The following is a 108,507-nucleotide window of genomic DNA, read 5'->3' on the forward strand; positions in this document are numbered from 1 at the left end:
TTGTACACAGAAGTGTTGGAAGCCAACGACTCTCTCTGGTATCGGTCAAAAGAAATATAACATCATGGGAAGAAATCAGATTTTGAAGGCGTCTACAATCCTCAAGCACACCGGCTGTCTCTTTGGCTTGCACAGGATGCCCTGGCATTGGGATGGCAAAAGTGAAACCTTCTGCCTCCTGAAAATCACAAACAATTTTGATGTGATCACAACCAATCGGACTTAGTTACCATGGCTAGATAGAGAGACAAGAAATTACCACACCAGGAAATATACTCTTTAGGCTTCTCACTGCTGCATCAGCCTTCCAATCACCACCATTGAGGCAATCCTCCAAAGTATAAAGAGACTGCCTCAATGGATTCGACATAGAAACTCGTCCATTATCAACCAGCGTGATTTTTTTGATACCCCAAGCCTATTAAAGGAGATAATGAGATGAATCAATCAATAACCAAAGAAATGTCATATTGGATGTACTGTGAGGATACTGACCATAAGCATGCGTGCTACTTGGCATCCTAGGGTACCAGCTCCCAAGAGAAGACACTTGGTAGCTGAGAGTTTGTCTAAGTTCAGAGATGGCAAAGCTCTCCATCTCATGAGTTTCAAATTCAAATCTGCTGCAGACATGGCTAACCTGGGAACAGGTGATTGATCACTTTTACAAGTTGTGAATAATGACGTAGAAAATGATATACATATGATATACCTACCTAATCGGGTCCATGGAAGTAGCAAGATCAATGCGTCTTGGTGCCAACTTTGATCCATTTCTCTCCCAACCCACTGCCTCAGGAATAAATTGAGGATTCTTCCACTCTGAAAAAGAATAAGAAGACTTTGTAGTCAAAGCTGATTTTTAAAAGAAGGCACTGTAATCTATTAAAAACAATCATATACATGCAACTGGACGAAAGACTTTTGCCCATTTCTTGTCTGTGTACCTTGTGAGATTGAAACCAAAGCTTCACCAACAAGGGAGTGTGTCAAATCTGCTAAACCATGTCTCTCTCGATAGCATAAAAATTGAATCTTTTCAATCTTGCATCTTGAACAGATAAAGGCAAGGAAATTGCGAAGAGGCCAACCAGGGTTGCTTGGAAGATGGCATGGGTCATAAAAACCAAATAACAACTGCAAAAAATTTTATAGCTACTCAGGTATAGAAAGTTAAACAAAGTTTACAGACTTAGGGATGTAATTCTATTAAAAATTCAGCTTTAATAGAAGTACATTTATCAGTAAATCATAAAACTTTTTATGGGCATTGAAATCTTTGTTGTTCCATTTGACAAAGTTAAATCCACCACCTAACATGATCAATACCACTTACCTTATGTCCATCACGCTGGCAAGTTTCCCAATCTTTCAATGGCCTGAGAGTGACATGTGAATCGGCGGTTATAATAACCAAAAAGAATGGTACTGCTGCATTACATCAAGTGACTATACATTTCAGAAGCAAACCAAATTAACTGTCAAATAGAATGAATAAAACAAAGAGTTCTCTGAATGCTGCTGATATAAGAGTTAACCTGCAGTTAAGCTTGACTTGCGCCACTCATTGCATGCTTCAGACAGAGATTTTCCCTGTTAATGCATGAAATTGGATATAATCCATCTAAACTTCATGAGTTTCTTAAAATGCATTGAATCAATGCCCAAAAAAAAATTTAGATTGTAGACTGAGACAAGGTTTTGATTTTCCTTACCTCTTCTAGATTGAACCATTCTGAAGCTGGTTGCAACTTGCTGACTAAGGCGGAAGGATTGAGAACTAAAGCAGGGAATGCAAACCAGTAATGAAATGTCCACTTCTTCAAATCAGCATATGAGATCACCAGAAACCTAGAAAGTACTGCACAGGCTGCTTCCACTCTTCCAGAACAAATCTCCTCCCATATCTAAAGGCCAATGAACATGACAAGTACTTCATAATTATTAGTGACGAATCCCTACTTTGACAAAATTAGTATCTAAGGGACTCCCAGCAAGTTAGTGAATAATCCCTACTTAGATAAACTTAGTATCTACGTGATGCCCAGCAAGAGATGCATGAGTAAGAGTGTAGACAAATAAAAGGCACGCATAGATACTGCGAGCAACGAACTTTCAAAATCAGCAACCAACAAAAAAGAAAGTTTAGAGAGAGAAATGAATAGTGTATGGTTTTCAAATACCTTCTTTGCTTCTTTTCTTATCAAGCTTTGCTTATCAAGGCCACGGAAGCTCTCCAGTGTATTTGTGTTATAGAGGGTCCCAGGTATAGGACAGCGATTCCTATTCCCTAGAACCATTTCTGATGATGAGGACTCTTCCGCTAAATTTGCTGGTAGGGATTCATCGAGTAGATACAAATGGCTTGAAACTTGAGCATGAGAACATGGTCCATAAAAACCTGTCCAACAAGCAATTTTCACATCTTAGGAGGAAAATCTATGTACCCTAAGAAACATGCATCATAGATCTAGAGAAAATAGATAGCACAACATATTCAATGTTGAAAAGCATTATTTTGCCCATCACAAGCCCTTGCCTTGTGAAATAAAGGCCACAAAGACTGGAAACAAGTGAAGCAGCACGACATGACAATCATGGCATCTTTCATATCAAAAGAACAATTCATTTTTCATAATGAAAGGAAAACAGGGAGATGTTCAGTTCTCTTGCATGTTATCTTAGGCCACTTTGGTTACACTTAATTTGAAAATATACTCCTACTCTTATGAGGATCATTTCACCAAGTGATGGGCACCTATAGATCATAAAGAAAACCGTATATCGTAGGGGATTAAGACTAGAACTATGCAAGATAATACACTCGTATGCCATCCACTTTACACGCATCATTAAAAAGCTGGATATTGCTTCTTCGAGACTTATCATGATCAAGAATACCATACTGGATTGCAACGCGAAGCTAACAGATTGACATAAAAACCTCCAATATTTTCTATGGCAACCAAATCCCATGATGAATGCACAAAGTTTGGGACATATTGTCCTTCATTGTAGATGATACACATGAAAACACCAACAAAAGGTGAAAGCATATTTACCAGATATGATGCTCCAATAATTCCAAATAGGTTCCAAATCCATTTTGTATACTTTACAAACATATGCACATTCATAAAAGCTGATGTTTTAACTGTTTCTGCAGCCACAACATGCATCATATACAGGGTAAACAAAAAGTGACTAAATTCTACCTTTAGACAATGCCCTCTCGCTTTAGACAATGCCTTCTAATCAAAGACACTGCACTCTAATCAAGACAAAGCACCTCCTACAGAATAAATGGCTCATATCCTTACAAACACTACTTATTCTCGGAAACTTCACAGAAAGGGACACAGCCCTGGAACAATAACATTGTTGCTCCACATGGATAATGCACTCAAACACAAAGTAGAATGAAGAGGATTGTGTTGGTTATATCCAAGAAACAGAGATTGTAGTATGCCCAGATATAAAGAGGAAGTGTAACCTGCTAATTTGGAATCTTTATAACAAATTATTTATCAAGTTATGGACACTAAAATGCAATTCTCATATGAGTCTCAAATTGAAAAGGCCAAATGAGATGACCTAAGTGAACAAATTTGGCAAGGCAACCCCAATTGGGTTTCAAATAAGACCACGTTATTGAATATAAGCAAATGCCAATGTTTTTGCAAAGATGCTGGTATAGAAAAAAAATCAGTAACATGATTTTTCATGACTGTAATGAAATGCCTGGATTTTCTACCTATTCAATAACTACTCATGTAAATAGTGAGATTCTTGCTTTTTAGAGCAAACCACTTGGTTAAAAATAGACTGACCAACGTCATTCACATACCTAAGGCAAATATGAAATAAAATAATACTTTGTAGTTTATACCACTGTTTTAAAGTCGGACCCTGGATCGCCGGGGGACTAATTCCCTATTCACCCAATCTGGATCGGATTTTCTGATTCTGATCGGTGTATGAAAACAACGGGAAAACAAAAAAGAAAACTTAAAACCAGATAAATTGGGTGATTCCAGGCTTCCATAGGCAGCAAACACCCCCCAACAGTTCCGGCTTTAACAGGGAAATTCGGCCCTATTTAATCGCCCAATCCAGATGATTTTAGACAACTGGAGAATACATCGTTAATAGTGATGCAAAAACCACCAAGACTCTGCAAAACCAAGAAGAGTGTAACTCCCAACCTTCACTGACCTAACATACTGATTTAGCAAACTTTGGGTTTATTTTACATTTTTCTTGATATCTTCTATTATTCCCTAAAACTAGTAGCAATTGGGATCCGCTACAGAGATACTCAGGATCTCACCTAGAAGAGGAATTCTTTCACTAATTCTAAGTTTGAGACCGAATAGCGTAACAATCACACATGCCACTATGAATTTATTTACAATGAATCGAACAGGATGAATCGAAACTGTTCTAATAAACTAAGCTCAACATAGAAGTTTTGAATTTGAGAAGCATTCTGGACAGTGACAAAATCTTCGAACAAAAACTACAGTTGTTATGTGCAAGCATATAAAATTCAAACGGGATGAAATGAAATTAGCGCTCAGTACCAAATTCAGCCTAAAAATTTTGAATCTAATGAGAATTGTAAACAGTCACAAAATCTGAAAAATATCTTAAAAAATAAATATACAGAAATTTTGTTTTGATAATGTTAACATTAATAAAAGTACAGAAATTATGCGCAAGGATTCTTATAACATCATGAAAGCCGAAAGAAATCAATCAAAGAATTACCTGTGATTTTAACAGGGGTTTCATCCAGACCAAGAGTATTCAGTTTGAGAGATGACAATCTCTTCCAAAATCCTTCTTCGACGTGGCTTTGAAAAGGAGAAAATTGCAGTACAGTTGACTCCGCCATGATAAAAGAAAAGAAGGAAGAAGCTGATTTGAAGAAGAGAAAAACTTTATAATTACACAATAAATTTAAATAAATACTTGGAAGAAAGAAACATTATAATTATACGACGAAATTCAAAATAAATACTTCAGGGAGATAAGTTGTTGAGAAAAGAAAGGAGAAGCTGATTTGAAGAAGATAACTTTATAATTACACATGAGATTTAAATAAATAATTAGATGAGACAAACGGTTATAATTATACGGGAAATTCAAAATAAATACTTCAGCTAAAGGAGAGCAGGAAATTTAAATAAAGACTTAGAGGAGATAAACGGTTATAATTATATGGAAAATTCAAAATAAATACTTCAGCTAAAGGAGAGAAGTTGTTGTTGGAAAAGAGGAGAGAAGTTCTTATAATATTACGGGAAATTTGAGCAAATATTTCAAGTATTTTTCGGAATTTGGGAATTCAAAAAATGTCCCTAGCTATCTTATTTTTCGTATTTTAATTTTTTTGATAAAATATTCAAATATCTGCCCTAATTTAGTTTATTTAAATTTTGCCTATTTTTTTTTCAGAGATGTTATGTTAATAACTATTTAAAAAAAAATACAAATAAAATACACTTGCCTATATTTTGGATCTTCAAGATTAAAAATTAAACACTTCTCAAATATTGTGTTTGGGCCCAAAATATTTGAATTTTTTATATCCAAAATTTTAAAAAATTGGATGGTTAAAATCTAAAAAATCTTTCTCTATGGGCCCAAAATGTTTTCAGATTTTCAATATAAAAAAATAAATAAATTCAATAATTTTCATATAGAGAGTGTGAAGAGTTATTTGGGGATGCTACAAAATTTCAAACTTTTGGGTATGACTGTAAATTGTAAATTTTATAATTTGTAAAAAAATTTAATAAATAAAATATAAGGTATTTGCACATGATTTCTTCCATACAATATATGTATCAAACAATTAACAAAAAAAACGTTCAAATGTTTTTCAAATGTTTTATTAATCGACTTTAACTCATAAATGAATTAGTGGATTACATGGTTGCACGTAAATTTGCATTGAGAGATAAAATATCCAATGTCTATTAAGTGGAAGTTGACTTTATTAATGTGGGAGTAGAAGCTCCAATAGGCGAATTAGGGATTTTTTTTTGGGAGATAATAGTGTTTTTCCCTATAAAATTTGTCCACCAGGTTTTATCAAATTTGTAAATTATTTCTCAACTAGTTAAAAGAATGAAATTTACCGATATCATGACGATATTAGGTAGTATAGATATCATTATAGGAGAAGTTGATAATTGAAATGATAATTGATACGATAGAAGTACAAGTTATCAATTATTTTTCCAGATTGGAATCATCAAAAAGGTCTATAGTCTGATATGGCTATTTATCCCTATTTTGCTTTTTATCTCCACTTTTACCGTTTATAGTCTAATATGGCTATTTATCCCTACTTTACTATTTATCCCTACTTTTACTCATGTATTAGGGATCATGATAGGTGTATTAGTGATTGTGTGGCTAGAAAGATAAATATTTGTAGGGATCCAACAACAAAATTTTCATATAAAATAAATAGGGTATACATCATGAGTAATTTGATAATTTTCCCATTATATAACATTATTTTATATTTATTATAATAATAATATTTCACTTATTTAATATTTTTTAAATAAATATTATCATAAATAATAATATCCTGAGTGGAATATCTTTCATTGGTCGTATGTTGCTCATAATTTAATATTTTTTTTAAGAATTACATATTTGATACGAATAGCCTAATATATATTAGAATATGTTATTTCCACTTTCATATATTTTTAGTAATAGGTATTCTATGCATGATATACTTTTAACATCTCTCAAAGTACATACATTTTCTCTATCCCATCTGAAATTATCTTCCTATACAAAAAAGGTAGCATTTGGTTTTTTTGAAAAGGTAGACAGATTCTACATCATGCCCTAAACTACTTTATTTCAAGGTTACATGCCCTACATCATCTCAGGAGATAGGGTCCGGACATGTATCAACCTTTAATTAATCTCGGCATAAACATCCATATATATAGTATAGATATGGCATAATCATCCATTAAAATCGTTGATTTAAATAATTTCATAAATTATCTCCAAAACATTTTTCTTTACCATCTTCTCAAATATAAATATACAATTTAATTAAATTTTATATAACGATATTATATAATTAAATTTTGACATAGTAAAGAGATTGTTACCTTATTGTTCGGTCTACTCCAATGTATCAAAATGAATTCTCCTCCATTTTGAATTGTAAAAATGAGTTCATCCAATCTCAACCAATTTTCACGTTAAAATAATTTATTGGGAAAAGCATTTATTCAAGTCTAAATTATTCCACATTGAAACGATGTCAAGCAAAATGGAATGTTGCTCATGTGAGCCACAGATGCACACATATTGACCCATTTGACCGGTCAAAATTCTGGTATGATTTTTTTAAAAAATTAGATATTTGAGAAAAACAAATGTATAAAATGAAACCATTTACTTTTTAATACAAATAAGTAACAATTATTATTGATTGTTAAATGTAAAATCGAGTGGGTTGAAGGTTTGTTATTGATTGATCACAAAGTTCACAATTCTTTTCTTGAATGGTATGATACATTTCAATGGGTTAGATTTCACATCTAGTGTCTAAAAATAATTGTTACCTCTATGTACCAAAAGTAAATGGCCTCCAACTATATAATCCCTAAAAATAACTTAATATAAATAAAATCACCAAGCTACCCTTGAATACTATGAGAGTGATTTTGTAAATTTATGCATTTTAAAGTTTTAATACTTTTTATAGGTGCATGATGGTACAAATATGACTAATTTTGAGTTTACTGTGATGTATAAAAAATAGATAAAATTAAAAATACTTAATCGTAAAATATGAAATACGTAGACTACTTTTAAATATTAATGTTTACCGCCAGAATTTGGGAGAATTTCGGATGAAACCCTCTACGGCAGTGATAGGTGGGGTCCATCAAAGTATAGTTCAAATGCAGATCTTGATCGCCAAAGATCAATCCTCCCTATTCTTGCTTGAAATTGCACAAAACAAAGAGAAAAATAAGAATAAAAAAGGAAACAAGAAAAAAATAATAAAAAGATTACAAATTAACTAAAGAGAAAGTATATAATAAGATTATTTTCCTTTTGCATAAGGTGGTCACAATTAATCTTGACAATTGGATATGAAATTGAGTGGCCGCATTTATTTCATTGACCAAGCTTAAAGTTCAAAATAAATTTTTTGGAGCTTTTTCATGCACCTAAGCTAGATGGTTGCAAGTAATTGTGACTTCTCTGTACAAAAGATAAATGGTCTCATTGTATACAGTCTATTAACTAAAATAAAATTAAAGAAGAATAAAGAAAAACTTAGATGAACCTAGATCGATTGGCCCCAGACATGCAAAACCTCAAGTTCCATATCAGGCCTTTACACTTATGTGCCTTCTCTTTTAATAATTGGCTTGAAAGGGGTTTTTGAAGATTTGCAGTGTATTTTAGTGGGAATTTGTAGAGATTTGGTTTAAGGTTGGATCCTCTAGGGTTTTAGTTTATGATTTCCCAGTCTAAGGAATTGGTTTGCTCCTAGCTTAAGGGATTTTTAATAATTTTTCTAACGTTTTTTTCTAGAATATTAGGCTGTTGAATTTATGGGTATTTTCCAAAGTATGTCCTTGGATTTTAAGCTCTCTATTTTCTATGGGATTTTACTGAAATTTTGGTTATTTTTCTAAATTTTTTCTATGGATATTGTAGGGTGACTTTCCTACAGAGAATTGTCGAATTGTTACTGAAATTTACTCAGTTCTTACTCTTTAGGTTTTATTGAAGGGAAAGAGCGGCAACTAAAACAACTCATATATTTTGGCCTAATATATCCATATTTCCAAATCAATATCTTAAACTGAATAATTAACAAAAAACAATTCTTAAAAATTAACACTTCTATCTGACTGCTTTCAAGCATAGTAGAACATCGCATTTCTTATAGGATTATACATAAATTTTGAAAGTTTGCTCTGCATGTTCTTATTCAAAGTAGCTGCTTATTAGTTCACATTGAAAACATAATAAAAAATAAGAAATAAAACGAAATATGAAATCATGAATAAAATCACGATTGCGTAAAGAGGTTTTTTAATTTAAAGATGATTAAAAAGAGGCATGAGAAAAAATAAAAAAACTAAAGTAATTATGAGAAAAAATAAAAAAACTAAAGTAATTATTGATGCACCGGTCTCAGGGCTTCATCCGGCAAACTTTAACTCAAAAAAGCAACAAGCAATGACCAGCACGAAAGCTAGTAGCAAACTTTAGCTCAAAAGCAACAAGCAATGACCAGCGCGAAAGCCGTTGCACCAAAGTGCATTCGTGCTTGAGAAAAGACAATCCAAAGGGGAAAAAAATTATTAATGTGAGAGCTTTAGAGAGGCATTCCCAGACCTCATGTATAAGCTATATTTTCTTCCCTTCTCCAAGTTTTACAGACATACATTCTGTTTAAATGGCACTACTGAATCTCTATCTAAATTTTAACTTTAGGGAAAAAAAACTAATAATACATCTAACTTAAGTTCCTAAAAAAATGGAAAATATCTAAATTATGGGATTACTAAAAATCTCCATCTAAATTATATATATCATGTATGTATAGATATATATAATAAGGCCGGGAAAACAGCTGCATGATACATCTTACCTAAGTTCCTAAAAAATTGGATATCTCTAGGTTTCCTAAGAAAAGGAATATCCAAAAATTATTGCAGCTATCTATGTAATTTTAAAATAGGATAAACCTCTAGATGAATACCTAGAAAATAAAAAAATGTGAGTTCCTAGAAAGGGAAATGGCAAGAATTCCTACAAATATCTCTACTTTTATCTTGATATGGCTTTTTGCCATTTTAGGATATATTTTGATATTTTTACCCTACACATGATATCTTAAATTTTGTCACTTATCATGCTGTATCTATTTGGAATAAATTTTGTCACTTGTCATGCTATATCTATTCGAAATTTGTCGCTTGTCATGTTATGCCTATTCGGAAAAGGTCATTTTTATTCTTGTGACATATGTCCACCTCTTAGGAAAAAGTCATTTATTCTTGTGACATATGTCCACCTCTTAATTTCAGCTTAATCATGTTTGTACCCATGTAAGTAAATTTTTTTATTTAAAATAGAGAAATTTATGTATGGATTAGTTGAATCTATGGTTTTACCCTTTCAGTCCATATATTCAAAAATTTCATAGTAAAGTCTTATTTTTTGGGGTTTTTGCCTTAGATCGATGTATTTGGAGCCCCCAAAACAGTGTCTATCTAATCCTCTCTAACTAATTGAAATAAAATGAACAAAAATATATACTTCACAGTTTTTTTTTTAGTTCAGTGGGGATGCATACCCCTACTTATTTTTTTAAATCGTTAGCGATTTTCGGAGATGTTAGCTGAGAATAAAAACTTAGACCTTATGGCTTATTTAATACTACTACCCCACTGGAGCCCAACCTCATTATCTAAATAAGCCTTTTTTGAGGCTTAAAATTTATTGTTTTCTTAATTCGTAATTGTAAAATATTTTATCCAACATCTATCCCTGTATTTTGGAAGGTGAGCTATCCATTATCCCACCCTCGTTTGAAGGTGAGCTATCCATTATCCCACCCTCGTTTGAAGCTCAACGCTGCACTTAACTATAAAATTCTCAATTGGGTATCCTTAAAGGGTAATGATCCCATGGAACCCCACCGACATATATAATATATGCGACTCATGATCTCAGCCATTAGATCTGGGTAGATGGCTTAAGTTACAATGTCACAAGCTATTTGTTAGCCGTTAGCTCCTGATCAAATGGCTCAAAGTTTTTTATTTTTGATTTTTATTCTATTAATCATTTTACGTCAAAATTTGGTGCATGTATAGATCTGACAAGGGCGCACATGATAAAAACAAAAACAAATTATTTCCGATGATAGAGAATTACCAGAGTACCCCTAAAAATTTAAGGGGCAGTTTGGTCATTTATTTTTATGGGAAATATTTATTTTTTATTTTTACCAGGTTCACCCTACGTTTTTGATGGGATAACAAAAATTTCATTAAAAGAAAATTTGTATAAAAAAATTAAAAATAAAAATGTTTGACGCGATATTATGGTGTGAACAATCATAACCTCGAATGGCTGGGAAATGGGGTCCCATATAACTTATATGTCGTTGGGGCATGTATAAAGTCCCCCCATTTAAAAAAAGTAAAAACAAAGTAGATTTTGAGTTATAAACATTTAGTTATGATCTTCAAAAAACCCATAAGGTCTCTCAATCTTGAGGCATTATAATTTTTGAAAAAATGCATGTGATACTTTACAACTTAGGTAAGATTCATTTGGGGATCACTCTTTGGCGTTGTGAAAAATGAGATCTCCAATATTGAGATGGGTTGAGAGAGGCTCAGAGATAAATGATTTTTTTGGTGGTTTTTGGTTAGCTAACTTTTGTCACTCTGTGAGAGAATTCAAAACAGAAAGTCTCACAATTATTCTCAAGTTCTGGCAGTGGTGGGAACATGGAGATTGACAACCGGTGTTATTCGATTGGAAATGTGGGTTGAAAGTGGGGCTGGGGTCATGGTGGTAGCAGCACTTGTGTCTAAGCGATTTCAAAAAACGAGATCCACACTGAATTACCCAAAAAAAAACAAGTGGTTTGATAAGATAAGAACCATGGATTTTATTCAAAGAAGCGTATCAATCTACCCTTGTGTTTATTCCTATTGAATCAAATACTCGGGTGTGAGTGCAGGGCGCACCATTTCAGAAAGGACTCATTCAAATATTTGAGATGCTCCATCAGTACAGCAGTTTCCAAAAGCCCTGGTTTCAGTGTAGTAAGTCAATATCTCGGTCTCGATACAAAATTCCTTTGTATCACTACCTTCATATTTGGATTCTATTCCAACGCTGTCTAACAACATTTTCAAGATACCTATCTTTGTGAGAATTCAGCGCCAATAGTTGTATCTCTCCCTGTGCATAAGAGGAGCATCTCCATGTGCATAAGAGGAGCATCCCCGAAAGTCGCATGGGTTATACTTTAAAAATTGGGCTAGGCTTGAGTGGTTAGTAGTTGACATTAGTAACACTATATCGGAAGTTTAATTCTTGCCATTGAACCTTAAAAAATACAGATATTCTATCCATTATTTTCATATATACTGATTGCAATATATACTTTCTATATTAACGTGATACACATTATATACTTTCCTTTTACAAGATCCACAATCATAATGAGGACCCCATATAAATTTTCTTTTTTCAAGCAATGATTTATAACCTTGAATATCCAAAGTCCTCTATTGGGTTCGAAGTCTTGGCTTTTGACATTCAAGGTCATAAAAGACTTCAAATGCAGTATTAGCCAAAGACCTCTAGCATAGACTTCAATTCAATTTTTTAAAAAAATTTTAGCTTAAGTTCTTAGACATATGAAGTAAAAAAGGATGAAAGTTTTGGCTTCAGACCTTCAAGGTCCAAAGTGGAGAGAGGACCTCGCATCTTGAAGGTCCGATGCCATAATTTGAAATTATTTGTTTTTACTTCAAGTTAAGAGTCATTTAGGAATTTGGATATTGAAGGAACAAAGCCGGGGGTATTCCAAGGAAAAATAAATAAATAAAAATAAAAAATAGGTACAAACCAAATATATGACATTTTGAAAAAAGACGATATACTTTTGACACAAGGAAGTCACAATTATTATCAAATGTTAGATGTAAAATTAGGCGACTGGGGACAATGGAATTCGACCCGACCCAGGACCCGAGGGGTGGACCCAATCCGGGTCTATGTATTGGTCCAAAAATTGGACCCAGTTGGTCGGGTTCGAGTCCAAATCTTCGACCTAAACACTATTCGAGTTTGGGTCTGGTAATATTTTCCGGGTCTCAATATATAAAATATATTTAAATATAATTAAATACTTCTATATTTTATTTTTTAGGTCAGATATGGGTCCCACACTATATTTTTGCAGCCATGGTCCAGCCCGGGTTACCACCCCTACATCAAAGGGCTAAAAATAATTGTGATCTCCTTATGCCTGAAAACAATCGGTCTCATAGTATATAAACTCAGAGATAAAAAAGCATTAGGGGAACGTATGTACCCAAAAAATGAAATAAATACCTATGTGATCTTTTACCGGGGAATACATTTTTTTTTTTTACCCCTTTCTTTTGACAAAAGATCAATTACAAGTGGTCTTTATTATAATAAGATAAATTTCAAACTAAAATCAATATAACAATAAAACCAATATCTTAACAACTTGATGCCATTGAAACAACTACGCACTATACTTGAGAATAAAAGACAAGATTGCAAGAAACAAAATAGGAAGAGTGTCGGAGATTACTTCAATCGGGCTGATTACACCCACACCGAGTCACCACCATCCGATGGCGCAGAATCAATGGTCTAGCTTCAATCTCAAACCGGGAAAGCAAATTTCGACCAAGCCACACCAATGAAACATGAACGCCTTTGATCACAAACTCAAACCCCAGGTGAATTCTCTTAGCAACTTAGTTTGAGAGAAATGGATTCTCTTTGCTAAACCCTAAACCCTAGCCATAAATCCATATTTGATAGATAGGAGAGAAGAACTCCATAACCTAAACCCTTAGGTACTTTCACAACGTGAGAGAGATAAAAAGATAAAGGGTAAAGATTTTTTTTGATAGAGACAATCTCTTTTTATAGGCTTTGAATAAGATTAGGGTTTTTTAGAATTTTTTTTGGCTTGCCTCTTTTAAGATTTAACATAAACCGTCGATCAAGGGTGACTTGTGGGGTGAGAGATATGAGCTATCAATTCCATAAATGGGCCATCAACATTATGGAAGGTACATGGACAGTTATCTCCCTTTCTTAAACCATTTTTCTATCAATATATTTAAATAAAATAAATATCATGCATTCTATAAAATTGCATGATCCATGCCACATATTATATAAGGATATATCAAATAATATCAAGTAGATAAATATAAATAAAATAAGATCTATATCAATTCAAATTGACCATATCTCTTTAAAATAAACTTGTTGCAAAATAGATAAAGCCATAGTCAATATATCTTGGTCCTTTCCAATATTTGATCATATGTCACGAATCAAAAAGCTATGGTCAATATATCCCTTCCAAGATTTGACCATATGCTACAAATCAAACTAGCTTTATCTTAAAGCAAACAAGAAAATCCAAAGAGGGTGGGGCGTGCCACCCTTTTGTGGCACATGTGGGCCCCCACCCACATGCCATATGGTGGGCCCCCACCCACATGCCACATGGTGGGCCCATGTAGACTATGGGTCCCCATAAAAAAATATATTAATTTAATAATTTAAAAAATATATTTGAATTTTTATAATTTTATAAGAACAATAACTGTATTTTTATAAGTTCAAAAATAACAAATAAAATATTGATAGATTCAAAAAAATTCAAATAATAAAACTAAAATCATTTCAATAATAAAATGAACACAATTAAATTAATATGATAGAAAAAAGATCTATATGGTTTTAGGAATTCAATCAGTAATAACGAGGTACTTCACTTTCAACTGTGGATTACAGACTACACTAGTTTTATCGAACTGACCCACAGTCCAAGCAAGGGCTCATTAGCAGGTCACCAAAGTCAGGTCGATGAATCAAGGGGTTGCAATCCCAGTCTGTGGATTACATGTCCTCCCCTAGAGACCAGTTAATGTCACATATACTTGATGCGACCATAGCTCATAAGGTGCATAGGGGTATCTCTCGCACATGCATATGCTTCACCCTAAAATGTGTATTTCTGGTTTTTTCAAACGATCTATTAATATGCATGCCGTATGATGGAGCATAGATGAGGTTTTAGCCCTCGTCTCAGTAGACCACCATCACACACAAGGGTCACACAGTCTCTCGGCTCACTCATCCAGGCATGTTCTCTTACCTCATAAAGGGCTACCCTATAAGCCCTTATCGGTTTGTTTTTCATGTCCAGGTAACATGGGTTTTCCCAACCGACTGCCCTAGATCGTTAAGCACAAATTGGTATCAGCAAACCATCGTTTACATAGTATGGTCAACGAATGACCACACTCCTACTGAGCTCATGTTCCACTATATCATTTCATTTTACAAGCACTCAGGCCTTTAACGGCCGTACCCAACAAAAAAAACAAGCATTAGTGGAACATGAGCATAAATTCCCTGCACCTTGAGTTCCAATCCAATAAATAAAATAATAATAATATTAATAATAATGAGTTAAAAATAATATTTCTCACTCGTCCTTCTCAATAATTTGTGGTTTTTCAAGGCTCTAAATAAGCAAAGTAGAGTGTGCCTTCAAAGAGCGTTGAGAAGTGTGGTTTCAATACTAAAACGCTTTAAAATATATTTTATCTCTAAATTATAAAGTTTAAAGCTTCAAAAATAATATAGACTTAGAAGATTTATGAAAACTTCAAAATCTTAAAAATGTAATATAAGATACTCTAATTTAAAACTTAATTTATTTTTATTTTTATATCCATGTATGTTGATATTGAGATGACCAATTTGAAGATATTTACGCCTAAAAAATACGATCAATAAATTTATTGAGATAGGCTCTAATTTGATTGTTTAGAGCCTCGGCTTTATACAAACTTTTCCCTTTCCATAATAAGCATCCATAACAAGCAGTCCACCAATTGCCATTTTCTCTCACTATAAATTCTCTCTCGCTCTTTTTATTTGTATGTCAGACTCTGTGCAAACGTATGTCGAAGAAGTCAGAGAGACAATCTCGAGAGAAAAAATCTGTAGAGAAATGGGAGAGATGACGGACGATCCTTTGGATTCTTTGAGAGCTTTGATGGCTGCTTACTCCCCTCCTCTGCGAGCTCTCATCGTACCTTCTGAAGACGCTCATCAGGTTACCAAAATTAATCTTCTTTCTCTCTTTAAGAAATCATCTTTCTCTCTCTAGGGCATCTTAAAATTTATTTGCATTCTCTCTCTGTGGAGAATCTTAAATATCATCTTATTGAGAACAGAGACCACTCTATTAGTCTCTATCAATCTCGCTCAAGTTTGTATGGAGATTATGCATTCGCTGATACGTTTTGTTTACCTATTTGTTGTCATTTCTTTTTTTGGGAATTTCATGAAATTTGAGATTTGCGATCACTCTTACCGATGGGCATTTTCATTTGATAATCTTTGCTTTCTTTCAATTTGTTTGAAAACGTTTAAATTTTGGATCAATAAGCGCCAGATCAGTGTTACTTTGCTCTATTGTTTTAATCTTCACAATAAATTTGATATATTCTTGCTTAACCCCTGAACAGTTTAGGTTTGATGTATTGGTAGTAATAATTATTTGTATGTTAGTATAGCTTTTTTTTTTTTTTTTTGAATGTTAAAAAAGTTATATTTTTTATTATTCTTTCAAATTTCATGAATTTTGAGCTACTGGGATGGCTTTTTGGCATTAATGGCTGTTTTTATTTGATAAAATTTTCTTTTTTAATGAATGTGAACGAGTTTGAATTTGGTAGTTTAATGCACTCTAATTTTTATTTATTTATTTATGAAATGGTAGGTTAATGTACTGTACTTGATGTTTATTTTCATTAGTTGTTTGTACGTTAAATTGAACTTTGTCTTTTTATCTTGCTAATATGAGTTTAAAGAATCCTTTCCCTATATTAGCCATGCAATATATTTTTGGTTTAGATGTTGGATTAATGTGGACTGATTCATATGGTATATAAATCACTTTTGCAGAGTGAATATGTTGCTGCTTGGGATAAACGGCGTGCGTTTATCACTGGTTTTACTGGAAGTGCTGGTGAGTTTGGTTCTTTTTTTTTGGCTAACCGTTTCCTATTAAACTTTGTCTTCTAGGTTATTTCATAAATTGTATATGTTCATTCTTTTATTATTTATTATTTTTTTATTTTTGTTTCTGGAATGCATACTCTTGTATGAGAATCCTGTAGAGTTTATTGTACTCTTCGCTTGACATTGAATGTATGTTCTTTGTATGAAAACCCATGTTATCATACATTCTATTGCATATGTGTTGTTATTTATTTGTTCATTCAGTTTTATTCATTCATATTTCCTCAAGTGTGTGATTTAGACTTCCCACCATCTCTTTTAGATATCCTTAGCTAATGAAATTTTAGAATTGGTATCTACCAGGTACAGCTGTTGTGACAACAGACGATGCGATGCTGTGGACAGATGGGCGTTACTTTTTGCAGGCAACACAACAGTTGAGTGATAGCTGGAAACTCATGAGGATCGGAGAAGACCTGGCAATTGAGACATGGTTAGCTGATGTGAGTCACCATCTTCATTTATAGCACGATTGGCACTTAATAAAGATGCAACAGGCTAATCCATGGGTTTATCTAACTTTATATTTATACCTGTAATAATTTTGTTTAGTCACATATTAGTTGAGTATTTAACTTAAAATTGATTATATGACTAGTGATTTTGGGATTTAATTCTTTTATGGGGTATTGTTGTTTTCTCCTGAATGTCCTCTATATACATGTCACCCTTTTTTATGATCTGTTTTTAGAATTTGGAGAAAGATGCTGCCGTTGGTATCGATCCGTGGTGTGTATCTGTAGAAGCTGCACAGAGATGGGATATGTCCTTTGCAAAGAAAGGACTAAAGCTTATTCAGTTGTCTGAAAATTTGGTGGATAAAGTTTGGAAAAACCGTCCTTTACCTGAACTTCAACCTGTCTTCTTACAACCACTGGAATTTGCTGGTCGCTCTGTTGCTGACAAATTGAAAGCTCTAAGGGAGAAACTTGATCAGGAGAAGGCTACAAGTATCATAGTAGCGGCACTTGATGAGGTAATTTGCGTTTTGATTTTATTTTTTGGAATCTGTTGTTGGGTGTCAAACCTGCTATTTTTTTTTTCCTTGCCATTCATCATCTTTCTACTGCATTTTAAAGTCATCTTTCTCCTATATCCCTGAGCGCTTATCTTTTTTCTTTGTAATGAAATAATTTTGCTTTTACTTGAGTGGTGGATTCATCTGCGATTACAGGTTGCTTGGCTTTACAATATTCGTGGGAATGATGTCTCATACAATCCTGTTGTCCATGCATTCGCTATAGTAACAACGAGCTCTGCATTCTTTTATGTAGACAAGAGAAAAGTTACCCAGGAGGTATATATTTTTAAACCCCTATAATAAGATTATTGTTTCCTGTTTTTGAAGTGGTGTATGCAGTCAAAATGATTTGGGGACCACTTTCAGAGATGTTGAAAGTGTAGGGGTGGAGTAGTTAGTTAACAGATTCAGAATTGAGTGTGGATCTGTTTACTCCACTTGAAAGTCCTCATGCACAATATGAACCAAAAATATCTCATATGCCCTTAAAGTTAGATGCATACATCTCACCACCTCACTCATATACACTCATATTCATAGTGCACAATTTTAACTAACTATGGAGTCTTTTATTATGTTTTATAGATATATATATATATATATTTTTTTTGAAACTTCTTGTTTTATAGAATGTCTGTTCACTGTTTGTTGTTATAGCCACCTTCTGTAGAATTTAAAGGTCTCAATTTGGTAGCTGTTCACAATTAATCATGAACAGAAGCATATATCTATTTGTATGCTGTGTCATCTTTCCCTATGTTTTAATTTGGATCTTTCCCATGACAGATTTTTGAGTTCTTACTACTTTGCATATTTGTTGATGTCTTTTTTCTGGGCAGTCATATTCATTCACCAAGTGGATTTACTTGGTGATTTTCTCCCTGCACCCAGGTACACAATTTCATGGTCGAAATGGGAATCGAAGTCCAGGATTATGGGACAGTTGTTTCTGATGTAGTATTGCTTGCATCCAACAAACTGATTGGCTCTTCTGTTATTAAAGCTTCCCAAAATGAACCTTCAGAAGAGAAAGGAAATGGTTATTCTCATACTGATGTGGTTGACAATGATGAGAAGGAACTAGAAGAAAAAAAGCATCTTATTTGGGTTGATCCCAGTTCCTGTTGCTTTGCATTGTATTCTAAATTGCCTCCTGATCACGTTCTTCTGCAGCAGTCGCCCTTGGCCCTTGAGAAAGCCCTTAAGGTAACTCTTAGAGAGCATGACTATGAGGCTGTGATGATATTTTGCATGATCATTGCCTTCTATTTTCTTTCTGTTCTTGTGGGAGCATGTTATTTACCAGTGCCATTTAGGAGATGCAAAAGTTATTTTTAAAATTCATCAAATGCAGAAATTAGATGACAAATTTAATGAGACCACTGTGGATTTTATCAATGTTCGAAGGGACGGTGACCCTGGGCGGCTGACTAGTCGCCCAGGGCCCTTTTGGCGAGGGGAGAAATTGATTTTCAGCTAAAAAATTTGTTTTGGGGGCACAAGTTGGGGAGGAATGCCCTAAATATTATTTCTCCCTTTGCAAGGGGGGAAATGACTTTTTTGCCCTTTGATGAAGGCGGAAAAGATTTTTTTTTAAGGATCGAGTTTGAATTCGAAGATTTCGATTTCTTTCAAAATCGAAAGGCATTCGACACAAAACTTTTTGGGGATTAAAGAGGTTGTGAAAGAGAGATTTTGTCAATCGAAAATGACCAATTCAAGCCTCCTCCAATTGGTTTTGTTGAAAGGTTAGTAAATTTAATCGTTTATGTTTAGAGTTTCATTTTTTTTGTGAGTCTCGTGTTATGTCATGCTTTTTTATCATTTTCTTGTGTTTATTATGAAGTTTGGTTTTACATTTATGATGAAGCTTCGTGAGTGTTTTTTTTCAGAGTTTGCTATTTTTATGGTTATAATATATTTTTGGCTATGTTTGTTTATGTTTCCACTTGATAATGCAAATTTGAAAATTCATGATATATTTTTTGCTATGTTTGGATTTGTTTCTAATTTATAATGCAAAATCGAAACTATTATTCTATGCATGCTTATGTCAATAATTTATAATGCAAAAACGAAAAATTATAATATATGTTTGGCTATATTTAACGTGGTTTCTAGTTTATGATGAAAATTTGATAATATTGTTATGTTATGTGACTTATTATTTTGGCTTATATGGCCAATGGATGTAAAATTTTGGCTCAAATTTTAGTTTTTTGTTACCAATGGATGTAAAATTTTGGCTCAAATTTTTGATTTTTAGATGTAAATTTTAGCCCCCCTAACACACTAGCCACATACCCCAGCCGCTTCCGTCTTCTTGAACATTGGATTTTATCACATATGCAAGCTAAACAAATAGTTTCCAGAAATTGTCATTCAATTTTTTGTCACTACTAACATAATTTTTGTAAGCAATAGAGTTATGAGGCATGATTATTATTATTATTTTGATGAAGGTGATATGGTTATTGTTAATTTGCTCAATCGTGTTGTTCCAGGCTGCTAACTATTTTCTCCCAAATAAAGACGTATGGAAACTTTAATATATTACTCCCATGTGAGCAAAATCTTTTATTTATAGATATATAGTGACTCCAACACTATAAAGTGGCAGTGTGCATCAGGAACTGCTAGAGTAGGGTGCATTGTTGGTGAATGGCTCAACAAAGGTTATAGAGGTGATATTGACATGTTTTGAATGGCATACTTTGAATTTTACATCTGAAAAAAAAAATATTTACCTCCACCTTGGAGCTTTGGTTTTAAGATTAGTACGGAGTGGATTTTGTTTCAACAGAAGTGAAAATAATAGGGTCATATCTTCAACAGATGTGAAGTCTTTCCTCTTTTTCCTTGCCTTATTGTGCTTTTGTATTTGTAGAATCCTGTTGAATTAGATGGTTTGAGAAATGCACATGTACGGGATGGTGCAGCTGTAGTGCAATACCTTGCTTGGCTGGATAAGAAGGTAAGATTTTATCCTGAAAATGTGTCAAATTTCTGTAATTATTTGTGATATTACAGGGAAATGCATGACTTGTGATATTCCTCTTTTGCGCATCATGGAGAACTGATGGTGCACTTGGTTGTTAATTTTCAGATGCAGGAGGAATACGGAGCTTCTGGCTACTTTTTGGAGCCTAAGGAAACAAACAAACGGAAGCATTCGTAAGTTATTGATCAATTACAAGGTGTTTTGTCTTAGAGATCACTGTATGCTTAGAGGTGTATTTGTTCTGCAAACTTCTATGGAAGTCTTTTTTTTATCCTTTTATTAACTCCTGTTTACTTCCTAAACCGTTTTCTTTAGGTAGTTCAGTGATAGGATTCGAACTTGGGATATAATGTTGCAATCTTCAAAACCTTCAATCAAGCCTGAGCCCAAATCCTGAAATCCTAAACCATTTATTGGGATTTCTATACAGTAAAAACCGTTTATTTTCTTTTGGTTTTACTGTTTGTGCATAAGCATGGCAGTGTCAGTTTTCTCTTAAAAAATGCTCGTGTTTTACTGCCTTAAAATTGCAGTTACTCTCTGAGTTTCAAATGTATTTATGCCGGATAGGATGTGTCAAGGGAACTGTATTCATTTGGAAGTTTGTGTTGAAAAATAAAATTCGAACTCTATAGTTACATACTGAAGTTTTTGGCTTTGTCAAAATTCGAACTCTATAGTTACATACTGAAGTTTTTGGCTTTGTCAAAGTTCAAAGACTTGGAGTCTGCCTCGGAGTGGCCAAGCCCCAAAGTGAGTCAATTATGAACTTGTACTCAACCATTCTCACCCAACTGCTCAAGTACATAAAATTAAGAAAATTGCTAAAAGAATGAATGAAAATCTTAAAATTAGAAACCTACATGCAAGGTTAGATCGGCCTCCTTAACCTCTAATGGGGTTAAAAGTTGCTGGAAACAAAAGGTAAGGGCATTTCAAGTCGCTGAAGACAGGCGAGATGAAGAAAATGCCTTATGCTATGCTAGCTTTTTTATTTCCTGTGAATCATTGGAAATTCGGTTTTCTTGTCTTTCTTGTGGAAGATAGGTTTTTAACTTGCTGCCAGGCAAAATAAAAGTTACAGAATCGTTGTATTCACATGCGTTGTTTTAAGTCGTTTCTCTTTGTTTGAATAGTTTATTCTCTTAATTTTTTGTTGATATGATAAGTCATTCTTGAGTAATATTTATGATATGATGGTTTGATTTTGGATTCAGGGACACCTGTAAACTGACGGAGATAACTGCTAGTGATAAACTAGAGAGTTTTCGGGCGAAGCAAAAGGTATGTTTTCTCGTTTTTTTCTCGTTCTTCCTTCCTTTCTTTCTTTTTCTCTTTTTTTTGGTGGTGGTTCAGTAGTATTTTTTTTTTGAGATGTGGTTCAGTAGTATTTTTCAGACGGGACATTGTGTTGCATTTGTTAACACCTCAAGCAATTAAGAGCTCAAACCTGAAAACTATAGCCTAAGTTCTGAGGGATTAACATTTTTTGCGTTGTTTGCCATAGTGGACTTCTGGCAACAGTAAAAAATTCAAAATAATGAAGCTTTTTTAATGTGTGCCAATGTCAACAATATTCTGAGTTAGACTCAAGTTTTGTAGTTTTTTAAGCCTAGAACCTGTGGTCCTAGTCTATCATGTATATGGCCTTTTCTTTTGTTTAAAGGTAGGTTATGATTAGACCCAATGCCCAAACCACCAAGCGAGAATACTAACCCTTTCCCATTTGCTAACCCCATTTTGCAACAATGCGAGGAACTTCCCATTAACACTAAAATCCTAAGACCATTAGTAGATCTAAGGCGATTTCGGTGACTTTTCACTTTTCCTTTCATTGCAAAAAATGAGTACAATATTTCTAAATACTGAATGTTGAGTTTGTAAATACAAGTTTTCTAAATCAGTTTCCTGTCAAAGCTGACATTTATAGCTTGGGAATTTGACTTGAAATATTCCATTTTCTACTATTTATTTTCTAATTCAGTTTTTTTATCAATTTCCTCACTAACCTGTTTGCTTTGAAACTCTTCTTGAAGGCATTTCCTTGCTTATTTTTTCCTTTGCCTTGTTTTGCATGACAGCATTTCAAGGGATTGAGCTTCCCAACTATTTCATCAGTTGGTTCAAATGCTGCAATCATTCATTATGTTCCAGAGCCCAAAACGTGTGCTGAGATGGATCCAGATAGTGTTTACCTTTTTGATTCAGGAGCCCAGGTTGGTTTACAGACTTTTTTTTCACCTTCAGCTTCAAAGATGCTGTTTGTGATTCTCAGTTCTGGCTTGTGTTTTATCATTCACTCTAGTCAGCTCTCTCTCTCTCGCTCTCCACACACGCACACGCTCACACTCACACTCATCTATTTCTTCTGTTTTATTAAATCTCCTTTCCTTTCTATTAAATGATCCTGACTCATATGATCACAATTTTGAAGTATCAAGATGGTACAACTGATATAACAAGGACAGTGCATTTTGGCAAGCCTTCATCCCAGGAGAAAGCATGCTATACTTCTGTAGGTGACTTCTCATAAATGTATTCTTATGTTTACATCTTAATCTCTTGCAGTATTTGTATATCATATCATACAAGTTTTTAGCTTCTCCGAAGCATTCTGTAATCTGTATTATGCTGAGGAAGAACGAAATTGCTCTTTTTTTGCTTTTATAGTTCCAAATTTCCTTCTTTGCTGCTTTGAAACAGGTGCTTCTTTCCTCTCTGGCATCTGAATGTTTGGTTTATGTGCTGACACTTATTTTTCTGCATCTTTTGCAATTTAACTGATCTTTGACCCATTCTCTTGTTTTTGTCTGGAAAATATGTGCAAATCAGCCCTTGTGAAGGATTTTGTGTTAATTACTAATTCTCTTGCATCAATGGACTGACCTAGGTCCTCAAAGGCCACATAGCATTGGATACTGCAATATTTCCCAATGGCACTACAGGTATCACATGTGCTTACATTCTTATCCATCCCTCCTTTATGGTTGCCAATGATTTACTGCATTATAAGTTAGGCAAATATGATATGGAGAAAAATTTTACATTCTACTTTTGCAGGACATGCACTTGATATTCTTGCACGTCTTCCTTTATGGAAGGATGGGCTTGATTATCGCCATGGCACTGGGCATGGGATTGGATCTTACTTAAATGTTCATGAAGGTTTGTGAGTCATTCAATTTAAAATCAGTTATATTGAAAGAGTTCCATAATTCCAATGTTATCGTTTTGTCTCTTCATATGGGAGTTTCTATAATGTGATTTTACTAATGAAACAAATTCTAAGATGTTTTAATCGTTTCCTTGGACTTGTTATAAGCAGGACCTCATTTAATCAGCTTTCGACCTCATGCTAGGAATGTGCCATTGCAGGCTTCAATGACTGTAACTGATGGTTCGTATCATTGTCCTTCAGGACCTTTGCTATTTAAACTGTCATCTTCAGATAGGTCTTCCGACATCTGCGTGTTCCTTCAATGTTTTCTTTCCTAATGACTTGAATTCAGATATGTCTTCTGATGTCTGCGTGTTCCTTCAGTGTCTTGTTTTCTAATGACTTGAATGTATATATGATTGTGTTTGGTTCAATCTATTCACGAACCTGAATTGGATATTATGGTCATAATATTCCTTGAAAGAAGTTCTTATAGATCTGGAACTTCTTCTCGGGATGCACTTCTTTTCCATGTCCTTTCCTCTGCTATAGTGCACCATCATGTAGGATCTTTCTTTATAAGGAAATGCTGTATTCCTCAAGGTTAACATTCTCAAAAAAAGAAAAGAAATGCTATGGTCCAATGGACAACTGTATTTGTGGTCCAATAAGGAAAGAGTCCCCATTATCTCTATTGCTATCCACTTCATCTTTTGGTGATAGCCCCATTATAGTTTTCCGCGATCTGTTGGATTATAGTTACCCATTTTGCATTACAATTTATAGAACTGTCACTGGCTAAAAAGGTATTGTCAAGATTATATAGATCATTTCAACACGTCCAAAATTTTGTTTTCTATATGACAATTTCATTTTCATGTCGAATTTATTCTCATTTCAAATTTCTCCTAATTGACTTGGATGTTGTATTTTGAAATTGCTCTCCAGAACCTGGCTATTATGAGGATGGAAACTTTGGGATCAGATTAGAAAATGTTCTCATCGTAAAGGAAGCTGATACCAAATTTAATTTTGGTGACAAGGGTTTTTTATCGTTTGAGCACATAACATGGGTAAGTTTTATGGACAATTCAATTTGATTTCCTTCTTATAGAAGCATTCTCTTATCTGACTGAACTTTCCATTGTCAGAGATTAATGTTTGTGTGTGTGTGTGAGAGAGAGAGAGAGAGAGAGAGAGAGAGATTTGTATGTTTTACAAAAAACATTTGAGAATAACTGTCGTTTATGTGCAGGTGCCCTACCAGAAGAAGCTAATTGATCTGACCATGGTAACTCCCTCAGAGTTAGAATGGATGAATGCTTACCATTCAAGTTGCCGGCAAGTTTTGGCTCCTTATTTAAGTGAATCAGAATTGGAGTGGCTCAATAAATCTACGGAGCCCATCACCTGTAATTAATTGAACTTCTACATATACACACTGAACTTCATTTCTAAATTTCAGGTAATTTGATTGTTTTACATGTTCTCAAACAGTGTGGTGACAGATGCCGCATTCTGTGATAAATGTGGTGTGTCCTCTCTCTCTCTCTTCTAAAGGATTTATGTTGATATTCATTTATTTAAGTCCATAATTATGCTTTGCTAGGCTGATCAGAATTTGCTTAATCCAGGTTGCTTTTGAATTTTGTTCATTTTTGTTGTATTCTCTTGCACTATGCCAGATATTTGGGTAATTTATCCAAATACCCATAAGAGATAAATTATTTAACATTTTGCTCATCTTTTTATATAATTTCAAAATGCCCAGTAAATGGTGCATGATCATGAGTTGGTAATGTCTGGATATCCACACTCATCCTTTAGATGGTTGAAAATTATTCAAACAATAGTCTACGGGGGTTAGTTATTACTCAGGCTATAAATAATGTTAAATAATGTAATCTATTACTCCGGCTATAAATAATATGTGACATTATTGGTGATCTATTCTTAGTTATCAAGTTTTTGTTTGAAGTACACTTGTTTGTTTGTGTTAGTATGCCTAACCTAGAAAGGGTCAAGCTTATTGCATTGCCCACAAATGCCTTTAAGGGACGGGTACTTGAAAATCTATTACATGACAATTGATTATGAGGAAATATGACATTTTCACCGTTTGGGTAGACAGGAGAAATAGAAAGAGATTATCCAAGATTTTCTACGGCCGGTGAAAGTGAAAAATCTATTACGTGCTTAACGGGTAATCTTTAGAAATATTTTGTGTGGCTGTCTCTATCTTATCCCAGCTGGTAAATTTTAGAAATCTTTTACGTGAGTGGCTTTGTTTTAACCCAGTTGAATAAAATGCCAACCCGTCTACTCGGTCAGCTTAATAAAATGCCAACCTGCCTATTCGGTTTGCACAGCTGCTGCCTCTCTAATCTGGTCTAATTTCATCTTTCTTGAACCCTAATTTCATCCCTCTCTAATCCGGTTTAATTTTATCTTTTCTTGAATCGTAATTTCATTTTTCTTGAATGCACTTGTACTCCATCTCTCTCTTTAAGCAGGTTTCATTTCATCTTTCTTGAACCTTAATAACTAGTTTGACTGGTTTGCATGAGGTGCTCCCCTTTTTTTTTAAGCCCTCTCTTTTCTGTACTTTTTCTTTTTTTGTTAAGCTTTTTTTATTTTTAAGCCCCTTTATTGTTATTATTATTATTTTTTTTATCTTGACTTTTCCATTTTTTTTTTGTCATATCCATTCTCCTTAGCATATATAATAAATTTTTTTAGCCAATATAAGAAATTACACAACACAATTATAATAAAAAATTTTACCCAACATAATCCTTTAAAATATTAATAAAAACTCAATTGAAATAAGATCTCTTTAGTTTCTTTCAATACCTCAAAATTTTCTACTGCAATTATCAAATTTTTAATTTACTAATCAAACTTTTTATTTTTTAACTTGTACTATAAAGATTTTTAATTTGGTATCATAAATTTATTGCTTACTTGAGATTGCATAGATAGACATTTGAAAGACGTTTATAAAAGAAAAAAAAAAGGCTTATCACAATAAAAACATGTTATTTTAATCATATTATTCCAATGACTTATCATATTGAAACCAAAGTCTAATCATGTAAGTGGTCAATGCATGCCAAATAAGTAAGAAATTGGGTGATGATGACTTTAGAATGATACAAGTTATTATTATAAAATCTTTTTGGAATGGTGATGATGTTATTATTAGAAAATCTTTTTGGAATGATGTGATGATGATTTTAATACCGTATTTTAGTGAAATTTTGTGACAAAAAAAAGAAAGAAATGATAGTTTATAGGCAAGTATTGGTAAAATGTTAGTAATGCATTTCTCATATTTCTTTACGACATAGTCAAACACTAAGCATGTATTTCCCATGTTGCATCTAAATACTATCCAAACAGTAACAATCAATTTGCACGTAACATATTAGGCAGTAATGTATTATTACGCAGTAATATATTTCACAGACAATATATTTTCAGGTATCCAAACAGTTCCTTAATAGAAAAAGTTTACTATCAATGTTTTAATATTTGTCAGTTGGGATTAAAAATTGCTAATCCATACCAAAATAGGAATTGTTGGGGACCTACCCGGTTCCTAATTGAAAACTAGAATGGGTTCGATTTCCATAAGAGTTGCTGAGTCATCAGAGAACCAGGCGAGTGTGCAAATTGGATTGTCTGGTTCACAGTTGTTTTATATTTTAGAAAATTATAGAAAATCCTTTTTTATTTTCAATATTAAAAAAAAAAAAATTTTATATTTTATGTTTTATAATGAAGTCCCACTTTTGAAAGCATAGAATATTTCGATTTTATATTTTTACATGTACATTGGATGAGGCTCGAATTGGCATGTCAAATATTTCTCACCTCTACACCTAATAAAATACTAAAAAATATTTTAAAATAAATAAAATTATTAAAACTCCTAAATAATATATATGTATTTTGATTCTTTATTGCTTTGAATTATTTGTTAAATAGTGTATATAGGTGTGTGATGGTGAGAATATAGACATTCCAAATTTAACTCAATTTAAAAATACACTTTATGCTTTAATGGGACTTGAATGTAAATGGATTATATGGGGCTATTTTTAAATTTAAAAGATAAAATAGGAGCTGCAATTTTTTTATTTTTTATTTTGCATTTTTTATTTTCTTAATTAAATTTATATGTAATTTGTTTGGAAGCGATTCTTACATAAGAGAATTGGTCTGGTTCGCATATCTTGATCACTGATTCGTTGATCTGCACCACATGTTTGAAAGAGCGATCTAATTTTTGAATTACTGGTTTATATGAAGAATAAACTTTATTTGTAGAAGTAAGATTGGGTGGTTGTGCTATACCATCTAGTGTTTTAAAATCCAGATCATGGAGTGTGCACCCACATATATGTGTCAAATCGCGAATCGAGGTTTTAGATCTGGTCTGGATCGGCAATCCAAACTGAAAATCACCAGGTATTAAAACATTAGTACGATCTGGTTTAGCTGGACAATGTAGATTCAACGTTTTTTTTAAACTTCGTAAAAATATAACCGTTCTAATAGACTACGAAATTTACTATGTTGATAGTATAGAACATCTCAATTTTATTTTATCGCCTTACATAATCCACACCCCTTCTTAATTGACTATATTATCGCCATACATAATCAACACTTTTTTAAAGAATCACATCAAGTACGAAAAATGATGTGATCCTTGAAATTGATCAATTGTGTCATATTTATCCTAACCAAAGCATAATTATAAGGGAAATTGTTTCATGAGGGCTGGACTGCATTTCTACACTATACGGTCTAGAAGTATAAAGCATCTATCTTAAAGATGGATGTAAATAGGTGGTCCATTTAAAAACAAGTGTAACTAGCGGTTCAAATATTTTTTTAATATAATTATTATTTTTAGTTTTCATTTTTATTTTTTTTCATATTCATGATCTTCATGTTAAAGATTATATATTATTTAAAAATTAAGATAAAATTATATTTAAAAAATATATTTATTGCTAAGCCCGCATTACTATAATATGCAGGCTTGCCACATAGAAACCGGAACCTAATTATAATATGAGATTGTCTACAAAATGAGCATTTATTTTTTGTACAAGGAGGTCACAATCATTCCCACTTATTAAATGTCATATTGGATGACTTGGGCCGAGTTATGAAGGCTAATAATTTTTGTTTTTTTTTATAACTTTGTTTCTATTCAATGACACTCTTAGAACTACCCATTTTAAAATTTAATGGACAAGAATCATTGTAACTTTCATGAACACTAATAGAAAAAAAGATAAAAAAAAGAAAAATGATGACATGCATGTACAATTTTTAGAAAAAGGTGGGATCAAAAAAATTCTCCTATATATGTACTTGTTGTAATAAGAGGGGTTTCTTTACTTTCTTTTTATTATTTTTATAAAAAGTAATCTTACTAACGTTATCTCTTTTTTCGGTAATTCAGTAGGGCCAATTTGTTTGTTTTTAATAGCTAGTGGTTTTTTAATGCATTCGGTGAGAATGGAAGCTTAGACATTAGCTGAGGCATAAGTGATATTACCACCACGACCCCAACCCCAACCCTATTCTCAAACTCTCTCTTTATCTACCCTTCAAAAGCTTCTATGAAAATATCTCTTTTTTCTTAAAATCTCTCTCTTAAATTAAGATATTTAAACAATACCAAGATATGCAAATAATGTTGAGATTTTTTTTAAAAATTAAAATATGAAAACAATGTGGAGATATATAGAAACAACATTGAGATATCTCTCTTTTGTGCTTACTCATATTCTCTCTCTTTTCTCCCTAAAGTTAAGAATGTGTCATCCACTCTCTCTAGATTTAGTGTCCTTATTTATGCGACACGTCTCTCTCTTCCCCTAAAGTTAGAAATGTGTCCTACAATCTTTATAGAATTAGAGCCCTTTTTCTATCTCTTTTTTGGGAATGGGGTTGAGGTTGTGGTAGTAGCACCACTTAAGCCTTAGCTACCGGCCTCGGTTTCCATTCCCGCTGTGGCATTCAAAAACCACTAATTATTTATAAAAACGGGTAGCGACTTGTATTCCCACTGATCTACCAAATAAAAGAAAAGTATACACAGCTAACATTTACTTTTAATACAAGGATGTCACAATCATTTTTGTACATTAGATTTCAAATTGGGTGATTGCTAGTGTCATTGATTAGATTCAAGATTCCATAAACTTTCTCAAACTTTTTGTCCCACCCTAGAATTTGATATCGAATAGCAAATTGCAACCTCTTTAAAACAAAGATAAATAATCTTACAGTATACAACCCCTATGAATTTATGCCGTAAGACTTGCATTTTTCTCATAGGTAGTAGCTACACGTCGTGTTCAGAGTGGATTTCCAAGTGTAGGCGACATGAGGAGGTGCCAAATCTTGGGCCACACCCTCTTTTCGATTGCTTAAGGATTTTTTAATTGCTTTGAGAGTTGTTTCTTTTCAATCAACTTTTGGAATCACACTGTAATATATGATTCTATGCTGCGTTGCCATATCCTTGCATCTTGATTTTTGGTCTATAAACATGCTCAACAGCTATCAATAACCTATAAATTATGTAGAGAGAGAGAGATAACCAGTATTCTAATTCTCCTAGGATGATACTGTACAAGTGTTTAGAGAGAGAAAATACTAGTATATGCACCCCCCACGTGATACTTTGCGCGTGTTAGGCCTTTAGAGAGAGATGGGCTCATGCATAGAGAGATGGAGATGGCACGTGCATAGAAGAGAGAGAAGATTTGGCATGTGCATAGAAGAGTGAGAGAGGGAGAGAGATGGCAAGTGCATTGAGAGAGAAAGAAGTGAGGCATGGCATGTGCATAGAAGGGATAGATAGGTGGTCATGTGCTTATAGGGAGTCAGGCTGATAGTGAGATGTGCTCCTACAGTAAGTACCCTACCCACTTGTTTTCTAGAGAGAGAGAGAGAGAGAGAGAGAGAGAGGTGGTCATGTGCATAGAGAAAGTGAGATCTGGTCCCATAGTCGCCTACCCCACTTGGTTCCAAACAATTGTTTTGTTGGACTCTTAAGGGACCAAGGCTCGGTACTCAAAATTGCATTTATTTTTTATTTTTTTTATTGTTTTTCGTGTGAGGGTAGGTGCGTACAAGTGCAAACAAAAGGCATATACAAATTTTATCGAAAAATGTAGTTCTCGTGTCGAAAAATAGACGATCTAAATAACTTGTTAGAGAATATACTATGTTTAAGAATAATAATGCTTCCTTTCTTTATATCCATCAATCTCTTAGTCTAAGTGATCAATTGCCTTGCTTTTCAACTTTGGAACACTCTTTTTTACTGAATTTTATAGTTGCACCTTGTCTTTATAGCATAAGATAAAACAAATTTTTTTGACATGTTAACATGGAAATGAAGGATGGGATGTTATGTTGAATCATCTTACTCTTAACACCACCAATGCGCTAGACCTACTCTCCTTCAAAACTCCATACCACTGTATATTTGGCTCAACCGCGCTAGGCGATTGCATCTTATCAACCCCTATCTCTCTATATTCATATCAATCTTATTTTAAAAGGAAAATTTTATGATTTCTTACACACAATAATTTAGGACCTAGATCTGGCTCTGTCAAGCGGAAAATAATGGCGGTCAAATATAAGATACATCATGGTTAGATCGTGATAGTTTTGTCATGGTGGGGGACATTTGCAAACAAAATAGATTTGATAAAAGTTTTACCCTGACTGTCGACCTAACTTAACCCTCTTTTCTCTGGGCTTGGGACTGGCTTGCCACCGATCACTATCGTCCTCAGATAATACATCTAATTAATATTTGTGCGGCGAGACATGAAAAATTTTACATCTTTAAAATAAAAAAAGTATAGAGAGAGAGAGTAGAAGCCCATGCTCCATTGAGATCATGACCGTTCCCAAAGATTGAACAATAATGCATTATGTCGTTTCCTTGTAGTCCGCATCACCATCTATCTTACAGCCATGAGCCAATTGGACTGTAGTCTCCTGTCTATGGGATTCTATAGTACGTTTATTATTTCAAAACCCAAATGTACTGTTAATATACTCTCAATACTACCAAAATTTGTGATGATCCTATTCCTGGAATATATTTTAGGCCAAAAGGCCAGAATCATCTATGTTCGAAATAACTGTCATTTTTAGGAATGCGTTCGTGCCTAATGGTCAGAGTAGCAGTGTATTTTTCTACCCAAAAAAGAAACAAGTGCTATTTTTCTAGTTGGTTTCAGGTCTCGGAGGACTTTGGCACCTTGGGCTTTCTGAAACACAGGCAAGTAATCCCAAATCCATGGCCATAAGCAGAGGCATGATGCAGAGAGGTGTTGGTCCCACTGTTGTGTTCCCCTTTATGCAAGCTGCTGGTCTTTATTAATGGCCCACCCTTTGAGTTGTTACAGGCACAAGGAGTGCTTGCTTTGTGTTGATGATGGCTCTGAGATTCTGGCAAAAATCCCAGCCACGTTTACAGAATTGGGGGAGTGGGGAAGGAACGGCCGAGGGAACTTGATGGCCATTTGGGCAATGATGGATTCCCAGCAAATGGACATTTTTCCTGTGAGCAAAAGTGACGAATGGGGTGCCATCTTGTGAATAGCATAATTATACATTTTTGACTGGTTAGACGGTACTCTTTCTCACTCTCATTTTGGCTGGTTAGATTAGTGTTGCTAAGCTCTCTCTCTCTACTCTAATTACTTGTTCTCTCTGAGCTGATTATTGGTGTTCTCTCTCTCTCTCCATCCACAAGCTGTTCTTCTAAATATGTAAAATCTAATAAGCTAGCAATAATGCTCATTATTTTTCTTTGGTAAGTTAAATTGCTATAGAATCTCTCTTTCTCTCTCTCTCTCTCTTGATGTAGCATTTGTAAGATGAAAATTATACACAAACTTATGACATTTATGGATGAAACAATCGGTCAATTTGAGCCACTTCATGAGATTCAAAAGTCCTCCATTGTCACTTTAACAGATGAACAATTACAATTATCATGTGATAACAATCAGGAAGAATGCACCTAGACAGAGAAAGAGAAAGAAAAAAGAAAATCCCTGACCTCAGCAAGGGTGAAAGTGATACACAAGGTTGACACCCTGGGTGGGTCCTAGAATAATTTACAACTGTAGAGAGAAACAAGAAACCATCCTGCCCCAAGAGCAATGGCCATGCCCTACTCTGGCTGAAAAGCTTTCCCTGAATTCAATATCGAGCAATGGCCATGGCCAACTCTGGCTGGAAAACTTCCCCTGATTTCAATATCTAGAAAGGCTTCTTCTAATCAAAAGAAAAAAGAGACAGAAGAAAGAATCAACAGTCCTACCACAGAATAAAAACAGAGCTCCTCGAGTTAGAGCCAACCTGAACTCTCTCTCTCTTTCTACCTCTGAAAGACTCACTTCCTTCCAAGCATCTGAAGTTTCTCTCTCCTGAATGCCTCTCTCTCTCTCTTAATTTGCAGAGCTGGTTCCCAGTCTCAGCTCCAAGTCCTCTCCCCCAATCATCTCTGCACACTCTTCATGGATCCGCTCCCCCTCCCATGGCTTCACCTTAACACACTCAAACTCGAACTCCCCATCATTCTCTTTCCTTGGAACAACAGGAGGGGAGAGCATGCCATTAGGAGAGAGAACCCCATTTGGAGGAGAGAGAATCCCATTAGGAGAGAGCATTCCATTTGGAGAGAGTAACCCATTCGGTGAGAGAATCCCATTGGGAGAGAACATTCCATTAGGTGAGAGAAACCCATTAGGAGAGAGAATGCCAGCGTGAGAGAGAATTCTCGAAGGGGCGGAGGGGCAAACAAGGGTGAAAGTGGGAGATGGGGGGAAAGGGCGAGGGGTTGAGGCATCTGAGAAAGACTCGTCCAGGCATTCGGGGATGGGATAGAAAGAGGTTCGGCGAGTTGGGCTTGAAGGTGCGGAAGCAAAGAAAGAGGCATTGGGGTGGTGAGGGTGGTGGGGTTTAGGGGAAGTGAGAGGTGGGGTGACAGGAGCACTGTTGGAAATTCGGAGAGGGGGTAGAGAGAGAAAGTGAGGGTGGAGAGAGGAGTCATAGTGGGAGGAGGGGTGAGAAGGGGAGGGGAAGGAGGAGGATTGGGGGCTGGGGTGGTAGGAGGAGGAGGGGGTTATAGTTGTGGAGGCTGCTCCTGTGTCCATAGGAGGTGGTGGCTTGTACCCCTGCAAGTAGGAGAGAGAGTTAGTGTGTGTTTTAGAGAGAGAGAGAGAGGAGAGGAAAGAAGAAAATCAAGAACTAAAAAACTACAAAGGAATAGTTGGTGACCACCATTGAATTGGAGAAAAAACTCCAGCGAACAAATTAAGAATAGAGGGAGAGAGAGAGAGAGAGAGAGAGAGGAGAGGAAAGAAGAAAATCAAGAACTAAAAACTACAAAGTAGTTGATGACCACCATTTAATTGGAGAAAAAACTCAAGAGAACAAATTAAGATTCAAGAGAACAAATTAAGATTAGAGAGAGAGAAAGAAGGGGAGGAAAGAAGAAAATCAAGAACTAAAAAACTAAAAAAGAGCAGTTGGTGACCACCATTGAATTGGACAAAAAACCCAAGAGAACAAATTGAGAGAGAGAGGAAAGAAGAAAATCAATAACTAAAAGATTAAAAAGAGGAGAGAGAGAACTCCAGAATAGGAGAAGAAACCCAATTTGAGAAGATGAGTACCAATATTGAGAGAGAGCATTTTTTGAGGATATTGAGAGATGAGTAAATAAAGACAGAAGAAACCCAATTTGAGAAGATGAGTACCAATATTGAGAGAGAGCAAATTTAAGGACAAGATGAGAGAAAAGAAACCCAATTTGAGAGATGACCACCAACATTGAGAGAGAGAGAGCCCAATTTGAGGACATGAAGAGAGAGAAAAAACCCAGTTCCAGAAATTGGACCTTTTAACTTTTCTTATTGAAGAAAACTAACTTAACTTTTTTATTGGAGAATACTAACTAGAAATTGGCAAAGAGAAATAAATGAGTACCAAAAGGAAAAGGAAAGAAAATATTAAATCATTGATTACCAATTGCCATGATTACAAGTTTGGAATCAAGAAAGGGGAAGAGAGAGAAAGAAGCTTAACTTTTTAAAAGTTTTATGTATAAAATGGAGTGGAAGAAACATGATTATTACAGGTGATTTATGTGGGGTGTGTAGTGAGAGAAAAAGGGGAAAAGATAGAATCTTTAGTCACTAATGAAAGAAGAAGAAGAAAATCACAGTTAATTCAAAGATTACAGATGAGGGAATAAATCCAGATGCTAGATCGAAGTAGAACAATAGAACAGTAAGAACCAGCTGAGATTCAATAGCTTCTGCAGAAACCCCAGACCCAGACCAAAAGCAAAGAGGATAGAAATTCGAGTTCAACTGTGTGAAAGAGAAATCAGTAGAGAGAGAGGAGCTCAAACCCCCAACATCAAAGAATCAAACTGAGAGAATCACCATGTCCGAAACAAAAAAAAAAAAACATGTAGAGAGAGAAGGGGGAAACCCCAAATCACCAAAGAAACCTTAACTTTCAGGGGAGAGAGAGAGCGATTGTCAGAACAAGAACCAGAAGGAAAACCCAAATCACTAGACCAGCCTTTACTTCCACAGAAACAGAGAAACATCAGACAGGCGTGTAGAGAAAGAAACAAAGGTAGAGAGAGAGAGATCTGTACCTTTCTGTAAGTTGTGCCATCCTCTTCCACAGTCCACCCAGCCTCTCTGCAAAGGGCCTTAAGAACTTCATTATTATCACAGTGCTTGGGAAGCTTATAGTTCCCCGAAGCTCTCAGCCCTGCATATATCTTAGCTGCTATAGCTCTCCTCCTCCTCTCTCTCCTCTTATTATTCTCTCTCTCTTTCCAAGTGGGAAGCCTTCCACCAACACCGCCGCCGCCTCCACCGCCACCACCTCCGCCACCGCTGGTCATAACTCTAACACCTATCTCTCTCTCTCTCTCTTTTCACCGGTACCGCCTCTTCCCTTCCTCGCTTCTTCTAGCTCTTTGTCACGAGAAATACGTTTCCCCCTTTTGCCTTCTCTCTCTCTCCCCTTTTTCCTGCTTTCTTCTCCCTGTTTTGCTTGGCACCCTAGAGAGAGAAAGAGATACGAATGCTTGAGGAATGGGTGGTTTGATTCTGGAAAGAGAACGGTTTGCATAAAACTTGTATTGCGTGGGGGATGAAGGTTGCTTGAATATGCTCCGCTCTTTTAGAGAGAGAAAGAGAAGGTGTAAGAAATGCGTGATGGTCGAGATGCTTGAATACACTTGGGTGTGTTATCCCCAGAAGAGAAGAGAGAGAGAGCCAGAAGGGAAGAGAGAGAAAGAGGGAGACTGTATTTAAATGCACGTGTTCTACACAGGGATCAGAAAAAGGAAGAGATAAAGGGGGAGAGTTCAGAGAGCGAGAAAGTTTAGAGAGAGAAAGTTTAGAGAGAGAAGTAGGAGAGAGAGAGACTCTCCATTACGAGTTTTCGTACTGGAGCTTATCAGGAAGGGGGAAGCTTAGACGAAGATGACCTTGTAATATTAATGCCCCTGCTACTTTCCTAAATTTCGGCTTTCTCCTTTTTCTTTTGCCTCGGTCCTTCGTCGCGCCCACTTTCTAGTGGGGACGCAGGACTATCTAAGTGGCCATGTTTGCATGTCAAACTTGCACTGGATTTCTATTAACCATCGAGACTACCCCTATCTTGAGCTTAGTTCTACCAACCGAGCTCTTGCAGTGTCATATGCATATGCAGTGATTGTAAAATCGAACCGTTAATGGGATTGGGAGCGGTTTGAATCGGAACCGGACTAATCGGGACTGTAAACAGATCAGGTGGATTTTTTAAAAAAATAAAAAATAAAAAACTCTCAAAAAAATAAAATAAAAAATAAAAATACTTAGATTAAGTGTATAATATCTTATTATATATATTTATCTTACAAAAAAATTGAAATAAATTTTTATAAATTAATATTTAAATACTATGGTCCTGTACATGAAAATATCTTAGGATATTTTTTGAAGATATTTTTGTCATGTAACATCTTCTTTTAAGAATTAACATATTCATTCCAAGCCTTACATAAAAAACTTTGTAGTTTCTTTTGTACAAAAATCGCTGACATTAGGAATGAAAGTTTATGCACTTTTTTTCAAGTAACAACTTTGTAGTTTCTTTTGTACAAAAAATCGCTCACATTAGGAATGAAAGTTTATACACTTTTTTGCAAGTAACAAAAGTGGCTCGATGCTATAAAATCAAATAAAAACACCAACTAATTAAGACAAGAAATATGAAGGACCTCTTCTACATAGTTAGATAAAGTATAATTCATACAACACTTTTTCGATGAAGTTAAATAAAGAATACTTCACAAAAAGTACATGGATGAAGTTAAATAAAGAATACTTCACAAAAAGTACATCTCATGACATGCAACAAAACGAAAAATCAATGCACAGTTCTTATATGCATCTATCTTATCCATATCAATTTGTTGTGCATTGACTTTATCAAAAATAAGAACAGTACAACAAAGAATTTGATCAAAAAATAATTTGATTAAACAAAATAGAAAAACCACTTTCCATATTCATCATAAAATATAATTTTATTAAAAAACCATAATTTTATCAAACAATAATTTTACTAAGCAAAATGGAAAACCACTTCCCATATTCAACATAAAACATAATTTTATGAAAAAACGATAATTTTATAAAAAATAATAATATTGTTAAGCAAAATAGAAAAACGTTCCCATATTCATCAAAAAACATAATTTTATTGAGCAATATAGAAAAAAACTTCCCATATTGATAAAAAAACATAAATTTACTAAGCAAAATGAATTTTTTTTAGAAAAATTAATTTCTCAAAATGTGAGGGATGATTTGAAATTAAGATCACATTTGTAAAACCCTCTCTCTCTCTCTCTCTCTCTCTCTCTCTCTCTCTCTCTCTCTCTCTCTCTCTCTCTCTCTCTCTCTCTCTCTCTCTCTCTCTCTCTCTCTCTCTCGGAATTGGGCTAGATCGGGATCGGCCACCAGTGACCGATCCCGATTTAGTCAGCCGATTTTTAAAAAATCGGCTGATCTTTTAAAAACTATTTCCATAACATTTCAAAAACCTAGATAGAAAATGAAAAAAAAATTAAAAAAATTAAATAAAAAAAAAGAAGAACCAAGCACTTACATACAAGACGATGGTGTCATGTTTCATTGAACATAAGGCAACCAAAATTTTACATGCACTTAAAAAAACAAAATGTCACATCTCCATCATTACAAATATAACTATATCATGCACTTAAAAAAATATAAATAAAAAAAATCAAGCGACATTATCATACACTTATCAAAAAGAAGAATCAATTTCATCAAAAAAATAACTTTATCAAAAAGAATAATTTTATTAAGCAAAATGGAAAAACACTTCCCATATTCATCAAAAAAACATAATTTTATTAAACAAAATATTTTTTGAGAAAAAATGATTTTCCAAAAACCCCAAAAATCAAGCAATATTTCAAGCAAAAACGACCCTCAATGTTTGGATAATCGAACAAATAAACATACATGCATTGTAAAGGCTTCAATCATCTTTCAAATGCACCAAATCTCATAAAAAAATATTCGGTATTTTTAATTTGAGTAATGATCCTATGAGACCCTCCTGCACTCATGTGTGTAGGACTCTAAATGATCACAATTGGCATAGATCTCTCGAAAAGTTATCACATGGGTGTGGGACTTGACTTTTCCAGATATCTGTGCCAAATTTAATGGTGATCCTTTGGGGTCCTACACAGATGGGTGAGGGAGGGTCTCACAAGGTCATTTCCCTTTTAATTTAATTGAAAAAAGGCGGAAATTTCTGAACTATGTAATTTTCATGATATGGTGCAACGAAAAAATCATATAAAAACATTTAATTAATCATAAATAGACATATCTATTTTATTTGAGAATTCAAGCATTGATCATAAAAATCCACAACTCACTTTATTAAAAAGCGACCAATAAATAGATAAAAATATGTGTTTTTTGATTGAATACAGGCTCTTTGAGCAACAGCATTTCGGGCCAAAATCAACCGATAATATTTGGTTTTATGAACAAACTAAAACATAAATATGATGAATAATTAAATTATCTATCAAAACCACCAAATTTATTCAGTAACCATTAGATATTGAAGAAATTATTGAAAGAAAGGTGGAAATTTTCAAAAACCTAAAAAATTGCCATTTCGATCCAAGAATCAAATTTCTTGTTTTATAGATTATAGATAGTGATTTACAGAAATAAATCACAAAAAAAGTACAAAAAAGGGTACGAAAACGGATAAAAAAAAAGGTGAAATTTTGGATTCAAGAATGCCTGCTCCAAATAATGACCGTTATTTACTATTATACCGTTATTTATGTTATATCATGTGTTTTATAGGCTAACCGGTCCGGTTAGCAGAAACCGGCCGGTTTTGCGGAAAAGCCATCTATTCAGTGGCTAACTGGCCGATTTTTGTACCCAAACGATTTGGAGCTCCCCATCTACTGAGTAGACCACCAAAACCGGCCCTAACAGGAGTCGCCACCCCACCGATAGTGATCTAACCAGCCGGTTTTGCGAATACTGGTACAAATGCACCTACTATATTTGTTATCTATGTATTATATACATACATATATTAGGTGAGGTTCACCCTAACCTGGTCCCATAAGGTCTTGTATGGACTAGGGGTTAGGTCAGGTCTAGGTCAAAACGGACCTTGACTTGGCTTGCTGAGTTCAATATTCAGGTCTAGACTCTCTGACCCAACCCTATTTGTTGCCCCTACTTGAAATAACCATAAGACAACAAATAGGGTTGGGTCAGAGTCTAGACCTGATACTGAACTTGGTAAGTCAAGTCAGGGTCCGTTTATCCCAGATTCGACCTAACCCCTAGTCCATACAAGACCTTATGGGACCAGGTTAGGGTGAACCTCACCTAATATCTGTATGTATAAAATGCAGTTTTAGCTTTTTAAATATTGGGATTGTTTATAAATAGACAATTTATCTTTTGTACATGGACGTCACAATTATTTTCACTTATTAGATGTCAAATTGGATGGTGTGGGGTGAGTCATCATAAATTTTTTTTTAAAGAACTTTGTGTCTATTTAATGACACTCTTACTATCATCCATTGTGAAATTTTAGGGACAATAATTATTTTGACCTTCATGTACAAAAGATAAATGGTCTATTTGTAGACAATCCCTTAAATATTTGTGTTGGCATGTAAATCTATTTTTACGCTTAATAATTAAGGACTTCAAAGTTCTATAGCAAATCTAACGAGTATGTAAAGCAATGAAATCGACAACCCAAAACATGTTGCAATTTCAAATCCACTTTTTACTTAACAATTATTATGGATATAGAGATTATCATCATCATCAAAGTCTTTTCCCAACTAATTTAAATCGGTTATGGATAGAGAGATTATCAATTTACAAATTCTTTGACTTCAAGTATGTATTTTCTAATGGCATTGAGATGTGGCTTAATGAAGTCACTGTCGTGAGAAATTCTATTTCCTGTGTTATTATCGTTGTAAATTGATTCATTATCATCATCATAGCTTTTTTTCCAACTATTTACCCTTATAATTCAATTCAGAGCACCAAAAAGCTAAAAAATAATATTCTAAAACCATCGATTTTTTGTCCAGATTGCCGATTCATACATGAATCAAATCGGTCGACACCAAATCACTTATGGAATGATATGGTCCCTGACTGAGTCCCCCTTAATACTTCCCCCTATCATGACTTTTATCCTTTTGTAAAGGTCGTTTAAGCTTTCCTTGGACCCCTTTAAATCTCTGCTCTATAAATCCTTATTTTCATTTTTTTATTAATAATATTTTTAACATATTGAATCGGATCGATCCAGACCCAATCAAAACCGTCGATCCAACAATCCTACACAAATAAATTTGTAGAATGTTCAGCCGCTCCGATCCGAGTACCATTAAGAACCGAGCTAATTAAGTAATTTCAGGTCTGGGCGAGGGAGATTTTCGTCCAACTCTAAATTTTCTCTGACCTGACAATATGGAGGGCATTTAAGCTATTTATGGTAATTATGAGGGTACAAAAATAATTTACCACCGGCGCGCACGCCCTCCCTTTAGGCTGTGTGAAAAAGGGCAGAAATATGGGGGGCGCGCGGGCCACGCCATTCAAGGAAAAGTATCTTGCACGTGCGTGCGAGTCCAACGCATGCTTGACACGTTACACAAAGGCTCGACTCCCTATGCGTTACCGCACGTGCGACTTCGGGCAGCCCGTTCGTGTTTTAGTGAACGGTTTTGCGCGGGAGAGTGGACACGTGGTGCGTGATAGTCCACGCGGAGTGGGTGTCTCGGCTTGGCGCTCGGATGGAAAGTGTGGCGCGGCTTAGTAAGTTTGGGAGATTTCACCGAAGTTTTATGGTGCTTCAAAAAATCAGTGAATTTCGGGGTGATGCTGCCAGTTAAATCAAAACCTAGAAACGTGTCTAGTTCGGCACCGAAACTTTATTTTTTAGATTTATTTTTTTTCTAAATTCGACGTAATATTTTATTGAAAAATGTGCAAACCTAGTTTTATGCGGTTGTTGCATACTAATTAAACTGAAAGATAATTTTTATAAGGTAACTGTGAGATCTACATTGCTTTTCAGAACGGAATGTTGGCGAGTAAAAAAACAACTTACATATAAATTTTTAGGTGGATGAGTGGCAAGACAATAATAGATAGAATTCGAAATGGAAACATTTGAGAGAACTTAGGTATAGTTTCAATAAGCGATATGATGATAGAAATTAGAGTTAGATGGGTTGGACATACATAGCACCGGCTCAGTATAACACTTGTTACGAGGTGTGAGTTGGTTCGAGTAAAAGGTTAAAAATGGTAGGCCAAAAATAATATGGCTGGGAGTAGTGATAAAAGATATGAAGACTTTATTTATCAACAAGTAAAAGATACGGATACTTATGACCTCATTGAGGGTATGACATTTGATAGAGCATAATGATGATATAGTAAACCTTAAGTAGTTAGAAAAAAGCTCCGATGAAAATATAATGGTTTGCACAAGGTTACAACCTTAGCCATCTGCAACTTTAGACTTTGTCATGCAAAGCAATTTGAGTCTTGAATGTGAGAATTGATTTTAATCTCTAACTATGAAATTTTAAACTCGAAAAATAATACAAATTAAGTGGATCTATAAGAGCATGAAAGTCTTGAAAATAGACGGTCCAAATAATGTATTGTAAGATATACTATTTTTAGGACTCAGAATATGTTTTTGTGTCCATATTTATTATCCATCTCGATGTCAAAATGATCAATTATATGTTTTTTAAATATAAAAAACAACCCTTTTTAAAGAAATTTAGAATTGCCCTTAATTCTACATTTTAAAGTGTCAACCTTATATAAATTTTTTTCTCTTATATATACCTCATCTATTTCAAAAAAGGAAAAAATTATATAAAATGTGAACCTAGCAATGTAGAAGTGACTTGCACCTCAAAATTCCACTCCTAAAGGATGGTTCACCATTGAAAAATCTTACATCTCAACCTCAAGACATATGGATATGGAAAAAAATAATAATTTCAAGTCTTAAAATAGTGTATGTTTTTAACACATTATCTAGACCATTCATTTTCAAAATTTCTAAGTGTTTATAGATCTGAATGTTAAATTTTAAAATTAGGAATATATATATATATATATATATATATATATATATATATATATATATATATATATATATAATTTATATCATTGTAAGAGTTTGTGATATCGAAAATATCTATTTTTTAGTAAGATTTAGTGGCGTCCCTTTAAGGCTATACTTTATACAAACTACACCAACATATCATAAACAAGTACAAGGTTTATATATAACATATCACTGGTGAATAGCACAATTCACTGCCTAATTTCACGATTGACAACTAACAACTAAAAGTGATGGATACCTTCTTAAACAAAAAGTAAATAACCTCACAATTATGAAATGCATTTCACAATAAGGTTTACATTTGATTTTTATGAAATGGTGACAAAATGAATAATTTAGTGGAATTTCCATATGAAAAATATTTTGTGAACTCTTTGTATAAAACCTTAAACAATCAAATTAAGGCAAACATCCAACTTTTATCATAAATATAATTTTGTTGTCAAAAATCTTAGGATGACTTGTGAACCTATTTTTATCTTTAATTATTAACACTTAAAAATCTTGACAATGGACGGTCCTAGATGATGTGTTGCAAGACACTATTTTTAGGACTTGAAATATTTGTTTTTTTAATATACGTACATCTTGATGTCAAGGTGATCAAATAGAAGGTTTTCCAATATTAAATTAACCTTTTACAATGGAGTTTTGAGGTGCACCTTAATTCTATATTTTAAGGTTGTATACTATGAGACCATTTATCTTTAGAACAAAGAGGTCACAATTAATATTAGCCACCAATATCAAATCAAACCAGTGTAGAAAAAATCAAACCGGAACGGTTAATCGGACATGGGCCCTGAAGCGATCAACCGACCTAACTGGTAAACTGGCAAGTTCAACCATTCTATCCGGGCAAGTCTCAAGTGGCAAAAAATGTGTTAAAAAAAATAAAATAATACAAAAAATCTAATAAATATAAAAAGTATATTTAAAGAATGATTAAACAAAGCACACCCAAATGAAATTGAAAATTAATGAAAAATGATTAAAAAACAATTTATTTTTTTAAAAAAATAAAAAATATAAAAAAAAGTATTAATAGCCGAAACGATTTCCAATATTTGCCCTAATAATAAAAAACATTATTAAAAAATGCATTACAAACAAAAACCATTTTTTTGAGATTTTATATAATTTTTTATTTATTTTTAAATTCATAAAAAATGATCGAAACCAGAAGAGGCTAGTGGCTAGTACCGATGTAATTGGGCCATTACCCAATTAGATCGTCCGATTTTTTTTCATTGAATTACACCTTAGTATGTTACAATTGAGATTTTATGTTCTTTCTTTTTTAGAGGCTGATCAATGGCATTATACTACCAACCTATCAATCAGGTCATTTCAAATCTAACTTTTAAAATGATTGTTACTTCCTTATATAAAAAATAAATGGGTAGCCATTTCCAAACTATATTGTTCAAATTTATCGAGAGAAACCATATTTAGAGAGAGCAAATTTTCGTTCTACTTCAGTTGGCTCACAGGCTAAAGCCGAGCCAGAGAGCCGAGACAAGGGCAATGGCCCCACAGGGCGTAGGGGCTCCATAATTGAGTGCTTTGCAGAAACGTGGCAAACGATGGTTGGTTGTCTCCGACGTAAAGCTGCCGGCTGAGGCCATCGAGCCGCGAGAGCGACGCCTACGCCTACGCCGGTCCCATCTCCCACGTGCACTTCCACGTGGGCCTCGCACGTGTAGGTCCCACCACCATAACCCCTTCCCAGTTTCTCTCCTTAAAAAAATACACTCCTCGCTCCCTCTCTCTCTCTCTCAGAACAATCCCCCACGATTGATTCTCTCTCCTCTATCTTATTCACTCTTTCTCTCTCATGCACTCTCTCGCCCGATCTCTACTCTCTTTCTAAAGCAAACTTCCCTCTTCAATTACAGCTTCATTTCTCTATTTTTCGTTTAAAACAACAACTCTCTCTCTAAAAATCAAATTTTTGTTTGTTAATTTTATTTTATTTTTATTTAAGAGTAATAATCTTACAAAACCCTCCCACATTCATGCACATAGGATTTCAAAAGATCACTTTTAAATTTGGTACAGATATCTAGAAAGGTAAATCCTATATCGATGCTATACTTTTTTTAGATATCTTTATCTAATTTAATAGTGATATTTTAAAGTCTTACATAGGTGTGGTTCTCATAAAATCATTACTATTTTTTTAAACATATGTAGGTGAAAAAATTTCTTCCTCCTTATGGGGATACGGTCCATTCCTCTATCGGGCAAACCACATGCTATGGATACATTTTGGGTCTCAAAAATTTGGAGACATACTTTTTATAACCTATAAAATGTTATCGGTATTTTTTTTTTTCAAAATAAGCTCTCGATGTGAAAAAACTTATGCCTCAAGATTGAATAGAGATCATCTAAGTTTTGAAGGGCTAAATTTAAGTGTCACGAAACTTAAAATTAATTTTTTTTTTTTTTAAATAATCATCTAGTAATTATTATGTATTTTTTTAAAAATAAAGTATTAAAAAGATTAGCTAGAGAGCATGGTATATGCACTCAAGTGTGTTTTGAATTTAGAAAATCATTCAATTATCATCTCAACCTCGATCAACTTCAAGAGGTTTAGATACAAAGAAAAAAGACAGACTTTTAAACCCTAAAAATAATGTATCTTATAACAAATTATCTAATACATTTATTTTCAAGATCATTAAGTATTTATAGTTGTACTCAATCTGTATTACTTTAAAATTTTAAATTTCATGACAAGGATTGAACAGTGATTTCAAGCTATTATAAATTTTCCGGTATAAAAACTGCACGTTTTAGGCAAGATTTAAAAACAACAATGCTTGCACAAATCTCATCAGACGGATATCTCTCTTTTTTTTTTTTTTTTGTCTATTTTCTCTCTCCAAAACAACTTTTTCTTAGGGGCGGCAACAGGTCCTTCGGTCGAGTCTCGGAGCCAGATCCGGATTCATACTAAAAAATATATTGTCGGACCAGACTCAAACCCAATCGAACTTAGACCAGAACTTGAATGATGTTCGGATCGACCCTAACACAACCTGTTAGCTCCAATGGTCTACCCATAAGGTCCCAGGTGGGTCCATTGCCACCCCTGCCATTCCTGTCTTTAGAGGGCCCACCCTCTTTCTCTCTCACTTGTGGGGCGACCACCACGTGGGGTGGGCCCCAATCACCGAGGCCTGAGAAGGTTTCCACACCTTCCTATATACAGGATATTTCGGCACATAATTTCGGTCTGTCTGTTGACAATCAAGTTTGTAAGCAGTGAACTACTAAACTTGAGGTTTTTAAAATATGGAAAAATGTATAATGAGATCCTGTTACCAAAAGTGCATAAAATTAAGTGGCGGCATTTACATTGACCATGCTCAAAGTTTAAATTTTTTTTTGTCGAACTTCATCATACACTCAAACTATTAGACTTAATATTGGATGGTTATAAAAAATTTTATCTCATTGTTTATGACTTTTTCTTATATTCACACAAAAGCACCTTGAGGGTCTTTTTTTTTTTTTTTTGTTTTTTTTAATTTTTGTTTTTTAAATTTTAAAAATGGTGAGACTTAGGGGCCACGGGCATATGGTATTTGGTAGAGCCCAACTAGAAACCTATAGAAAAAAAATGCAGTTTGGCGACAATAATTTTTATAATTACTTTTTAAAAAAATATACAATAAAATCATCTATCTTTTGTATAAAGACATTGCTATCATTCTCGACCATTTAATATATAATCGAGTAGCTCCCAAACAAAATCCTTTGTGCTTTGTGACACCCTAGTTTGTCAGATTTTACATCAAATATTGGGACTAATTATAACCGTCTTGTACCAAAGATAGGTATAGTATACAGCTCCTTATTTTTATATATATTTTTTTGCTTAGACTATGGTATTAGAAGATTAAAAAATGATGCAAATCTAACAGTGTTATGTGTGAAGTGGATAGTCGTGACTACATAGACTAACATTTTATGACTTAGAAATCTTTTCTAAGAACTACAATTGTCAAGATGGATAATGGACTTGTAAGTTTTAGATACTAATTTCATCATTTCATGACTTTAAATCTTTTTTAACTGCAGTTGTTGAGGCTGATATGATGGATTTGTAAGTGTTTTATGCTTTTCTCAGTATTTTGCTTTCTGGAATTGTTAGATCAACATATAATAGTAATAAAACTCAAGATGTCAAGTTATGGTACCTTTCCCTTTCTGGATTTTCCCCCTAGTTTTAAGAAATTTTCACATGCGATGACTCACGTGAAATGAGATTGTCAACTTATAAGAAACATAAAATTGGGATTTCTTATTCATTTTGTCTGCTGTAGAAACAAAAAAACATATTCATGATAGAAACAATGGAGGTGAGGGAGAGAGAAGGGGAAAGTAAGAGGAGAGGGGAGAAAGTGTAACTCCACTCAAAATGGGAAAAGAAAAGCATAGGAGAGAACTAGTTTATGATTTTTTAAGATCCATCTAGTCTTTTAATTGTCTAAGATCCATTTCTAATTTTGTTAGATTCATTTTTTAATTTTTATTTTCTAATTTTCTAATATCCATTTTTTGAGTGATTTTGTAGTCAACAGAAAATGTTGAAGTACAAGACAATCTACAACTTAATCATCTCGACCCCAAAAATTATAGATCTTAAAAGAGGAAATTTTATAATACAAGATCATTTACTTTTAATACAACGAGGTCACAATTACATATAACTATATGTGAAATTTGATAGTTTGGGTATATCACAAAGCTCAAAAAATTTCTTTGGTAACTTTGAGCCTAGTCCATGAACAACTTGCGCATTCAACGTTCAAGATTAAATGTGGCCTCCACATGTTAAATATAAATAGTCTTATTGATAATTTTCTAAAAATAAAGATTTTTTAAACTTTAAAATTTGTCTATCTTGTGGACCATGCATTTAAAATGTTTATAAGTTCAGCAAATATATATTATTTTTGGAGCTTCAAATTTTATGATTATGAATTATGAATGAACAATAGATTTACGGGCCATTAGAAAAAACTATGATGTCAAAACTGTATTTTCTAGTGGGTCTTATGGTGCAACTTTACCGAATACCGGGAATCCATTTGAAAATTTTATTGATGCCGGAGAACTCCCAAATCATCTCACCTAGGAAAAAGCATTTCAAGTCTTCAAAATAATGCATATTACATGGGTTGTTATTATTATTATTATCATTTTCAAATGTTTATAGATCTGCTAGATTTATTGGAGCTTTAAATTTCATACTTAAGTAATAGATTTTCAAACAATATTAAGACTTTTTAATATAAAAATTACATCCACTAAAGAATTTGAACATACACCTTACTTTGATTATTTAAGGTTTATACTTTTCCAAAAGGAGCACCCACCCTTGGAAGGTGAATTGATTCAAGTCATATCCAATTAGATAGACTGAGGTTCTAAAAAACGTTGATCCGAATTGAGAATCAGTACGATTAATCCAATTCCCACTGTATATTTAATTTCATATACTGAAGAATTAAGTGGTTCTTGTTAAGAATCAATTAGTTTTTTAATAAAACCAATCAGTTCTATCAAGGATTCGATCGTTCGGGCCTCACTTATTATTTTTTATTATTTTACAAATCGTTGAAGCTAATAGCAGGCCCGCCCTGTAGACCAAAGTTAGGCCATCATTTCACCGCTTTGTAAACGGCAAAGAGAAGTGGACAAAAAGTTACTCCTTGGCCCGCACCATTTGCATAATTGCATTGCATTGTTTTGATGCTGAAATCTAACCGATATTTCGACGAAATTCACCGAAATCAACACCTCCTTTATATTCTTTTGCAGATATGTTTTCATTTTTTTAGTATGTAGCCTCCATATATTCATTTCCTTGGTCCCCACATTCATAAAAGCCCTTAGTTTAACTTTCGCATTCACACGTGTGCAGTGATGGTTCATGATATGTCGCGCGTGTGTATGGTTGACTGGTCAAACCTGCATTTCTCAGCCTCACTACCGGACGTATCCTCAACGATTATTTGTTTAAGAAGCGAGTTGCCCACCCCCATATTAGTAATCACACCAACAAATCAATTAGTGAAGGTTCATTGATATTAAAAGGATGATTAGTGAAAAAAAAAACAAATTAAGAGATTTGATTAATAAGCCGAAACATTATAGTTAAGAGGAAAATATTTGATGCTTTGAAGATGTGATTGATGGACCAAATGTTGAGTTCGGAAAAGACCTTGATTTGAAAAGTGTCAATTAAAATTGAGAATTGCTGGTCTGGGTTGAGAATTAGTGGTCACCAAGTTGGTTCTCGAAAAAGATTGAGAATTAACCCGATTCCACCTTAGAACCCCTTTTGCTTATTTCTTTATTTTTTTGTTTAATCAGCATCTGTTCAATATTTTTTGTTATTCAACATTTGCTCAACTTTTTTCACCATTAAAAACCCTTGTTTTCTTTTTCGCAGTATTTTCCTGTCCTAGATTGCCAGTCCAATCATAATTGGTGGATGGGCGATTCACCCCATCAATTTGTGTTTAATAATAATGGGAAAAGTAGATGATGCTGAAGAGGATGTGATTAATGACCCCAAAATGTAAATTAGTGATCAATGTTAAGATGACGTGACTAATGATTTGAAACACCGGGCAAATTGTTCGCATTTACAAGCGGATGATGTTTCTAGGCTTTATGAAAATAAAATAAAGCTTCACTTCAAATCCACATCCGAAAAAACACTTTCAGCAAAGGAAGTTTCCATAATGGCTCTAAAAAATAATTTCTAACAACGATCAGGACTACAAAAAGGTACAAATCTTGTGAATCTATTAACACTTATTTTTAGGACGAAATAAACAATCTAGATAATTTGTTACAATATACATTATTTTTAAAGCTTGAAATCTTTTTTTGCTTTCACCGCTATAATGTTCAAGCCAATATGATTGATATAAAAGATTTTTAATGCTTGAATTACAATTTTCGAGGAGTTATGAGGTGAGGCTTTACTTTTTTTGATAGGGTTGCGGCCGTATCAAACTTTTTTCCTTTACAATATGTAATTAATGTCCCGAAGCTTCAATTAATTTGATTTGGATAGATTAGTGGGGAATACATGCCCGTACCCGTTTTTCTTCCTTTTTTCAAGTAGTTAGTGTTTTTCGAATGCAAAAGTGGGAATTAGAAACCTAGACCAATAGTTGACACTCACGTGGTGCTATCACTACGACCTCAATTAATTAACACTAGCAATATGTTGATTGTGATTACTACAGCTTAACAAACCCTCATTTGTTTATAACAATGTTTATAAACTCAAGCTCATGGTCCGTCTCGACTGGGGCCGAATCTATGCCTCCTGGCCAGCTCAATTAGTGGGCAACGTTTTAGTTTTTTTTTTTTAAAAATAATTATGAAAACTGGGAGAAGGGGAACCAGGTAATGGGACAACCTTTTTTAGTAAAAAAGTATGATTTTTATGAAAATAGAAAAACTAAGACGATTCTAAATTCTCAAGCCAGAATCGCCTAACTACTCATCCGGTTCAACTCGGGGATTGGTTACACACAAGTTTATCAATGAGACCCTTACGACTCTTCATCAATGGTCTTAACTTCCTCGAAATTACTGAACTAGATTGTATGCAGTGATGCCATTACTTTTTGTATACACAAATGTCACAAGCATCACAAGTTTGACACCCCTAAATTTTGAGGCTAGGGTGTGTCATTCCTCGACACAGGAGAAAAGTTCCTGAGACGACTTCACGGGTGGTTAGCGGCCATGTAATAAGAAACAAACCGACAAGCATTCTAGGTCTAGTCTAGTTAAATTCAGTCCCTCTATGGTGAGACCGATTGAACTAGATTTAGAAAAGATAAATAATAATATTTATAATAATTAAAAAATATAAAATATATTATTAAAAAATTATCAAGTTTTGTTTAGTGAGTCCAATTTGTCAGGCGGACTAGTCAATTTTGGGTAAAGTATTAATCTTGTGTGTTTTTTTACTCAATTATATTTTTGCTCCGGATCATACCAACATTGACACCGGTGCCAAATCTAACATTAGGATTAGTCGATCCGATCTTGATAACTATAACAAATGGAATACCCAGATTTGTAGGACAACTTTGACTATGACCTCAATCATTATCATCATCATCGTCAAAATATTTTCTCGACTAATTGAAATCGACTATATGAATCCTAATCCACCATTACGCTCAGTTCCCATATCTTGACTATGAACTCCTTATACCAAAAATTACCAGACTAGCTCTATACCCAATGAATTGTCCTTTTGATCTTACCTCGGTTTATTCTACCATGGTGTTGATATTTTTTGCAATGACTAAAATTACCATGTGTTAAGACTATCTAATGGATGTTTTGGACTGTCTAGCTACATTTGTCTTTTCATTCTTCCCTGCTATTTTCTCTCTCTACATACACTTTTCTTTCTTTAATTGCTATTTTCTCTCTCTACCAACTGTTTTCTCTCTCTAATTGCTATTTTCTCTCTCTACATGTTATTTTCTCTCTCTAAACGCTTAGGAGTCTTTTGCGCGTGGTTCCCATAGGACTTTGTGTGGTTGACAAATTATAAGAAAGCAGTGCCAATTTTCATTGGTTGTGTTTATCTTTTTGAGTTAGAAAGTAGGAGAGAGATAATGAGGTGACTAAGCTTTCACAAACTTGGAGTTTGAAATCTTTTGGACGCATTATTTGACAAGATTTAGACATCCCACGTGGGCAAGACTCTGTTTTTTCTCTATAGACACCTCACGTGTGACAACAATGGCCGGTTTCTTCGTTGGCTGAACTACTATTATTATATGATATCTTTGTAGACAATTTTTATTATTATCTATGCTTATGCTTTACGTGGTTGAATTAAAATTTTTGCACATAGGACCTCATATTATTTTTATTTTGGGATTTTATATTATAAGTCTATTTATACAAGAAAGTCACAATTATTTTTAGTCATTGGATATGAAATCTGATAGATTGAAATGTGTCACTATTTTGAAAAAAATTTATTTTAGAATTTGTGCCCAATTAATGATACATCACCAGCCATCTGATTTCACTTCCAACAACCAATAATGACTAGGACTTTCTTATATAAAAAATTAGTGGTCATATTCCATACATTTCTTTTTGTGTTTAGACCAGATATTTTGTTATTGTTTATCTTTGCTTCTGCCCTTTTGGTGAATATTTTTTAGACCAATCGGGACAAAAATTGCCTCTCTCATAGTTGTGCAAGATAAAGGAAAAGTGAGTTTGACACTTGGTCTGCTGAATCGACTTAAAACAAATGAAAAGCCGGTCAGTCACTTGGAGTGATGAGCCAATTTCATGTAAAACAAAGGAATGCGAAAAAAATGAATTTAAATTAGTTCAACACTCGACCTTGAGTGAAAAATTAATGTCTCAGTTTCTATTCATTGTGTTTGACTTTAGAAGCCATTTTTTACCTAAACAATAGCAAGCGATCTGGTGTGGAACAATATAGTGGGGAATCATGTGTGTGAAGGATCTTTAATGTAAGGGGTATATGTAATTTTTTGTTTAATCTATTAGTCTCTATATGTCTTTTATATTTGTGAAAAGATGGAAAAAGTTTATATAGGGTTGTAACATTAAAATGTAGAATTGAGTGGTATCTCAAAAATCTATCATAAATAATTGTTTTGATGTTGGAAAGCCTTCTAATTGATCATCTCAATGTCGAGATGTATAAATATGAAAAGACAAAAAGGCTTTGAGTCCTCAAAAATAGTATATCTTGCAACACATTATCTCAACCGTCCACTTTTAAATTTTTCATTCGTTTATAGATCTACTTAATTGAACCATATTTAGAGTTTAAAATTTTATAACTCCAAAACTATATTTAGGATAAAATTTGAAAGCGCCATAATTTGATTGTTTAAGGTTGAAACCTTATACAAACCACACCCTGAAAAGATTATGGCTGTGTTTGAACTGGAACTCGCGACTTCCAGTAGTAGAGCTCTTCCTGTGTTTGTTAAATGTGAAAAGTTTAAAATCTAGGATACAAGGAGAGAGATGATATAGGAATATTGAACTTTTTGTATCATGGAGATCTTTTTAAATGCTTAAAGTGAAAAAAGTATTACGGACTTGAATTCAATATTCACACGCTGTTTATTGTCCAATAATTCAGATATAACATGATCCTCATGATCATAGTAACAACAATGACCATGTGATTTATCATCATCTACTCAATATTTGGATGGTGAAAGAGAGAGAACTACGGACGTAAAATGCAGTTGGTGATTTTCACAGTAGAACCCACTCCCCTCCATCAACGTTCAACCGATTGTTGGGATGGTGATAACCTCATGGTCACATAGTATTATATAACCATGTAGATTATATTATACACTAGGGAATAGTAGTGTTATCAAATTCGATTTGCTGATTAAAGTGGCCGATGTATTAGGCTTCGACCCCCAACAAAACCAGGTGAATCACTCAACAATATTTCGAATATGTTGCCGATATATTCAAGATGTCACCAAACTGTTTAAATATCACTGGAATATTCAAAATATTGTCAAGAAATTATCAATGTTATTAAAATTTAACTAAGAATATCAAGAACATACTAAACACGAGTCATCAGCTCGTGTTGACTACGTCCCTGTAAACATTTGATAAAAATAATAATCGACAACATAATGAATGAAATTCATAAGCATGCATAAACTTAACAAATTTTCAATAGTTTTCACTGAAAAGAGGATAAGATTATATGCTCCCCAAGGAAGAAATTGTGCATTTGCTCCAAATTATATACTCCCATGGGAGAAAATTGTACATTTGGTCCCTTGGGTAAACTTAGCTATGAGATCCCAAATTTTACGAATGTAACTGACTCAAATTAGTGGCCAAAATATAAAGGAAAAAGTTTATATAAGGTGTCAACCTTATACTGTACAAGTATGGTGCACCTAAAAAACCCAATAGAGAAGGTTATTCTTATGTTTGAAAGCCTTCAAATCAATCATCTCGACCTTGAGATTCATAAACATGAAAAAATAGGATTTTTTTATTTTAAAAATAATTCATCTTCTAACACGTTATCTAGACCGTCTATTTTCAACATTTTCAAGCATTTATAGATCTGCTTGATCATCACCCTTTCTGGAACTTTAAATTTTACAATTGGATAAACAATAGATTTTCATATCATCATAAGGCTTTGCGCCACCGAAACTACATTTTTAGCATCGTTTTGAAGTGCACCTTAATTCAATAGTATAAGGTTGACATATCTTATACAAACCTCACCCAAATATAAAAGACTCTAACATGCTCTCCAAAAGTGCGTAAAACATCATGTCGTAGGACTTGATAGAAACCACCTAATTTTTGGAGGGTTTAATTTATGTTTGGATGGTTAAATTTAATGAAAATACTCTTCTGGTGATTCTAAGGTGGATTTCAGAATTTTAAATCAATAAAATCCTCACATGAGGTATTTTTTCCAAGAGAGTAGGTAGACAATTTGCTCTCATGCTAGCGTAGTACATGCAAGTCTAAAAAAATAATACATGAAAACTTCCTTAAGGGCGTGTTTGATAACAAGAAGTTAGAAAAGGAAGAGAGAACTTTACCTATTACTGTTCATGTTATGTGTTTGACAAAAAGTAGAAGATAAAATAAGAACTCCCCTTTACTGTTGAAGTTCCCACCTTTTAGGCTTGAGTAAAGTTCCATGGTAAACCATGAAACTTGAAAATGGAACTTTTTATTTTGTCCATGATATATATATATAAAATATTTTATGTATATTATATAATAAAAAATAACGATTAATAAAATAATTCACTATCTAATATATCTTATACAATACAAATATATAGCAATAAAATAAATATAAAATGCACTACATTATATTTTACACTATGTTATATATGATATATGTATATATATTTTTTGTATAATATATAATATATTTTATTATATATTATATTTATTTATGTAATAGATATTTATAAATATTATATAATAAATATATATTAATAGAATAAATATAGAATACAATGCACAATACACTAAATTATTTTATATAAATATATATTATATAATAAAATAATACATTATTGTGTTATATATATATATATTAAAAATAAATATAAAATACAATATATCATATATTGTACTATGTTATAAATATTATATATTTCTATTTAAATTACTATCTATGTAAATATAAGTATAAGATATTTACCATATATCCCAAGAGTTATCAAACACATAAACTATGAACTTCTCAACTTCTAAGGGAGGTTATCAAACACAAACTATGAACTTCTTAACTTTTCAGGAAGGTTATCAAACGTAGAAACTATGAACTTTTTAAGTAACTTTTAATTTACCGTTCTTCAGTAACTTCCAATTTCTAATTCATGTTCTTGCTTCCTGTTATCAAACACGCCCTAAATCAACTGCACTACTTCTCTTTCTTTGCCAAAGTAAAGAAGACTTCAAAGCAGATAAGATCACATTGGCGAAAGGGTAATGTTCATAATTTTTAATACTACTATTTGATGGTATTTTTTAGGGGTTCTTTGAAAAATATGATTTTAAAACCTACTCCAATTTGTTTTACCACATATATGCTTATGTTGTATCAGTCATGTACTTAAGGGTACTAGGTTATTTAATCTCCACGTAATGAAGATTGATTTTTAATTAAAATTGTTTTTAATTCCATTACTATGGTTGGGACATTATGGTAAGGTTTAGAATTAGAAATTTAGTCCTACGTAAGTAAGGGGGTGGTATTTAAAGATGCACGATGAGCTTTGTGAAAGTAAAGTTGAACACAATTTACAAAGAGCTTTCCCTTATAGCTCTTTTGTTCTTATAAATAGGATGTATAGACCTTTGAATGAAAAATCAAACTGTTCAATTCAACTGGCCTAATTGGGTAAATCCGGACTGATAAAAAAAGTGCTAAAAAATACAAAAAAAGTTTTAAAATAAAAATTATAACATAAAAGCATGATTAAACAAATCACATCCAAATAAAGTTGAAAATTAGTGAAAAAAAAGGACTTAAAAAATGATTTGTGCACAGGAAAATTTTTGAAATTTTTCAAAAAAAATATGGGAAACATGGCCCATACACTTTCCAATCTTTTCCAAAATGATAAAAAAGATTAAAAAATGCATTACAAAAAAATTCCTTATTTTTTGAGATTCTCTCTCTCTCTCTCTCTCTATATATATATATATATATATATATATATATATATATGTTAAATAGACGGCTGGATCACCAAAACCCGCCTAAACTAGAACCGACCAGTGCCCACTTCCGATCTAACCGGTCGGTTCTTGGTTGAACTTGTTGATATCGCGAACACTGGCATAGACTTCTCTTTAGTCAAATTCAAAATACAATTTTATTTTTTATGTTTGAGCCTACCTTGTTTTTACATTGCACCAGGGCCTCGGTGAGGAAATGACTATTCCTTTTTGGTTATTGATTACATAATTTACTCATTGTAGAAGAAAGATATTTCCCTAAGGCCTTTGTTTGTGTTGATCAGTAATGGCTTTAAATGGTGATGGGAAGTTCAATTGAGGGAAGCTTGACAAGCCACTTATGATAAATGGGGGTGGTGTATCAAGGATTTCCTTCAAGGCCAATGTTTGTGGGAGAGATTTTAGCTAAAATTTTCAAATCTCGAAGAACATGGAAGATTAAGAGCGATAAGAAATCGTTTGTCTTACATTTCATATTCTAAAAGAGTTGTTAGATCATGTTCGAGATCTTGAGTCGCAAATGAATGTACATGATGCACTTGAGGTTCTTCTCCCTGTAAGGAACATAGTTATTGATCATGAAGAATTAGTTGGTAAGCACTTCCCAACACGAACATGGGTTCTCGCGAACCGATGTCAAAAGAGTAAGTTGGTATTGGAGACTTGCTTTTTGGAAGAAACCATGAAGCAAAGGATGTTTATCTGTTAGAATTTAATGAATGGAATAGAGATATCGTTCCCAAGAGTTCTTCCAAAAAGCCAAGAAAACATGATTTGGAGAAGGAGAAGCTTGGAGGAAGTTGGGAAGATGTGGAAAGTGAGTTTCATAATTCTAGAACCTTGAAACTTTCAAAGTTATCAATCTCATGGTCAAAATCTTGATGTTCTATTTTATTGAGCTCAGAATGTTGGGACAAGCTTAAGCAAATGGTGTAAGTGTTTACTTGAGAGATCTATGACAGAAAATTTGGGACTCTTTTGGTTGGGTACTTGAGTTCCATGTAGGTAGTATTCTTTGTCACGATGTGATATGATATCCATAGGGCTGAGAATTACTTGGTTTGGATCCAGAACCCGAATTTTTTTGGTCCTATCCAAAGTATGGATCCAAAATTTCGATCTTGAAATTTGGATTCAGATCTCAAAGTTGGATCCAAATAGTAATTGGAGCGGATCCCGGTAGGGTTGGATCTGATCCAATTATTCAAATGTTATATATATATATATATATATATATATATATATATATATTGAAGTATTTTTTGTTATATACTTTTCAATATAATAATTTGTACATAAAATAATTATAGTATTTTACTTTTAAATAAGATAATAATAAAATAATTTGTTTGGATCCGATCGAATCCAAATCCCATGAATGCTTTTTGGATCCAGATAAGGATCCAATTGGATCTGGATCCCATATATACTTTTGGATCCGAACTGGTTCTCACCCCAAGATTTCCATTGGTATGGATGAGTTTAATTTTGATGGAGAAGGCAAGTATTTTAGATGATCAAATTGATGGAGGATGAAAAGACATGGAATCTGGATAGTGGGCGTACAACAGAAAAATAATAAACTTTTGAGGTAAATATTGAGGAATTTTTTACATAGATAGAAGATAGTTCTATAGAAAAAAGATGAAAAATTAAATGGCAATAAGGTATCAGAAACTTAGTTTTTGATATTTAAAGATGGGGGAGATTGATCTTATTTCAAAGACTTTCGTTAGTGAATCAAGGAAATGAAAGTGGAAGTGGAAGTTCTTTCCAATGATGATGGACATCCATGTGATCAAAATGAAAGTTGGAGGGAAGTTTTTGTTTCTGGATGGTCAAGTGGACTTGTGTTGATTGGAAAATGCAATCTCAAAAGGCTGATCCAAGGCATTGTTTCAACTTTTAAAGAAATGGATTATCGCAGCAAGAGTGTCATTTATGTTATTATCTGCAAGTTCATAAATAAGGAGAGCACTGTGATTTTGGTAAACTTGAGTTAATGGACTATGAACATGCATTAACAAAGAGTGTTCAAAGTAATACATATTATAGGGGTAATTTGGAAATTTTTACTGTTGCGTAGAATTTCCAAAAGAAAATTAGGTTTAGAAGATTATGCATACTACATAAGCTCAAGTTTCTTTAGTCCTCATGTTCTCTCCCTCTTTTGCATCTCTACTTTTATAGCTGGTTATTATTAGGAGTTGTCATGTATTAGTAGGATAGATAATTTTAAATTTTGGATATGATTAGGAGTTATTCAGTATTATTGGATAGATATTCTGGGGATTTAAAGTTTGTTAGCTTTGTCATATTTGGGCCTAATTAGTTTTAAAAGTTTCTTATGGTTTTTTTTTTTGGTAGGAATATGATTTTTTTTGGGATGAGGAAAAGATAGTGAATCCCATATGTTTGGGAGATATTAAAAGAGTTTTGTGTGTGATTTTGTTGCCTTTCATGATAGATATGAGGTTTGCCCATTGTAGGAAGTGGTGTTTAAAGATGCACCACACATTTTGTGAAAGGAGAATTAAATAATATTTACAAGAGTTTTTTTTGTCATGGCTCTTTGGTCTTGTTAGGAGGAATTTTGTTGTGTGGGCTTCTCTTTAGTCATTTTAAACATGTTTTTCTTTTATCAGGATTTATAATACTTTTTGAGGATTGTATAATATAAAACCATCTATTAAGAAAATCACAATTACCCCTAACTATCAAATATAAAAAATTGACAAATTGGGAATGCATTACAAAGTTTGCGAAGTCTTAGTTTGAGCTTTGAGCTTGGTTATGACACACTGACCCTCATGATTTCAAATTTGATAGTAAAGAGTAATTGTTACTTCCCTATACCAAAGATAAATGGTCTTATTGTATATTTTCCTTTCCTTGCGCTAGTGGTAGATATATACAAGGTTCACATTGTTCAACTTTTTTTTAGCATGAAGTGACCTTCCCCACTCATCTAAGCCCATTTTTATTTCAGCTGGAAGGGAGACAAATAAGCATATAACAAATATCTTATTTGATTATTTTCAAATGTACAAAATACCTTTACATCTCAAAGGGACAAATTCTGATGGAGCGGGCAAGTCTTTAGAGGATCAAATTGATGGAGGATGAAGAGACATGGAATGTGGATAGTAGATGTACAAAAGATAAATAATAAAATTTTAAGGTAAATCATGAGGAACCTTTTACATAGATTGAAGAAAGTTCTATGGAAACAGATGGAAATTAAATGGCAAAAAAATAACCAGAATCTTAGTTTTTGAAATTTCTAGATGGGGGAGATTGGTCCTATCTCAAATACTTCCTTTGATGAATCAAGGAAATGGAAGTGGAAGTTCTTTCCTTTGAATGTGGAAAGTGGATGTACAAAAGCAAAATAATAAACTTTTGAGGTAAATCATGAGGAACATTTTACATAGCTAGAAAATATTCTATAGAAAAAGATGAAAATTAAATGGCAAAAAAGTATCTAGAATCTTAGTTCATGATATTTCTAGATGGGGAAGATTGGTCATATCTCAAAGAGTTTCTTTGATGAATCAAGCAAATGGAAGTAGACGTTCTTTCAACTTTCAAGAAGTGGATTGTTGTAAAGAACCGGAAGACGGCGACAATGGTGGCATTTATCTAATCCTATGCAAGTTCATAAACAAGTAGAGCATTGCGATTTTGGTAAACTTGGGTTGATGGACCGTGAGCGTGAATTAACAGAGTGTTGAAAGTAATGTATATTGCAAGGGCAGTTTGGAATTTTTTTTTTTTTTTCCAAAGTAAATTACATTTTACAGATTAGAACTCTAGGTAGACTATTTAAGCTCACTTTATTTTAGTTGGCAAGTCCACATTCATAAACAAGGAGAGCATTGCGATTTTGGTAAACTTGGGTTGATGGACTGTGAGCATGAATTAACAGCAAGTATTGAAAGTAAAGCATATAACAGGGGATGCACCATACTTATTGAATAAAATTTACAAGAGTTTTTTTTTTGGTCATGGCTCTTTGATCTTGTAAAGAGGAATTGTATGTGAGTTCCTCTTTTTTCATTTTAAACATGTTTTATTTGTGTCAGGATTTTATTATATTTTTTTGGGTATTGCATACTATAAAACCATGCAATAAGGAAATCACAATTACCCCTGACTATAAGACAAATTGGGAATTCATTACAAGTATGATAAATCTTATTTTGAGTTTTGAGCTTGGTCATGGCACACTAAGCCAAATCTGATAGCCAAAAACGATTCTCACTTCCCTATACCAATAATAAGGAGACTTTATTATATATTTTTCCTTTTCTTTCAATAGGTGCAATATGTACAAAGTTCATCCATTTAAGAGCATGGAGCTGCCTCCAAACCCTCCACTCATCTAAGTCCATTATAATTGCAGCTAAAAGGGAAACAAATAGGAACATTACAAATATTTTGAAATGTACACAGTCCCATCACATCTCTAAGGAACAAGCTTGAGGGTGCTGACAAGTCTTTAGAGTTGTAAACTAATGGAGGATGAAGAGACAAAATCTGGAGAGTGGATGTACAAAAAAAAAAGAACTTTTGAGGTAAATTATGAGGAATCTTTTAGATAAATGGAATATAGTTGTATGGAAAAAGATGTAAACTAAATGACAAAAAAAGTTTCTGAATGGGGAGATATTAGTCCCTATTTCAAAGACTTTCTTTGGTGTACCCAGGAAACATAAGTGGAAGCTCTTTCCTATGATGATGGACATTCCATGTGACCAAAATGAAAGTTGGAGGGAAGTGGTTGTTTCAATGGCTTGGACAGCCCGGTTATCTTGTGTTGATCGAAAAATCCAATCTCAAAATGTTGATCAAGACATTGTTTCAACTTTTCAAGAAATGGATTCTCATAATGAACCGAAAGATGGTGGCATGAGTGTCATTTATCTTATCTTACAAGTTCATAAACAAGGAGAGTATTGCGAGTTTGGTAAACTTGAGTTGCTCGATTACGAGCATGAATTAACAAAGAGTGATGACAGTAATACATATTGCAGAGGCAGTTTGAGGATTAGAACTCTAGGGATTAGAACTCTAGGTAGACTATGCAGGCACCCTTTATTCGTCAAGTTCTCGGGTTCTCTCCCTCTTCTGTACATCTACTTATATTGTTGGGTTATGATTAGGCTTTAACATGTACTAGTAGGATAATAATTTTGGGGATTTCGGATATGATTAGGAGTTATTGAGTATTAGTGGATAGAGATTTTGGGGAGTCAAAAGTCAGTTAAGTTTTTCATATTAAGGCCTCGTTAGCTTAAAAGATTCTTATGATTACCATGTTATGAATATGATTTGATCTGGGATGAGGAAAAGAAGATTTAGAAAGTGAATACCATATTTTTGGGAGAAATTAAAGGAGTTTGGTGTGTGGATGTTGTTACCTTTCATGATGGATATGAGGTTGGATCATTATGGTAACATTAGAATAAAAGTAGAGTCATTTATAAAGTAGGAAGTGGTGTTAAAGAAACACCTTGCATTTTGTGAAAGGACAATTGAATAAAATTTACATGTTTTTCTTGTGTCAGGATTTATCATATTTTTGGGGATTGCATATTATAAAACTATATGATACGGAGATGGCAATTATTCCTGACCATTCGATATCAAATCTTACAAATTGATGATACATTACAAAGTTTAAGAAGTCTTATTTTGAGATTTGAATTTGGTCATGACACACATTGAGAATCTAAGAGCTGATTATCACTTCCCCGAACCAAAGATAAATAGTCTTTATTAAAAAAAAAATTTTTTCCTTTTCATTCGCCAACGATACATATGTAAAAGGCACACAAAGTTCAACTATTTACGAGCATGAAGTGGCCTCCAAAGTCCCCACTCATCAAGTCCATGCTGCTAAAAGGAAAACAAATAAGCATATTATCTTATTTAATTACTTTTAAATATGCAAAATCACATCACATCTCTAAGGGACAAGTCTTGATAGAGCTGACAAGTCTTTAGAGGATCAAATTGATAGAGGCTGAAGAGCCGTGGAATCTAGATACTGGATACACAAACAAAAAATAATAAACTTTCGAGGTAAATTATGAGGAACCTTTTATACAGATAGAAACAATTTTATGGAAAAATCTAAAAATTAAAGGGCTAAAGGTATTCATAAACTTTGTTTTTTATATCTCTAGATGTGGGAGATTGAAGGGCAGTTTTTGTTTCAATAGTTTGAATGGTGAGGAGGTCTTGCGCATATTGAAAAATACAATCTCAAAAGGTTGATCCAAGGCATTGTTGCAACTTTTCGAGAAATGGATTGTCGTAATGAATCCGAAGATGGCGGCATGAGTGTTGTTTGCCTTACTATGTGCAAGTTCATAAACAAGAAGAGCACTGTGATTTTGATAAACTTGGGTTGATGGACTATCAGCATTTCAAAGTAATGCATGTTGTAGGGGCAGTTTGGAAATTTTTAGTTTTTCCAATTATTTCCAAAACAAATTAGGTTTAGAGGATTAGAACTCTAAGTAGACCATGTGAGCTTGTTTTTCCTTAGTTGGCTTGGTAAACTTGGGATGATGGACTACAAGCATGCATTAGCAGTGTTAATTGAAAGTAATGCATGTTATAGGGATAATTTGGAAATTTTTACTCTTACCTATTACTTCCAAAGTAAAGTAGGTTTAGAGGATTAAAACTCTAGGTAGACTCTGTAAGCTCTTTTTTTTTTAGATGGCAAGTCCTTAGCCTCTTTTTAATCTCTACTTTCATGGGGATTTAAAGTTTGTTAGGTTTTTTATATTAAGGCCTAAATTAGTTTAAAAGTTTCCTAGGGTTTTTTTTTTTTTGGTAGGAGTATGATTTGCTTTGGGATGAGGAAAAGAAGATTGAAAAAGTGAATCTTGTATGCTTGGGAGATATAGGAGTTTTGTTTGTTTTTATTGCCTTTCATGATAGATATGAGGTTGGGCCATTATGGTATTATTAGAACTAAAGTAGAGTCCAATATAAAGTAAGAAGTGGTGTTTAAAGATGCATCAAAATCTTGTGAACTCGGTAAAATTTACAAGAGTTTTTTTGCCATGGCTCTTTGGTCTTGTGAAGAGAATTGGATATGAGCTTCTCTTTTTCATTTTAATTTTTTTAATTTTTTTTTTCAAATTTTTTTTTTTTTTGGGACCTATTATAATTTTTAGGGATGATATACTACAATAGCATTTAGAGAAAGTATACAAAGATACCATTTCTTTTTTATACAAAGAGGTCATAATATGTTGGATTTCAAGTAAGGTAGTTATAAGTGTGTCATTGACTAAGTTCATAATTCAAAAATAAAATTCTCAAATCTTGTGACACAACTCAAGTTGTCCAATTTAAAATCAGATAGCTTGAAGTATTTGTGACCTCGTATAAAAAAGGTACACTCTCATGTTATGCAATCCCTAGCATTTATTAGGGAAATCATAATTATCTCTAACCATGAGATGTCAAATCCATTAGGCAAGTCACAATTATCTCTAACCATGAGATATTAAATCCAATAGTTGGTGATGGGTGACATAGTTTCAAAATTTTTATTTTGAGAAATGAGCTTGGTCTGTCATGCACACTCCTAATTTCAAATTTAACAACTAACATGATTATGACAAATTTAACAGCTAACATGATTATGACTTCTTTATACTAAAAATAAATAATTTTATTGAATACTTTTCATTTTTCTTTTGCTCATGATATATATGTACAAGGCTCATAAAGCTCAATTATTTATGAGCATGAAGCGGCCTCTGAAATCCCCTACTTTAATTTTCTTTTTTTCCTTTTTTTTTTATTGTTAACAGTAACTATCATTAAAAAACGAACATGAGCTCGGAAGTAAATCCCCCACTTATCTAAGTCCATTATTATTGCAGCTGAAACGAAAATAAGCAAGCGTATGTCTCCTCTGAAATAACCTCAACACTTTTAATTTTATAAATATTTTATTTAATTAATTTTGAATATACAAAATCCTGTCATATCTCTAAAGGCATCAGTAATAAACTCAAGAATCATTTTATTTTCACAATTTTTTTACAAATTCAAAATACATTCGCAATTACAAAAAGGGTGTTGCCATGGAACGAAAATCTATTAATCTCTCTCCTATCCACAGAGATGAATATTTGCTTCAGTGTTCAAAAAATTGAACCGATCTCAAAAATGGGCCAAGGGCCGGTTCCGAGTAACCGGTAAATCAACTTATCCGGGCAAGTCCCAGCCGATCAAAATAGTGTTAAAAAATAAAAAAAAAATATATAAAAAAAAAAGTATGTTTAAAGCATGATTAAACAAATCACATCTAAATGAAATTGAAAATAGAGAAAAAAAATGGATTTTAAAAAAAGCAATTTGTACCTAAAGGTATTTTTGAATTTTTTAAAAAAATATGTGAAAAATGTAAAAATGAGTATGGGAAAAGTTTATATAGAGCCTAGGCTCTAAACAATCAAATTAGAGTATACCTAAAAAATTTCAATACAATAAGTTTTTTTTATGCTCAATTATCCTCAAATTGATCATCTCGGCATCACGATGCAGGGAATTAAGAAAAAAATGGATTTCTAGATTTGGAAATAATGCATTTTGTGATGTATTTTTGGACCGTCATTTTTTAAGTTATTAAAGTTTTCATAGATCTGCTCGATCTACACTATTTTTTAAACTTTAAATTTTGTAATTAAAGATGAAAAGATATTTTCTAGTATTGAAACCACATTTTTGACACATTTAAAGGTGGGCTCTAATTTGATTGTTTAGAGCCTCGACCCTTTATAAACCGCACCCAATAAGTATTCATGACCAAACCAGTTTCCAGTCGTTGCCAAATCTCTTTTTTTTTAGATTTTATATCATTTTTTTGAAATATTTTTTAAAATACCCGACCAAATCACCAAAACTGGCCAAAGTGGAACTGGACACTATCTAATAGGTGGGTTCCGAGTTGAACTAACCGAGTTTGCGAACATTAGTTTGCTTATCCCGTAGACTCCCTCTCTCTCTCTACCAACTAGCTTGATACATGACAGTGTCATACAATTTTGTTTGTGTCACCATACTTCTCGTATGCAATATGGATTGTCGATTGGGGAAAAAAAGGAGAAGGAATTGCATTGAAAACTTCCAATGTAGCTTGAGCTCATTTAGGGGTGAAATTAAAATTCAAACCTAAAAATTTTGTTAGACAAATAATTCAACTAGATCATGTAAATAAGGAAAATTGTTTCATGCGGCTTGGACCGCATTTCTACATATGCAGTCCAGAAAGTGTAAAGCATCCATCTTAAAGATGGATGCTAAGTAGATGTCCAAATGCTAAGTAGGTGTTCCACATCTAAAAAATATTTTTCATTTCAAATGAAATGGTAAATTATTAAATAAAAAAATGTATACTACAAGATTATCAACTTTGGTATAAGGAGGTCACAGTCACTTTTAGTCTTCAAATATGAAATTAGATAGTTTGGTGTAAGTCATAAAGCTCAGCCTGGTCAGTGATACTCCTCCAACCACTTGATTTTACATCCAACAGTGGAGAGTTATGATGACCTTTTTGTACCAAAATTAAATAGTCTTGTTCTATAACTAAATGATGGAGTTTTTATAAGGTGCCCTCCTTATATTGTAGAAGTAAAGCGTACGTCTAAAATTTAGTTGGAGCTGTATTTTCTGTCGCAAACCTTAGCACATCGTGAAAATCTATTTTTACCCTAGTTGTAAAACTTAAAATTTCAAAAATGGTACAAATCAAGCAGATCTATAAATACTTGAAAATCTTCAAAATAAACAGTCCAGATAATTGGTTACAAAGTGCATTATTTTGAAGACTTGAAATTCTTTTGTTTCTTTCAAAATATCTACATATCTCGAAGTCGAGATGATCAATTGGAGGGTTCTCCACCCTCCTAATACTCTTTCTTTATATGATTTTTGAGGTACACCTTACTTCAACAGTAATGTATAAATTTTTTTTATAACTAAATAGTTAGGTGCGTTAAATTTAGTCTTTTTTAAATAGGTCTTCTTATTTTTCCATGTTCATCTTGTGCTTGGACATAATGCATGTAATATAGTGTTTGTTGTTAGTTGTCGCATAATTTTTTGTTTCTGTACCGTGATACATGTAGTATATTGTTTGTTGTTTTAGAAGTTCTTGCTTGTACACCATGATGCATGTATTATATTGTTTAGTGTTGCACAATGAGAGGCATGTATAATCTATACGAGGGAACATATTCTATACTCCTGTAGGAGTATAGCTTTTATTTATTCCCTTGGCCTTAAGACCTACTTGGGAGGATTTCTTCAATTTGAAAATTTTGAGAACTATGTAAGAATCACTAAATTAGATGATTATTCTCAAAAGAAACAATTTGATATTTGAATTTTTCAACACTTAAATCTTGCCTTCTAAATTGGATGGCGTCTATTCAATCTTGCGACTTTTTTTCAAGTGTGTAGAAGGTGCAATTAGGTAAATTGTTTTTTCATTGAGGTTGAAGAGGTTATATCTCAAAAATTTGGTGTCCTAGAATTGATCATAGGCAGGGTATTATCGAGGGACCAAATAGATAATATACTCTTGAGGGAGTATAATATCTCTTGGTCTCTGTAAATGACAAATCATTTCTACTCGTGTGGGCTAGTGGGTTCATCTTAGCACGGGCACGAATAGTGGAGATGAATAAATAGTATACATGTAGTGTACTACATGTAGTATGCTACACTTCTCCTTGGAAGCAAGATAATCAAGGATGACAATAGGACAGGCATGTGCCGGGTCAGCGCTAGCACTGGCAAGACCCTTGTCCCCATAAGACTGGCTCAAGTCCAGCCCTGGCCCTATTGGGTTGGCCCAATCGGGTCTGCACTTGCTCTACCCTGGGTCTTGGGCCTCAGTTTTTTAAGCGCTATCCCTAAAGATAATACATGTGTACTTTGCCTAGCTTGCTTTAGAATAAACAATTACATTTACTTGGTCAAACAAGAAAAAATATTTAAACTATCCTACCTCAAAAAACGTGTTAGATGCTATCAGTATGTTAAGTTTTCAAATGCATCTTTGATTGTTTATAAAACAAGACTTAGATGTACTTACTAGTGTGTAGCAAGTGGATTGCCCAGGCAAAATAGAAAATTAGGTTAGAAATGCTCTCATATTCAAACACTAAAATGAGGGAGCTAAAAAGCTACATAAATTAGTTTAAAAAAAAAAAACAGAAAAATAGCTTTAAAAGCCTTCATTTCAAAAAAAGAAAAAGCATAGAATGAGTCCATTTATTTTTGGTACAAGATGGTCACAATAATCTTGAAAATTAGATGTGAAATTGGGTGGTTGTAATTATTACATTGACCAAGCTCAAATTTCAAAAGAATTTTATCGAACTTTATGACACATCCAAGCTATCAAATTTGACATCGGATGGTTGTGAGCATTTGTAGGTGTAAAAATAAGGCGCACCTTCAAATTTTATCATGGTATGTAATTTTGATGTAAGATGTTTTTAAGATTATCTCAAAATCTATTTTTACATCTAATTATAAAATTTAAAATTTCAAAAATGGTTAAAATCAAGTAGATCTATAAACATATGAAAATCTTGAAAATGGACAGTGTAGATAATATGTTGTAAAATGCACTATTTTTGAGACTTAAAGTCTTTTTATTTTTTATAGTCATACATCTCGATGTCGAGACGATCAAACAAAGGGTTTTTCACCATTAAAACTACCTTTTTCGATGAATTTTTTAAATGCATCCGTAGTTCTACATTCTACATTATAATGTAGCATCCTTATATGAACTTTTTCCTACTTTGAGATAAGTATAAAAAGCGACAGAACAATATCCAGGGAGAGATGGGTTCCCATAGCTTCGTACCACCCAGAAAGTGAAAGAGTGTGATTTGAAACCAAGGGAACCCCTACATTAAACCGAAGATTAAATGTTAGTATGCATCAAATGAATGAGAGAGAGAGAGAGAGATGTAAGGACCTAGAGACTTGTCGAAGGAGGGAGACAGGGGAATTCCATGACTGTGTGCCACGCAGGGGTTGACGAGAGATGGTTCATAGAGGGTGAGGAAGACGTAAGCCCTCAACAGTTACAGAGGAGAATTCAGGAATTTAAAAAATGGACCACTCAGGACCCCAAAAATTGGTTCGAATGAGTGAATTGGTTGTCTGAATTTTTGTTTTATTGTGCAGAAAAAACAGTTAACAGGCAAAAAAACATGTGAAAAAATGGTAAAACGGCAAAAAAACATGTAAAAACAAATAGTGAATCAACCAAAACTGGTCTGGATCGATTAATCAGTGGTTTGGATTGATGAATCGATAGTTGGGATCACTATTTTACTATAGAGAATCACCATTTTACTATGAAAAATCGTCGATTTCCTTCCAGATCAAGCTATTTTCCTACGTACATGCGGAATCGGAGTAGAGTGAGGAAATCCCACAACACACATGACGACGCCGTGGCGAGCTAGTTTTTAAATTATTAGGATAAATAATAGTACTCTTATCCAAGGAAAGACTTGAAGGCCATTGGTTAGGTTGAGATCCAACGGCCTTGTTCCACTTAGAGGGAGAAATGGATTATATGAAAAACAAGATTACCCTCTTAGAATAAACACCAAAAGAAATATTATTGGCACCCCCGACATTCAAGCAAAATCAACATTGCTTTCCAAAGTCACAGTAGTTGAGACTTACCATTCACAAAAACCATAAAAATCATAGTTAAGACTTCCAAAAAGTGGCATCCACGTTGAGTTAGAACATCCAAGACTTTAAAACGAATAAATAAGGCCATGATACTTTTTTAAGTGTAACTGAAATATTAATGTTCCCTCGAGTATATATTATACGTTTGTACCCTCAACTATAACTATGGGTTGCTACCAAGCCCAAGCCCAAGCCCGATGATGTCAGAGTGTGTCCGGGCAAATACAACAAAAGTAAATAAAAGAAAAAAACAAAAAACACACAAGGAAAATAAGGGTTAGCTCAGGCAGTGACGGCCCTATCCTAGCCCGGTCCTCGAGCCGTATTTGGCCAGGTCCTAGTTTTTTAGGGTGAGGCCGACCGTGCTGAGCTAGACCAATTAGCATATTGCCGGCCATATCTACAAACACCATATTTAGGATTTTTGTTGTACTTGGGACATACCTGAAAAAACAAAATTGAACACACAGTTTCTAAGTTTTTGGGTGATTGGATTAGAGTTTAATTACATAAAGGAAAAAGTTTATATAAAGTTGCAATCTTAAAATATAGAATTACATATGCACCTTAAAAATTCATCAAAAAAATGTTGTTTTAATGTTGAAAAAGCCTCTAATTAATTATCTTACATTTTAAGTCTAAAACATAGCGCATCTTGCAATGACTTATCTAGACCGTCCATTGTCAAGATTTTCATATGTTTATGGATCTACTTGATTTTAACCTTTTTGGAGTTTAAAATTTTATAATTAGATATGAAAATAAATGTTAAGATAATCCTAAGAATTTTTTTCATCAAAATTACATGTTATGATAGAATTTAGAAGTACGCCTTAATTGGATTGTTTAAGGTTGCGACCTTATAGAAACCCCACCCTTACATAAAACCCAATTTGTTCATCCTTTGAAATTTCTCATTTCAATAATTTAAGTGGATCCCAAAATTTCATATCAAAAAAATCGGGCCTCGTCTTTTGCTCGATGGAGTAACTATACAGTTGCTCCAGCGGGGACCACGATATATAAACTTACAAATAAATCGCCCGTAATAATCTCTTTCTGAACGTGCTGTCTCCATGTGTGCAACTTGCATGCAATTTTAAAATTACAGTGAAAGGCGGGCACCCAAAAGCCACAGGTCCCAAAGCGACCCTATTCTCACGCCATATTACGAATGTGCCCAAACATTTGCAAAAGCCTAAATGGTTTAAAAACCTAAAATACCCATAACCCATATTAGAAAAAGTAATGATCCTATAGGACCTTTCCTCATTTATGTATGTAGGACCCCAAAAAATCACCATTAAAGTTGGTACGGATCTTTAAAAAAGTTATTATATGGGCGTGAGACTTGACTTTTCTATAGATCTGTATCAGATTTAATGGTGATCCTTTAAAATCCTACACACATGGGTAGGAAAAGGTCCTATAAAATCATTTCTCTATTCTTAGAAATAGGGAAATTTGTGAAGTATACCTAATGTATTAATGGTCTAAGAAGGGTGATGACCTCAAACTTTCCCTTAACCCGTCTCATATCCAGATAAAGGGGTTAGGTTATGTTAGGTAGGTTGCTAATGTAAAATTTTGCTAAAACATACAAACCAAGATTTGTGTAATCGATCCTAATTAATTAAAAAAAAGCTATAATAATGATGATACCCAAGGTATTAATTGTTTAACACTTTAGCCTGTTTTTTTTTAATTTCAATTTAAATACCCATCAAAATATACATGAATTTGAGTTGGAATATTATAATATTAAATACTTGTAAAGTGAATTTTGACAAATTTCCCTTCAAAATATAACGAGGTTTTCGTAAAGCCGCACCCTAAAACATTGCTAAAAAAATTGGATCGACATTGGAAAGAAGATTCAAAATTAGAGAAACATACGATGGCATAGAATCTAATTTTGCCCCAATGGAATTTGAAGTTCTAAAAATAACATAGATTTTAGGACCTGAATTAAACAATCCAAAAAATGTGGTGCAAAATGGACTATTTTTAGAGCAAAAAGCATATTTTTATTAGATCTATAATCATTGAGGTGGAAACATCTATTTGGGACTATTTTTAAGTCAAAAAGTATATTTTTATTAGATCCATAATCATTAAGGTGGAAACATATATTTTTATTCGATCCATAATCATTGAGGTGGAAACATCTATTTGCAAGTTTTTTGGAGGGCACTGCATCGTAGGGTTTTATGGTATAATCTGAGATATTACTAAATGAAGTCGCGACTTTATTAAAATACATGGGATTAATTTAGATTCGTAGTCTTGACCAATGTTATCATGATCATACCAGTCACCCGACTAGAGAGGGATTGGTTAAAGGCAGTTTGACTACTAATCGAACGGGTTGGGTTGGGTTGGGTCGGATTATATATATATATAAAATTTAAAAATATAGTAAAAATATTTTTTCAACTTTATTTAATTAGTCGAATTAATTAAAATTGACATATTTAACTAATAAAATAATATTTTTGACTGATTTTTGGCCGAGCATGATTTTATTTTGGACTTGACTTGCAAATGCACCATTAGGGGTCCGGGGTCCGGGGTCCAAGCTCCAAGGGATCAGTTGGACCAGTTTGGACCGGCAAATGAAGGGGCATATGGAAAATCAGCCAAAACATAAGGGTATTCCCTTAAACCTTTCCTTGACGTAAGCCTTACATGGATCATGACGAAAAATAAGAGCTTGGTAGTCCAATTCATCTTAATTCCTATATAAAAAATACTCTCTCACTCACATCCTAAGTTACATCAGTTTTGTATGAATGACTCTCTCTCTCATCGTCAATCCTATAAGATTTTTTGAAAATTCTCTCTCATCGTTAATGTTACCAGTTCTGTATGAAAAGTCTCTCTCTCTCTCTCTCTGCAAATATGATACCAATCCGGTCTATTTCATTTAAAGGAAAGATTGGATTGTATGTTGAATTTAAACTTGCAAATCTGATCCATAGGACAAAATAAAGAGCGAACTGGATTACGCTCTATTTTGTGATGGAATCTCCAATTGGGTCTTATCTTTTGAGGCCTATTTGTGGAAAGATCGCATTCTTTTGCAGAGTCTCTTATGATGAGGCGCAAGGCCTATTCTTCTCTCTCTAAACCCATCACTCGGAAATCAGGAACCATGAAGTAAGCCCCTTGTTTTCCTCCCTCTCTCTCTCTGGTATTTCCTGGAACTAAATTGCTCTCTATCTCTAAACCGTTAATGGGTTGATTCATTTGTTTTGTTTTTATGCGTTTTTGCTTTAATTTTTCTCATATACAAGTCACTCCATATGGACTGATAAAGAGTTCTATCAATTCATGTTTTCTCTGAAGATTGTGAAATATGTGGATTTATTTTCAGAAGAAATGGTAGAATACTGGGTATGATTTTTGGTTACAGCAAAATCATTTTTTGGCACTTATTTCAATATTGTTTACGATATGAATTTGATATGGGAACCAGTCCTATAGGTAAATTTTAAATGAGTTTTTTCTAAATGTTTTTGAAAATTTGCTTAGCTGCCTGATTTTTTAGTTTAGTGGATACTGTGGACTGGTCTTTGAGCTGACCTGTTTAAATTTATCATTTCACAGCTATGGATGAATTTGTTTTTGCGTTTGCCTAGCTTGGTTATTTGCTTAATAGTTGACCCAGATTTGTATGTTGGAACCTCTGGCTTTGCTTGAATTGGCCTGACCCATAAGCTTGTTGCCCAACCAGAGAGGTGGTTGCTCAAATCTCAAATTATGGTTGCTTGTTGTGATCCGTCCAACTTCGTTACTGTTATTGAAGAAGGAAGTCTGTGTTTAAAGGGAGAATACATGCTTTAACATCTGATACGTGGTTGGCAATGGTCATGAATCATGGGGTTTGAGTATCCATAGGGAGATACAGGAATCGTAATTAATCATCTAGAACAACTTGAGGTAAACGCTTTCTCCCACGGAAACGGGTTCTTGAGGTGGTAGGTTGAATTGCTAAACAAAGGGCAATTGGATGCATAGTCTTGAAAGAGAACGGAGGTTCCTAATGTACTTTTCGTATAGTTTGAGTTGGGATGTCATCCATCAAATTAAAAATATAGACTGAGTTGTCAGGCTTTGCAGTGAGTGCCATGATCAGTGAGGTAATTTACTTAGAAAATGTAAATATGTTACTATAAGAGTATATCATTGCATTTTTATTTGGGAAAATCAGATTACACAACATGTTGGTTTGATGCCTTTAACTTATAAAAAAAATATGTTGGTTTGATGCCATGTTACAAATTCACAAATGTGTTTCAGCATCCAACATGGCTATGCATGTCAGAAGCGCCAACCTCAAATAGGCATTTCAAGCATCAGATATGTATATGCATGTGAGAAGTGCCAACCCAAAATTGGCATTTCCGGCATGAGACGTGGCACATCCATATGTCACTTAGGAAAGTGTATTAGTTTCTAAAGTGACAAATATGTGTGTTTTGCCTTGGTGTGTCAAAATGTGTCAAGAAACATGGACATATGCATCCAAGTTATATGGGTTTGAAGGAGACACCAAAATACATATGGACTAAGTTGCAAAAAAAACATCATAAACTTACAAAGGAAAAAAGTGATGTTAAAATTCTTGTATCTGTGACTTTTTCCCTGATGGACCTTGGTGCCTAGAGAATAATGGATGGAGAATATACACCATCAGAGACTTCTTGAATTGAATTTGTATCAGGTAACAAATAAATGAACCTGAGCAAAGTGACAAGGATTTACAGGCTTTATGTTTATATTCCTATTGCATGCATCCAAACCTCTCTAATTTGGCTAGTTCAAGCTGAATTGGATGGATCAGCAGGTTTGGGCTAGCAAACCATCAAGTTTGAGACTTTTTTAGCTTTGAATATAAATAAGTAAAAACCTTTTCAATGAACAAGCTAGAAAGCTTTGCATCTGACTAACTGGTTCACACCAAAGCACTCTGTTTCATTTCAATCCAAAATTGAATGGAAATTTGTTCCATCTAGGAGAAAGGAAAGCTGAAACTAGGCCACTTTCTCTAAGCCAAACAAACAACCAGATGACTTGACTTATTGGTTTAAGAAACCGAGCCTGGTTCTTATATTTGATTTATAGAAACTACGATACCATCTTGTTAAACTAGAACTTGGTCAAACCAATATTCGAAAACTTGGCCGAGTCAACATTGACTCAGCTGAGTTACTCAGCCTTGGCATCCTGCTGAAACGAGTATAATCTACGGAATTGGGTATATAGAAAACTCATAAAAAATTATATATGTGACTAAATCAATTAATAAATGATGTATAAATATGTTTTTATATGTTTTTCATGATAATTTGTGAATTTTTCTGATTATACTTTTCTATTTTTTGCTTTTTTTGTATTTTTTTAAAATTTTCAAGATCATGATCATCATCATTTTAACCTCTTTGCAATTAATTGGGGTCGGCTACATGAATCCTGGTTCTCCATTCTGCTCTATTAAAGGTCATATCGTCAATGAGGCCATAAGTCCTCATATCTTTTCGAACTACTTCCAACTACGTCCTTTTGGACCTACCCCTTGCCATTTTCAGTCCTTCCACATGAATTAATTCGCACCTCCTAACAGTGTTGTACTTGGTCGGTCGGTGCCACACATGACCAGCCCACCTAAGTCTACTCTCTTATTTTATCACCTATTGATGCCACGTCTAAATTCTCTCGAATAGATTCATTACAAATTCTATCCCTTCTTGTCTTACCACTCATCCATCTCAACATCTTCATCTTCGCTACACTCATTCTATAGGTATATTGTTTTTTGTCTGCCCGACATTCCGCACCATAGAGCAAAGCTGGTCTCACCATTGTCCTATAGAACTTGCCCTTCAGCCTCATTGGTATGCGATGATCACATAAAATTCTAGTTGCACATCTCTACTTCGCACACCCAGCTCTAATTTTCAAGTTACAAATCAAAATTTTCCATATTCCATCTTTTATATAGCTTTTTTTCATAGTTTATAGACTTTTAATGATGGTTATAATTTTTCTTTTTTTGCATTTTTCTGAATTTTTTCAAGCTATAAATCAAAATATTTCATAGTCCGTACTTTCTTTCATACTTTAGACTTTTAATGATGCCTATAACTTTTTCTCTTTTTTACCAATTTTTTTAGCATCTTTTTTGTAGTTTTATTTTGCAATTTTGAGCCCTTTTTGGCTCCAACACGACTCAACCAGTCCACTTGGACATGCCTGAGTTACTTGGCTTGAGCAGGTGCTGAGTTCCAAGGCAGAAGGTTTTGATCACTGGGTCAAACCAGCCTTTTAGGTCCATTTTTAATAATACTGACTGATTTAGGGGGTTCTGCTACCCTTTTTTGGTTGTTGTTCTTGTAAACTGCATATGAATAAACCGAATTGTTCTTGTCTTTCAGTCTATCATAACTCAAAAAAGAAAAGAAAAAAAAGGGTTCTCTTGTTTCATTACAAATCTTTTATTGCTTACCTATTGACTGAGTCACCTAAATCTAATGTACCCATTGGCACTAGCTATGTATTCTCATTTCCTGCTTTTTTTTTTCCCCACAGAACGAAGAAGATCTTTGGGATTTCACTCTCTCTTATTCTCATCAACATGGCTTCCATTATGGAGCGCGCTGATGAGAACCTTCTCCCTGCTGTTTACAAAGAAGTGAGCGATGCTTTCAATGCAGGTCCAACTGAGCTAGGATATCTCACATTTATACGCAACTTTGTGCAAGCATTAGCCTCACCCATAGCAGGCATATTAGTCCTCCATTACGATCGACCCACTATTCTTTCAATGGGGACCCTCTTTTGGGCCTTATCAACTGCTGCAGTTGGAGTTAGCCAAGAATTTCGACAAGTTGCATTTTGGAGAGCCATCAACGGGGTTGGGTTGGCCATTGTTATACCAGCTCTGCAATCTTTTATTGCAGATAGTTACTTGGATGGAGTTAGAGGAAGAGGGTTTGGATTGCTTAACCTTGTCGGCTCTATTGGGGGGATAGGTGGTGGGGTGGTGGCTACTGTTATGGCTGGTCATGACTATTGGGGCATCACGGGTTGGCGTTGTGCTTTTATAATGATGGCTCTACTGAGTTTATTGATTGGCTTCCTTGTATTCTTGTTTGTTGTTGACCCAAGAAATCTGGCTTCTGGCCACGTTGAGAATGCTGAAAGGTACTTCCTTGTTTCTTGGTCTAAGTTGTATGATGATAAATTTGGTTCATATATTATCCAAGGAAAGTCTTTCATATTTTTCGTATGTGGTACATGGTATATTGTACATCACGGGGTTATCCACCATCCATTCTTGACTGAGGATGGTGGAGAATAACCAATGTTTCCAGACCCAAAGGTAGATATTAACCATGGCGTACGCATACCATTCCACTAGTGGATGACATATTTTCCTTTCTCTTATTTTGCGTATTATAATATCTTAGCCATTCAAGCCCAGGCTTTTCTAATGGGTTTATCAATCCAACACCATGTGAAGTTTGTAAGTTGTCATATTATTGGGACCAAGTTCACATAAAATTTTAATTTTTTTAAAGTTATACCACAAAAAAGGGATCCTATACCACAAGTATACTAATTTATGTTGCAGTTCTACTGAAGAAGCTGAAATTGAGAAGAACTTTCACCTGTGAAATACAGAAGAATGCTTAATCCCATGAGTTAATATCCAGTCCCATTTTGCTGGATCTATAATTAGTAAAATGTTATAGGTAAGGCATGCTAAATAACACATGTAGACTGTATAGTTAGGAATATATTCTGATAATGTGACAGGTTACTAAAGATATCCTTATGGTCAGCCAATTGTAGTGGAGAATTTATTATTAGGCTTGTGAAAGTTCTATGGTGACTCAGAGAAAGAGATCCTGTGGTTACAAGAATATCTTTGAATTTTCAAATTTTTTCATGGTAGATGCCAACATGCCTTGGGATTACTAGATAGGCACTTCAGCCATAATTTTTGGGCATATTAATGTGTTTGCAATATCTGTTTCCTTCATTTCTATTTTCTTTTGGCACTCCTGTATACTGGCCTTTCACCAGTGGTTACTTGCTGATTAGGACGAAGAACTTTCTGGATATCTAGACAATTCACCTGGAAAATTTTGACCAGCAAAAATTTGTGCTGCACTGTTTACCTTTAAAAAATAGCAGTCATTGTTTACTATGGTGGTGGGGAGAAAAATACCATTTAAGAAACTCATCTAAAGGCTTTAAAATTTGCTGGACTAAGAATATATGAAATGCAAGTTTAATAATAATAGGAGTAGAAACGAGGAATTAGTTAAAATTGATAGCCAAGAAGTACCAAAAAGAGATTTTTTTGATATCTTGGATCAATAATCAATGAAAATTGAGAGATTGACAAAGATGTCATGCATAGAATTAAAGCTGGCAGGACTAAGTGCAGATATGTGTTTGGAGTCTTATGTGATTGTTGCATACTAATGAAACTCAAGGGTAATTTCTATAGGACAGTTGTAAGACCAGCCATGTTTTATGGGACGGAATATTGGACACTCAATACGTAACATATCCATGGAGTGGGTGTAAGTGAGATGAAGATGCTGAGATGGATGAGCAACAGGACAAAAAAAGATAGAATTCTGAATGTATCATCTAAGGAAACTTAGAGGTGGCTCCAATAGGCAATAAGATAAGGGAAAATAGACTTAGACGGTCTGACCATTTTAAGAGGATTGCACTTTCTTCTTGGGTAATAGGTTATGTAATTCCATAAAAATTTAAAACAGCCATTGTAGGAATGGATAAAGCATACATAGATCTTAATTGTATAGGCAACCATTAGAGATCATTCTTTGGCGATTCATTTTTCCCTAGGAAACTTCATGCTAGGCCAAATGATTCCATGTGATATTATTTTTCATGGCATTAGATCTGGATTGATTTTAGAGGATTGAAGCTACCTCACCATGATTTCTTTATCATCACGAAAGATAAATTTTTGAAATAAATTACGCTCGATTGGGGTTACTTCAAATGAAATGATGGATGGTGTTGGAGAGGGATGGAACCACCAGAATATGCCAGGACCTCCATAATGGTCCCCAGTGTCTCTCCATTACAGTTCATTTCATTAGACGATGATGACCCGAGGTGCTGTTATTTTCCATACTCTATTAGACAATAGTGTACTTTTTTTATTAAGTTTTATCTTTTATTTGTTTATTTCCTTGTTTTTAGTAGCAAAAGAAAATGGTTTACTTTGGATACAGATGTACAGTTGTTGCAACTTATATGTCCTTTTGGTTAACTTGTGTCAGATTCAATGTTCTGATTGTGTTTACAGAGGAATATAACAATCTTATGTTCTCTCTAGGATGGACTTTATAGAAAAGAGCATTCCTGTTTCACCATCAACATGGGAAGACTCCTGGATGGCTATGAAGTCTGTCATGAAAGTGCATACCTTTCGAATCGTAGTCCTGCAAGGGATCGTGGGTTCTCTCCCATGGACAGCAATGGTGTTCTTTACCATGTGGTTCGAACTAATCGGTGAGCTCAATGATTATCTCTTTCAATTTTATTGCAAACTATTTGAAGAAATGAAAATATTGGAGGTAAAAACATGGGGTGCTTTTGTCAAAGAAACAAATGTTAAGTGTCAAAACATTGTTTGTCAAACTTTTAGGGTGAGTTTGTGAGAACCAGGCCATATAAGCTCATGGCTGAATGCTAAATTAGCCCCATTGGACTGATTTCCTTTGATGACAAACTTGCTAGAGTATTCGTAACGACTTCAAGAGTAATCTTGAAATACTTCTCATAAGGCATATATGTGTCTACCACTTGAATTTGAAGCCAAGCAATAATCTTGGAGACACAGCTCCATAATGTCTACAAAAACAAAATAAAGTAAAATAAAACACTAAACTCCCAACCTTTATAAAACCAACTATAAATTGTTGCGTCACTTACAGAGTACTTGAGTCTTAGGATTTAACCTAAGTGACCTATCTGTGAGTCCCTTTTACAGTCTCTTTCTTGTTTATTAATAAAATTAACTATTCCTTTTTATTCCCAATGGAGTGTGCATTAATCCGAAAGATTGTGGAAAACCCTAAAACTTCAGTCCATCGGCATCCATTGAAATGATCAATGATGATGGCAACAGTGTAGGTCCCCCCCAGAATAAGATGACACCCGTGGCGGGTCTCACTCTCCATAGCCATCCATAATTTCAATTGATTGGTTCCATCCTAAGAACTATGGAATCATGGTATACTAGAAAAAATATCTATCTCATGCAATTTTGAGACTTACCACATTTTTACTTTGAAAAATCTAAGACTCACTATGCCTTTTACTTCCACAATTTGCAGGCTTCAACCACAAGAGCTCAGCTGCCCTCCTCAGTCTCTTTGCGGTCGGTTGTGCCCTAGGCAATCTCCTTGGCGGTGTCATAGCTGACAGGATCTCACACCTATACCCTGACTCTGGTCGAGTAATGTGTGCACAATTCAGCGCATTCATGGGAATCCCCTTCTCGTGGTTCCTTCTTACTATTATTCCCCAGTCTCAAAGTAGTTTTTTCATCTTTGCAGTCACCCTCCTCCTTATGGGCCTAACCATTAGTTGGTGTGCTACATGTGCTAACAACCCGATTTTTGCTGAGGTGGTTCCGCCTAAACATAGAACGATGATTTATGCTTTTGATAGAGCCTTTGAAGGTTCTTTCTCAGCTTTTGCAGCTCCTGCAGTGGGGATGTTATCCGAGAAGCTTTATGGGTATAACCCAAAGTCTGTCAAGCTCGGTTCAGGATCTGTTCAAGAGGCTTTCGCACTGTCGCGAGGGCTTTTTGCCATGATGGCTGTGCCTTTTGGGCTCTGCTGCTTGTTTTACACACCTTTGCATTTAACTTTTAAGCGGGATCGAGAGTGTGTGAAGCTTGCAACTCTGAAAGAGCAAGACCTTGAGCTCACATGAATGTAGTGTCAAAGTTTCTCCTTTTTTTTTTTTTCGTAGGCTGATTGAGCTCAATTTAATATGCCTGCCGGTTTTCCCCTCTTCCATTTGTAGAGTTGGACTGAAAAAGTTGATCATTTTTATCTTTGTTGTACAATTCACAACATTGATTTGTACTAAAGAAACTGATCCTTTTTGTCTTTGTTATATTCATTCATTGATCTCATTGAAATTATTGGAGTATGGCAAACTCAAGAACATGAATATTGCCTTCGAAACTTCAAAAAAAAAGAGGCCTATGAGCAAGTGCACATCCACTATACCAAAAGACAAATGTCGATTTCAAAATTGTTGGAATCAGGTTTAGACATTGTTGGAAACATTAATCATGCAAATGCTTCCACAAATGCGGGTGCAAGCTTACTGTATCAGGTCCAAAAAAGACCACGAAGTAGAGTTTAACTAGAGTTTTAAAAAGGTTCTTAAAATCTAAGAGCATAAAATAAAAGAAATAAACTCAAAAATGTCAAAAGAGATTGAAGGAATAAGCATTTCAGATTCTTCATAACTTGAATTCTAATTGAGCTACCAAATGCATGGTCATATGAGCATGTTCCTAATAGTCCTTTGTACCGTTACAAGGGATATTCAGTTACTTAATAACCATATAAGCCACCTAAAAGTTCATTATTTGAGGCTTTCACACTAAGCCACCTCAAAGTTCACTATTTGAGGGCTTTCACACTTAAATAAAAGGGTTTAACCCCTAGAAGAATACACATACAAAATGATACCGAAGTCATTGGGATGGAAACATACACATGACAGTATATCAGTTTACACCTTCAAACCAAACCAAAACAAGCATAAACCAAACCAGTATTTCCCAACTTTACACAAATGTGATTTGACAGGAGGAGAGAGGGCACAGAACCCCATCAATTACACAGAATCAGGCACCAGGACTGAGCCATAACACTAAGGTTTCAGAAATAGGGCATAGCCGGGCTATTGAGTTTGGGGCTCTGACATTATTTTCGAGGACCAGGAGGTGGGGAAACTTCATTTTACATGCACCTGGGGAAGTAGGTTTGGCCCACATAGCCCCCAGCCATCGCCCTCCTCACATTGACCTCAAACATCTTAGGGTTGTCTCTTAGGACTGCAGCAGCATCGTGATTCAGAGGATCTTCATGATTTGGTTGCTGCACAAGGAGAGAAAATGCCATCCAAACAGTTTTAGTTCTTCGAAGGAGCTACTTCTCTCTCTCTCACAAACACACAGGTAATACAGTATGATGGAGAAGCTACAAAAATCTACAGCCACAGCCTCTGTCATCATGATGCTCTCTCTCTCTCTCTAGGTAATGCAGTATGATGGAGAAGCTACAAAAATTTACAGCTTCTATCATCATAATGCTCACCCGCTCTCGCTCTCATACACACACACAGGTAATATAGTATGATGGAGAAGCTACAAAAATCTACAGCCTCCATCATCATGATGCTCTCTCTCTCTCTCTCTCTCTCATATACAGGTAACATAGTATGATGAAGAAGCTACAAAAAACTACAGCTTTTATCATCATAATGCTCTCTCTCTCTCTCTCTCTCTCTCTCATATAAAGGAAATATAGTTTGATAAGGGAAGATACAAAATCTAGAGCCTCTAATTTTTATCTCTTCCACTCTCATTATGCAAAACATAATAGTTGTACTAGAATCAAATGTGGAGAGAGAATTCAAAAATAAGTATTGACGGTGAACACGGTACATGTTCAAAAATATCAACATAGAAATGTATTACCGTGAAAAGATGATGTAAGCCATAGATGATGGTGTTGATGTTCAATACAGGTTTCCAATCTTCACGCAGAATGTTAAGACACACATTTCCTTCCAAGTCAATATTTGGATGATATACCTGCACATGGTATGGGAACAAGCAGCAAAACCCAATTTATGGCTTGAGCCAATATAAGACATCACCATCCAGTATACGAAACAAGAGAATTAAAAAAAAAAAAATGACTTGCTTGTTGTGATATAGGAGAACACACCTTTGTCTTGCACTTGACCTTTGGAGCCTCATGAGGATATATAGGAGATACCTGAAAAGTAAACAAAAAGGTACCACCACTACAAGAAAGCAAGAGATTACTAGTTGAATGACATGGGAAGCAACTCCAATGTCACATTGATAAAAGGGTAAAAATTAGCAGAAGAAAAAGCTAATCTTGTAGACCTTTCTAGAAAAGCAAGCTCAACCAATCATAGAGAAAGGCTAAAGCACTGAATGCAATACAATTGGAATAGCATCCATATTCTTCTGTTTCCATTGCAAAAGGAAGCACCAAAAGATAAAGCAGTCCTGTTCAGGACCACATTGATGGTGAGAAAGAGGAACCCAACATTGGGACCATGTCCTGTCCTGGAGGGACCACTCTTTCACCGTCCAATTATAAATAATCCATTGGATAGTAAAGAACCCAATGGCTTTTCAATGTCCATAAAACTTTACAACAATTTCCCTAAAAACATAAAGGGGCCGTACGATAAACTGGATCACTTACAGGTAATATCCTTCATCAGGTCGGATGCTAACCTCGAAGTTCATCAAATCATCTTTTCCATTGGGAAATGATATGGTGGTACTTTTGGGTAGGTTCAGCTCACTGATATCTGCATGATAAAGGGTAAAAGAAAGAAGAAAACAGAATTAAGAAGATTTCATGATCCTAGAAATAGCACTATAACCTTGAACCTTGGGGACAAGTAATTTTTCACAAGGAGGGAAAAAAAATCAACAAACGAAACCAGTGTTTTAAACCCCGGATTGGTGGGGCAAATTAGTCACCCACAGAGCTGTGTCAGATTGTTGAATTGTTGATTCAATCCATTTTGGACGGTCTGAATCGGTGATCTAGAATAATATTAAAGAATAAATGAGATAAAATAATCCGGATCGGCAATCCAGATAGGAAATTGCTAGGTTTCTAAACACTAAACGAAACAAAATCGATATTCCATCAAGATTGAAAACAGCATCCAGGTAAGAGAAACAGCTGAGGCTAGAAAAATAAATTTAAAAACAAAAATCAAACCCCATTGGAGTTATTCCCACATTAAACATTTGAAACACACTTGGCATCATGATCAAGAAAATCTCATAGTTAAAGAAAAAATTATGGTCATTAAAGTTGACCTCAAGAATAAGCTGTCATTTTACAAAGGTGTCACTCAAAAAACTCAATTGACACAGGGAGAAGAATGGAGAGTCGTAGAGGATTCCCCATCGACTGTGGCAACGCTAAGTTCACTAAATATGATTGGATAAATTTTCCAGCAGAGTAAAAAAAACAAAAAACTCCCCCCTTTCCTCTCTCTCTCTCTCCAAAAGAAAACCCCTCTCTCCTTTTGTTTGGGAGGATTTGAAGCTCCATGACTCCCAATCTTGGAATCTAAATGATATCCCAGGAGAATGTAGCCTCAAAGAAATGATTGCACATGCTTATTAGAGGTTTCATCCATGTAAAGATCTGCTATATCAAAGGAAGAACATTCAAGCACCCGGAATTTGAAAGAGACTGAGCTTAGGCTTGGACATCCCGTTCTAGTTCTCCAAACTTTGCTTGTTAGGTTCTCTTAACTCTGAAGATAAAGGGTTTTTCCTATGGGTGTGTCTTTTATGTTATTGATGGAGTGAAGAAGGGTGTTTGATCAGATTAGAAGTGAATTTTTTATGGTGGCTATGGACCTGAGGTTGCTTCATGAGGGTGAGATCATGCCCCTCTCTCTCCTGGTTCTCTTTCCTCAAAAGTTATCGGCAAGGAGAGTGCTCAACCAGGGATTGGAAAACAAAACCAGCTCATTATTAACAGAATCCACCTGCTCGTTAGCTCTTCTTTGTGATCAACAACACTTCAAGGCTCACTTGAATTTTAATGAGCCTGATTTTGGGCCCTTATCGCAAAACTAAAGGCTACTCTTTTGATTTTGTGGCTTTCACAAAAACAAAAAAAAACGTGTTTTCCACATTTTGGGATTAGTTTGGATTGCACAACATCCTAAACAGTTTATGATTAGTTTGGATTGCACAACATCCTAAACAGTTCAGGATAGTGGGTGCAAACAAACAGGTCCTAATGTATCTATGATACATTCTAAAGGGCAGACTCACAGCATTCAACTAGAATAGGACTCTACCAAGAGAAAGTTTTCAGGGTACCGTACCTATCGTGGGAGAGCTTATAGAAAGAGAGAGAGAGTTCAGGATAGCTCAAGTTCTGATCTAATTTAATGTCTATCTCCTCGAATATTTTCTATATGCGAAAAGGAAACCCCCCAGTCAAAATATCATTCTTTTATCTCATCCCATGCTCTCTATAACACAAATCTTTTTTTCCAAAGAAACCCACCATAAGAAAAACTTATCTTTTTATTTCAGAGGATAATTTTTATACAAAGTACTTTAAAAATAATGAGTTGTTTTTATGTCAATATGTACTGGAAATAAAGCTTGATATAATAAGATAAAAATTTGAAGTTAAGGGGCTATTATATCTCTCTTGTTTTGCTGCACATGCAAAGCACGTTCATCCAACTACTGGTATATGATACAGAACAAAAGCATCCAGCATTGTTCCTAGCAATAGGCACCAAATATTAACCATAGTCCACAATTATAGACATTCAACTGGGTAGATTGCTAGATGTTTCTTTTCTAAATACCTTGGTAGATCACTTGATTGATCTCCGCCACCTATATATCAAATGGAAAGATCTATTAAAATTGAAAATCTCTTATGGGATTACACTAAGAATTCCCCTGGTGTAGTTGCAACTTGAAAGGAGATGTGGAGACCCAAAAAGGAAGCTCATTTGGATAGTGGGGAATCAGATAGCCAGCTGGATTTGGAGAATCGAACAAGAGGTATAAGGTTTTGGGGAAGTTTATGCTAGTTTTGAAATAGTATAACAAAGACAGACTCTTGTTGTGCTACAATAATGTCACTGAAGTCATAATATTGCAATTTACCCAATTCACATAATTATGGTTGTGTTGAACTGTTGCCAATTTGAACTTTTGAACTTTAAAATAACAAAACTAAACCCAAGTCTACCAACAACAAAGGAAAAAAAACTGGTCCTTTATAGAGAATTTAATTTATAGAGAAAATAGATCATAGGAATTAGTAATACCAAAAACATATCACATCACATTAGAGGCATGACATCATGAAAGTAAATTCTAGGGCTATTAACTGTACTCTCAAAAGAACTTAAGAGTCTCAGATTTTTAATGCTCAAGTGTTAGATGAATGATAATCAACACAAATAGAGCTATGGCCTGAGCTGATTAATCCGGCCCAGCCAAGGAGGTCTTTCATTTAGACATAAAGTAAGAAAATAGCCAACAGAAAAAATCCCGTCTTATGTACAATGCAGTATCGTTTCAGAACGAGATGCAACGTTCCAAAAGAAAACTGTGGAGACTAGTTCAGTGAAGTCCAAGACAACGCTGAATCAATTGTTTTGCAAATTTAAAGGGTTTGGATTTCCAAATCATTTTCTTTAGCTGCAATTTATGGGTACTAAATGGCATTTGTCATATCTAAGGGTTTAGGTCACCACCCATGACATACAATAATTCAGCCAGCGATTCTATTATGAATTATAAGGACATAAAAGATGCAATACATTAGTATCCACATAAGTAACAAAATAGGAACCTTTATGCAGCCGAAGCTCCCCAGCACTCTGCTTCTTGACAGGTGCTCTGCCATTGGCATTTTCAGCAGCTTCTCTCTGCTTTTCCTTGACTTTGAATAGTCTAATCATCGCTGACATTGACATTCAAAGCAATGTGATTAGTACAAAGTACAAACCCATTACATGCATTAGCAAAATGCACAAAGCAATGAAAACAGTGCCTTGTTTTGATTGGAAATAAAACAGTACTCACTCGTGCATCTAATTGACAGTGATTAGGCATAAATTGTAGCTTAGATTCCATTCAGAAGAAATATGCATTTAATGCAAAGTTCAAATAAAACAAAGAGAGTTCCATGCAAGCCACAACAGCTCATTGAACGTACAAAAACGCCCAGGCGGGTGCCTAGGCGTTTAGGGACCCTGGCCGCCTAGATGCCCACCCAGGGACAGTTAGACCTCCCCCCCCCTCACAAAAAACAAAAAACAAAAAAACCAAAAAGGACAAAGGAGTTTTTAGGGCAGGGTTTTAGGCCTTGGTGAGTTTTTCGGGCAATTTTGGAGCTCCAAACCCCTGGTGAAAAAGGGGAAACATAATATTATAGTCACAAAAAAAAAAAAAAAAAAATTATGAAACAAAAATCACATAATATAAAACAATGAATATATGATATCAATATAAAAATAATAATCATATATAACTTCCATACGAATTAAGATATAATATATAACATAATTATTAATTTATCAAAAAAAATAGAACAAAAATAATAGAATATCAAAACATGGCACATTGTACAAAAAAGTAATCAATTATTCATAAAAGAATTCGATATATGCCCAATTTCATCGTCAAAATGAGGAAAAAATCAATTAATCACAAAAAATTCAATCTTTCAACTACAAATATGTAAAAATATCATAAAAGGAAAAAAAATACAATAAAAAAAATTTATTCACAACATAATACGTTATAGCAAAAAAAAAAAATCAAAACTCTTATTCAACTATGATAATGGTCTAAAAATGTCAAAATTAAAACGATGTCAGCCCAAACCTCGTCTATTGGGTTGCCAAAAGTCCTCAAAATCGACTACTAAATTATTGCCTTTGACTTCGGAAGAAATTGAAAAAATTCTAAAATTTATCAATCTTTCAATAAATCACAGATTCGAGGCTATTAGGGAGTTTCTATCTCTCTATAAGCCACGGATTGGGTTGTGGGGGTTTAGAATACCCTGCTTCCCCCCCCCCCACCACCCCCTTGACTACACCACCAAGGCGTGTACCTAGATGCAAGCAGCCCAGGCGGGCGCCAAGATGCGGCCTAGGCGTTTTGGCCACTCATCCGATTAGGGGGCCACCTAGGCAGCCAGGCGGCCGAGTTTTCAAAAATTGAGCTCATTATTAGGCATAATGACTCCTTCTCAACCATAGCTATTTTTTCCCAGCAGATCTCCTGAACTCAACCCTGCTTGCGATCGAGATCACCAGCTGAAAATTTTGCTTGGAATGAAATAAATGACATCTAGAGGAAAAAAAGAAACCGCTATTGTTGAATATCATATGAATGTACAACTAACCACCAACAATATCAGAAAATGCCTTTTTTTAATTTTAGATTTTTCAAATGTTACTGCTTTTGCCTATCCTAATCCAACAAAAAAGAATTCCATATGAAACAAACAATATTGCATGAAAAACAGCCGTGGTTATCGAATTCCTAGTTATTTTTTAAACGAAAAACAGAGTTCCCAGTACATAGGCGCTCAAAAGGAAATGCATCAGATTAAAAAGATGAAAATGAATTAGCAGAGAAAATAACATAACGTAGCACTTAGTTTTTCAATTTCAATATCATAATGAATCTATAAGAAAACAGATATGAGCAGAAAACCCTACAATTGAAGTGAATATTTGTTTACAACCACAGGTCTTACAATCTCTCATGTCTCGAGCAACAATTTTGGATCTCCTTTTCTGACTAGCCATAACTAACAAATGAACAATCCCCATTCAAAAGTGTATGCATCCCTTCAAGATATAGGTGTACAGAGAAATAAAGTTTATATGTACTAATGGATCCATTGTAGACAAATGCAATTCACATCTTACAGATGTATTATTCCCATACAAAAAGTATGCATACCTTGAACCCATTGGGATACAAACAGTAAACCACATATAAAATGCATCCTTAATAAACTAATGCAAAGTTGCAAACAGATGACTTCATCCTCATTCTACTTACAACACTGTCATATCTTTTCTCAAAATAAATAAATAAACATTGTCGTATTACATAAGTTATGGAAACCCAATTCGAGTATTCAAATTTTCTTTTCTTTTTTTAATAACAAATACCAAATAGCATTGGAATTCATCCATAGTTAAGAAAAATCGACACACAGAAACAAGAAATACAATACCCAAAGACCAAATTGCAATAGCATGACTCTATGAATGTTCAACCAAGAAAATATTTGAAACACTAACATATATGATGTTAAAAAAAAAAAAAAAAAAAGATCAAACAACAACATATATCAATCTTATACCACACTAATATCATTTTCATCACTCGAAAGGATGGATCAACAATTTAGACACTACATGAATTCAAAAATAATTACGGGTATTAACCATTCATTATTTCATAGCAGCTCAATTGAGATAAGGAAGAAGGAAAGATGAGCAAGTCTAGTATATGGATTTGATAAACTAGTGCACTGATTTTTCATGGCTCAAATAATCAACCGAAAGCCAATGACACCAGAAATATGATATATAATCTTTACTGTAAAATCCTGATTGCACCGCTTGGAATTACATGAACCAGACTTGAAAAGTAATGAAGAAATTAACCTTTTTTATACATTTAGTAAATGCTAATACAATACATAGAAGGGATAAATGTGGTGGATGGTTCAAATAATAAGAAGCAATGTGCGACGGAAGAAGAATACTGTCAATTAAATACTGCCCATTGAAAAGGGAACAGATAAAATATAAAGATAATGAAAAGGAAAAGAGGTAGGGAGAGAGAAGTTAGACAGGAAGACGCAGCGAGAGAGAGAAACTCATAACGAAACAACTGTAAAAATCTCGTTTTCAGCAATGGAGAAAAAGAAATATGCAATCTAGAGAGAGAGGGACTACAGTTGCTCGGTATACAGATGATTTGAAAAAAAAGAAAAAAGCAAAAGTAAATGGATATGAAGGGGGGAAAGCCAATAACAGAAAGGGATTTAACGTCTAGATATAGAGAAAGAGAGACAGGATTTACTGGTATGATGGTGCAGCAACAGAGAATTAGAGAGAGAGAGAGCTACATGGGCCGAAAATTTCAGTTTCAAGGTGCGGGGAGAGAGAGAGAGCTACATGGGCCAAAAATTTCAGTTTTGAGATTCGGGGAGAGAAAGAGAGAGCTACATGGGCCAAAAATTTCAGTTTCGAGGTTCAGAGAGAGATAGAGAGGCCACCTGTTCATATGGTTTGTAGTATCAGGGCGTGAGAGAAAGAAATCTAGAGACAGAGCGAGAGATACAAGTCCTATGGGCACAGTAAAAAGGGATGCGAGAGAGCCTACGTTCCGATGGTGGCAGAATTCACAGAGATACTCGTTAATAGGGGAAGATAGAGAGAGAGAGTTCCATGGTTGCGTGGCTGATAGAGAGAGAGAGCGTTCCTATGATTCCCTGATTGACAGAGAGAGGGAGAGATGCGTTCTTGGAGAGAGAGACAGTATAAGAGAGACACAGAGACAGAGAGAGAGAGAGATACGCAGGGTTAGGACATGAGAGGGAAAAACAGTATTAGGGGTTGAGCGAGAGTACCTGGTCCTGGTTCGACAGAGAGAGGGAGAGACAGAGAGAGGGAGATAGATTCCCTGGCTCGATGAGGTAGAGAGGGAGTACGAGAGGGAGAGAGAGAGAGATTCCCTGGTTCGATGAGGGGCAGAGGGAGAGTACCTGGTTCAATGGAGCTGATACTGACGATTAAAAAGTTCGGACAGAGAGATTGGAGATGAGCTAGGGCAAAAAGGATCCTTTTAAGGTTTTCGGGAGAAGAACCAGAGGTGGACCCTCGGCTTAATGCCGACCGCGTAAAGGCCTGGAACCAGTGGCCTCAGGCCCGAATCCCATTTCGGTCGGTCACGCTATGAGGAAAAAAATTATTAAAAAAAAGTTGGAAGTGAATATATTCTCTTTCTAATACAAATATCTATGGGGTCCGGTTTGTATAAAGCCGATGCAATAAACAATTAAATTAGAGCCCCCCTTCAACCAGTGATATCAATATGAAATTAGAGTCCACCCTCAAACAGTATCGATAAATCAGTGTTGATAAATAGGAAATTAGAGCCCACCTTCAAACGCTGTTGATAAAAATGAAATTAGAGCTCACCATCAAACAGAGTTGAGAAATATGAAATTAGAGCCCACCATCAAAAAGTGTCGAGAAATAAATTAGAGCCCACTTTCAAACAGTATTGAGAAATATGATTTCAATACTCAAAAGCTTTGTGGCAGCCTTAAACTATATTTTTTTTTAGTTATAAAATTTAAAGCTTAAAAAATAGTGTAGATCTAGCAGATCAATGAAAACTTGAAATTCTTGAAAATTGAAGATCCAAAAATGCATTACAATATGCACTATTTCAAAAACTTGAAACCTATTTTTTTCTCATTTTCATATATCTTGATGTCGAGATGATGAATTTGATGATACATAAGTATCAAAACAACCTCTTCTAATGAAAGTTTTGATGTCACACCCCAAGAATTTACAATACTGATATTCCTGAGATGTGACAGTCAAAACATATATACATCTATTGATAGGACAAATTTACAGTGGCGAAGTCTTACAAAGTAAATAAAGAAAGTTTAAGCAAAACTACAATATCTTCCCAAAGTTGATATTGACGAGGACACAAATGAAACCGCAGTCATCCTGAAAAATGTTTACCATAGTTTGATGAGTTTGGCTACTCAGTAAGTGATCATCATAATCCTAAAAATAATCATGGTTGAAAGATATCAATATTTTCCAAAATGAGATCTATTAACAGAAATGCATCAACAGTTTCACTTTCAATAAATGCATAATTAAGTATAATCTGAATAATTGAAATGCACATAACACTTTAACGCGTCAATGCATAATTCAAAGGATTTCACAAAATACCCTACTGGCGTCCCAAGTAGGTCACATATATACCCAATCAGCGTCCTGATAGGTCCACTTAATTCCTATCGGCATCCCAGATAGGTCCACTTAATCCCTGCAGGTCCACTTATACCTCACCGGCGAACCAGATGAGTCCACTTAATCCCTACCGGCGTCCCAGATAGGTCCACTTATACCTCACCGGCGAACCGGATGAGTCCACTTGCATACTTAAATTATTTCTAAATCTCTTTAAACATTCGAAAGCAGCAATATCATGTACTCAACATATCACTGAAATCATTAATATGAATTTCACTTAAACCATTAATAACAATCACTCTATATAACATTTAAAAAATAACCAATCAAATATTTTAGGCTCAAATTTAGAAAAGTAGCAGTTTGTAAAGGCATTCTAGCATAATTGCCAATTTAATATGTATATAAAAACTCTTATAAAAATTCAAGAATACAGAATTATCACAATTTATGAGATATCAATCCACAAATAAACATTTCACAACAATACTATAATCAATTGCAAAAATGTCAATTTTTTTAAATAATAAGGCAGTCATTTGCACATGAATTTTACAATGTCTAAATATTCAAAACAGTAGCAAGAAATATCACAATTTTATTAAAAGCAGAAATATCACATTTATTTCTAACAATAAACAAGAAAAATAAATAAATTTATTTTTCTAATTTACAACATTCAAAATTTCTAACATAGATAAAATATCATAATTTTTATCAAAAAGATTATTTTTCAAGATAATGAGGTCAAGTGCGCATAAAATTTATCGCGCCTAAAATTCATGATAATAAGCATAAATAATTATTTCATTTTATTTTTAAAAAGAATGAATTATTTTTCGAGACAATGAGGTCACTTACACATAAAACTGATAAAATAAAGATCCTAGACGAAAATATCACTATTTATTAGAAATAGATTATTTTTCAGGAAGACGATGTCACTTACCCACAAATACTTGAGAAGGAGTTTCCGATAAAAATTCGGCTAGAAAAAGGAGTTCACTGTGTTTTGACCAGAGAGAAAAATCTGATAAGTTTTTTAAGGTTGGAGTCCTCATCTCTCTGAATTTAAATTCTATTAATATATTATTTTATTCTTTTATTACGTTACAGGTGTGAGCGTTTGCTTACGCTTTAAACTACTAAAGCCCACGTCCTTTAGTGGACGGGGCAAGCGTAAAGAAGCAACAAAGCTTTTAAACGAAAGGCTTTGAAAAGTAGAGATGGTCCCTAAGGACCATCATGTTCAAACGAATCATCACGTATTAAAAGTTTATTTTCTTTTCTTTTTTTTTTCAAAAATTTAGGATTGTTACATTTGAGGTAGGCTCCAATTTGATTGTTGAGAGAATAGGCTCTATATAAACTTCTCCCTTATCTATATCTATATTATAAGAGTTAAGAGGTGGACATTATTAAGCCAGAGTTAAGGGGGTGGATATTATTCAACCAAAATTAAGGGGTGGACATGTATGTAAGGATAAAAAATAATCCTATATTTAGAAATGCGTGGCAAAGATAAATTTTACCATTCGACCATATCCGCATGTTATTCTTTCATGATACGCGTGTATATGTCCACACAAAACAAATATGAGAAAATATGATTCTAATCTATTAGATATTAGAATCTAATCTTAATATTCTTAATAGAACTGCCCTCTTGTGTCATTAAACGTTCACCTATTAATACAACACCAACATTATTGGATTCCAAATTTGGAGCAATGCCTATTGTTCTTTCTTCAAATTCTACTCATTCACCAGCCATTACTTCATCTAGACCATGAATACCAGCAATGCCGTCGCCCACTTGAAGTACAATGCCAGTATTGACAACCTTTACTTCTTTATAATATTGCTCAATCCATTCACGGATAATATTATTAATTTTGTCACTTCTCTATAATATTGCTCAATCCGTTCACGGATAATATTACTAATTTTGTCAGCTCGAATGGCTACCATTAGTGTCTCTTAATTAATTTTCAGAAGCAAAACAAGAAAAACCGTTAAACCCTAACCCTAACTCTAAGATTCTTCAAATGAAGAAGGGGCTCTTTTATAGTCTCTCTCTAAAATTATGTGATGAGGTATGGAAGTGCCTAGTCCGTCTCTCACACAAAAAAATTGGTTCCCCGTCTTTATCTGTTTAGAGACCCTCTTGCGTATGACATTGCTTCTCTATTTTGTTATTTACTTTCTTTTTATGTGGTAGATGTAACAAAATAAATATATGCACATACTTTATTAAAACAATGAACTATGAGCATTGATTATCTCTCTATAATTAGGATATTGAAAGCGGGTAATTTTTCTCTCTTCTCTAAAATATAGAAGTGTGTCCTACAAACTCTATAAAATTTGGGGCCTTCTTATTTTTGCGGCACGATTCCACCTTTTAACTTTGGTTTAATAATATAGTATAAATATAGATATAGATATGTTACTTCTCATAATCTCTTTTTATCTTTGATATGTTAACAATGTTACATATGAAGTCAGACTTTTCAACGACACAAAAACTCATAGCAGAGTTTTTCGAGTTATCGTACGATCAAAACCTCAAGGCCTTAGGATTTTCAAAGGAGAAGAAACTCGAAATACAGAGGTTTTTCCGCGAGCGGAACACGGATGCCTTAGGTTTTTCTTGTGAGCCGGCCTCAATCACAATCACACATGCTTTGGTTGTCATGGATGAGATAGAATCATCTAAATTTTGAAAAGATTTACTACAAATAGAGAGTAGAGATAAGAAAGAGTAAATAAGTGGGCGAAGATAGTAGAGAGGGGAATCCAAAGAGAAGCTAAACTTGTGTGGAAGCAGTAACTGAGTGGTTCTCTTCGAGAAAGAGAGACTGAGACTCGAGCCTCGAGCCTCGAGCCTCGAGCCGAATGGTTATCTTTAAATAAGGTGCTAGTCAGTCATCTTGTGTTGGGTCCGGAGGAGGGCTCGAAAGTAGCTGAGACTTTACACCAAAAAAAAAGAAAGATTCGAGTTTGAATTTAACATATTTTGATGTTGTCTTCCCCTTGATGGCAAATGTTTTTTATTTTTAATTTGAAAATGGGTAGTTTGAGACTTCATACAGTCTATTTTTAAGATTTTCAAGTGTTTATATATTGGCTTGATCTATACTAAATTATTAAATATTATAATAAAAAAAAAAAATAGAATTTCGTGGTTTTTTGCAGTAGAACTGTATCTATCGGCTGGCGGACTTTAAAGGTGCAAATTAATTTGATTGTTTAAAGTGGATGCCCTGTATAAACCGCATCCAATACAAGGAATTCAAGGAAAGCATAATGAAGGTCGAGTTTCCATACACGTTCATTTGACCGAAAATGTTTACATCTCATTTCAAGATCAGTAATGTCATTTTTTTGAGTCACATCCATAGCATTGTTACTATCATAGTTATTTTATTGGACAAAGTTTATATAGAACTGAGGCTTTAAACAATCAAATTGGAGCCAACTTCAAAAATTGAATTAGAAGAGGTTGTTTTGATGCCCCAATATCCTCAAATTGATCATCTCGATATCAATATATATGGACATGAGAAAAAAATGGATTTTTAGTGTTAGAAATAATGCACCTTGTAACATATTTTTTGACCGCCAATTATCAAGATTTTCAAGTCCTCACAGATCTGCTTGATCTACACTATTTTTGAAGCTTTAAATTTTATAATTAAAGATAAAAATATATTTTTAAGCTTTCACAAAGATTTCTATTATTGAAACCACATTTCTCGATACTATTTGAAGGTATGCTTTATTTTGATTGTTTAAAGCCTTGGCTCTATACAAACCACACCCTATTTTATTAAAAAATATATATATCCGTACTCATTTTTTTATTTATTTATGTTTGAGGTTGGTCCATACAAAGATGTCTTAAAATGACTTATTGAAAAGTCATCAACGACAAAAAATCATTATTCTGGATCATGAATTGGTGGGACAGACTCGATTCTTAGTCAAGATGGATAAATCAATATGTTTTTAACAAAGTTGTTTTGTTTTGCCAAAAAATTAGGTGAACTATCTAGATTCATTGAATTGTCTGGTTATCACACTTTTTAAATTTTTTCACTTTTTTTTTTTAAATAACCTTACAAAAATATGTAAAAAGAGAATTGATCCAATCCCGCCCAGACCCGTGATCTGGATAGGTCCATCCGATGATCCAGCCACCCCATCCAAGTTTTACAACACGTCGAAACGGCAAGGTTCATGGGGAGAAAATGCATATATGCTCTCGCGGGAGCATGTAATATTTGGTCTAACATTAATGGCTTAAAGGCGATGGCCATGTTGAAATTTACCAAGAGTCAAAGGATCCGTAGGGGCATTTTGGGAAACTTCATGATTAATTTTCTATCGCTAAACACTCGCTATTCGCAAAAATTCACAGTCAAGTAGAGGGCACCAGCTGCAAGTAAAATTTGCAGGGACCCTAAAATCCATGGCGAAAGACTCAATAATGGCGAAAGTCTCAGTTTATTTAACTCTAACTTGTCTGCTTCCTCTTCTCTGTAACTCTTTCTCTCCTGAAAACCCTAAGAGCCAGCGCATTTTGGTTCTGATCGATGATTTCGCTATTAAATATTCTCATTCCCTCTTCTTCAAGTCACTTCAAACCAGAGGATATGACCTAGATTTCAGACTTGCAGACGATTCAAAGCTCGCGTTACAGAGATATGGCCAATATTTATACGATGGCCTGATCATCTTTGCCCCATCAGTGGAAAGTAAGCCCTAAATTTTGAGTTTTTTTTTTTGAAGTTTAACTGAGATTCTGAGTTTTCTTGGTTTTTAGATCTGCCTAAGCATTTTTTACGTTAACTGTAGTTTCAGATTTTGTATATTTGCAGTGAAATGTGGTTGATTACTATGTATTATTTGAATGATCACATGTGAATTAGGAGGTCCTAAGTCACGGGGTTTGATTTGACTCGCATTTTTTATATTTGAGCGCCTCGATGAGATCGGATTGTGTTTTATGGTGTTGCATGTTTCCTTACTAATATGGATTATTGATTTTTTACTGGAATTTATTTATTTAATTGGATTTTAGGTTTATATCTTTATATAAAGGGGGAAATGGTTGTTTTATCTGAAATATATTCTGTTACTGAATAAAAGAGGGCTTGAAATTTTGATCTTGGTCAAGCTACTGGATATCTTCTGAAATGAACTGATCAGACTTTCCAAATCTGCCCAATTTCAAGAATTTCATGGAAACAGTTGTTCCTTCGAATTTTTGGAAAAAATAAAATAAAAAAGTTGGTCCTTCAGATTTTGGTTGAATTTTGTTGTTTTAGGTGAATTTTGTTTAGTTTTGTTGATTGATAATCAATTCACTCCTTGTTTTTTATTTGTTAGTTTCAGATAAAGTTTGGGCAGACTTTGGACAAAATTTAGGTGAAATTTGCTGGATGGAAATCCAGCTGCAAATCTGGAAAATTGAAAAGAAAGTCAAAAATACAAGTCAACAACTTATTATGATTACCCTTCCTAAAAAACCAGATAGAGGGCTGGTGTTTAATGTTTTTTCATTTCTCATACCCTATTTTTGTTTTATCTAGGAACTTAAATTGAAATTCAACTGGAGCTCGCCAATCCAAAATGTTTAGGCTATAGAGCAATGATGTTTTGATGGATAATTGTTCACTTGCTCTTGTATAGAAAACTAGGAGAACTTTAGATGAAGTACTGACATCTCTAGGACCTGATGGAATTCGGTTCCTTAATCCTATATGATTGATAAATCCATTGTAATTACAGGCCATCCATAAAAAAAGATTGTTAATTGAATGAGAAATATAACTTTTATGCAGAGTTTGGGGGTTCAATTGATTTGGCAACAATTCTGGACTTTGTGGATTCGGGTCATGATCTGATACTTGCAGCTGATGTTGGGGCATCTGATCTGGTTCGTGATATAGCTGCTGAATGTGGGGCTGATTTCGATGAGGTTTGTTCCTCTAGTTGTTTTTAATGGTGATTTAAAGTTTTCTTATTACAGTGCTTTTTAGGATTCATCACTATGCACATTAGGTGGTTTTGGATATTTGGGAATTTAGTTGTTACATACTACCTTGTAGAAATCTCATGTTGTTTATGACCGACAGTAAGAAAAATAATATGAATTGTCCCCATTGATTAATGATAGTCTTCACATGGAGCCATATCTGATCCGTTGCTTGCTTTTTTTTTTTTTTTGGGGGGGGGGAGGGAGTGGGAGTAATCCTCAGAGTTTTACATCGTATGTTGAAATTTTTGCTTTATTGTCTTAACAGTTATGGTCCCAACCCCAAGTCCTTCCCTTTATTTATTTTATTTGCTAACTAATCGTTCAAGCTGTGATTTGGGTTCAGGATCCAGCTGCTGTCGTTATTGATCATTCGGGATATGCAGTGTCAGCAACTGACGGGGATCATACCCTGATTGCCGGTGATGATTTCCTTCAGTCAGATGTGATTTTGGGCAGTAAGAAAACTGAGGTGAGAGGGAGGTTGTTATCATTTTTTTTTCTTGTATTTCTTGTATAGAGCAGGTACTCTCTCAAGATGATTACATACTTCAAATAGTTCTTGATTTCTTATATATCTTAATGTAATATCCATTTATTGCATTAGTCTTTTTATTTATTTATTTTGTGTGTGTGAGTAATTTCTATCTGTTTGTGCTGTACCTTGAACTATACTAGAACCTGGTGTGGGCTATAGTAATAGATATATAATAGTTCTGAATTTTTCACAGTTAAAAACCTACAGTCTCTGCAGAACAAATGAGACCACTTTAGATTAGGAAACTATACAGTTCACAACAGTCAATACAGTTAGATACTCCTGACGGGCATTCAACGCTCCTTGTGATGCATGGTGGAGATTTCTTGTATCTGGGTCAGTGTATCAGTTGGCCCTCCCATGATTAATCTCTATCCTGATTATCAGGAATGTATGGTGGTGGATGCCCTTTGGAATACTGTATACAACGCTCCACTGGATTATGATAGACTTTCTCATTTAGATTTAGTCCATAGTTCGAGTTGATAGCTTATAGAATTTGATTTGAAAAATAACTCAACGTGATGTATTTTCGGTTTTACATACCCAATATATTAGAGACAAAGTTCTAGCAGAGCAACTCACAAAGAAATACGAGACAAAAAACTATCAACTTATGAAATTCATGGATTTTATGAACAACAAGTTTTATGGATTTTGCAGAAAAACATTGCTTCTGTAACCAGCTACATTTGAGTGAGGATCATAAATATAATATCTAAATGCACTAGATAATCTTTGGGGGGGGGGTTGTTAATTTTAGGGAAAATGGAGGGAAAGAAGATTTGCTGAAATAATTTAGAAGTCATGTCCCTAGTTTTTCTCCCCTATGTATATGATAGTGGAGTTATATTTCCAACAATACGACATGCCATTATTGTTCCTGAAGTTTTGTATTTCCTCTTGCAGGCACCTGTTCTATTTCGAGGAATCGGTCATTCTTTAAATCCTGCCAATAGTTTGGTAATAATTCTTCAGTCTGACCTTCTCTGTGATGCATCTGCTGATGCATTATGAATGCTTCACTCATTGATAATTTGATATTTTATTAATATCTGAAGTTCTGAAGTTTTAGGGGTGATACATAATTTGCAGGTTTTAAAAGTTCTTTCTGCCTCGCCTTGTGCATACTCTGCAAACCCCAAGACCAAATTGTCAAGTCCTCCATCACTTATAGGGTCAGCTATATCATTAGTTTCAGTTGTCCAGGTAATATGATATATTTGAATCTCCCCAGCTCTTGCTATATTTGCTTCTTATAAATTTTGTTACAAGGATTGCACACTATAATTAAGTATATCTAGATGATTTCTTCTCTTTTTGGGTGCTTTTTTTTGTTCTTTAGGGGTGCGGGGCGTGGCGTGGGATTTAAATGATAAGTTCATTCTACTTGTGATTCATTTGCTCCATGGTCTGGATGTATGAGTTGCCATGGCAGTTAGTTCTGCATTATCGATTATCCAAAGAAATTGTTTTGCGGTGTCAGAGTGGTCCTATTACAGCAGCTTATGCATTGGTCATGTTTGCTATAGTCTATGATCTAATCATAATGCACATGTTTGGTTGCTTCGAATGCATGAGTGACTCACAGTATCCCCCAAAATAAGATATAGGCACATGTCTGGATGTGTGTTAGTATAGGAAAACTAATAAATAATATCAATAATGAAGGCTTCAGTTGCCAATTCTGTAAGTTAACCCTCAGTCTAACGTGTCACTTCATTGGAGATAGGTAATAGAAAGAAAAGGCTCTGATTATGTGTTTTTCTTTCTATTGGATAGTGTGGGTTGGGAGCGACTTTTTGTTGTAAACACTTAATTTTGATGCTTTCTTGCGCATCCATGCATTTGGATTGGAATTCACTGCGCATCCATGCATTTGGATTGGGATTCACTGCTAGTCAGATTTTAGTTATGCTTACAGGTGGTTTATTTTTACATTGGCAGGCGAGAAACAATGCTCGTATCCTGGTTTCTGGTTCTCTGGATATGTTCAGCAACCGGTATGTAAGATTTTCATACGTTTATGGCTCTCCCTCTCCCTGTAGTTTTTGTCTTTTTGATTGAGAAAAGCCATTTTTGGAATGTAGATTATTTCGATCAGGTGTGCAGAAGGCTGGAAGCTCTACTAAGTGAGTGATACAACTGTGAATTCCCGTACTTTATCTGCAACAATAACAACTCTTGGCATTCAAAACTGATTTTACTTAAAGCTAAAAGGTTCCTCATAATGAATGCAGACATGAGAAGTCTGGCAACGAGCAATTTGTTACTGAAATAAGCAAATGGGTCTTTCATGAAAGAGGTCATCTTAAAGTGAGTTAACCTCACTGTTACTTTAGTGATAGCCATATTTGTTAAGCTATTAGTAAAGCGAGTTAATTTATTAGGAACATTTGTTTATTTTTGGCAATGGATAGTACTCTGAATTTATGATCAAACCGTTTCCGTTTCTATGTTCTCTATATATTTGGTTTTCAGGCTGTCAATGTGAAGCACCAAAAAGTTGGTGAAACAAATGAACCGGCAATCTATAGAATCACTGATGATCTGGTATTGTACTTATAACTGTGGTACCTTCTCATGCAACTTTTGAGAAAGTATCCATTCTAATCTTATGCCTACACTTTATTGAAGGAATATTCCGTTGAGATATATGAGTGGACTGGGGACGACTGGAAGCCATATGTGGCTGATGATGTGCAAGTACAGTTCTACATGATGAGTCCTTATATTTTGAAGAATTTATCCAATGATGGAAAGGTATGTAGATGCAGATACGTTGTGTAAATGGATACATATGCCAGATATATCCCAATAGAGATGCACAACTATGAGCCACGTGTACGTCTATCACAAAAAAGAAAAGCAATTGAAGTATGTGATCATAGGAAAATTAGCAATAGACAAACACATACATCCCTGGTACTTTGTTTTTGATGGCTAACATGAATTCATTCCTCTTTATCTATTTGGGAACATGAAGCATGATATTGAAGCGAGTGGTCTGTCACAATGATGGGTAGGTTACCACATAGTTGTTTGGCAGCAGGAGCAGGCTCAGGAGTGGGAGTGGGGCATTTTAGTTTTTCTGAGGACTTCTAGTTAGGGAGTGTAAAAAATAATAGAAATTATTGAACCTTCAAAAAAAAAAAAAAAAACGAGCGTTAGAAACATTGTAATGCTTGATTTTTTTCTTCTAAAGTTGGTTTAGAATGAAATGTTTTCCCTTTTTAAAATTGAAAATCACCTTGTGATTCATTTTGTGAGTCTCATGATGGAGCCAGCTAAAAGATAAAGGGGCGTCTTCCTTATTTTGTGGAAAGAGTTATCGATAAGATGGGAAGCGCGTTCCCACTGGGCTCTTTCCTAAGAGCAACAGTAGAGAGACAGTTCCCAAAAAGATGACAAACGTATTCCTGCTCCTGAATCGCTGAAGTGCATTCCAGGAGCAAGAGTGCCACCTGAGACGGAAGATTCCAGTAACTATGGGTTAACATGTTTGAAATTTGAAAACTGAAGGATATAATTGTACAGATTGTTTGGCTTGACATTGGCAGTTATCCCCTGTTGCAGGGTCTGTATTCAACCTCATTCCGAGTCCCGGATGTTTATGGTGTTTTCCAGTTCAAAATCGCGTATCAGAGACTTGGCTACACAAGTTTGTCTCTCTCTAAGCAGGTGTGTTCTGTAGTTATTTTCCTTCTCTCTAATGTGGCTTTTTCCTTACAGTGTTGTGATTACCCTCTCATTCTACGCCTTATTTTTTACATGGTGTTGCAATTCTCCTTTTACTCTTACGTAGTCACGTTTCGTCCTTTCTCCCCAACTGTCTTCCCCGTTCTAAATCTGGCTGGCTGACCATAATTGGCAGATTCCTGTAAGACCTTTCAGACACAATGAATATGAGAGGTTCATAACGGCTGCTTACCCTTACTACGGCTCATCATTTTCTATGGTAATGTTGAACAAATTTAGAAAATAAGAAACTAGTGTTTATTTCCTTCATTTGTTGGGTATCTTATGCTGCTATGAATCACCTAATTGCAGATGGCGGGATTCTTCATCTTCTCCATTGTCTATTTGTACAACAAATAGCTCAATCGAGGCCAAAGTTCTACTGGTTTTGTGAGCAGGCCTCTCTGAAACTTTTTGCCTCAGGCAACTTTAGTTAAATTAAGTATAGAGATTTGGAAATGGGCACCATGGAGGTAAAGGAGTTAATCTGATCTGGTCAAGACTTTCTTCTTTCCCTTTTTTTTTCTTTTTTACATGCCATGTAAGAGCCCCATAAATTTCTAGTTATTTTGTCCATTTTGCTGAGAGTCCTGGATATGCTTGGCATGGAGCTTGATTTTGAAGGTTTAGGGAGCTGAAAGGTGTGGTTTGAATGCCACAGGAAAGCTTGGAAAGGAGTTCATTGACACAGCAGAACAGTAGCAGAACTATTCTATAAGAGTTTCATCACTATAGGATTCACATTAAATCTGGAATGCGTCTTCTAATTTTGTTACGTGTTTTGATTAATTAATGAAGAAAATGCTTCCCTCTGATTTACATTAAAAAAGAAATAAAAATACTTACCACGGATTTTGGTATACTTTACTTTTTAAAATGGGAAAATATTATGTGGACTCCCAATTTCTGAACTTATTTCTAGGTAGTCGCTCCCAACTTTTCAGTGACATTAAGTTTTCTCCCAAACTATTGGTGAAACCCCTCATCCCCTCCCTCTATATTTTCTCACTTTTTACCTGAAGTTTGATGCGAGCAATTTCCTATTTTTTTACCTCATCTAGTTTTAAGAGAAATCGTTGGTGTCAAACTTCACGTAAAAAGTAATAAAATAAGGAAAGGAGGGGGTGCGTTGATAATGTTAGGACAATTTTAACGCTACTCGGAAGAGAAAAGTTGGGATGGGCTACCACGAAATTTGTTTGGAATTTGGGGGTCTGAACAACATTTTTCCCTTTTAAATTTGGGAAAATATTACATGATCGATATGCAGTGATCACAGGCCAATCCATGTTAGATGGAGGTGGGGGGGAAAGTTAAGGGCCATATGATTCATTAATTGAAAATTTTATGGAGGGACTCACTCCAAAATCATCCAACCCCTTGATTGGGAAAGTGATTACTACCAAGGGGTCAGTCGGCTCAAGTGTATGTTCTTTTTGAGAAAGAACTTATTCGCATGTTTGGTTCATGAGAAATTGGATCTGCCTATATGAAAATGTATTTCCATAAAGTGCTTTGGCAACCCCATTTTTTGGGGTAGTGCATACACATTACATACTATGAACCTCTGTTGTAATAGGTGGACCATCCGATATGTGAAAGCTTCATTGTAGAGACGAACAATCCAACTGAAAGTGATGAAATTATTATGACCTGATGGATCATATTAAAAATTAAGGAATTGTATATGAAGAGACTGTGAACACTTATAAAAGCTGTCATGTGAAATTGGGCTGATGGGTTTTTAATTTTTCTGCATTAAGTCTTGGGAAAAGTTTTTCTGGGCACCATTAATGGTATATACTTAGCTACGAGATTTCATATGGGACAGGTAAGGATGATTGTGAGTTGAATGAAAATAAAAAAGCGGTTAATGTTTTGTTATGTTATTTGGTTTTTTTGTTGTAAAGTGAAGAGAGTTAAAGGAAGTCTGGAAGTGAATGTACGGTTGTGGTTAGTTTTTGAATTGGAATATACAATTTCGAAGATCACCATGGAGGGGTGGAGCCGTTATTTAAGAAATTTGTCTTTTCTGGGGTTGTATCTGTTTAATGTTCATGTGATTTCCATGCGCATGCATAGAGAGAAAATTTTGAGGGGACTAGAGAGAGTTTTTGTGAGTGGATGAGATTGAGGGAGTTTTTGGGGTGGATGAGAGAGATTTTTTGGGGGTGGGTGGATTCAATGTTCATAGGAGCTATATTACTCAAATGTTTGTATATCTTTTGGATAATTATTTTAGTGTTGATAAATTCATATTTTGAGGAGACTATCTCCGCTCGCTTAGGGCATGAAGGAGAAAAAAAAAGAGAGAGGCGGGCTTTTTATTTCAGCGCAGTATTTTCAAAACTCTAATGGATGAAGCACATTAAAAACGAGCCCGATGATGAAGTCTCTCAGTGGCTCAAATCCTATTGATTTATCATTTTAAGAATGGCTTGGGGCTTCGGCGGTAGTATTGCTGAGCTTTATGGTGAAGTCTCTGACTCTATTTTCACCAAAGGGGTAGGGGCCTAAATCCCCATTGACACACCACTTTTTTAGAGAGTAGCCAGAGGTTATGGCGATAGCATTGCTGAGCTTCATGGTGAGGTTTCTGATTCCATTCTAACCAAAAAGTAGGGGCCCAAATCCCCATTGACTTAACACATTTTACTTACTCAAAAAGAAAAAAAACAAAAGTAGATTATTCATTCATAGATCCATGTTGGACTATTGGATAAGCAATTTGGATCATGACTGATTTTGTTTGAATCGGTGATCCAAAAAAATATTGAAAAAAATGAAATAAAATAAATATATATTAGGGGATTTTAGATGGAATCAAGTCGGAACCTATATTATCCCAAAATCAGTTTGGTCTTGGCTGATTCACATTCAATCCAACATTTTGCATCGGAAATCGTTGAGTGTTAAAAACACTAATTTAGCAAAAAATATTGAAAATAATCGTTTTATTTTTTAAATTTAAGAAACTAATATATATTTTATATTATATTTCATACTTGTCCTACTTTTTTAGAGCATAAAGTGAATTTTAGTTTTCTCTGTTTTTTCACTATTTTAAGCTTAAACGTGGTATGTACATATTTTCACCTTCACAGACTTGCAGAAAAATATTAGAAAACATTTTCAAGCAATAACCAAAACCCATATAAATATTAAGGGTATTTTGACAATTTTATTTATTTTAAATAGTTATAATATTTTTTTACAGGTGTGTGATGGTGAGCAGCATAAAAAATACCAATTTGAGCTCAATCTGATGTATAAAAAACAGGAGATAAAATTAAAATGCATGTCATGCTCCTAAAAAAATGGTACTTAAGTGTAAAACATGAAACATTTAATACTATTTAAATTTTAAAAACAAAATAAAAATTCTGAAAATTTCTACTTAATTTACTCCCCTAATGGAACTTGCCTCCTGGCCTACCCCACAGGCTAAATGCATCCCCTTTGGATGTCCTGGTAGCCACATTCAAGATGGTCTTAACATATTTTAAGGGTGGTAAACGACCTAGACCTGACCCGGTACCTGAGGGATGGACTCACTCCGGGTCTGGGCATGGGTCCAAGAATTGGACGTTGCGGGTCAGGTTTGGGTTTGATTGGGTCTAATCGGGTCCGGTAATATTTTTTGGGTCTAAATATATTTAAATATAGTTAAATATATAGATATTTTTAATTTTTTGGCCAGGTCCGAGTCCGGTAAATTCAAGTCCGGCCAGACCCAACCTGACACGAGCCGTTGCCGCCCCTAAGCCCTACTGCTTGCGGCAAGCTTGGAAATAGCCCCCGATAATAGTCACAATCAGCACCAATAGGTACCTTTTAACCACAAAATGGTAGAAGAGTTCCTTTTTTCTCCCTTGTGCCAAAATGTAGTGTGATATGCCTTTGCTTATTTGAAAATTTGGGATCTATTGTAAAATTTCAGATGAAAATTTGGGATCTATTTAGAATTTTAGATTAAAATTGACTGTCAATCTGTCTCAGATTGTAAACTATTTGTTCATGGTGCATAATAATTTTTTTTTGTGGAAGTCACGTGCTATGTGAACGAGGTTATGTGATTAAAATTTGGGGTACTTATAGTAGTCTTAGGTAGATCGTTTATCTTTTATATATGGAGATCATAATCATTTTTACTCATTAAATATCAAATCTGATGGTTTGGGATGAGTCATGAAGTTTGATAATTTCAAATCTGATGGCTTGGGATGAGTCACGAAGTCTGATAATTTTTTTTGAAACTTTGTGTCCATTCAATGACATTCTTACAACCACCCATTTTGAAATTTCAAGAAAAATAATGATTGTAATATCCATGTACAAAAGATAAAAGAAAATTGTATGTAGCTTTTCCTGTATTTCTATATTTTTTTCACTGCATTATAAAACATTCATCTTAAAGATAGATGCAAATGTGTGGTCCATCTAAAAACACTTAAAACTAGCGGTTTAAATGTTCTTTTCATATAATTATTATTTTTATTTTTAAAATTTATTTATTTTTCATATTCATGATTTCCATGTCCTTAGAAATTGGGTCCAAAAATCCATGTAAAAAATAGATTTTTAAGAGTGGACTCGTATCTACATAGACTCATAGAAACCATGTCCAAAAATAAATGGACTCTTTGTAGACCGTCCATTTTTTTAACAGACAATTGTTTCATGCGGGCTGGACTCTATTTCTACAATATGTAGTCCCAAGGTATAAAGCATTCGTCTTAAAGATTGATGCAAATAGGTGGTCCATCTAAAAACAATTGAAACTAACTACCTAGATGTTTTTTTTTATAAAATCATTATTTTTATTTTAAAAATTTAATTATTTTTTTATATTCATGATCTCCATTAGAGATTTGATGTTCTTAAAAATTTGGGTCTAAAAATCAGTCTCGAAAATAGATTTTGAATAGCCGACTGATTCTGAAAAGCCATGTCTTTTTAAAAGGTAGAAGTTTGTATAAGGTGTCAACCTTATACAGTAAGAATAAGGTATACCTGAAAAGCCAACAAGAAAGGATGTTTTTATGCTTGAAAACCTTCAAATCAATCATCTTAACCTTGAGATTAATAGATGTGAAAAAAAAGATATTTATAATATTGAAATATTTGAACCGTCCATTTTCAAGATTTTCACATATTTATAGATTTATTTGATCGTCACCATTTTTTGGAACTTTACATTTCATAATTGAGAGCAACAATATATTTTCATATTATGGCTTTGCAGTACTTAAATTGTATTTTGCGCATAGTTTTGATATGCCCTTTATTTCAACAGTATAATGTTAACACCTTATACAAACCTGACCTTCTTTAAAGGGCAAGCTCTTTATGCTTCCCCTGTAACACAAAACTTATATACTTCCCCATATTCAAGCGTTCATTTTGAATGGAGGGCTAAAATTGCTCCAATCACAATATCACATATCTACACTATTTTATTTTTAATTTGTTTTCTATAAACTATTTTGACATCAAATTTCGTACGTCCAATTCTCTATTAAACTTGCACTAGCAAGAAAAAAAATAATAATTTATAATAAAATAAAATAACCAAAATACCCTTGAAAGTTTCAAGAGGTATTTTGATCATTATATTTTATCGAAAAATTATTTTTAATATTTTTTATAGGTGCGCGCCAATGAGAAGATGGCAAGTGCCAAATTCCATATTCATACAATTTGTATAAAAAAAACTAAAAAAAAATTACTTTTCAACGTCGGATCTAAAATCAAACGGTGAGTGGCTCTCTTGATCAAAATTTGACAACAGAATGATAAAGGAAGCATAGATCTTCTATGCTGAAGGGGAAGTGTAGAAACCAGTGTTTAAAAAAACGCCGACTCGGGAATCGCCATGGACAGATTGAATCGGCGAAAAAAACGGGAATCGTCCGGTTTTAGAGTGAACCGAACGATTCTGTACAGTGACTCGCCGATTCATTGTACGGAATCGGCGAGTCCCGTACAGTGAATCGGTGAGTCCCGTACGGGTTTTTTTTTTTTTTTTTGTAATCCATGATCGAATTTTTTGTTTTTTTTTTGTTTTTGTAACCCATAATAGAATTTTTTGTAATCCATGATCAAAATGTTTGTTTTTTTTTCTTGTAATCCATGATCGAATTTTTTGTTTTTTGTTTTTTTTTTTGTAACCCATGATAGAATTTTTTGTAATCCATGATCGAATGTTTTGTAATTCATGATCGAAATGTTTGTTTTTTTTTTGTAATCCATGATCGAAATGTTTGTTTTTTTTTTTGTTATCCATGATCGAATTTTTTGTTTTTTGCTTTTTTTGTAACCCATGATAGAGTTTTTTGTAATCCATGATTGAATTTTTTGTAATCCATGATCGAATTGTTTTTTTCTTTTTTTGTAATCCACGATCGAATTTTTTGTTTTTTTTGGTAATCCATGATCGAATTTTATGTAATCCATGATCGAATTTTATGTAATCCATGATCGAATTTTTTGTAATCTACGATTGAATTTTTTGAAAATTTGTGATTTTTTTTTGTAATCCATGATAGAATTTTTTGAAAATTTGTGATTTTTTTTTTTTAATCCATGATCGAATTTTTTTTTGTAATCCATGATAGAATTTTTTGAAAATTTGTGATTTTTTTTTTTAGTCCATGATCGATTTTTTTGAAAATTTGTTAATTTTTTTTTTAATCCATATTATTCAAAGAGAAAATGAGAGAGATGATGATTTTGAGGCCACCCTATCCCAACCATATTATTCACATATCGAGTCCCAATAGCAACAGTGTAGGTGAGCATGAAGGATGGACAATCTTCGGGGATTTTAGATTGGGAACACAACAAAACACTAACACTTAGGGATTTAGGAATAGTCAGACGCCTGCTAATATCGATGATTCGTTTTTAGATCGAATCAATGAATTGTTAAACGAATTCAATCAATGGCACCAGCGTAACCAAGAAGAACAATAACGTCGTCTATCATTTTATTTTTAGATCCTATGTTACTAATTTTATGCTTTATTGTAGTCCATGTATATTGATATACTTATTCCATGATAATTCTATGTTTATCCTTTTGTGTGATGTAAATTAAATGCTGAATGGCGGTTCATACAGGGAAAGAACATATCAATATTCGCATATTCATTCAAAAACATGAAAATTTTTAATAGAGTACCCTCATTTCTTATTGAATTCCTAAAAAACAATATTTATAATGAATTTTAATAATTTTTTCGGATTTTT

The 108,507-nt window shown here is 34.1% G+C and overlaps 6 protein-coding genes across 12 annotated transcripts in view; 3 read left to right on the forward strand and 3 right to left on the reverse strand.

The window, feature by feature from the left end:
• The window catches only part of APG7 (ThiF family protein), an 8,560-nt gene extending 3,288 nt beyond the window's left edge, over positions 1 to 5,272 (reverse strand). The window contains exons 1-10 of the mRNA XM_006856046.4: positions 4,771 to 5,272; positions 2,184 to 2,401; positions 1,716 to 1,907; positions 1,539 to 1,593; positions 1,337 to 1,431; positions 948 to 1,137; positions 717 to 822; positions 496 to 640; positions 260 to 418; positions 1 to 178 (exon numbers count right to left, since the gene is read on the reverse strand). The exon at positions 1 to 178 is cut by the window's left edge and continues 11 nt beyond it. Of these exons, the coding sequence (XP_006856108.1) occupies positions 1 to 178; positions 260 to 418; positions 496 to 640; positions 717 to 822; positions 948 to 1,137; positions 1,337 to 1,431; positions 1,539 to 1,593; positions 1,716 to 1,907; positions 2,184 to 2,401; positions 4,771 to 4,897 (1,465 nt within the window). The 5' untranslated portion in view covers positions 4,898 to 5,272. The remainder of the gene's footprint in view (positions 179 to 259; positions 419 to 495; positions 641 to 716; positions 823 to 947; positions 1,138 to 1,336; positions 1,432 to 1,538; positions 1,594 to 1,715; positions 1,908 to 2,183; positions 2,402 to 4,770) is intronic.
• A 10,497-nt stretch (positions 5,273 to 15,769) lies between these two features.
• On the forward strand, positions 15,770 to 25,713 carry APP1 (aminopeptidase P1). The gene is made up of 16 exons (XM_011629400.3): positions 15,770 to 15,946; positions 16,801 to 16,864; positions 17,221 to 17,360; positions 17,609 to 17,893; positions 18,092 to 18,214; positions 18,830 to 19,144; positions 20,826 to 20,912; positions 21,045 to 21,112; positions 22,157 to 22,223; positions 23,021 to 23,155; positions 23,374 to 23,454; positions 23,830 to 23,884; positions 24,000 to 24,104; positions 24,265 to 24,336; positions 25,045 to 25,169; positions 25,352 to 25,713. Exons 1-16 carry the CDS (start codon positions 15,770 to 15,772, stop codon positions 25,514 to 25,516), a joined length of 2,064 nt encoding a protein of 687 aa, XP_011627702.1. The 3' UTR covers positions 25,517 to 25,713.
• Positions 25,714 to 33,094: 7,381 nt separating this feature from the next.
• LOC18445917 (protein BZR1 homolog 1) lies at positions 33,095 to 36,122 on the reverse strand. Of its 2 annotated transcripts, none has more exons than XM_006856043.4 (2): positions 35,831 to 36,122; positions 33,095 to 34,334 (listed from the first exon to the last, which is right to left on the reverse strand). In XM_006856043.4, the coding sequence occupies exons 1-2, from the start codon at positions 36,083 to 36,085 to the stop codon at positions 33,606 to 33,608; spliced, it is 984 nt and encodes a 327-aa protein (XP_006856105.2). In that variant the 5' UTR covers positions 36,086 to 36,122; the 3' UTR covers positions 33,095 to 33,605. The 2 variants fall into 2 exon arrangements, with proteins under 2 accessions (XP_006856105.2, XP_088712991.1); XM_088856865.1 differs by lacking the exon at positions 35,831 to 36,122 and adding an exon at positions 34,920 to 35,037.
• A 35,685-nt stretch (positions 36,123 to 71,807) lies between these two features.
• LOC18445914 (Major facilitator superfamily protein) lies at positions 71,808 to 80,218 on the forward strand. Of its 4 annotated transcripts, none has more exons than XR_016048440.1 (4): positions 71,808 to 72,195; positions 75,628 to 76,242; positions 78,395 to 78,600; positions 79,428 to 80,218. XR_016048440.1 is itself a non-coding variant. In XM_088856866.1 (4 exons), the coding sequence occupies exons 2-4, from the start codon at positions 75,674 to 75,676 to the stop codon at positions 80,030 to 80,032; spliced, it is 1,350 nt and encodes a 449-aa protein (XP_088712992.1). In that variant the 5' UTR covers positions 71,808 to 72,229; positions 75,628 to 75,673; the 3' UTR covers positions 80,033 to 80,218. The 4 variants fall into 4 exon arrangements, 3 of the variants coding, with proteins under 3 accessions (XP_088712992.1, XP_006856102.2, XP_088712993.1); XM_088856866.1 differs by having other exon boundaries at positions 71,808 to 72,229; positions 78,425 to 78,600; XM_006856040.4 differs by having other exon boundaries at positions 78,425 to 78,600.
• Positions 80,219 to 80,701: 483 nt separating this feature from the next.
• RCE1 (RUB1 conjugating enzyme 1) lies at positions 80,702 to 89,745 on the reverse strand. Of its 2 annotated transcripts, none has more exons than XM_006856039.4 (6): positions 89,695 to 89,745; positions 85,744 to 85,854; positions 82,585 to 82,693; positions 82,072 to 82,150; positions 81,819 to 81,935; positions 80,702 to 81,216 (listed from the first exon to the last, which is right to left on the reverse strand). In XM_006856039.4, exons 2-6 carry the CDS (start codon positions 85,850 to 85,852, stop codon positions 81,079 to 81,081), a joined length of 552 nt encoding a protein of 183 aa, XP_006856101.1. In that variant the 5' UTR covers positions 85,853 to 85,854; positions 89,695 to 89,745; the 3' UTR covers positions 80,702 to 81,078. The 2 variants fall into 2 exon arrangements, with proteins under 2 accessions (XP_006856101.1, XP_011627701.1); XM_011629399.3 differs by having other exon boundaries at positions 89,560 to 89,745.
• Positions 89,746 to 95,356: 5,611 nt separating this feature from the next.
• On the forward strand, positions 95,357 to 102,004 carry DGL1 (dolichyl-diphosphooligosaccharide-protein glycosyltransferase 48kDa subunit family protein). 2 transcript variants are annotated; one of them, XR_967059.3, is made up of 14 exons: positions 95,357 to 95,697; positions 96,787 to 96,923; positions 97,327 to 97,452; positions 98,428 to 98,481; positions 98,614 to 98,727; positions 99,466 to 99,521; positions 99,609 to 99,650; positions 99,759 to 99,834; positions 100,000 to 100,071; positions 100,156 to 100,281; positions 101,095 to 101,199; positions 101,393 to 101,476; positions 101,569 to 101,729; positions 101,918 to 102,004. XR_967059.3 is itself a non-coding variant. In XM_006856038.4 (13 exons), the coding sequence occupies exons 1-13, from the start codon at positions 95,412 to 95,414 to the stop codon at positions 101,614 to 101,616; spliced, it is 1,326 nt and encodes a 441-aa protein (XP_006856100.2). In that variant the 5' UTR covers positions 95,357 to 95,411; the 3' UTR covers positions 101,617 to 102,004. The 2 variants fall into 2 exon arrangements, 1 of the variants encoding a protein (XP_006856100.2); XM_006856038.4 differs by having other exon boundaries at positions 101,569 to 102,004.
• The last annotated feature ends 6,503 nt before the right edge of the window (positions 102,005 to 108,507 follow it).

This window comes from Amborella trichopoda, chromosome 13 (assembly GCF_054954075.1).
Source record: "Amborella trichopoda isolate Santa Cruz 75 chromosome 13, AtrichopodaSantaCruz75HAP2 v2.0, whole genome shotgun sequence".
Classification (NCBI taxonomy): domain Eukaryota; kingdom Viridiplantae; phylum Streptophyta; class Magnoliopsida; order Amborellales; family Amborellaceae; genus Amborella; species Amborella trichopoda.

What these genes read in the sequence shown, in the direction of transcription:
- APP1 (XM_011629400.3), top strand. Translation starts at nt 15,770, where the DNA reads ATGTCAGACTCTGTGCAAACGTATGTCGAAGAAGTCAGAGAGACAATC. An exon ending in TTACTTAAATGTTCATGAAG is followed by an intron (nt 24,105 to 24,264) that starts GTTTGTGAGTCA and finishes TGTTATAAGCAG; the next exon opens with GACCTCATTTAATCAGCTTT. An exon ending in TTCAATGACTGTAACTGATG is followed by an intron (nt 24,337 to 25,044) that starts GTTCGTATCATT and finishes ATTGCTCTCCAG; the next exon opens with AACCTGGCTATTATGAGGAT.
- LOC18445917 (XM_006856043.4), bottom strand. Translation starts at nt 36,085, where the DNA reads ATGACCAGCGGTGGCGGAGGTGGTGGCGGTGGAGGCGGCGGCGGTGTT. An exon ending in ATGGCACAACTTACAGAAAG is followed by an intron (nt 34,335 to 35,830) that starts GTACAGATCTCT and finishes TCCTACTTGCAG; the next exon opens with GGGTACAAGCCACCACCTCC.
- LOC18445914 (XM_006856040.4), top strand. Translation starts at nt 72,131, where the DNA reads ATGATGAGGCGCAAGGCCTATTCTTCTCTCTCTAAACCCATCACTCGG. An exon ending in CGGAAATCAGGAACCATGAA is followed by an intron (nt 72,196 to 75,627) that starts GTAAGCCCCTTG and finishes TTTTCCCCACAG; the next exon opens with AACGAAGAAGATCTTTGGGA. An exon ending in CACGTTGAGAATGCTGAAAG is followed by an intron (nt 76,243 to 78,424) that starts GTACTTCCTTGT and finishes TGTTCTCTCTAG; the next exon opens with GATGGACTTTATAGAAAAGA.
- RCE1 (XM_006856039.4), bottom strand. Translation starts at nt 85,852, where the DNA reads ATGATTAGACTATTCAAAGTCAAGGAAAAGCAGAGAGAAGCTGCTGAA. An exon ending in CCTGATGAAGGATATTACCT is followed by an intron (nt 82,151 to 82,584) that starts GTAAGTGATCCA and finishes GCTTTCTTGTAG; the next exon opens with TGGTGGTACCTTTTTGTTTA. An exon ending in GCTTACATCATCTTTTCACG is followed by an intron (nt 81,217 to 81,818) that starts GTAATACATTTC and finishes CTCCTTGTGCAG; the next exon opens with CAACCAAATCATGAAGATCC.
- DGL1 (XM_006856038.4), top strand. Translation starts at nt 95,412, where the DNA reads ATGGCGAAAGACTCAATAATGGCGAAAGTCTCAGTTTATTTAACTCTA. An exon ending in AAGGCTGGAAGCTCTACTAA is followed by an intron (nt 99,651 to 99,758) that starts GTGAGTGATACA and finishes TAATGAATGCAG; the next exon opens with ACATGAGAAGTCTGGCAACG. An exon ending in ACGGCTCATCATTTTCTATG is followed by an intron (nt 101,477 to 101,568) that starts GTAATGTTGAAC and finishes ACCTAATTGCAG; the next exon opens with ATGGCGGGATTCTTCATCTT.